The 144,179-nt window shown below is 38.4% G+C and overlaps 6 protein-coding genes across 11 annotated transcripts in view; 1 reads left to right on the plus strand and 5 right to left on the minus strand.

Moving 5' to 3' along the window:
* Window positions 1-978: 978 nt before the first annotated feature.
* Window positions 979-27,637, minus strand: LOC149068458 (uncharacterized). Its single transcript, XM_089251947.1, has 2 exons — window positions 27,470-27,637; window positions 979-2,849 (listed from the first exon to the last, which is right to left on the minus strand). The coding sequence occupies exon 2, from the start codon at window positions 2,700-2,702 to the stop codon at window positions 1,230-1,232; it is 1,473 nt and encodes a 490-aa protein (XP_089108073.1). The 5' UTR covers window positions 2,703-2,849; window positions 27,470-27,637; the 3' UTR covers window positions 979-1,229.
* A 7,924-nt stretch (window positions 27,638-35,561) lies between these two features.
* On the minus strand, window positions 35,562-61,672 carry LOC149068459 (uncharacterized). Of its 5 annotated transcripts, none has more exons than XR_016195247.1 (3): window positions 61,502-61,648; window positions 50,728-50,802; window positions 35,562-38,078 (listed from the first exon to the last, which is right to left on the minus strand). XR_016195247.1 is itself a non-coding variant. In XM_089251944.1 (2 exons), the coding sequence occupies exon 2, from the start codon at window positions 50,492-50,494 to the stop codon at window positions 48,713-48,715; it is 1,782 nt and encodes a 593-aa protein (XP_089108070.1). In that variant the 5' UTR covers window positions 50,495-50,802; window positions 61,502-61,672; the 3' UTR covers window positions 48,116-48,712. The 5 variants fall into 5 exon arrangements, 2 of the variants coding, with proteins under 2 accessions (XP_089108070.1, XP_089108071.1); XR_016195246.1 differs by lacking the exon at window positions 35,562-38,078 and adding an exon at window positions 47,560-47,836; XR_016195245.1 differs by lacking the exons at window positions 50,728-50,802; window positions 61,502-61,648 and adding an exon at window positions 43,776-43,920.
* A 3,012-nt stretch (window positions 61,673-64,684) lies between these two features.
* On the minus strand, window positions 64,685-93,660 carry LOC149068460 (uncharacterized). Of its 2 annotated transcripts, none has more exons than XR_016195249.1 (2): window positions 93,505-93,660; window positions 64,685-67,241 (listed from the first exon to the last, which is right to left on the minus strand). XR_016195249.1 is itself a non-coding variant. In XM_089251959.1 (2 exons), exon 2 carries the CDS (start codon window positions 79,967-79,969, stop codon window positions 79,097-79,099), a length of 873 nt encoding a protein of 290 aa, XP_089108085.1. In that variant the 5' UTR covers window positions 79,970-80,917; window positions 93,505-93,654; the 3' UTR covers window positions 77,501-79,096. The 2 variants fall into 2 exon arrangements, 1 of the variants encoding a protein (XP_089108085.1); XM_089251959.1 differs by lacking the exon at window positions 64,685-67,241 and adding an exon at window positions 77,501-80,917 and having other exon boundaries at window positions 93,505-93,654.
* Window positions 93,661-105,671: 12,011 nt separating this feature from the next.
* LOC149068461 (uncharacterized) lies at window positions 105,672-106,850 on the minus strand. Its single transcript, XM_089251559.1, has one exon. The coding sequence runs from the start codon at window positions 106,848-106,850 to the stop codon at window positions 105,672-105,674; it is 1,179 nt and encodes a 392-aa protein (XP_089107685.1).
* Window positions 106,851-118,116: 11,266 nt separating this feature from the next.
* Window positions 118,117-126,765, minus strand: LOC149068462 (uncharacterized). Its single transcript, XM_089251960.1, has 2 exons — window positions 126,566-126,765; window positions 118,117-119,429 (listed from the first exon to the last, which is right to left on the minus strand). Exon 2 carries the CDS (start codon window positions 119,286-119,288, stop codon window positions 118,446-118,448), a length of 843 nt encoding a protein of 280 aa, XP_089108086.1. The 5' UTR covers window positions 119,289-119,429; window positions 126,566-126,765; the 3' UTR covers window positions 118,117-118,445.
* An 11,542-nt stretch (window positions 126,766-138,307) lies between these two features.
* The window catches only part of LOC149068463 (uncharacterized), a 9,973-nt gene continuing 4,101 nt past the window's right edge, over window positions 138,308-144,179 (plus strand). Inside the window, exon 1 of the mRNA XM_089251958.1 lies at window positions 138,308-138,574. The gene's annotated coding sequence lies outside the window, so the exon portion shown is untranslated. The remainder of the gene's footprint in view (window positions 138,575-144,179) is intronic.

A 144,179-nucleotide genomic window follows, 5' to 3' on the forward strand; every position in this document is an offset into this window, starting at 1 on the left:
TATCCAAATTATCACTGAAAAAATGCCATTCACTTTAAAGCGATTAGAGTTCCCGATTCGTTTAACTTTTGCCATGACAATCAACAAAGCGCAAGGCCATTCGTTAACAGTGGCAGGTATCAACCTGCTTGAGCCCTGTATTTCCCACGGACAGCTTTTCGTCGCCTGTTCGCGTGTTGGTAATCCCAAAAATTTGTACATCTACACACCAGATGGACAAACAAAAATATTGTGTATCCACAAGCGATTGCCTGAAGATTTTAATTAAAATATTTAAAAATAAAAGTAATTTTTTCTTACTTGATGCAGAAATTTTTTTGATTAAGAAATAATTAATAAGCTATACGTATATAAATTTTTTACGGGACGGGCAACGTCGCCGGGTATCAGCTAGTATAAAATAACGAGTCAGACCCACTTTTGAGGTGGATGTTCATGCAATAACATTGATTTCAAATTTTTATTTATATCATCTCAAGCGGGAAAATGAGAATTAATGTCATATATTATCCAATTGCATCAATCCATATAGTTCAGGATGTTTTGAAATTAATTATGGGCCCATATAAATTACATCGAAGAAATTCCGCAGCTTTAATCAAGTATTTTTGAAGGGAAAAAAGGCAGATCGATAACTTATAACAAGTATAACTTATAACAAGTATAACTTATCAAGTATAACTTATCAAGTATAACTTATCAAGTATAACTTATCAAGTATAACTTTTTAACTTTATTAAGTTAAAAAAAAAATCCGAAATTTCTAGCTCCCATTAAAAAGAAGAAAAAAACCATTCATTTCTATTTTCCTTTCATGAATCGCACAGGAAGTCGCCATATTTGTTACCTTGTATGTCCCTCAAAAAAGGGAAATATCACGTGATCCAAAAAGCCTCATTCCTTCCGTTTCTAAAACTGTCTCTACCACTTCTAGACGAAACCCAACCCTGAAACAAACGGGCTGAAAAATTGTGTCAATACATTTTTCAACTTCGTTTTATTACAGTTGATATTGATAGAGTTGCTATACATTTCTGATAATCTGTAAGCAAAAAAAAATTTAGAATTGACGAACAACCCATAGTCGCTGTACGTCTATTAAATCGAAGGTACACTGTGTTCCCAAAACAAAGAGTGGTAAGAGCACAAAGCTCTTCTTCCGCAAACTAAGAATATCTTCGGGATCAACGAGTTTTGACATGTACAATGAAAATCCCCCCACATCTTCCCTATGGCATATCTCCACTGTGAACTCTTTTGTGAATGTTGAATGTACTGACTTGAGAAAACGTTTTATGACAAGTGTCACACTTATATGGCTTTCCACCAGCGTGAACTCTCTTGTGAGTATTCAAATGTTGGATTTGAGAAAACTTTTTATGACAAGTGTCACACTCATATGGCTTCTCTCCAGTGTGAACTCTTTTGTGAATGTTCAAATGTTGGATCTGAGAAAACATTTTATGACAAACGTCACACTCATATGGCTTCTCGCCAGTGTGAACTCTTTTGTGAGTGTTCAGACATCCTCTAAGAGAAAACTTTTTAAGACAAGTGTCGCACTCATATGGCTTCTCTCCAGTGTGAACCCTTTTGTGTTCGTTTAAATTACTCATTCGAGAAAACTTTTTGCCACAAAAATTGCAGTCGTATGGCTTCTCTCCAGTGTGAACCCTTCTGTGTTGGTTCAAATTGCTAATTTCAGAAAACGTTATATTACAAACATCACACGCATATTGCTTCTTTCCGGTGTGAGCTCTTTTGTGATTATTCAAAGTGCTGATTTGAGAAAACTTTTTATTACAAATGTCGCACTCATATGGCTTTTCCCCAGTGTGAACTCTTTTGTGTCTGTTTAAATTAGAGACTTGAACAAATGTTTTACCACAAAAATCACACTTATACGGCTTCTGTCCAGTGTGAACTCTTTTGTGAGAATTTAACACGCCAATCAGAGTAAACTTTTTATTACAAACATCACACTCATATGGCTTCTCGCCAGTATGAACTCTTTTGTGTCGGTTTAAATCGGCAATTAAAGTAAACTTCTTATTACAAACATCACAGTCATATGGTTTCTCACCAGTGTGAAAACTTTTGTGTCTGTTTAAATTGGAAACTTGAAAAAACATTTTACCACAAAAATCACACTTATATTGTTTCTCTCCAGTGTGAACTCTTTTGTGTCTGTTTAAATCGGCAATTAAAGTAAACTTCTTATTACAAACATCACAGTCATATGGCTTCTCATCAGTGTGAACACTTTTGTGTCTTTTTAAATTTGAGACTTGGACAAACATTTTACCGCAAAAATCACACTCATATTGCTTCTCACCAGTGTGAATACTTTTGTGTCTGTTTAAATTGTTCCGTTTGGAAAATATTTTACGACAAACATCACATTCATATGACTTCCCTCCTATGTGAATTTTTTTGTGCTTCTTCAAATTTGTGCTGAGAGAAAATGTTTTACCATAGAAGTCACATTGATATGGCTTTTCTGTCATGTGTCTTTTCAAATCAGCAATCCTCGAAAATGTTTTTGTGCAGCATTCACATTTAAGTGGATAATCTTCAGTACCGATGTGATCATGAGAATTGGGTTTGGGATGTTCCGCCCTCAATGCTGCTGCGACTAGATCAGAACCAGTTGTCTTCAAGCCCATAGTATCCCTCATGTGATCTCGTACAAGATGATTCATTCACTTCTAATGGAGTTGGAAGAATGCCAAAAAGATGTATTTCAATCCAGAGCAAAAAATCTTTGCTATCTACCATGTTTCTTATCCGATACTATACCGTTAGGAAAAACTGGTCTTGGTGTCAAATTGTTCAGAATTGGTGATTACCTGAAAAAAAGTTACATTAAATTTTCTGTAAGTGAAAGATATTTCATCAACTCAACAATGATTCTAATACAGTGTATTCACAATTCAGGTTCCTATATTTGATCCAGAAAATACTTCACAGAATCAAGATCTTTAGACCAGGGCTGTCAGATTTACTGCCTTGGTAAAAAATACCCACCCAGCAACTTTCTGGTTGGGCTTTATTTGGGCAAAATGTTTTTTTTTTCAAATAAAAATTTAATTTGAGGTTAATTTAATCAAAAAATATCAGCATATCATGTTGCTTAAAAATCATGCACTCAAGTGAAGGATTTCAATTACATTTTTGAAAGCAAAAATGGAACAGCAAAACATTTGCAATTATCGCAGCTATATTTTTAAATGTGAAAATTTAGATACGAGATTGATCACTGATTTAGAGATAGCCTAAATTTAAATACATGATTGAAAAATGATTGTATAATATTTTATCATGTGTATATATTGTTTACAATTTTTGTGATTGTGTTTTTAATTGGTTTTTTTCCCCAAGGCGAGCACAACTCAGGTCTATCGCCATGGGCAATTTACTACCTTGTAAGTTGTGTCGGTGAGTGAGTATGTTGAGTGAAGTGTAATGACTGAATATTTGTACTGTTTTTAGGACTGTTGCTCTCTGTGGCAAGACTTTTTAACGGGGAGATCGGCTCGCAATTTGCGCCTTGAAGTTGGGAACCACAGAAAACCAACTTCAGCCGACCACCAGTGACGGTGGGACTCGAACCCGGGTCCCCGCGATGCGAGTCCGTCACTATGACCACTCGACCACCATAGCGGCTTTTAATTGGGTTGCTGTATTTTTGAAATATATGACATCCATATTTGTTGTGGGCATCTTTTTCTCAGCCACCTCGTTGGCCATTTTGTCTATTGTGGCGTTGTATTTGTATTTATGGTTCATCCCCATGAAAATTTTCAACATTTCGATCATATCCCCTCTCCCGACACCATAATTCCTCAAATGTAAACACATTCAAGTCTTTTGTGCTATCAAGAGCAAGCGTAATTCTTTGCACCCCTTCAACCACGTCCATGTCTCTCTGTAGTTAGTCTCCAAAATCTTATGGTATACTCCAGTCTAGGATGAACTAAGCCTTGGAAAAGCAGAAGAATGACTTTAGCATAATGCGAAGACACCTTTTTTAAGAATGAAACCGAGCATTCTATTTGCTTTTTTTACAAATGCTGGACAATGTTCAGAAAACTTAAGCTACTCGTCAATAAGAATTCCCAAATCAGTGACCTTAGTTGCATCTGGAACAGAAATACCATTCAACTTGTAAGTGAAACGTGGTTATTCGAACCGTAATGAGCAACTATGCACTTGTCAACACTAAAGGTCATGCTCCATTCTACAATAATACTCAAGTTTGTCTGAAGCATTTCCCTATCGCTTTGGTTCCAGACTACCGCCATTAGCTTCACGTCGTCTGTGAATTTACTAACAATCCCACTGATATCCTGTTCAAGTTTATCGATAAAATGTGAAAAAAAGTAGGCCAAAAAAGGGGCGAAAGACACTTCCTTGAGGGACTCCACCTTTCTCACCTGTTTAATCGGAAAATTCCCTGTTCACCATAACCCGATATGACCTATATCTCAACCATGATTCTATCTAATTCAACAAGTTGCCCCACAATCCCAGTCTCGTGCAAACACTTCACGAGTTTACCATGTTGGATCCGATAGAATGGTTTCGGAAATCAAGATAAACAACATTTATATTTTTGCCCTTACCCAAAGCCCTAGTTATGTGATCATAAAAGCAAAGGAAGCAAGGGTGGATCTAAAGCTCGCTGTTGGGAGGGGTGATTTTATAAATCGCTAAAAAAAATTAATCTCATCATGGGGGTGGCCATATGTCCCGCATTTTCCGTGACAGTCGCATTTTTCTGTTTCTTTCGCTCCATCCCGACTTTTGAAAAAAATGTACCAGTTTTACCCGTTTTCGTGAAGTTTTCTTGAATTTGTTGTTGCAATATTACCATATAGAAGTTCCGAGAACTTCATGAATTATCGCATTTTACTTGTGAGGGAGGCTACCCTATAGATTAGCACATGAAAGGAGGTTGCTTACACATGACTTTCCTTTCCTGACTCCATGTTGATTATCCGACAGTACACTGTTCTCGTTTATCCACTTCACCAATTGCCTTTTGATAATAATTTCCAAAATTTTTTAGAGGTAGCTCGTCAAACTCACTGGGCGATAATATTAAACATGACTTCTCTGCTACTTAGGACATTGCTCTCTACCCCAGACATTCCTATCGAGCGGGAGGAACCGCCCCTTTACATCCATTATTGACGTACCTGAGAAATGATTTTGGGTCAGCGCCAAATCTGACAACCTAAATGTTATCTGACAACCTAGATTCAACTTCTTTTCCACTTTCCCTAATCACCTTCTTCAATGACTTTTTTCAGTAATTATTGAAAGATTACCAGTTCCACTTTTATACTCTTTAAATGCCATTTTCTTTTCAAGATAAAGATTACTCACGTTATGTGTGAACTGGAGAGGAAACAAGCATTGCTGTTGAGATCGTGGTCTTGCTGATTTTGATTGTTTAAGGGCCTACTCAATCGGGGATACTGTAGTCTTACGGCTGATAGGAGACTCAGTATACAGAAGATATAACGTGTATTTCTATGGAAACCTTCACACGAGGATATTGGCGTATTAGGGCATCACCTCCTAGAGATAGAAGGCCTCCGCACTCTGCCTGTGACGTCAGTAAGTAGTCTATTTTCCCTCAGAATATTCAGGGGGAAAAAATTCCCTGCTCGTGCCAGTATCAATGTTGTGAGAAAAAGAAATGACCGAGCTCAGAATTGGCGATTTCTATGCCCCACATCCAATCACTATGCGGCTTTTATTAGGCAATCAGGAAGATTCGACGCCAAAATAAGAAGAAACGAAATATGATGCTGTGTGGCAAACTTGCTAGGTAGTCTGAATGATAGATAGATAGATAAAACCGCTCACAGCCCCGGACTGATGTAGTCTGAATGACGTTTATGGCAAACACTGCAGAGGCCTTCTATCTCTAGGAGGTGATGATTGGGGACGCCTGGCAGACGAGTGGTTACGGAGCTAGCCTCTCACTATGTAGGTCTGGGTTCAAATCCCGGTTCGGGCATGGATGTCTACTAACAAATTCCCTGGACGGATCATTTCCTAGGGAATACATGAGGATCTCATGTTATTATTATTATTAAATATCCTACGTGACGGAGCACTTGGCGACTTGCATGCTAGCCAAATGCAACAAACAGTAATGCGATTCTTGAAATATTCCTTCATATTTTCGTCGGTCGAGAATGTACGGCAGGTGCCAGACATTGAATTTTGTAATAAGATAAACATTATTATTATAAGTAACTTTTATTTCCCACAAAAATGTTCTCTGATGCAACCCTAAACCCGGGGCCGGACTTAGGCAGGTGCGAAGGATGCCACCGCACCGGGCCGCAAAAGGGGATAAAAATGTTTTGATTAAATTTTGACTTCAACTTCTTAACAAAGCAATAGCTTAAAATTCAGCCCAAGACAGAGCCTCTAAGGTTGAGGGCCTAGGTAGATAATCAGTTTTTAGCCCCGAGAGTCCTAAACCTTCAAGTGCCTGGGGACTCACTCGCAATTTTTTCACTGGGAAGCGGACACTTTTGTCCAAATTTATTGCCAAATGACATTTTTTTATGACCACGAAATAGTTTTACAGTCGTTCTCGGGCACCAGAGTACCCATGGACGCCCCTCGGGTATTGAAAAACCCCTGTTCAGAGGGACCGCAAAATATTTAAGCCCGTCCCTGCCTAAACCCCAAATCCCACTCGAACGGAATGTTTGTAATATAAATATAGGTCACTCACAGTTATATTTTTCTCTCTCGGTATGGTAGCAGCAAAGTCAGCTCTTAAAAGGAAATAAGCTCCTTCATGTTATAGAACCACACATCCTTCCAAATTATGTGTATATTTAAAACATGAATTTCACTTACCTTAATCAAGGATTATTAGCAGTAACTCATCAAGGCTGATAGTCAATAAGTGGATTTATTAATTCCAGGTAATTCTCTTTACTAATTCCGTATAATGAATGCAAGGAATCCGATTCCCGTTGGCCGTAACGAAAAGTATACGGTGAATGTTATTTTCAGTGCACGGATATACCCATAATATTTTCATCTCTATTTATCCTTTTTTGTGGAAATAATAGTGTAGGATGGTGATTTTTGTTCCGTCGCCCCCTTCTTCAGAAATATTTCCTCTTATCCCCCGACTCAAGTGCACCTATAGGATCCTATGTGTTATATTTGAGCTCCTATCGCTCCTCTGGACAATTCCATCGCCCATCATGGGGAGATATTGCCCACTTTGCGGTACACTGGATTAGAGTAGCCCTGTGTGAGGACGCCGTAAAGGAAGTCGACGCCGAAGTTTGTGAGTGATCTACAAACAATTTGAAGGACTGATTCTCCATAGCATAGCTGCCAACTTCGGAGGAGGAGAATTCGGAAGGCGAAATTCGGGAGATAAAAGAATTTTTCGGCAGTCCGGGAGATAGAGCAGAAATCCCGGAGATTTGGCCATAGGAAAGTTGAGGATTTACATATGAAAAGAGCAACACTTGTGGTGAAATTTTTTTCAAATCTCTTAAGATTTGAAAAAGTTTAAATTCTGTAAATAAAAGTAAATAGTTCAGAGTTCTAAATCCTGATTCTAGTTGCATGGGATTGCTTCGTGACTCTCATTCAGATCATGGTTGTGTGGAATTCGTCAAAAGTAGTAAATGGGATTCCCTATTCCGAATGTTTAAAGTCATGTGATCTCCAGCTTTGTTGGCCGTTACCAAACCCAGAGAGTGTTTTTTTGCCCTCACTGTTGCATTATTTAAGAGCGAGTGCTGATTTTCATTACCATCTATCCCATATCTGGTCTAGAACGTTTTATTTTTAAACTCGAACCCATATTTAGTCTGGGAATGTTATTTTTTTAATCGTCATTTTTTTCATTTTTAACAGCTGCAGTGTCATCTGTTTTTGGGGATTATTTCATTTTGCAAGAAAGCAAGACCCTGTTTCACTCTTGGCGACTTTTCGTCATGCTTTCCGGTGTTTCCTCGCCAAACAAAAAATCACCAAAAGGGATTACATTAGAGCCTTTCTTGTTTTATCTCCACCTATGACACGAGGGGAGCCTGGGGTAGAAATGGAGATAAATTTAAGGGAAATCAATGGAAGGAAGTCCCCATCGCAGATGTGGAGCGGGGAAATGGTTTATATTTCTCAATAGGTTCCCCGGAAATGCAGTGCCCGGTCCCCCTTATCTATAATAATTTCTAATAGTAATTTCTTTCAAAGGCATGTAATTATTTTATTGGTTGTGAAATAATTTCTATGAGAAATTACGAAGTTATTTCTTTAATCGTAATTTGAGTATTTTTTTGTTTTCTAGTTCCGAAATTATTTTTTAAAAAATTTCTGGAATTACTTATTTCATTAATTCTAGAATGAATCGTCTTTCATTGTTTTCAACCAATTTCTGAAAATGATCGGCGATCAAAGGCGGTGCAAAACATAAAAATGGGGCTGTCCCGGCTGCCGCTAATAAGGGAAAAAACTACGAAATAAAAAACAAACTAACAAATACATAGAAATACCTACTAAAAAAGGCTATTGCTACTTTGAAATGAAAAATAAAAACTAAGGAAAAAAAACGAAGAATGAGAAACATGTGAATAAATAAAAATTTAATACGAAAATATAAGAAAGAAATTTACAGAATGGGAGAAAAATGAGTACAATGCGGTATACAGTAGAACCTCCCGTTAATGGACTCTTTTCTGATCCCCCGGTCCCAATTAATTATTTAATTAACTAAACACAGATATGATCCAGCATGGGGGAATTCTAATGGTAATGTCGGTTTTGTTAGTAAATACGTGTGAAGAAAGCCACATTACAGGATTCTCGTCAGACTTATTTCCATTTAATTTTATTATTAAATACTAATTTATATCGAAATATGTGTAGCGTAAATATCATGCATGGACAAGAAAAAAAAAATTATTGGTTTAATGAAGAGAAGGGTGGATATAAATTTCCCCATATTTATCAGACTTTACAACTTTATTTGAGAATTATGCATAATCGCCGGTAAAAATGATAAATGTGAAATGTTTAATCAAGCTTTCGTTATTGAAACGATTGGCGATTATTCATAAGCACCGACGTCTCACTTTTAAACACACGTAGATGTAACATTAAAATACTGTACAAGGGAATCGATTGCGACCGAAGCCGAACTGCGCGTCGTATAAATGTGAAAGTAGTATAAACGAGGTCCAAATGCATATCGAACCCCACGCCCGCTTACCCCATTAGTAGACACTCCCAGTAAACGGACGAAACTTTTTGTCCCATGGGAGTCCGTTATCGAACGGTTCTACTGTATTACGATACGAAAAAATGATTATAATATGCGAAAAATGATACGAAAAAATGAGTATAAAAAATGTAAAAAAGCCATTAAGCATCTCGCGATGCTAGAGGGTAAACCCTGACTACGTCTTCGACAAACGCGGAAAACAAATCCTTTTTGTTAATCCCCATTGGCGTCACCCGCTTCCTCCAAATGTATTCCTCCACACACACAGGTAGCTGTCAAAGTGTTAATTTACTTTGTGGCAGTTCACACCTCTTTTCACAGCACTCCACGTGCCTTCTATGCTGTTGATGTGAGTACCAGTCACCGGGTCCTTGAAATTGATGCCGTGATTTATAGTCAGATGCCTGTAGAGGCTTGACTGTCCAAGTCCAGAGTAGTCGGCCCAACAGTCCGAGAGGATTGTAGTGCCTGGGAGAATGTTCGCTTCTATTATCCACAGTAACGTGGCACTGCTATAATCAGCGAACATCTGCTGGAAACACTTTACGGTCGCTCTGTCGATCCCACCAAAAACCCATTTCCCTTCAACGCGCCTGCCACTGTGGCATTTTCTTTTCCCAAATTTGCTTTCGTCTATTTCCACCGTGGCCGCGACACCGCCAATCCGCTCATTATTGTTCATGACGATGACTTCACACACCTCTCGGCAAAACATCTTCCAGTCAACGACTGTGTGTGGGCGTGTCCACCTCATTCATGATCAATTCGTTGCAGCTCTTGTGCACCCACAAATACGTCACTTGGAGGATGCTTGCACTGAGCCTGCTCGTCTCGAACCAGGACCCCTTCCTCACCGACCTCTTCATGTCGTGGGCATTGTCGACAACGCCATTCACACTTGTCGGACGAATCGTACCGCTCAACTAGTTTCATCTGATTGTGGCATTTGGGACACTCGTAGGAGTTGGCGAGAATGCCAACCCGTATGCACCAATCTACAACAGCGCGTTCGCCTTGGCACTCCAATTTGACCAAAAACCTGAAATCTACTGGACCAGTCACTTCATAATTGTAGATCAACAAAACCTGAAATAACAGAGCACGAGGCAAGAAAAATCACGGTGAGCACGAAGAAAGAAAGATAACAAATGGGTACAAGATAACTAGATAGAGAATGTAGATAACACTGTAAAAACAGTAGATAAAGAATCGCTGCAATAACGCCGGACAATGAGGACAGATTTTTGGATCACATGATACTTTCCTCAGACAGCAGAACAGCGAAGGGATACACAAACAGTATCAAACGTGGCGACACAAAATCGAATAAACCGAGGGTCTTCAACACAATTAGTGAAAAAAGTATTTTTAATCAAAATTAATTAGAACTAATCAAAATTGATCATTAATAAATAAAATTCAGCTACTTTTTCTCCTACCTCAAGGCCACATTGATTACCTTCTATTAAGATGTCACTAAATTTCATGAGTTGGTGGCCCGCAGGCTTCGTGGGGAGTTTTAATTTAGCCCACCGTGTCTGAAAGATTAAAGACACCTGGTGTAAAATTCCAAAGTTCAACGACATCGAAACAGTCCATTTCGTATTAGAACTGTAAGTTCAAAAGTTTCCAACTTCGTTTCCTTCGATGCAATTTGAGGACCATTTGTAATTTCTTACGAATTAACCCTTTATAGGTCTCTGGGACAATAATTTCCCACCACTGAAAATTAAGTTAATTATTGCATTATCATTTATAATTTGCATAATTTAATTATTAATAATTTTGCATAATTTAATTATTAATAATTTTGCATAATTTAATTATTAATAATTTGCATAATTTAATTATTAATAATTTTGCATAATTTAATTATTAATAATTTGCATAATTTAATTATTAATAATTTGCATAATTTAATTATTAATAATTTGCGTAATTTAATTATTCATAATTATCAATTGGGGGTAGGGTGACCATACGTCCCGTATTTCTCGGGACAGTTCCGGTATTTTCTCTTTTTTTGGTCGTCCCGACTTTTTGGCAAAATTGTCCCGGTTTTTCCCGTATTTCACACGAAGCCTACTTGAATTTTTATTCTTTATTAAAGTCGAAGATTGAAATTATTTTTCAACTCAAATTATTTTATGATAGTTACAACTATATATGGGATATTAATCTCCCACATTTGCCTTGGTAAACGTTTTTTTTTCCGTGGAATACATTTTAATCCACTGCAATTTGCAGTAATGCATCATTTCCCGTCATTGTGATTTTTCCGTAATTTCAACAATATTTGGCAACTTTGTTTGGTTTTGGTGTCGTTTTTGGCGATAATTGGGGAAGTCCCGTATTTTCCCGTATTTGGAATCCCGATGTCCCGTATTTCGCTTGAGGAAATATGGTCAGCCTAATTAGGGGAGTTTATTGCATAGTGCAGTCGAATACCATTATAAGAAACTCCAAGAGACCGGAGAAATCGCTTCGTTATAACGAAATTTCGTTTTAAAGAAATTCCAGGGTTTTCTCGAAAGAGATTCCCGCTATAAAGATATGCGTTAAAACGGGATTCGACTGTGTAAACGTTCCGTACTCCCCGGAACAGCGTAATTCATTTCACACAATTTAATTCAACATCTCATGCGTTGACAGTAATAATGATTCTGTTTTTTGATTAACGAAATTTAAATTGAAAAGTTGTCTTGTATTTGTTAAACAAATGTCATGAATTTGCAAGAATTGTTTTGGATTTCCATCGAAAAAATATGGTCATCTTATTTATTAGAGGCTTGGATAGGAAAAATATTGGATTATTGAAAATATTGGATATAAAGGGTGCTTGGATAGGAAAAGGCTGGAATTCGAGGTCGAAGCTTTACGGGAAAAAGTTAGGGTGCTAGAAGGCCCGGTTATAACGGAGCCTCTGGCTGTCGAGCCACCTGTTGATAAAGAAGCAATCTCCACGAACAACGACAGTTTAGAGGGCGAATGGGTGATCGTGGATGAGGTAGAGGGGGATAGTGATAGGGGTTTAATCATCAGCGATTCTATGGTTAGGGAACTTGGGAACCGAGTGTGTAGGGATTTTCGGGGTTTCGAGCGCTGTTGTATTCCTGGGGGGGGGGGGGAAGATTGGCAACGTTCGAGACGTTTTTCATCGCCGAAAGTTGCCCTTGCGGGTGATTCTGTGGGTGGGAACAAATCAGGTAGGAGTGAATATTAGTGAGTCTCTGCCAGAGTACCGGGATTTACTATTATCCGCTAGGGAGGGGGGTTCAGATGTGGCAGTGATTCCAGTGCTGCCAAGGGGTAGTAGGGGCTATAGGAGTAGGATCCACCAATTCAATATAGGCCTGAAGGACATTTGCTCCTCACTTGGGGTCACGTTCTTGGAGCTTCCCGCATTTACCGATAGGTGGCTTCGTTCGGATGGGATCCATCTAAAAAAGAGGGGGGGTCTGGGAGGTTTACGATAGTCTTAGGTCAGGTTTTTTACTCCCAGACCACGTAGTCGGGAATGCGGGTTAGTTAATGATAATCACAACAGTACTGACGGGGAATTACCCACCTCTGACTTGGATGGCTTCTTGATTGACACTAAATCACCGGGCAAATTAAAATGTGTTAATAAATGCCAGGAGCTTGGGTAATAAGAAAGATTTTTTAGAAACTACGATAGTTGTGGAGGGCGTGGATCTTATAGCCATTACAGAATCTCGGGCAAACGATGGGGATGAATCTTCCTTACACATCTCAGGATACGATACTTTTTTGAGAAATAGATCTGATAGAGAGGGGGTGGAGTGTTGATATACGTGAAATCCTGTTTGAAGGCTAGAGAGTGTAACGTGCAGAGAAGTGATATTGAAACCATATGGGTTGAACTTGAGAACAAAAGACGTCATAAACTTATTGTTGGGGTTTGTTACAATCCACCGAATAGGGATCAAATCTACATCGCCAAATTGCATGATAAAATTTCCTACATGTGTAAGCGAAAGAGGGTTCCCATTCTAGGGGATTTCAATTACCCAGGTATTGATTGGGAGAACCTTTCATCTGGAAATCAGTATGAAAGAGACTTTCTTAAGTTCGTGCTCGAAAATTTTTTGTATCAGCATGTACTAGGGGTACTGCTATTTTGGCTATAGTTCTTACTAGTTCTGAGGATCTTGTTGAACATGTTTCGGTGGTGAAAGAGTTTTCTTCCAGTAATCATCGTATCGTCAGATTTCACTGTAACTTCTCCTCGGGTAAGGTTGATAACAAAAGATTGGTTCCTTGTTTTCGAATAACTAACTTTAATGATTCAGAGGAAGGTTAACGGAAGTTTTCAAAGACTGGTTGCAATCAGTAGGGGTGGTTAGTCAATGGGAAGAATTTAGTACGAAGCTGTCCTCTGTTTTGCACGACGTCATACCCTTTGTTCGAAAAAAGCGTGTTTGCACATCACACCCTCTATGGTTCACGGATAGCGTGCGGAACCTTTATCTTGAAAAGAAAAGAGCATTCAGTGAGTATAAAAGTGGACGAGGTGACCTATCATTGTTTACTGATAAAAGAAGACTGTTGAAGAAAGCGATAAGGGATAGTAAAAAAGAAGTTGAATCTAGGTTGGCAGATAACATTGGCTCTGACCCAAAATCATTTTTTCGATACGTCAATAATGGATGTAAGGGGACAGTTCGCCCCCTCTCGATAGGAGGCTCTAGGGTAGAGAGCAATGTAGGCATGTGCAGTGCTTTCAATGACTTTTTCGCGTCGGTTTTTAATGGAGATAATGATATTCGATATACGGGTGTTGCATGGGGTAATAAAACCCTCAACGACATTCAAGTAGAAGACGTGGAGGTCCTAAATCTTCTAAGAAATGTATGTGCAAGCAAAGCACCAGGACCAGATGATATCTATCCCTGAGTCCTCAGGGAATGTGCTAATGAATTGTTGGGGCCAGTCGCACAGATATACAGGAGTAGTGTTGCTGAGGGTATCGTCCCGAGAGATTGGAAACTGTTGTTCCGTTATTTAAGAAGGGTAGTAGAGAAGAGATGTCAAATTATCGTCCAGTGAGTTTGACGAGCTCCCTCTCGAAAATTTTGGAAATTATCATCAAAAGGCAGTTTGTGAAGTGGATAGACGAGAATAATGTATTGTCGGATAATCAGCATGTGTTCAGGAAGGGGAAGTCATGTGTAACTAACCTCCTTTGCTTCTATGATTACGTGACTAAGGCTTTGGGTAAGAGCAAAAATGTCGACGTTGTTTACCTTGATTTCCAGAAGGCATTCGATCGGGTCCAACATGGCAAACTCTTGAAGCGTTTACACGAGATTGGAATCGGGGGCAACTTGCTGAATTGGATAGAATCGTGGTTAAGAGATAGGTCGCAACGAGTTATGGTGAACGGGAAATTCTCTGGTTGGACAGACGTCACAAGTGGAGTTCCTCAGGGAAGTGTATTTGGCCCCATACTTTTTTCACTTTTTATCGACAAACTCGATCAGGGTATCGATGGAATTACTAGCAAATTCGCAGATGATGTGAAGCTAATGGGGGTAATCGGGAATGAACGCGATAGGGAGTTGCTCCAGACCAACTTAAACAGGATTGCAGCATGGGCAAATGAATGGAGCATGACGTTTAGCGTTGATAAGTGCATGGTCGCTCATTTTGGCTCGAAAAGCCCACGGTTCTCTTACGAGTTGAATGGTGTCACTATCCCGGATGCAACTAGGGTCACCGATTTGGGAATTCTCATTGACGAGCGACTTAGGTTTTCTGAACATTGTTCAGCGGTGGTCAAAAAATCGAATAGAATGCTTGGTCTCATTTTCAAAAAGGTCTCTTCGCGTTCTCCTAAAGTCATTCTTCCGCTTTTTCGAGGCTTAGTTCGTCCTGGACTGGAGTATGCTGTAAGGTTTTGGAGACCATACCTACAGAGGGACGTAGACTTGGTTGAAGGGGTGCAGAGAAGAGCTACGCGTGTCCTTATTGGCACACAGGGCTTGAGTTATGAAGAAAGACTTCATTTTTTTAATATGTTTACATTGGATGAACGCAGGTGTCGAGGAGATATGATCGAAGTGTTCAAAATTTTCAATGGGATGGATAGGATGGACCATGAACTTTTAGTACACCGCCAATCGACTGCTTTTACAAGGGGACACCAGTATCGATTGGTGAGGGACAATGCAAGGTTATGGTGTCGCAGGGAATTTTTCTCCAATAGGGTTGTTAATAAATGGAATAGCTTACCCCCGGAGGTAGTAAATTGTAACACAATTGACACGTTTAAAAAGAAATACGATAAACATGTTCGGGTAAATCGAGAAGCTCTATCCATACTTAGAAAAAGACAACCATAAGTATTCTTTATGGGCATTGTATAATATTTTATCATGTGTATATGTTACGGTAAAAGCCCGGAGAGTGGTAAAACCTAGGTTTTACCGGTAAATCCTAGGTTTTACCAAGTCGAGTTGGTAAAAGCCCGAAATACGCTTGAAAACGTATACATTTCGGGCTTTTACCAAGCACTACGGTAAAAGCTGACATTTCGTAACTTTCATGAAAATTAGTAAAAATGTGAATTTTCTAATTTTTATAAATTTGAAAGCTTGTACTTTAGTAATCACAACGATCCCGATTCTAATTAAAATTTTAATTAATTAACTAATTAGTCGTTCAAATTCGTAAAAATGAGTAAAATTGTGAATTTTTTTTTTTATAAATTTGAAAGCTTGTCATTTATTAATCACAACGATCCCGATGCTAATTAAAATCTTAATTAATTAACTAATTAGTCGTTCAAATTCGTCAAAATTAGTAAAATTGCGAATTTTCTGATTTTTATAAATTTGAAAGCTTGTAATTTAGTAATCACAACGATCCAGATGCTAATTAAAATATTAATTAATTAACTAATTAGTGATTAAAATTCGTAAAAATGAGTAAAATTGTGAATTTTTTTTTTATAAATTTGAAAGCTTGTCATTTATTAATCACAACGATCCCGATGCTAATTAAAATCTTAATTAATTAACTAATTAGTCGTTCAAATTCGTCAAAATTAGTAAAATTGCGAATTTTCTGATTTTTATAAATTTGAAAGCTTGTAATTTAGTAATCACAACGATCCAGATGCTAATTAAAATATTAATTAATTAACTAATTAGTGATTAAAATCAGTAAAAATGAGTAAAATTGTGAATTTTTCTAATTTTTATAAATTTGAAAGCTTGTAATTTAGTAATCACAACGATCCAGATGCTAATTAAAATATTAATTAATTAACTAATTAGTGATTAAAATTCGTAAAAATGAGTAAAATTGTGAATTTTTTTTTTTATAAATTTGAAAGCTTGTCATTTATTAATCACAACGATCCCGATGCTAATTAAAATATTAATTAATTAACTAATTAGTGATTAAAATTCGTGAAAATGAGTAAAATTGTGAATTTTTCTAATTTTTATAAATTTGAAAGCTTGTCATTTATTAATCACAACGATCCCGATGCTAATTAAAATATTAATTAATTAACTAATTAGTGATTAAAATTCGTAAAAATGAGTAAAATTGTGAATTTTTTTATTTTTATAAATTGGAAAGCTTGTCATTTATTAATCACAACGATCCCGATGCTAATTAAAATCTTAATTAATTTACTAATTAGTGATTAAAATTCGTAAAAATGAGTAAAATTGTGAATTTTTTTATTTTTATAAATTGGAAAGCTTGTCATTTATTAATCACAACGATCCCGATGCTAATTAAAATCTTAATTAATTTACTAATTAGTCGTTCAAATTAATCAAAATTAGTTAAATTGCGAATTTTTAATTTTCATAAATTTGAAAGCTTGTAACTTATCAATCGCAACGATCCTGGTGCTAATAAAGATCATAATTAATTAACTAATTAGTCATTCAAGTTCATGAAGTTTTCTAATTTTCTCAACGCCATCGAGTGCACACGTTCCGGATATTTTAATGATCATTGGCAGTAAACAGTAATTATACAGCTCATTTCGGGATTTTTTCATCTTGGGAACAACCAAAACCAATCGGCAAATTTTGGAAAAAGTATGTTATTATCTAGTGTTGTGATATATTCAATCGTAATAACTGTAATTTACACATTCTGAAAATGATTTATTACGATTGTCTTGGGAAATTTATTGAATTTAATTTATAGTAATTGTTCCAGCTAATGTGTTTTTCGAATAGCCAAAAATCTTATTCCTATTAATTATCTTTAAACGAATTTCCAATCAAAGTTGGTTCAAAGAAATGTTCTCTAAATCATTGTCATTGCTTGGGCAGCGTGGGTTCCAAGCGCAGTGAGTAGGAGTTGTTCCATTTTATTTTCTACAATTTTTGGAACTGCTAGAAATCTTGTGTGAAAAAAAAAGCCAGCCATATTCAAAACCACTTGTCTGAACTATCCTGCATCAATAACTTTTTACTCTTTTTTTCACAAAAAAATTGCTAAATTTTGTCGGACAGTTATCTACTCTACGGGAAGTTTGAAGCACTTTTAAAGTGTGCTTTACTATAGATATTTTGAAAGGCCTCACGCGTGAGGTATTATCTTATTAGCACTGTCCTCCTCCCAGGGGTGGATCGAGCTTATCCGCCGCCTGGGACCGTCGTGAGACAGTTTAGTTTTTCCGAAGATGATGTGTCACTCTCCGCTATCCATACGAAGGTTTTTTTTAACAGCTGGCTGATGCTAAGATAAATCCAGAAAAGAAAATTCAACTGGCCTTGCGGGGAATTGAACCTACTTCCTCTCACTTGCCGGGTGAGAACACTGAACTACAAAGTACAAGTAAACGAATCCTCTTTCCTTGCAGCTCGTGTGCTCTGAACGGGACCGTACATAGACAGCCAGACTGCTGTCAAAACTTTCGCAGCAGAGAGTGACATCATTTTCGGATAAATTACCATCTCGTGGCAATGTCAGAAATTGTGAGCTTCGGCCTGAGTTAGATCTGGCTGTCTATGTACGGCTCCATTCAGCGCACACAAGCTCCAAGCAAAGAGGATTCGTTGGTTTTGTGGTCTAGTACGCTCACCCGGCAAGTGAGAGGACGTGGGTCCGCACAAGGGCGCTTAAATGTTCTTTCCTGGATTTATCTTCCAGCAGTCAAAACCTTCGTAGTAATAGCGGCGAGAGACATCATCATCGGATATTATCAAAGCCTTTGAAAGTAGGAAAAGAAAAGCGTTAGCTAAAAGGGGGAAACACCTTCAATGCCCGTGCTTAGAAATATTCACACTATAATTCTGCCTCAGATTAATTACTTCGGAAGTATAAAATTTCATTTATTTATTTATAGGTTCAATGTCGAGTAAAATATACTTGTAAGGACCGGGTGGTGGGGGACACCAAAATAATTCAAGTGCTCAGGGCCTCCAAACATCTTAATCCGGCCCTGTTAAAAGACAGCTAGATGCTGTCTTTTTAATCTCCCTTTTCCTCCTAGAATGTACCAATCTCAAATGGCTGGACTTGAATCACTATGGCCTTCTTTCGAAGGGCTCGAACACTTTTCAAACGAGCAATAATACAAACCAAATCCAGCTCCTGGAATAGGCTCTGCACGCAAGCTGCTACGGAATATGGTATGCCCTATAAGGCAGTATTTCGACCCAGGCGAACGCAGATGCAACTTCCAATGCAGTCCATCTCCACACCAAAAGCTATAACAGAGAAACATCTGGCAAGCCTTTTCCCAGAGTTGTGTGCATCAATACCGATCCAAAACAACCATCTGAACAGCCCTCTTGCATAGCCACCATTTGAAGGACATGAGGTCTTACGAATAATACAAGGTGATTCAGAAAAGATGGGAGAAACTTTAAGAAGTGATAGTTCACCCAATACAAACAATTGTCATCAACGAATGCATAATCTAACATCAAACGTAAACGCGCTAGTGCCTTTCGAAACGGCCGCTCCGCAAACGTTAAAACGGCATTCCCGTTGAAATTTATCGGAATAAAAATAACGCCATTCATGCATGCAAATGTAATCTGGGGAAGAAAAAGAAACCGTATGCAGATCTGCGTCACAGTGAATAAAAGGCGTGGACTCAGTATTACTAAAGTGTGTCATTATCCAGTACGTTACAACTGTTAGAACGGTTGCACGCTGGCATAAATTTACAAGGCTGAAGTCCGCGCCTTTTATTCACTGTGACGCAGATTTGAGTACTGTTTCTTCTTTTTTCCCAGGTTACATTTGCATGCACACACATCGTGTTCTTTATCTCCAGATAATTTTCAACAGGAATGCCGTTTTAATGTTTGCGGAGCAGCCGTTTCGAAACGCGCTCCCGCGTTTGCGTTTCATGTTAGACCATGCATTCTTTGATGACAATTGTTTGTGTTGGTGAGTACTATCGCCTCTTGAAGTTTTTCCATCATTTCTGAATCACCCTGAAGATGGACAGAAGAAAGGTGCTCGAAAAACTTTTTATACAACGATTCTCCTACTATGTTGACCAGGACGGCCTCCTTCATCTTTTCAATTTGGTTTTTGTTTGGCTCACTCAACACATGATGCCCTTCATTTAATGGAACAGATTGAGAATAGGAGGAAGGAACATCTACTCACATCGTTATCTCCCTCGACATTAAGAGAGCTTTTAATTGTGTGCTTCATGAGGTAATAACTAATAGCCTTCGAATTATGTCTACTCCTCTTCAGCTAAGAAATATTTTGGAGGACATTTTCTCGGGACGCTCTCTTAATATAAGTACAGCACCAGCATCCAAAAGGTTGGTTTGAGGTTGCCCCCAGGGCTTATGTGGCGGACCCGCTTTCTAGGAATACTACATTCGATTCATTACTTCTACTCCAGTGGGCCTCGAGGATCACAGCATAAGCCTTTGCCGATGACTTCCTTCTCTTGATGTCTGCTAAGGAACCCACTGAAATTACAGCCTCTGTCAACGCTGCGTTGACACAGATCTCCAAATGTTTACAACAAAATGATCTGCAAGTGGAACCATCCAAGTCCTCATTTCTCTGGCAAAACAAGAGGAAAAAGAGTCCCGCTATGAAAACTAACGGGGAACAAATTAAGTTTGCCGAAAAAGGTCTCAAAATTTTCGGAATATGGTTCGTCAACAAGCTAATATTTTTTACACACTCACATTACTTACTTAGAAAAGCTATCAATACGCTAGATCATTTCAGACGATTATTGGGTGCAGGGTGGGGATACCATCGTAATCTGGGGAACACCCTCTACAGAACTGTACTGCATCGACAGATTGCCCTTGGGGCTCCCATCTGGTTTTCTACCCCCTCTGCTCGGCGCCTGGCAAAAATGGACGTGATTCAAAGACAAGCTCTAATTTATACCACGCGAGCGTATCGAACCATGGCCACCATTTGTTTTACAGATTGCAACTGGTAACCCCCACCCCCCCCCCCGGGACTAGCTATAAAATCTTTTGAGATTTATGAAAATTGGAAAATTCGCAATTATACCGATTTGCACGAATTTGAATGACTAATTAGTTAATAAATTATGATCTTAATTAGCATCAATATCATTGTCATTAATAAATTACAAGCTTTCAAATTTATAAAAATTCGAAATTTTACCAATTTTCACGAATTTTAATCACTAATTAAATAATTAATTAATATTTTAATTAGCATCAGGATCGTTGTGATTACTAAATTACAAGCTTTCAAATTTATAAAAATTAAAAAATTCACAATTTTACTAATTTTCAGAAATTTTAATCACTAATTAGTTTATTAATTAATATTTTAATTAGCATCTGGATCGTTGTGATTACTAAATTACAAGCTTTCAAATTTATAAAAATCAGAAAATTCGCAATTTCACTAATTTTTATGAATTTGAATGATTAGTTAGTTAATTAATTATGATCTTAATTAGCACCAGGATCATTGTGGTTGATAAATGACAAGCTTTCAAATTTATGAAAATTAAGAAATTTGCAATTTTACTAATTTTGACGAATGTGAACGACTAATTAGTTAATTAATTAAGATTTTAATTAGAATCGGTATCGTTGTGATTAATAAATGGCAAGCTTTCAAATTTATAAAAATTAGAAAAATTCACAATTTTACTCATTTTTACGAATTTTAATCACTAATTAGTTAATTAATTAATATTTTAATTAGCATCTGGATCGTTGTGATTACTAAATTACAAGCTTTCAAATTTATAAAAATCAGAAAATTCGCAATTTTACTAATTTTGACGAATTTGAACGACTAATTAGTTAATTAATTAAGATTTTAATTAGCATCGGGATCGTTGTGATTAATAAATGACAAGCTTTCAAATTTATAAAAAAAAAAATTCACAATTTTACTCATTTTTACGAATTTTAATCACTAATTAGTTAATTAATTAATATTTTAATTAGCATCTGGATCGTTGTGATTACTAAATTACAAGCTTTCAAATTTATAAAAATTAGAAAATTCGCAGTTTTACTAATTTTGACGAATTTGAACGACTAAATAGTTAATTAATTAAAATCTTAATTAGAATCGGGATCGTTGTGATTACTAAATTACAAGCTTTCAAATTTATAAAAATTAGAAAATTCGCAGTTTTACTAATTTTGACGAATTTGAACGACTAAATAGTTAATTAATTAAAATCTTAATTAGAATCGGGATCGTTGTGATTACTAAATTACAAGCTTTCAAATTTATAAAAATTAGAAAATTCGCAGTTTTACTAATTTTGACGAATTTGAACGACTAAATAGTTAATTAATTAAAATTTTAATTAGAATCGGGATCGTTGTGATTACTGAAGTACAAGCTTTCAAATTTATAAAAATTAGAAAATTCACATTTTTACTAATTTTCATGAAAGTTACGAAATGTCAGCTTTTACCGTAGTGCTTGGTAAAAGCCCGAAATGTATACGTTTTCAAGCGTATTTCGGGCTTTTACCAACTCGACTTGGTAAAACCTAGGTTTTACCACTCTTCGGGCTTTTACCGTAACATATATATTGTTTATAATTTTTGTTAATTGCATTTTGGGTTGCATTTGCAATTGGGTTGCTGTATTTTTGAAATATATGACAACCATATTTTTATGGACATCTTTTTATCAGCCACCTCGTTGGGCATTTTGTCTGTTGTGGCGTTGTATTTGTATTAATGAACCGTGGTTGAAGAACCGTTTGGCCGCGTGTGTCCGTGATTTTGTCTAATGACGTCCATCCACTGCGTTTGGCGATATAAAGGGAACCGGACGCTTATAAACAATCCCTACATTTCTAGCTACATTGTAGAAATTCAACGCATCGCGATTGGCCGAAATGAGTGATGAACCGTTATGTCACTTCTGGTGAAATTTTTGCTGGCGACATTTAACAATAGATAAGAATTAATTGTGCTGGAATCGAAAATCCACCGTTGGAGTAACGGTTATGGTACGAGACTCGCACACCGAAGGTTGTGTGTTCAATTCGATCTGAAACCCATCAAACTTTTTTCTATCTTTGCTGTCATTTGTTGATTTACTAAAAAAAAAATGTTTCCACTTTTATTTCTGATTTAATCAAATGTAGTTCACGTGTATCGAGAAGACAATAATAACCGCTCGCGAAGCGAGAGCCCTGCCAAGCTAGGCCCAGCTACCACATTTACTGCTTCAATAAAAAATAATTTCATTTTTCGTCAATGAACTTTGAAATTCAGTTTTGCTCAAAACTCCGCCTCTCGTGACGTCTTGCTAGCTTTTTTTTTGCGAGCAGTAACCAATCATCGGCGTGCTAATGCTTCCTGTGTTACTAAGAGAGTAGGGATTGTAATTAAGCGGACACACACAGCTAGATCCTCAACCCGGGTTTCCCTAGGAACAGGTTTTCTATGCCGCGTGCAACGTCGTGAATCGCCCAGTGCGACACGCCGTCCACTCACCAATAAGAAAAGCAGTATGACTGTTCCCCTACAGAGCGCAATACGACTCACGACAGCACTTTACGTTCTTGTTCCGTCTCCTGACGTCTTCTGATCCTCTCACTCCTTCTCCTGGGTGCAATCGCTCGATCTGCCGCTCCCGTCCGCTTATTATGGAGCCACTCCGTGTTCTCTTCCAAAAAGCCGACCAGTTCCTTGATGTTTCTGAATGCTTTCTCATCCTTGTGGAAGTGACTAGTGTGGACACATACCGTGGCAAAGTGGAGTGGACTTCCTCCGCAGCTCCGCATATACATTGCTCGTTGTCAGAAATTTTGAAATGCTTGAAGTTGGTGGGAAACGGTCCACGGCCGGCCCGAGAAGATGATTGTCTTTTCCCTACTCCAGTAACGTTCTTTCCACTGGACTTAAGGGGTGACTATGAATAACCCGTCTGTATGTTTTTGGATCATTCCATTGCTTCTGTCCTTGATGGCCTCTAAGCCTGATCTACTGTCTGAATATATGGTCATCTTCTCTAAATTATCCTCCCGTGTTGTTTCAGTGCTTTTCGGATCGTCCACAGCCCTGCTTGAAATAGCGTGTATTCCTCTCTCCAGGACTCGACTCTTTCACCCCCTTGATACAGAATGTACGCTGCTCCTGTTCCACTATCCGTCTTGGACCCATCCGTAAATGTTTTAATTCCCTCGTATGTGATGGCTTCTTCTCGCTCCGTCGTTACGGCCTGTTGCACCTGGATTCAGCACCCCAAGATATTTCATTTCTTTTCTCCATGTGAGTCCTCCAGAAGCAGTCAGTCAATCACGCATGACGTAAAGCGCTGTCGTGAGCCGTATTGTGCTCTGTAGGAGAAGTCATACTGCTTTTCTTGCGAATGGACGGCGTGTCGCAGTGGGCGATTCACGTTGCACGCGGCACAGAATACCTGCTCCTAGGAAAACCCGGCTTTAAGGAGTGGGTGACCAACAGGACCCAAGTCCTAAGCTTCGAGATATACAATAGGGCACATTAGTGGTGACGTCACGACCGGCAGCGCTGATTCCAAACAAACGTGAGTTGAGCGAGATTACAAAGGAAAACGCTATAGGACGTAAAAATAATGTTTAAATTATTTTTCTAAAAAATATATGATTAAATAAGATTTTATTTATTAAAGTGTCTTAATATAGCTTTGGTAGAACCTCTTGATAACGGACACCCATGGAGACCAAAAATATTGTCCGCTAACGGGGACTAACGATATACAAGGAAACCTCATTTATACACCTTTTTCATTTACACGACGTTTTGGCTTCTGTGCTATTGGTTCCTATGCATTTTAATTACTGCAAAAGTGATACACTGGTGGTTATGCATAATCACAAATCGTCTAGATAAAGAAAGTTTGATTAAACTTCACAACATTTTCATCACTTTTACGGGTGATTATTATTAATTCCCAAATAAAGTTAGAAAGTTCTGATAAATGTGAAAAAGTTATAACCTTTGTATGCTATTATAAACTTTCGTCTCTTCATTAAACCAATTAATTATTTTAACCCGTACATGATACGTGCACCACAAACATATTTTGTAATAAAAATTAAATTAATTGAAGAAGATAAAAATATTCATAACATTATCAAGTCTTACAATGTTGCATTGTCTTATAATGTCAGGCCCGTCATTCGGGGACGGGGGCCGTTGCCCCCTGGCTTTTGAAAATACACTAAAAATGGTACATATATACACAAATATATACGTATATATATATATATAGGCTACATACATTGAGTACGTGTTCTTTGCCCCCCCGGGAAAAGTTGAAATGATGGCCCTGTATGTAACAAGTTATCAACAAACAAAATCAACACATTACCATTCTAATTCACCATCCTGGAGAATTCAGTTAATTAAGTAGTAAATTAATTATGATGATTTATCATATATACCAACACAACCTTGGTACATAATCTTGTTGAATATGATAAATTCACGATTTATGAATAAAAATGGAGTTTTCCTGATTTTACTGTCTGCTATCAGGGAGTGAAATACATTAAAGCGCTATTCTACAGAACCAGTTATCAGAAAAGTGTCTGTTAACAGTAGGCTGCCGTTAACGTGCCCCAAAGGAGAATGTGCCAAAATCTGTGACGTGTGTCGCAGAACAATTAGGAAGAAATTTAAGAAAAAGTGAAAAAAAAAAAACCCCCGCCCCCGCTATATTACATGTATGGGGATTTTTACCGCAGAACATTTCCAGTCAGCTGAGGGCTCGTTGCAAAACAGTGCTAAACATTCTGCTTTAGGGTTAACGGGGAGTGTCCGTTAAGGGAGGTTCCACTGTATATCTTCCATTAAATTTGAATTTTTATTTATTTTCAAGTAACTTTAATTTATTAACTCTTTTTGATCAATTATTCCTTTTATCAAATCTGAAATTTGTCCCGATAATTCAGAAATTATTATTTCCATTAATTTTAAATTTTCAACAATTATGAAATTATTTCTTTTCACAAGCACTTAATTTTTTTTTCATAAGTTATTATTTTTACAATTCTTAAATGGCTCTTGACATTTGAACCTAAATTATTCTCAATAATTCTGATTTCTATCAGTAGTTCTGCAATTATTGCTTTCAGTAATTCTGTGATAATTTTTTCATATTATACACTATCTACCAATAAGTATTTGGACACCTGTGGTAGAAAAGAAAAACTAACTTTATTCAAAATCAATAGTTGGTAGAGCCTCCACGAGAGGCAATTACATCGTGAACCCTTCGGGGCATACTTTCCACAAGTCCTTGTGTGACGGCTTGTGGTATTTTCTTCCACTCGACTTGGAGAAGACATGTCAGTTCCTTCACCGATTTTGGACGGGTAGGGCACCCCTTAATTCGGCGATCCAACTCGTCCCAGAGGTTCTCGATAGGGCTCAGGTCTGGGCTCTAGGCAAGCCAGTCCATTCGATGAACCCCATACCAAGCCTTGGTTAACCTCGCAGCATGACAGCTGGCATTGTCGTCCTGGAAGTAACAGGGGTCCACCCGTAAAACTGCTACAACGTAGGAAGCACATTGCCATCCAAAATAGTGCAGTAGGCATCGGCGTTGAGCTTACCATGAATGGGGGCCAAGGGTCCCAGTCCATACCAGGAGAAACAACCCCAGACCGTAATTCCACCTCCGCCAAACTTGACTGTTGGCACAATGCATTCTGGCAGGAGACGTTCTCCAGGCAGACGCCAGACCCAGACCCTGCCATCCGAACGGTAGAGGGTGAACCTTGATTCGTCGCTCCAAAGAACCCGTTTCCACTGATCTACGGTTCAATTTCGATGTGCTTTGCACCACATTAACCGAGCAACGCGGTTGGACTTTGTGATCAAAGGCTTATGGGCATCAGCACGACCGTGAAAACCAATCAGATGTGCTTCCTTACGGATGGTATTCATTGAAACAATACTCCCGGATGCCTGTTGAAACTCCTCGCGGATGAGGGCCATCGGTTGGGTGCGGTTCTTTCGAATTTCTCTGGACAGCACCCGTCGGTCTCTATCTCCCAGTTTCGTTGGTCTGCCGACTCGGGGCAAATTCCGACAATCACAGCTCACCTTCCACTTCTTAATCACATAGGCCACGTCGATTTTGGGCACCCTTAAGGATTGGTCATTTTTGTGATACCCGATAATTATACCTTTCTCGAAATCAGAGAGCTCCAAACTGCGCGGCATCTTGCATGCGACTAATGCCAATGTTGTTTCCTACACTATATATACCGGCGAAGGGCATGACGTATCTCAGGACCGCAGATATCGTCATTTGCATAGGTGTCCAAATACTTATTGGTAGATAGTGTATATATAATTGTAAATTTTCATTTATCCTAAAATTATTTTTTTCAATAATTCCAAAATGTATTTCTTCGATTCAATTTAATCATTCATTCCACGACTGAATCCATGATTCAATGCATGAATCAAAAGCATGGCTACTAGGCCAAACGCAACTTGTACGGATAGCAAGCGAGAAATAAAAAGCACTCGTAGCTAATTAGAGACGAACTATTATTATATTTTTAAAATTGCATGTTCACAAGAGTTTGAAGTTTTTATTTCGAGAGCTCGCAAGTTTTATTTAATCATATCTTTTTTTAGAAAAATAATTTAAAAAGGCTCAAGGAACAAGTAACACGAACTCGTACGCATTTACTCCCAAAAGTCCTGTATAATTATTATTGCATTGCATGCATTTACTCACTGGTAATTGAATGTGATCTTGACCATGAATGATTCCGTCAGAGGAATAAATGAACTCGTGCAAGAAGGAATCCTAATTAAATCAGCCGACGACCAACCGTCCCATCCAATGATCCTTCAGCGATCACAATCAACGACAGCACGATCTCAACAGCAATACTCTTTTAGGGTAAACATTGTCGACTTTAGCCCAAAGAACTTCACAGAAGTTCGTAGTGGTTGTTGCTTTCAAAATTTTTTTCGAATCACGGCATCTTCTTCGCATGACGTCATCATCTCATTTCCAACCGTTAGTGTAAAACCTTAGAGAAATACATACACACTTTATTTCTCCTCGATGTGTAAAACTATTAATTTTTAAAACTAGGGTGACTATGCGTCCCGTATTTCCCGGGACAGTCCAAGTATTTTCTGTTTTTTTTGGCCGTCCCGACTTTTTGGTAAAAGTGTCCCGGTTTTCCCCGTATTTTACACGAAGCCTACTTGAATTTTTATTCTTTATTGAAGTCAAAGATTGACATTATTTTTAAACTCATAAATTATTTTACGATAATTACAACTATATATGAGAAAATTAATCTCCCACATTTGCCTTGAACTTTTGTTTTTTGTGGAATACATTTAAATCCACTGCAATGTGCAGCGATGTATCATTTCCCGCCATTGTGATTATGGTAATTCAACAATATTGGTAATTTCAACAATATTTGGAAATATGTCAATCAAAATCATGTCATATCAAATATTTGGAAACTTTGTTTGGTTTTGCCGTTGTCCCGTATTTTCCCGACTTTGGAATCCCAATGTCCCGTATTTCTCCCGAGAAAATATGGTCAGACTATTCAAAACAAAATTTTTTTTTTTTTTTGATAGGAAAAAAAATTCTAATTTCTTCAAAAAATCTTGAAATATATTTTTTTTTATCTTCGTGAACTTATCCCTTACAAGATACATTTTTTAAAATAGCACGAGCGTCGAGTCTCGATTAATCTCGAGAAACTGTAAATTGCATTTCATACAACCATACGTCCCGTCAAGTCTACTTGAATTTTTATTTATTGAAATTATTATTCCACTTTTGAATTATATTACGCTACTATAAGTACTAATTCTTCTGAAACATTTTTCATGTTTTCTAAACGTTATTTTTACTCCGTTGGAACTCTTAATCCACGGCAATTCACAGTAGCGCTTCATTTGTCATTGGCGATTTTTCATTGATCCATGGTACAGTTGGCAAATTTGCCTTTGTTTTTGGCGGTAATTAGTGACGTCCATTATTTTTTCCGTTTTTAGAATCCCCATTTCCCGTATTTTCCTCAAGGGAATATGGCCAGCCTATTCGTAACAGACTTGTAAACGACTTTCGTTATAAAGGTTTCCAAAAAATTACGGTTGAGTTCATTGAGCTATAAGGAACTGGAGTGAAAACTCCCTATACACACAGTAAAATACAGACGTGCGCGAGTTGACGTGGTGGAGTACAAAAGTGGGCGTGACGGAGCAAGCCGGGTTTTCATAGGTGGTTTCTACAGAAAGACCTTACACACCTCCACGTTAATATTCAAATGAACTTCTAATGTAAGCAGGTTTCTACAGTGCGCGCAGCGTGAAAACGCCGATTGGTCAACAAACCTGAATGTCAGGTTTTTAACCAATCAGCATTTTCACGCTGCACGCACGGCGCAAAAGTTCTATTCCTAGGAAAACCCGGCTTTAGCATGTAAGCAATTGGGGAAATCCCCATCTTCAGTATTTTTGTTTCAGTTGTTTTCATATTATTTCATTAGTATAGTTGTCCATCTGCACATACACAAATGGTGATATCCTGTTCTGCCTGCAATTGCACCAGAACCAATGGGGGAAATTAAAGGAAGATGGAAATAAACTTCATCAGTTTCATAAGTGCACGTGGTTTTATATTAAAAGCTGCATTGATTTTTATACTACAATTGTAAAATTAAACGCATAGTTTTCATTTCACATTCAATTTCTGTTTGATGAGCATCATTCAAAACAACAAATTAATTTTGTATAAATTTTAAACTTCATAAATATTTTTTGAAATTGTGAAATGGCTTATTACCATTTGGATTAGAACTTTTATGACGAAAACCTGACAAAATATGCTTCACTAAAAGTTGCATGATCTCCCTTGAGCTTCAACTACATAATTGTGAAAATGCCAATTTAATGCAGTTTTTTTAGATAGTTTCAAGTTAATTTAAATTCTAATGTATGTCCTGTGAAATAAAAACATATTTTATTGAAATTTTGAGCAACCACCTAGTCATTTTCCTTAATGTGTTGATCACTGCTGAGCTATGTGTATGTATTAGTCTTAATTAGAGGAGGTGGTGTTAATTTCTGACACCCTTTCAACGTGAGAAAACATGACAATTGTAGCGTCATGACGAAAATAAAGCTAATGAAAACGAATTTCTTATATGCTGTGAACATTACATATGTTGGAGGGAAAACAATCCCTTCAAATTTAGAGTTTGTACAAATACTGGTCAAGGTTTGCATTGTAACTAAGTAATTATTTGATAGTAAACATATAAGTTTTTTCCTCTCATTTTTATTTCATTTCTTGCATTGAAAGTTCTTTTTGAGCAGTTAATTCCCTGCCACGAATTTTCGAAGTGGAAGCCTTCACCAAAATGCAAAACATAATCGACATCTATTGTTCCCTTGGTGGCACAATACTAATTTTAACGTAGGAGAAACTAAAAGCCCCATCCCACGATCACTTGGTTCGCGACGCAGGGTAAGATAATAAAAGTCTTTGTCAGGATCCGAGGTCGTCTCGGGGAAGCAATAATTTTTATGGCTTTCAATACAAAGGCCGCCATGGAACGTGGAGGAACATCTAGCCAACAACAGGAAACGTTCAGACATTTCGAAATGGATAGAGAAGGAAGACTGCTCGTTTGCGCTGCTGAATATTGTCCTACAGCTAACATACCGAACCTATTACACATCCCCAAAATTTTTTCTCCCCACCAAGCGTCTTCCTTTGAAATGTCCGAACAAGTACGGGATTTCCTTCACGCCGGCTGTGGTTTATGTTCAACAAAAACCTTTATTATCTTCACCTTAATTATCTTACCCTGCGTTGCGAAACAAGTAATCGTGGGATGGCACTTTAAGTCAACACATGTTTGGCGTAACTCCGCTTAAGTCGACTACGATTTCTGTCCCTTTACCACGACTGGTTTTTACAATAACCTGTGTTAACCAGTTCTAAGAATTTTTCGGCATTGTTCGTGGGTATTTCGACAATCGTTTGTTTCTTTGTTCTCTACGATGGGTAACTTTTATGCTTTGGGGGGCATGCTTGTGAAGAATGAATTTTTGAAACCTCTTGACCGGCTTATTTTAGTGGTATTTATAGGAAAGGTCTTCCATTCTTTTCATGGTCAAAAAAGTGAGGATATTGTCAACATCCAATAAGCAGGGGTGGGAAGTGACTAAGTCCATTTCGGAGCAGCAAAATTCAGGATTCGGAGCAATTTTGGAGCAGCAAAATATGGGATTCGGAGCAGATATTTATGAATTGGAGCAGTGAAATTAACAAGAATATTTTCGTTAACCCTCAACCCTTTTCAAAATAAAACAGCAGCATGTCTTTTGTTATCAAACATCTTTTCGTCAGCTTGATTTTTGTTTTTGGTGTTTTAGGCTTTTGACACCTTGTTTGAAAGAGCGGCTGTCATAAAATTTTTTGCACCTGTCTATTTAAGATGATTTTTGCTTACTGACGACACTATTTGCTGCCTTGAACAGCAGCACTTCAAATGAGCTAAAAAAATTGTAAAGTTTTTAATTTTTTTATACTTTCGAAAGAAATTGTTGCAAAATGGGAGAGAATTTCGGAAGAATCAACTCGATGTTTGGCGATTCAGCACTCATTATCTGACGAGATTGGCGATCTGATACTCGCTATTTGGCGAGATTGGCGATTTAACGCTCTTTAGTCGGCAACATTGGCGATTTAACGCTCGTTATTCGGCAAAGTTTCTAAACTAACATTCGTAATTCGGCGGACATGCGCTTTTTACTCCCGGAATGAAATTTTTTTTCACGAAACATCTGGATTTAACACAATGACAATCGACTACAGTAATTTCTGCTGCTTCCAGTGACGACTTTTTTTTTTAAACGGAAACACTCGAATTTGCACTTTAAAGCTGAAAGGCATTGCAAACCATCTTCAGTTCCACAATCACGGACAATATCGGGGTTTCGCGATGGAAAGCCCGATCAGGGGCCGATAGTTTAAGTATAGTGGAATAAAACACGCTCTTCTCGTAAAGAAACGTTTCGTGGCTAGCAGGAACAAAACTTTTTTGGCGCCCTTTCCGAAATTCCGAGCATACTGAAGCAAAATTCGCTATTTGGCGCAGAAAAATACGAAAATACGCTATTGGAGCAGGATGGCGCAAGATATTAGTTTTGGCGCAGTGCGGTGCAGAGTTCCCACCCCTGAATAAGGATAAAAATCTTGTCTACTGGGAGTTTTGATTTTGTCTGTTGCGGAGAATGTTTTTTGGCGGAACTCAGTTTTAGAAAGTTTTGTTATTGGAATGATTCCTTGGAAAAGGAGTTAAAGAAAAAGCTAAAGCCTGTGCGTATACGAATATATCATTTGGCTCCACGCAAATTTCATACTTTAACTTTAAAATCAAAAGTTGAAATTTTGAAAAAAACTAGAATTAGAGGGAAAAACGCAGAGTGAACTCGCCAAAGAATATGGAGTTGCACAGAACACCATTTCAACATTAGGTAAAAATAAGGAAAAAATTTTGTCAGCATCTGAATCTTCTTATGAACCAAGCAAAAAACGCATGAGATCAGACTTCAGCGATGTAGAAGAGACAACTCTTTTGTGATTCAAATCCGTTCGATCTCACTTGATCCCATTATCAGGACCAATAGTTCGAGAAAGCAAAAAATTTCGCAAAAAAGTCTCAATCAAGGTGATTTCACTGCAAGCAGTGGATGGTTGACCCGATTCAGAGAACGCCATGGGATTGTTTTTAGGAAAGTTTGTGGAGAGAGCATATATATCTGCATCTCAAGAAACTTGCGAATTTTAAGAATAATATTCTCAAACCAATGATAGAAGAGTATAAAGATGCAAATGTGTTTAATTGTAATGAGACAGGTTTATTTTTTTCTGTTTTTGCCAAAACAATCTCGCCTTCAAAGGAGAAAAATTTGAAGGATGTAAAAAACACAAAGATCATTTGGCAGCAAACTCTGAGACGGGTCAGAAAAACTCAAACCATTAGTTATCGGAAAATCCAAAAAAATCGCAGTGCTTTTAAAAATGTTAAAACTCTTCCTGTAGACTATGATGGCAACAAAAAAGCATGGATAACATCAGAGATTTTCGAACAATGGTTAAAGAAGCTAGATAGAAGATTTTTCAAGTGAGAAAAGAGATTTTTCTTTTGGATAACTGCACCGCTCATCCAAAAATATACTTGATTATTTTCCATGAGATATAAATTTTTTTAATATGATTTTATTCTGTATGAAACAACCCCGAATCAAAACTAATGGAAATTATCATTTTATTTAATGGAATTGCTCGAATGTGTATAATTACGTACACAAAAGCGATCAGACGAAAATTTAGAGTAAAACTCCGCTAACTCGACAAGTTTTTCGATACTTTCGGGGTGTCAAGTTACCAAGTCTACTGTATTAGAAACATGTTTTTTTAATTAAAAAAAGTTCCTCTTTAAATTTAAAAAAAGGGTATTTTTCTTGAACAAAAGTATTCATTTTTATAAAAAAAATTTCAGATGAATAATGCATAATTATTGGCCGAAAAGTGACCACCCCCCCCCCCCCCGAATGTATGGGTCCCGTACATCAACACGTTCAGGAAATGTTTTGCTCGCTTTGCTTCAAAAGGGTGTGATGCGGTCACGTACGGACGGCTTGCGAACTCTTCATTTCACTTTCTAGCTCAGTGGTTGAATTACGACATCGTAAGCATGAATTTCATTAACCATTAAACAATTTTGTTTTCCTGTCATATTGTGTCCAAAAAAAGCAAATTTTTGATAAACAATTTTGTATTCAAATCGATTATATAAATTCAAAACAGTAGTCAAAACTGTTAAAAGTATTTAATTTTATTAATTTATAATAATTTTCAATTTTGCCTTCCAGAGAAATATCTCAACACAAACTTTTCTTCCTCCGCTGCAACCTTAAAACACTCCATACTACTTTGCTCTACCAAAATTTATCTCTATCCTATGCTTTCCTACGGAGCTGAAATCTGGGACCCATACACCCTTAGTAGTATAAACTCAAATCACAATTCAAAATAAATTCACCCGCTACATCCACAACTGTTGGTCACCTTTTATTCTCTGCCACACCCCCTCTCTCTTCTTTGACTTATTCCTCGACCCTGTTACAGAAGATTCTCCTTGGCAATCTCAACTTAGATACTTCTAGTATTCTAGTCTCACAAATCACTCCCCCCCCCCCAAAAAAAAAAACCTACTTTTACTTCTACTGACTGCTTTAAATACAGCTTCTTTCCTTGTACCATTGGTGACTGGAACAAATTCCCCAGCTCTATATTGTTGACTCTCCCACGATCACTAGTTTTTTTATGAACTTTTTGTAACAATATCTATGTCACATTCAACTCATTCTCTTGAACAGACCTAACAAGGTCAACAATATTGTATAAACAAATTAGTGAAAAAATGGCATTTTTACTTAAAGTTGGCTTTTTTCCCAAACAACTAACAATTTGAAAGTATCAAAATTTTATTCTGTATGATCCGTTCATTCTCTGTCAGTCTTGAAAAATTGTATGTAAAGAACTAGATGGTATAAGCAAAATATATATATTCTAGTTTTTTTATTATTTTTTTTCTATTTTCTGACAGGTGTTCATTGTTGAGCAGTGGTATATAGAGTGCTTGCCTATCCTAATCTCCCTTGTCGGTTATTGTGGGTTCCAATCCAGATTTTCTGTTTGAACCACACCTTTCATTTCCCAGATTATATTCAATTTGCAAGTCTGGGTTTAATTACCATCTATCTTTTACAAAAGTCAACTAAAAAAAAAAGATTTTTTTTACTCAGTTGCACTAAGAGAATCTTTTCTCTGGCTATTCTTGCAGCCTAAAGGTTAATGGAAGACCGTAGCATTTGCTTTTCAGCTGAATTCTAATCATGTGATAACGAAACATCATCAGACTCCTCCCCAAGAAATGTTTATTGTGATATACAGTGAAACCTGTACGAAACGGAAAGTCAATAGACTGAAATAATATTCCGTTTTATAAAGGTGCAAATGAAAGCACTAACTGCTGAACAGACCGTATTTTAATTCTGTTTAAGACAGGTTCCGTCTCGCACAGTGTCTGTTTTAGACAGGTTTCACTGTATAAATTGGATTTCTTTGTTAGCCTTTTCTCCTTCAATAAAATGTTTCAGGAAGGAAATTAAATCCCTTGCCTATGCTTCCGATCCTGAGGGCCAAACACGTATCCCCCACACAAAGGGCAAACAGCAGTGCCATCTCAAGGCGCGGCGAGCCTCACACAAATGAAATCTGGTTGAAATTTTCAAGAATTTGCCTAATAGGGCCTAGGAAAAACCTCTTGGCTGGGGCCCATTCTGCTCTTAAGACAGCCCTGGAAAACAGGTCTCCAGTTGCTCAGGACGAAAACTATTATTGTTTGGATACTAGAAAAAAAATTTAGAGGAACCTGTGAAACATTCATTTTATGGTTGCCGAAAATTCCATTCTAAGAGCCCAATGAAATTTTGGAGGGGAGAAACCATTCCAAATTATTCAATAAAATGCACAGCCAGGACTGTCTTAAGAGCATCATGGGGGCCCCTGTCCAAGTGATTTTTCTGAGGCCCTACCCGACAAATTTTCGAAAACTTCACCCGGTTCTAATTTCTCTGAGGGCCCCGGGCCATGCGTTAAGACGGCATTGTGCACTGCTTCGCCTTTTGCTTATGTGAGGGGCATTGAAATCTGTGTATGAGTCATTCTAAAAAAAAGTGTACAAAACATCCAACACTTGATAATTTTTTTTTTTACAAAATTTTGTCATTACATAAAAAAAAAATTACTCCAATAACAAAAAGTTTAAAGCATATACAATACCTAATGTTAACACATTCGTTAAGATATGTTTTTGTATGTCCATATGATATACTGCAAGGAGGAAAAAAAACCCGATCAGTGTAGAGATAGATGGCTCTTTTCTCAGCCCGAGATATCAAGGAAACAGTTATTTTCCGGATATTATGCTGAGGTGAACTCAGAAAGAAAAGTCATCACGTCTCCGTCGGGACTCGAACCCAGGCCCTCTTGCATACCGGGCAAGCATGCTACCATCTACACCACTGGAGACATGACCCTGCCTTCCTTATTTGACACACTGTGGCGTAAGGCGCTGAAGTAGAGGCATTAGTAGCCTCTCTAGGAAGCCAGGGTCATGTCTCCAGTGGTGTAGATGGTAGCATGCTTGCCCGGTATGTAAGAGGGCCTGGGTTCGAGTCCTGGCGAAGACGTGATGACTTTTCTTTCCACGTTCACCTCAGCATAATATCCGGAAAATAACTGTTTCCTTACTATCAGTATAGTTAGCATGTTGCATTGAGAAAGTTTCATTGATAATTTGTTTTCTATGTCAATCGATGAAAGATTCACAGGAAACTGATTAACCTCGTTGATTAGTAAAAGCCTATGAAAATTTCTGACAATAACGTTATATTTAAAATTGATTTGGGAAGAGTTTTTATTATATTCTTTCCCATTCTTCAACCAGGGCCATCTTGAGAATATCATAGGCCCCCGGGCCAAGTGGTTTTTCAGAAACCTTACCTGGTACATCCTAGAAAATTTCAACCGGATCTCATTTTTGTGAGGCCCCCAGGCCGGGTAGGCCCATGCTTTAAGACAGCACTGTCCCTAAGATGCTTTCTATTATTTGAAAGAGGTGCAGGTTCTTACACTGAAATTGTCATGGTACGATATACTCCTGCTTGATGCTGGCAATTTCATTTGAACTTGTTTCAAATAAATGAATGAACTTGTGCTTTTTCAAAAGAGGACTGCTTGGAAACTTCCGGTAACAAATACTGCATCTGTGTGGCTCCTCCCCAGTGTGGACTCTTTTGTGAATGTTTAAACTGGTATTTTGAGAAAACGTTTTTCGGCAGATTTCACACTCGTATGGCTTTTCTCCAGTGTGTACTCTTTTGTGCATATTTAAATTGCTGCTGCTAGGAAATGTTTTGCCACAGATACCACACTTATGTGGCTTCTCTCCTGTGTGGATTCTTTTGTGCACATTCAAACCGCTACGCCAAGAAAATGTTTTACCACAAATATCACATTCGTGTGGCTTCTCCTCAGCATGGACTCTTTTGTGTCGGTTGAAACTGATAGAGTCAGAAAATACTTTGCTACAGATATCACACTGGTGTGACTTCTCTCCACTACGAACCCTGTTGTGCAAGTTTAAATCACGTATTCGAGTAAATTTTTTACCACAAATTTCACACTCGTATGGCTTCTCTCCAGTGTGGACAGTTCTGTGCACATTCAAATTGCTGCGGCTAGAAAATTTTTTATGACAGGTTTCACACTCATGTGGCTTCTCTCTTGTGTGGACTCTTTTGTGTCGGCTAAAAGTGCTAGGGTCAGAAAATGTTTTACCACACACATCACACTTGTGTGGTTTGTCTCCAGTGTGGACTCTTCTGTGAATGCTTAAACTGCTACTTCGAGAAAATGTTTTACGACAGATATCACACTTGTGTGGCTTCCCTCCCATGCGGACTCTTTTGTGCACGTTCAATTTGCTGCTGCTAGAAAACACTTTACTACAGATATCACACTAGAGTGACCTCTCTCCATTATAGACCCTGCTTGGGGATTTTAGACTGCCTTTTGCAAAAAAAGACGTTTTATCACAGATTTCCCACTGGAGCAGCTTTTAGAGCGTGTGGACTGCCGGATCAAAATGCTGGTGTCAGAAAACGTTTTATCACAATTATCATACGCATATGACTATGCGCATGTGTGGGATGTTTTTCACCACATTCACATCCAAGTGGCTCCTTTTCTTCATATGATATTTTTTATATAGATTTAAGATTTAAATTGCTGATGGAGAAACTGTTTTATCACAGATATGACACTGATGTGTGTTTTCTACAGTGCGGACATTTTAGTCTAATCTATTCATATATGGACAGTAATGCATTCAAATTCATTCTCTTCCATCAATGTTCTTCTGCCGCCTCCACACTCCTGTTAGTTTACTTCATTTTGAAATCAACAAGAAGCTATAGATTGTGTCTAAATTGTAACATAACTGGTATTACTTTCATCCACACCACCATCATTTGTGATCTTGCAGACGATTCATTCATACTCTGTTAAAGATGTGTTTGAATGTAAAGCAGACAACCAAATCTGCTATAGTTTCTACGACTCTTGTGTGTGAAGTTTGATGTTATTCCAAAACATTTCTCCGCATATCCTCTCGTAAAGATTAAGTTGTTTTATCTTGCAGATTATGATGGGAATCTTTGATTATCTGTGAAAGAAAAGAGCCATCATCATCACGAAGTCTAACTTTTTTCAACATCGCTCAATAGGTGGCAGCACTTCCATAGAACACAGTATCTGAAATTTAAAATGCTGACAATGAAAGAAAAAGATTTTGCATATTAGAGAATATGCAAGATTTGTTTCCACTGTGTCTGTGAAGCATGCATTTAGAAATTTGTAACTAAAAAAAAAAACCCAAAAGAATGCTTTGGTCATTTTCAGTCACTGCTAGGGTTACCAAATTCACAAACTGAAAAAGGAGGACGTCACTTATCCAAATTTTCCAATAGTATTCCGACCAATAATACCTGGCCACAACTAAAGCCTCTAAAGCAGAATCGCTAAAAAAAAGCAGGAACAGAAAAAATTCTGGGAATTTTGACAGCTATTGGTGAATGCATGTGGGAAAAAAACCACACAAAAACACTCATATCAATGAAGTAATACGTGTTTCAAAGCGGAGAAAGAAAATTTCCTCAGAAAAATAATTCCGGAAACCTGAAAAGGAAGACAAAAGCACAAATTTTTCTGAAACTTAGGAGGACGCTTGACATGATATAAGAAAAGGCGACGGTTGGTAACCCTAGTCACAGCATTGTACAGAAGTGCTGCCATCTATTGAGAGAGGTTAGAAAAAACATTCACAATGTTTTATTTTAATTTTTATGTACTACAGACTACACTGCTCAACACTAAATTTGTTCTGAAAGATATTTCAATGATTTCTGGGTGTATTGGGGCTATGGTGCCCTAAACATTCTGTGAACTACCCAAACGTTTTAAAAAGGGGAAGCTTTTTTTACCATCAGCAAGTGTGGGCAGATAATTTTTAGAAGTGTGCAGCGTGGGTATGTGGAAACACAGTTTATTGACAGTTCTGCAAAGTTTCAAGAAAGCACTGGTTTTCACCTTCCTGACACCAAAGCATACAAAGACAGAAGAAATTCAAGATTTACAGAAATACAAATACACGGCCACAACTGACAGAATGCCCAACGAGGTAGTAGAGAAAAGGATAACTTTCGCGAGCTGGATTCGAACCTTGGTCGTCAGGTTTGCAGTCCGATACACTGCCGCCGTGGTGGTCGAGTGGTCATAGTGACAGACTCACATCGCGGGGACCCGAGTTCGAGCCCCACTGTCACCACAGTGGTAGTCGGCTGAAGTTGGTTTTTCGTGGTTCCCAACTTCAAGGCGCAAATGCGAGTCGATCTCCCTGTTAAAAAGTCTCAGCCACAGAGAGCAACAGTACAAATATTTCAGTCACTACATATCACTCACTTCACTTCTGAGATATAGATGGCAGCACTGAAAAAATCGTACACAACACTAGATACGCACTCAGACTGTTAGGTGCACAACTCACTAGGTAGTAAATTGCCTATGGCGATAGACCTGAGTTGTGCTCGGTTTGAAAAAAAAAAGAAAGTCGATACACTATCACCTACACTAATTCGGTGGAAGATAACTTGCTATGTGCCATATTAGCACTGTCCCGTTTTTAGGAGAGCACCTCGCCTGGCCAACAACAGCTAATAAAAATGATGACAATAATGATTTAAACATCGAGTTGATGATGTAGAGAGTATCTGATTAGACTTTAATTATGACTAGTCGAGTTGAAAAAAAAAAAGATGGTTCAAGTTTAATTCTGTTAAACAGACTGATTTATTGGAATGTTTATGTGTCAAGTTCTATGTAACAATTAAATGACACTTGTACACTGCACATCTTCTTAAACATGTTGATTTTTAAACCGCTAAAACCTAAGTCAACTTATTCTAATGAAACTGAAGCAACTCGAGGACACTTACATAAAGCATTATTTATAATAATCTCACACTTGTAATATATTTTCAGCAATATATAATTTCCGTTCCCTCGTAATATTCATAATAAAAAAAAATTTATTTTTTTTCCCTTTTTCCACTGAAAACAAAGGGAAAAAAAAAATCAACGAAAATTATATATTGCGAATAATATACGAATTAATGTTTCCAAGTTTCATAGTCTGTTCTACTTGCCTAAAAAAAAGGTATAAATCATCAATACAAATTTTTTTCGGTTAAAAAACAGTGGGAATCAGTTTTTTTTTTATTTCCCGAAAATATAGGTTTGTGGATGACGTACTTTTTCTTCTCACCGATTCAAATACACAATCCACGATTCTTAAAGTAATCAACTTGGGACCAAGGTTTCTGATGACAATAACCACATGATAATTGTATTAGGAAACAGTCCCGTTTGTAAATACAGTGGCCATAAATCCTATTTAGTTGCATGGGTGTTGATAAAACGTTCTCCCCCCCCCATAATCGGTCACAAAATGTGTGTTCCAACTTTTTTTTATTCATTCCAAAAAGGGACTTTTTCCCCCTTTGAGTTTAAATGCTGCATTTCTGTTATTAAGTCATTGTGAGGCATAAGAATGAAACTAATGTTTTTTCCCGAACTACGCACACAATCATTTGATCATTTTTTCACATGAGGGCTAATTAGACAGGGACTTACAATTTATTGCCGATTTCGAACACAGCAGTGTTTTTTTATATTCACCGAGAGGTTGGTGTGGGACTCCCTGCTGTAGCAATATTTTTCCGTGGTCATGTCGCTCCCTATTGGGGTCGTTCAAGTATTACGTCATCATCAATGGGGGGGTTTCCGATTTGCTGACTTCTGATGACAAGTGGGGAGGGAGGGTTTGGATAACGTTTACGTCATCAACTACCTTTTATGAAAATATGAAATATTTTTAATGGCATCTTACTCGGTGCGCCAAAAACGAGAAAAACCTTTCGATAGTTTGTGGGCAATTGAAGTAACATTCCCCTATTGATAAGTACTCTAAAGAGCCACTTTAGTGATCTCAATGTTTCGCGGATCCAAGTGATCTGGAAATGTGTCCGAGCCACTTCAGTGCTCTGGAAATGTGTTTGGGCCACTTAAGTTCTCTGGAACTAGGCCATGCATTACTTAAACAATCTGAGAATGTGCCGCGGGTAATTTGAGTGATGTAGAACCGCACTGGGGACAAGTTAAGTGCTCTAAAACTATGTCACGTCACTTAAGGGATCTCTAAATGTGTTACGGATTGCTTAGATGTTCTGGAACTGTGTCTCGGGTCATTTAAGTGATCTGAAAATATGCCACAGGCCGCTTAAATGTTCTGGAGTTGTGTAATGTTACCAAATTGGGCCCCGTGGAAATCGTCCTTTATTCTAGTCATTGTTTTACCTTTGTCTCCGGGATCGACCGGTAGGATCGTGTGTCCACCGATTGGCCGCCAATTTGTCATGTTTTGTTGCCAGATTCAATATTATAATGTTTACGATATTTCCTTTTCTCATGAAACTATGTAGAGATAGTAATTAGATACAAGCTAATACCGCACCTTCAATGTTATGATTGGTTCTTCAGTGAGGCATTGTGGGAATGCTGCTATATAAAAGCCAGCTAGAGATGTGCTGACTTACGACTTCCTTGCTTACGACCGACCCAACGATTTAATCAGTAAGGCGTCACGCCCTGTCATGGTGTGAGCTAAGATCGTCTCATAAATACAATGAAGTTACAATAGTAGAAGTGTGCCTTGGCACTTAACCGTCTCATCGCATGTAAGGTTTAAACGCCGTCGTGATCCAGTGATCGGTTAGTGGCCAGACTGGCCACCCGTGGACCTTCATCTCCAGCTCCATGTGCAGTAGTTGAGCTTTCACCTCAACATGTGTGTTTACACCAAAACCGTCTGAAGCTGGTGCCGACGAGTCCTTGGGGCAGACACCTGGGAGTATCTACCGGACGATGTGATAACACGTGAAACCTGGACACGGCGGTGAGATCGATTCATATTACTGTTTCATTGTGACAATGAGAGAAAAGCCTAACTGTGATGAAACGTTAATTAATAGTTTAACATATAAAAAGCCTAATTGTGATAACGTTGATTAATGGTTTAACAATATAATTGAATAAATGTTATAGTTCTATCCGAAATTTGTCTATTTCATTGTTGTCATCCACTCAATGGTTACTGGGGGGAAAAATATTAAAGAACTGGGAGGTAACGACAACGATAGCGTAACAGTTGTACCACGGGACATTTAAGCGATCTGTAAATGTGCCGCTTAGTTCGTTTTTACAAAATTAGGTTTGAAGAGGGCAGGCCGCATCAAGTAACACCCAGAGCCATATTTGGTGCGCGGGCCACAGGCATTTATGCGATTTATCATTATAGGGCTAAGAGGGTGGGTCGCAATGAATTTATTAAAGATAAATTTTGCATTAACATAGCCTTCAAATAACATTGAAATTAACAGAAATTGATAATAACATATAAAGGTATTTTCTTCCGAAATTTTAATTTAAAAAAAATTATTTTTTATGCATTCAAAAAAATAAATTTTTGGTCGTGGGAAGGGGGCACGAGAGAGCCCCCCTATGCCCCCGTGTACGTCTCTGATCCCACCAATATGCGTTAGGTTTCAGAGAGGCAGAGCTGATGATGAAATTTTGCTGACAAGGGGGAGGAATGTAAAAAATGGCTAAAAATTTGCTTACGTAATACTTGAATGGCCCCATTCTGAAATTTCTTTTTGTGAAAGTAGAGGGCGGGGACGGGGAGTTACTGACTATAATACGAAAAGCTATAAGCCAGAGCTTTGTAGGCTAGAATATGGTCGAACTGTAGCTCACTTGTTGCCTCCTAGACGGCAGCACAAGTTCAAATACTTCGGGCTACGTTTTTGATTACTTTTGAAGATGATTTTGGCTGGAAATTTTTTAAGGACCTGGCAACTCTGATCTACTTAATCACCAAGGCTGAATACATAGACGGAGAGCAAAGAAACGAGGGGAGAGAGATCTGAGCAACGGAATCAAGCACACGAATTCCAATGCAACTGCGTATAGTGGGACGCACCAAAGCAGGGCGGGATCTCAGCGACAAGTGATAAGAGAGCAACACATTCAAGATATTTTGTTTTCGCTGTAGTTTCAATTGATTTTTAATAGAACCAAGCGGATTGAGAGTTTCTATTCGATACTCTCTGCTATATCAAATGTTCCTTGCTCGCGGCTACATTCTCATGTCACATCACTTTTCATTCGTTGCTTTGCTCGCTGCTTCACTATGTTCTTAGCCTTGGTGTGTGGACACTTTTCTGAACAATCAGTTAACTATTTAATGCGTGTAAACAAGTCTAAAGCCGGATTTTCCCAGGAGCAGGTTTCCTGTGTCGCGCGGAACGTGATCATCCGCACAACGCGACACGCCGTCCACTCACCTATAAGAAACGCAGTAGAATGTTTTCCTACAGAGCTCAAAACCGCTCACGAGGGCGCTTTAGGTCGGGCGTGATTGGCGGACTGCTTCTGGAGGAGTCAAATGCGTCGTGCCCCGAGCGTTTTGCCGATCTTCTCTTCATTGTTATGTTTTCTTTCGCTCCTCTTTTCAAGCCGGAGCGTGCAGACGACAGTAGCTGATGCCAGGGCCACATACTAAATAATCGCCTTGAGCTGATGCACCACGCGCGGAAACACAAACGCGTAGCGTGATTATGTAACACGTTTCTGCCGACGCGAAATGATCCAGTTCGGTTCACACACATGCGGCGCAAAACACCTAATCCTAGGAAAACCCAGCTTTAAGCAATACGTTACGACGACTCTACATGCATCTACTGACCTGTAATGAATGTGAACTTGACTACGAACGAACCCACTGAAGAAGGGATCCTAATTATATGCCGTGATGATTCCTACAGCGATCAAAATCATCGAGAGCACGATCTCAACCTTGGATCTCAACTGCAATGCTCGTCGGCTGTGACCAAAGTCAAGTTACCAGATAAACAAAGAATGAAGTTCGATATTTAGTTTTACGTATGCTGACTACATTTCCTCGAGAGAAATACGGGAAATTGGAATCCCAAATATGGGAATATACGGTACATCGCTAATTATTGCCAAGATTAACGCCACAAGTGCACAAAGTTGCCAAATATTGCTGAGTTACAGAAAAATCGCCATGGCTGGAAACAAAGCGTTACTGCAAATTGCAGTGTATTAAAATGAATTCCATGAAATAAAACGTTCAACTAGACAAATGTGGGAGATTAATGTTCTTATAGTTGTTGTAATTATCATAATACAATTTATGAGATGAAAAATAGTTTCAATCTTTGACTTCAATAAAGAATAAAAATCCTAGTAGGCGTCTTGTAAAAAACGAGGAAAACCGGGAGATTTTTGCAAAAAAAGTCAGGACGGCAAGAAAAAACGGGACGTATGATCACCCGAGTTTTACTGTTTTTCCTAGTTATTTTTTCAACGTGACGTTATCCCCTTTTCTATAAGCATTTCCAACTGAGCTGACCATATATTTTCACGGGAAAATGCGGTATATCACTTGATACGGGACATTTTCGGCAATGCGCATTGCCAAAAAACAATGTTGAAAGTATAGGCGCAGGAACCTAAGAGCTGAAACCATTTGAGGCCCCCCCCCCAATAATTTCTGAGAAAACAATGTGATGCACCTTGAACCCGCTTGAGCGCCGTATATAAGGGACGACCAGCAACTTTCAGCCCTCCAGAATGTTTTCTTCATGTCAGCGCCTTTGGCTGAAAGTGAACTAAATTGCTATATATTGCTGAAATCACTGAAAATTGTCAATGGCGGAAAATGAAAATTGCCGAGGATTACTATGAATTCTACAAACTAACACGTTCAACATGATAAGAATGAGAAATATATATTATTATAACTTAAATTTTTCAGTTGTAATGACGTAGCCACTGAGGTAGTCAGAGTAACGGACTCACATCGCGAGGTCTCGGGTTCGAACCCCACCGTCACCACAGTGGTGGTCGGCTAAAGTTGGTTTTCTGTGGTTTCCAACTTCGAGGTGGAAGCGAGGCGGTCTCCCCATTGGAAAGTCTCACCACAGCAACAGGCCCGCAAAACGATACAAATATCCAGTCATTACACTTCACTTTTGAACTATAGATGGCAGCACTGAAAGATCAGGCAACACTAACATACGCACTCAGACCGTTAGGTATACACACTTACACTTCCGGCACAACTCGCTAGGTAGTAAATCGCCCAGGACGATAGACCTGAATTGTGCTCGGTTTGAAAGAAAAGTTGTAATGAAGTATTATATAATTCCTGACTTGTGTGAAATAATTTCAATCTTGATTGAAATAAAGCAAAAGTGTCCAACTCGTGGCAAGCCATGGCAGGGCCGCAACTAGATGTTTGGTGTGCCGGGGCAAGAGCGCATTTTGGTACCCTCCATGTAATGCTGAAGGAGGGGCTGATTGGTGAAATCTACGCCCCCTCTGGTTCTGCGCCTGCGCACCAGACCCACCTGCAACCACGAAGTCGCGGCCCTGTGCCATGGTATCAGGAGCAGGGTCGTCTTAAGAGCATCATGGGGCCCCCCCAGGCCAAGTGATTTTTCTGACACCCTACCCGGCAAATTTTCTAACAATTCAACCCGCTCTAATTTTTCTGAGGCTCCTATTATCTTGAGGTGCCCGCATTAAGACGGCACTGATCAGGAGTGCCACGCGAATGCGTTTCTTCAAAACTGAAGAAATTCTATTCCATTTTTCATGAAGAAAATCTCTCCAACATTCAAACAATCCTTTTCTAATGAATGATGATCTTGTAGGCTGCTGTCAAACCTATATGTAGTATCGTAGGCCAGGACTATACAGAGTGAATCCGACCTACTGTGTCGAAAGAAAGGGGTTGAGAGATGAATCCAAGTTTAAGAATTAAAGCTGCAGAATTTCTTCAATGTAATTTATGGGGCCATAATTAATTTCAAAACATCCTAAATTATATGGATTGATGCAGTTGGATATTATAAGACAATATGGAGGCATTGATTTTCAGTTTCGTGATTGAGGAGATATAAATAAAAAGTTGAAATCAATGTTGTTGCATGAACATCCAGCTAAAAAGTAGGCCCGGCTAATTATTTTATATTTATTTTTCTGAGCTTCGTATCTGTAAAAGCGAACAATATTTTGAAAATCCAGAATTCAATTCAATTCTTGAATTAGTGATGTGGCAGAAAACACCACTAAATTTCTGCATTTCTATGGTAAAATCGGCATTTAACATTGATTTCTATGGGGATCAACCTGTGTGTCCCTCAAAGCGATGCTGATGATGATTATGATGCCTATTCAAAAAGTCTCATGGGGAAATTGCTAAGTGGGAACTGTGTTTTCACCAAGTCATGTGATTTCCTAACATTTAATGTTCACCCCGTCGCAACGGCTCGATGGCTGAGTTCCCAGGCACTGCATGTATAGTAAATTTTTAGATTAAAAAAACCTGCTGAAAGGAAAGAATTTCCGGCCAAGTGCAAGTTCTTGCCTTTCGGATGGGAGGAAGTTAAGGCAAACGGATTCCCCCCCCCCCCCTTGTTAGGAAACTCTTTTATTTCTTGGAAAAACGATGAATGTTTATTATCTATAAGTATCTCTGGAAGTAAGGGGTTGGGCTTCGGTGGAAGCGGTGATTTACTGTTCAAAATTTAGTAAAAGCCTGTTTAGCATTTTATCTATGATGGAGATGTTGGTTTTCATTAAAAAGCACTTCTGTGTTTCTTGGAAAAATTTCAATAACTTCCAACTGAGGAATAATGAACTTCAATAGAGGAATATCAATTAGCAAGGGAGACTCAATTATTGTTCACAATTGAGTGATACAGTCTTTTAGCATTTCATTCATTGTAGAGATGACCACCCACAAGAAGCATGTCTTGGAATTAAACACAAAAATATAGAGGTCATAGGGGCAAAAGAAAAGCGAAATTTAAGTGAAACAGATGTAGAATCTTTTTTCACAAACGTTACTGGTGGTTGATCACATTTTAACTACTTAAGTAGGTACACAATTTTTCAATTTTAAATATAAAAAAGTTTTCATTTTGAGAAAAGTAAGTGTTCATTTTATTGTTTATATAAAAATTGACACATTTTTAAGACAAATAAAATTTAATTGGTTGAATGGTCGATGCGTTTCGGCTCTGCAATGGAGAGCCATCATCAGGACCTTGTGGTCACGAATTCACACAAACGAGTCGTGGAGGGGTGATGTTTGTATCCGGTCATTCGGAGAGTTTGCCTTTGTATTTGCACGCCTTTGTAATTGGGGCACTATCTGTTGCAAAGTGTTGAAAATTCTGTCTTGACTGAGGTTAATAAAGCCTGTCCAAGCTGACCAATTCACATCCACAGACCACTCGGACGCAGCAAATACAAAGGCGAACTCTTCGGACGACCAGACATAAACATCACCCCTCCATGACTCATTTGTGTGAATTCTGACCACGAGTTCCTGATGACGGCTCTCCATTGTAGAACCGAAATGCGTCAACCATTTGATCAATTAAATTTTATTTGTCTTAAAAATGTGTCAATTTTTCTATAAATTAAAACCAGGCAAAGTTATAATTTTTGAGATAACATTCTATTGTTATTCAGGAGAACATTTTATATTGAAGTTTAACAATCAGCACATTAAATATGAGATTTCAAATATACAGTAATTTGAAATAGAAAACATGAAAAAAATTCAAAATAATAATATGCATGTGTGTTTGATATTCGTTGGTTTATTGTAGTTCGGGTATTATTCTCAAAATTTAAGTTTCGCAAGAAGACAGAGATATATAACTGCATGTATATTTTTGTGTGCACCTTTATAACATGGAAACCTGTCTGGAATAGAAAATAATTTCAGTCTCTTGACATTCTGTTTTATAGGACTGTTTTTATTCTGTTTTACAGACTTCACTGTAATTTTTAATTATGTCAACAGTGAAAAAATAATCCTCTCGTTACAAAAATACCTCTCAAAATTACTTTTCCTGATAACACTGCTTGCGCCTGCATGTTACAAAGCTCAATGTGTAATCGTTTTTACTGAAGATGTTTGTTCAAATATTAAAAGCACCGGTGTGGATTCTTTTATCCGATTGGATCATTTACTATGGGGGGGGGGGGGGGCAACTGTCTTACTACAATCATTGCACTTGTGTGGCTTTGACTTGATATGCATGCACTGCAAAATCCATACTCATATGTTGTTTTGCCTGATGTGGATTCTTCTATGAATTTCAAAAGTTTAGGAATAGGAAATATTTTCACAGCAGGAGCAACATTTGAAAGAATTTTATCTAGTGCACATGTTTCAAAGCATGCACCAAGTTCTGTTCCTTTTGAAGCGAACGCATAGCAAAAAGTTTATACAACAGAAGTCATCCTCGAATGGGTGTGTGTTCAAATTTTGTGTTTTCAGAGCAGCGGCATCTGAAAACCAATCATCATATGAGATGAGCAACTTTGCTGAACAGTTTTGTTACATTTGTGGCTCTTTGAATGGCAACATCTTGCAGTTGAATGCATTGTGATTGTTGGGTAGCAGTTTCTTGCAGTTGGATGAAAATCGTCTGAGGCTGAATGTATTTTGGCTGATCAGATGGGAAAAATGCACACACTCCAGAGTTATACTCAATTAGCTATTTGCCATTATGGCAGCTTTTAAGCTTGATAATATCAGATCTTGATGAAAATTTTTCAGCACAATCAACGCACTCAAGACTTCTCTCCAGTGTGGATTCTTTTTACGTGATTTTTCAAAATACATGCATGAGAAAACGTTTTATGGCAGAATTCACATTCATATGGCTTTTCGCCGGTGTGGATTCTTTTGTGACTGAGTAAAGCATATGCATTGGCAACTTTTTTACCACAAACATCGCACAGAAATCGTTTTTCCCCAGTGTGGATTCTTTTGTGCTTGGCTAAATCACCACTGCCAGAAAATTTTTTATCACAAACATCACACTGATATGGCTTTTCCCCGGTGTGAATTCTTTTGTGCTTGACTAAAGTACATGCAACAGAAAATTTTTTACCACAATAACTGCACTCATGTGGCTTTTCCCCGGTGTGTATTCTTTTGTGATAGTTCAAAGGACTGGATTGGGAAAATGTTTTATGACAGATTTCACACTCGTATGGTCTTTCCCCGGTGTGGATTCGTTTGTGAATTTCTAAAGCACTTGCATCTGAAAAATGTTTACCACAATCACTGCACTCCTTCCGATTTTCCCCGGTGTGGATTCTAATGTGCTTAGCTAAAGTGCTTGTGTCGGAAAATTTTTTACCACAATAACTGCACTCATGTGGCTTTTCCCCAGTATGTATTCTTTTGTGATTTGTCAAATGACTGGTTTGTGAAAACTTTTTATGACAGATTTCACACTCATATGGCTTTTCCCCAGTGTGAATCCTTTTATGCTTGACTAAAGTATTTGAAGCAGCAAATTTTTTACCACAATCACTGCATTCATATCGTTTTTCCCCGGTGTGGATTCTTTTATGCTTGGATAAACCACTTGTGCCAGAAAATGTTTTACCACAATCACTGCATTCATATCGCTTTTCCCCGGTGTGTATTCTTTTGTGATTTGTCACATGACTGGCTTGGGAAAATGCTTTATGGCAGATTTCACATTTATATGGCCTTTCGCCAGTGTGGATTATCTTGTGAATTTCTAAAGAACTTGCATCAGAAAAATTTTCACAGCAATCATTGCACTCATATTCTACTTCCCTGGTGTGAGTTTTTTTGTGAATGTTCAATTTAATTTCGCTCAGAAATCTTTTACTGCATATTTTACATTGATATCCATTGCATATACACCCATATTCATTACATATCACATATTCATTTTTTTCTTTTCCTAAAATTCCACCATTTTTGACTGAAAGAGTCGATTGAACGTCCTTGCTCATTTTTCCACATTGAACACTCTCATCATTTTGAAGAGAGCATGATGTGGAGGGTAAACAATAGTTGTGTATTGAAAAAATATATTCATAAGTCTTTGAGTTTTCTGTTTTTCTCATCTTTGAATGCGATAGTTGAGTTGTATCCTCACTGTGAATGTTCCTTACATGTGGATCATCAAGGTTCTCAGGAGTGATTGAGTAATCACGTTCATATGGCTTCTCCCCACTGTTGACTCTCTTATGCATGTTCAAATTAGGAGTGCATAAACTTTTACTGCTTGAGTCCCGTTCACATTGCTTTACCTCAGCATGAACAGTGCGCATGCTTTTAATTCGAAAAACCGATTGGACGCCTTTGCGTCTCTTCTCAGTTTGAACACTTGCATCCTTTTTCAAAGGAACCGGTGGAACAAATTTGTGCTTATGTAATGTAGAGCACAAAGAAATGCTTTGCACTGAAATGCCACGATTGCGTTTTTTTGAAGCTCTTGTTTCTGAATGCGGCTTCTGAGTGACATTGCAGACATTACTTCCATAGGAATTTTCCTCACTGAGGTCCTCATCAGTAATTGAATTCATGGTTGTATTGTTTGTGCTTTGTTTCTCCGTAGCTGACGATTCTTTTTCATTCGATAAAATTCAAGTTTTCATGAACGAGAAATTACTTACATACTTTTTTTATCTAGTCATTATCTTGAACACAAGTTACTGAAAAGCTAATATCATATGAAGTCTGAAAATTGAATATTCAAAAGTTGAACAGAATCCTCAGAAAATATATATTTCAAGATTAAATATAAGGATGCTTTTACTTGGACAAGATGTGTGGATCTCTTTATTCAAATTTTGTATAGAATAAAATGATTTTCTTAAAGCTCCTCAGGTACCTGGTGGTAAAAGGAACATTAATGTCAGTATGCTGAAAATATAACACATTTTTATACCATAGAAACTTCAATTTTATTTCATACAATATGAAAAATGATCACAATGGTGATATTGAAAGACTGAAGTTAAGAAGCCTTTCCATGAATGCAAAAACAATTCAAGTAACAAAATTAAAACATGTTGATGTTGACACTGATTTATCTACTTACGATTCTGTTAAATGCCCTATTTGCACAAAATTATGTACTCAAATGTTTTCTCCTTTTATTTTACATTGGTATTGTTGCTCATATTCAACTAACAACTAACAAGATGTCCTCTCTTGTAACATCTATGTACAGTTGGACCCGATTTAACAAACTCAGATTGAACAAATTCCACAATTTAATGAGTTTTCTTGAAATTCTGGCAAAAATAGAGGTCAAATCCCTATTTGAAAAATTAAAAAGCATGATATAACAAATATTTTTTAGCTATTCAATTTTTTTCTTATTTCTCGTCACCCAAAACCCCAAACCGAAAATTTGACTTCCCAGTAATAGGCCTTCAGCCCTTCTTTAGAGCAGGGTTGGCAAGTTTATGCCATGGGCGGAAAAACTGCAGTAAAAACCGTCCCGGCAAAAATTGATTTTACCCCCATTTATGCATGTGAGGCATTATTGTGCATTTGATTATTCTTCTAAATGCAACTAAGATAGTTTGGAAAACAAACTTTAATATACGGAATTAATTAATTTTCGAGTCTGTGAGTTTTTGCCATTGCTGAAAAAAAAACTGCAGTAAAAAAATGTCCCAAAAATAATGGGTTTTTCCCAATCACCAAAAATTGATACTTTATACATTTTTTTCTCTAGCATCATTTCAGAAAAAATTTTAATACAAAAAAGTGTTTGAAACACACCAACTCTGGTTTAAGAACTATATTAACATGATATATATAGTTTCTAAAATAGACAAAGCATAGCAATACCCTGAAGTTACGCATTTGTAGAGACCAGCAACAACCGTTTAAGTCAGGGTACATTTTTCTATAAGCTGGTATAATTAGGATACCATAGGTATTAATTAATTAGGACCAAACTTCACAAATAACACCTGTCATTTTCTTTCTTACTCTGACTATAATGCTATGGTACTCTCCTATGGGGCTTCATAAATTTAACTGAAGTTGTGACTACAATCAGGTTGGGTAAAAAAAGATTATTAAAATCTGTATTTGCACTCTAAAACCTGCACAAATGAAAGTTGTATGTTAAGTGCTTTGAATGTTTTGATAACACCTTGACCAATAGGAAAAAAATGAGCTGCTTATATTTGCAGGCAAGGAAACAAATTTCAGTCATTAGTTGGAGTTTATTGAAACTTTCAGACCAGTTGCATTGTTATCAAAGAGCAATACAGTCGACCCCCTGCATTTGCGGTTTTTTCTTCATTGAACTTTTTTTTCCCAACACTCAGCAATCGTCATTCATGTGTTTTGTTTACAAAATTTGAGTTGTACGTGTTTAGGATAGCTCATTTTTCTAGTGCTACTGATAATGTTTCGAAAAGACAAAAAAAAGTGAAAGGTTTACATGAAAAATTGGATATATTGACTATATATATGCTTGGAGAAAGTAAATCAATCGCTGCTGTTGCCCGCCATTATAGAATCAATGAATCTATGGTGAGACATATCAAGAAAAAAGAATCTGAAATTCACTTAGCCGAGGCTGTAGCTGCACCTATGGCAGCAAAAACTTTGCATTGCCTATGGGACCCGTGTGTTTCTCGTACAGAAAATGCTGTAAATGCTGTTTTTTTGTGGGTCAAGACTGCCATAGAAAAGGTATTGAAATTGATTGTAATATTATAAAAGTAAAGGCAAAAACATTTTACTCTTCTATAAAGGAAAGAGCTGGTAAAACGTCTATTTCATCAGAGCTTTATGCAAGTAAAGGTTGATTTCATAGGTTTAAGTAACGATTTTGATTACACAATGTAAAAAAATCACTGACGATCAAGCCTCTGCCGACCAGGATGCAGCTAGAAAATTTCCAAAGAAATTATAAAAGATATTGTCACGTTAGCGAAACAGGTGAGAGGAGGAGGATTCAATGATATGGATATAGAAGAAATTGAACAGCTAAATTAATAGAGATATTAACCAAAGAGGAATTAATGAAGCTGAGTGACTGCTCCTGAAACTGAAGCTGTACCAGATGAAGATCAAGATGAAGAAGTAGAAGACCAGTTCACCATGTGTAACATAGCGAAAGGGCTTCGCAACTTCAAATCAGCAATAGATTATTTTCATGACATAGATCCTTCTATGGTAAGTTCTTCACATGTAGAAAATTTAGAGGAAGCCTTGTCAACATATTCAAACATACTTGATGATATGAAGAAGAAACGGCAAACAGAAATCACAATGTTCTTTTAGAAAACATCTCCATCCTCTTTTACACATCCTACTACCCCTGCGTCACCCTGCTCTTCTCCTATGTTCAATAAACGAGATATACAAAAAAAACCTATGGTTTCGGTTATTCGCGGATTTCCATATTCGCAGTCACCTCTGGTGCAATGTTTACCTTGCATTCCCCAGTTCTTTATCAATTTTACCCTAGTGATCATTGAATGGATGACAATAATGAATGGAACAAGACTTTAGTTAAACTATAAATATTTAGGCCTATTCTATTAACTATTGGTATAACTTTAACAAAACAATTCTCATAATTAGCCCTTTCTCTCAGACATTACAATGAGACAACAAAAATAGAACGCCCTCATCCATCTCAATGTCCAGGTATTCGTGTATTAGTTTACATTGTCCAGAGGACAGTCCACGATGTCTCAGCCAATCAGTGGCACTCTCTACATCATGGCAGGAGACACCTCGACACCAGGTTCAGACAATCATACGTTGAGGCTACAGGTCAGTCACTGCGTAGAAAACTGGAGGCGGACGTCCAGGGGTAGCCGGTTTGGCCACTAACCAATCCGTAGGCGACGGGATCACGACAAGGTTGGACTATCACATGAAGTCAAGCGATGAGACGAGGGAGGTGCCAAAGGCACACCTTCCCAAATTTAACACATTGTTTTAACTGATCTGGCTCACACCTCAACAGGGCGTGACGCCTGAGTGATGAAGACAGGAAGTTAGTCGGAAGAAGTAGGTAGTTCGTGCAGATTTGTCTGGTTTTTATACAGAAGCGTTCCCACAATGCTTCATGAAAGAACCAATCACAAGGTCGAAGGTGCGGTATTGAGCTTGCGTCCAATTTACATAACCTCACGAGAGAAAAGGAAATAGTAAAAAATATAACACAGAATCTGGCAACCAAATATAACAAATTGGAGATCTGGCCAGGATCCACAACTCTCAGGCCTATTGCACATTGTATAAGCTCATGACATTATAGACCGTGAGATGGTCCTAGGACCCACCAACGGAGTGGAGGTAAAATATATTGCACATTTATATAACACTTTGCTGAACATTTACATTATATTGTACAATTAATTCGATATTGAGTTTGTACGACGACTGGACGCGGTTCCCACCGACGAGCCACGGGAACCCCCCCAGAGGAAAAGAGAAGGTAACTAGACAAGCCATTGGGATCTCTGACATGGATATAAACTGGAATTTATATGGGACGTTGGCAGCCCGACCTCTGGCCCCGTTCTCGCCCGACGGCCAGGAGACCCCACCCCCGACCGTCAGACTAAGCAAACTAACTGGCCCGAACCGGATCACCAATGAAAGCCTAGGGTGGTTTCCGGTAGCCAACAAATCCTGGGGGCTTAAACAAGATTAGATGAATATTGAGATTGTAAGAGATCCGAGGTCGTCATGTTACACCGGAACGTAATCCCCGCGAATACGAGGGGGGGGGGGCGACTGTACATTAAACAAAATGTTTTTAAAACTTGGTGTTGGACTTCATGTATAAAATTGTGACCCTCTCTGTGAAAAATGGTGAATACCAAACAAGCCTCGGGTCTGCATTCTAAAATCCCCACAAAGTTTTCATCTTTACACAATGTAAACTTTCAAAAATTGGTACAATTTTCTGATAATATACATGATAATAATATTCTGATAATATATATGATAATAATATTCTGATAATATATATGATAATAATATTCTGATAATATATATGATAATAATATTCTGATAATATATATGATAATATTCTGATAATATATATAATAATATTCTGATAATATATATAATAATATTCTGATAATATATATAATAATATTCTGATCGAATAAAATAATTTTTTTACTTGACTATAATTTAATGATCTCTACTATCTAAACAATAATCCAGTGATTATGCTTGAATTTCAGAAATGCACATTTTTCACACAAAATCATGTAACTCTGAAATCACGCCACTCAGGGTATTACCAAACAGTGAAATCTCATCACAATGATGATTGATATAACAATAAACACCACTACATTTTTCTTGATCCATAGAGTATCAAGATCATACAGTATATTACATCAAGATCTCACTGTATTGGGGTTGGCATGTTTTTGCCATAGGTGGAAATAATCAGGGTAAAAAAACTGTCCCTCCAAAAAAAGATTATTTCCCCATCTATCTATGTATGAATGTTAGGCATTGTTATGCATTTATTTTTCCATTTATTATGCAAATGACATAGTTTTAAACTCAAATTTTGGTTAAATTATCAATAACTTTTAGGGTTGGCAAGTTTTTGCTGTAGCTGGTAAAAACTAGAATAAAAAACATCCTGACAAAAATGCCAAGTATAAAGCAAATCTATACTTTCCACATTAGTTTATGTCTAGTCTCAATAGCAAGAAAAAATTGATGCAAAAAATTGTATATTGTTTTAATGACTCTTCACCTCTAGTAAACTATAATAGATTATTCCTACAGGTTGTTGCAATGAAATGATAGCTATAACGAAGCATAGACCTGTATCTCCATTTATTTGTTCAAAAATTTATTTTCTACCAGATCAGTTCTCAATACAGTTGAATCTTGTTTCAACGAATACCGTTATAGCAAAAATCTCGTTCTTAACAAACACTTTTTAAATCCCCCAGATAAGTTTAGGAGGAAACAATGCAAAAAAACCTGGAATTCCTTTCTAACAAAATTTTGTTATAACAAAGTGATTTCTCCGGTCTCTTGGAGTTTGGTATAATCGGATTAGACTGTAAAACAGTGTAAAGTTGATTGTTGTGATGATTTCAAGTCTCAGTTACATATACTACACATTAAGTCAAATGTTTTTTTCCATAAAATCATTTTTGCCAGTTTTTGCTACTGGCAAAATGCCCAACCCTGCTTTAGAGTCAAACCAACAAAGGGAAGAACAGGAATCTGTTTCCTTTTTGAGTGAAGGAGAGAATAAAGCCATTCAGAATGTCCATGAAAAGGTTTCAGCAATCGGTGTAACACCAATACCATAAAAATTGTGCTGTGCGCATGTTTAGATTTTAGTAAAAATAATAATAAAGTTACTTCAAGTAAGTGTTCTCTGTCTTGACACGTAAAAAATGAGACGAGAAAACATTTTTTGATTAGTAAAAAAAATGGCAATTTCGACTGAATTTGATAAAACATTGCAATCAAGAAATCTTTCCATTTGTATCCTCGCAATGCAAGTCTAATAATTAATACTATATAATGCATTGCCAATAAAAAAAATATGGTTGTCTTGTTCCAAGTATGACAAGCTTCTTCACTTATCCAACTATGTTTATTGTACTTCTTTTTAAACGTGTCTATTGTGTTAGAATCCACAACCCTGGGGGTAAGGGGGGGGGGGTCATTCAACTATTTCATCAGTATCGATTGGGGGGGGGGGTTTGATTTGCTGACAAAGGGGGAAAGCAGTTTGAATAATTCTTATGTCATCAACCACCCTTTATGGAAATATGAAATATTCTTTATGGCATCTTACTCGGTGCGCCAAAAATGAGAAAAACCTTTGGATAGCTTATGGGCAGCTGAACTAATATTCTCCCTATTGATAAGTCCCCTACAGAGCCACTTTAGTGACCTCTAAATGTTTTGTGGATCTAAGTGATATGGAAATGCACTTTGGCCGCTTAAAAGCCATGGAGAACTGTGCCACACATCACTCAAGTGATCCATAATTATGGCGTGAATCACTTAAATAATCTGAGAATGGGCCGCGGGTAACTTGAGTGATTTAGAATTGCACTGGGGGCCGCTTAAGTGGTCTAAAACTATGCCACATGTCACTCAAGGGATCTCTAAATGTGATCGCTCAAGTGATCTAAAAATGTGCCACAGGCTGCATAAATGCTCTGGAATTAAACCACGAGTCACTTAAGCAATCTGTAAATATACAGCTTAGTTCATACTTACAAAATTAGGGCAGGCCGCATCAGATAATCCCCAAGGCCATATTTGGTCCTTGGGCCAATGGCCTTTATGCAATTTACCATATATGGCTTAAAGGGTGGGTCGCAATGAATTTATTAAAGATAAATTTTGAGTTCTTACCCTTGAAATAGCATTGAAATTAACAGAAATTGATTATTATAACATATAAAGGTATTTTCAATTTTTTTTAAAATTTTTACATTGAAAATTTTTTTTTTTATCTGGGGAGGTGCAAAAGCCCCCCTTGCGCCCCCCCCCCCGCATACGTTTATAATCCCACCAATATGCAGTCGGTGGTGGGGGCAGTGCTGACGAAATTTTGATGACAATGGGAGGGGAGAGGGGGCCAAAAATGGGTAAAAATTTGTTGACGTAATACTTGAACAGCCCCTAGGAGATTATAAATTCGAGAACTTTCTTGAGGTGACCATAAAAGACAGAGCAAAATCCTTGACGGCTGGTCGGTCAATTGGGACCCTGGGCTTCAAGTCAAACAAAAGCACCAGAAATTGTTCAACATTTCTTCATCGACACTAAAAAATTCAAGATTTTAATAAATTATTCAGCTTAGGAGACCTTTTATGGTTCCCAACTTCAAGGTGCGAATGCAAGCCGATTTCCCAGTTAAAAAGTCTCGCCACAGACAGCCACAGGCCTACAACAGTAAAATCTTTCTTCAATCATTACACTTCACTCATAATTCGAAAAATAAGAGGCAGATGACAGCACTATAACCAGTAGTGTATTTACAGGGGGACTAAGCAGGCTATAGCCAAGGGCGGCAAATTTTGGAGTATAGAAAGAGGAAGGAAAGAGATAACATTTTTCTAAATTCACGTTTCGTGAACGTGTGGATCATTTCTATTGCAAATAATATACGGGGTGATTATAAAAAAACTATCCCGACATATGGGCCCACTAACTATCATACCACTCACAGAAACTGAATGAAATGTTGGCATAAGGTATTTTGAGGTATGCGCTCAAGAATGATATGGAAAACAACAGTGTCACTCTAACAGTTACGGTTACAGTGAGAAAATTTCGAAAATATCAAATGGCAACACCAAGTTTTTTGTATTGGAATGCGATCTCCATGCTGAAAAACACTAAATAGCGTTGGAATGGCACCTGTAGCACGAAAATCCCCGGAGCTAGGCAAGGAAAAAGGACTTTGCCGTGCACCAGAGCATTAATGTTCATTTCATTCGTCACAGCGTTTCTTCGGCTGAGATCCCAGCCTGATTAGTCCTCCACAAGGTCATGTGGAAAATTTGTGAAACGCAATAAAATGCTTTATTTTATGCTGCTTCTCTGTCCTTATTGGTTGTCCTCACTTTTAGCCTATCTACCGCCGGTGATTTTCATGCTACAGTTGTCGTTAGTTAAGCTCAATTTTTTTATTAATAATTTTTCAAATAAATGTTGTTCATAATATTTTCATAACATCGGTTTCTTCCCCCCCCCCCACAGGTGAAATTTAGTGAATTAATACATATTTATAAAGTATTTTAAGAATACTAAAGGTTTTATTGTAAGGCTATTTCTAGAGATATGTCAGAGTGTTAAATTTTTTTTTAGAAATTGTCAAAATTCTCTTCTTACTGGCTGGTATTTTCGTTACTGGGCAACTACATCAAACTGAAAAGTAAAAATGCCCGAATAAAAAAATAGATGTTATTTGCATATGCGGGTATATATGAGGGAATTTTTATGGAGCAGATGCAGTATGGTCCGCCACAACAGTGGCAACTTTTTCCTCGCGATAATCCGCCAAGACCTTCATAATAGGGCTCTGGGTTGCCGTATATTTTAACATCTTTCAAGCTTTCGCTTTGTGATACTAGGTGGCGCTAGCTTCGGCAAACAGGATTTTTCTTTTGTTCATCATGTTTTTTAAAATAATTCCAAACAGCCATTTTTCCATTTCGAGTAAGTCTCTTGGATTATACACTGCTGGCCACCGTAAATGCAACACCCTGAAGGAAGCATGCAAATAATATGAAATTTACAACATGCATTAGCGGAGGTGAGATATGCAAATGATTAGAATTTCAGCGCAGACGCACATCACGTGCGCCTGTGGCACCACTTCAAAGCGCTATTTAAGGCTAGGAGATTTGGACGATTTGAAGTACGGCAATTGTGTTTTTCTTGTGGTTTTTTTCAAAAAAACGATCAATTATGCCTTGTAGAAAACAGTGATCATCTTTTGATCAAGTATCCGAGTTCGACAGAGGAAGGATAGTGGCCTACCGAGATTGTGGATTATCTTTCAGGGAAATCGGTAGTCGTGTTGGACGAAACCAAACAACTGTAATGCGGATATGTGATCGTTGGATGCAGGAGGGTACGACGGACCGACGTGTTCGATCGCATCCACACAGTGCACCACTTCACGTGATGACAGGCGTATTGTGCGTATGGCAGTGACGGATCGCTCAGCCACATCACGAACCATAGTACAGCATATTCAGTCTGTACCGCATCATCCAGTGTCTGCGCGTACCATTCGACGCCGTTTACAGCAGAGTGGTCTGTCCGCAAGACGTCCATTGCTTCGTCTACCCTTGACGCAGAACCACAGACGTCTCCGCCGCCAATGGTGCGATGAAAGAAGGATGTGGACGGCACAATGGAATGAAATTGTCTTTACTGACGAGTCACGCTTCTGTCTGCAACACCACGATGGTCGGATTCGAGTCTGGAGACACCGTGGAGAGAGGATGCTGAACAGCTGCGTTATGCACCGCCACACTGGTCCTGCACCGGCTATTATGGTATGGGGCGGTATTGGATATCACTCTCGCACTCCTCTAGTACGCATTGCCGGTACTTTAAAAAGCCAGCGCTACATCTCCGAGGTGTTGGAGCCAGTTGTCCTTCCTTACCTTCAGGGCTTGCCCACAGCCATATTTCAACAGGATAATGCGCGACCACACGTGGCACGCATTGTCCAAAGGTTCTTCGTCAATCGCCAGATTGAATTGCTTCCCTAGCCAGCTCGCTCTCCGGATCTTTCGCCGATAGAAAACATGTGGTCCATGGTTGCTCAACGATTGACCCAGATTACATCCCCAGCTGCCACACCAAATCAACTTTGGCAACGCGTGGAAGCTGCTTGGTCTGCTGTACCCCAAGAACACATCCAAAGTCTCTTTGAATCAATGCCGAGGCGTGTGGCAGCGGTGATCTCCAACAATGGCGGCTACTCTGGCTACTGATTTTGGCAGGAACCACACTTCACAGAAGTCTATAAATTTAATCATTTGATGCTTGGTCAACATGTTATCTACAAAATAAATATTGTTGCGATATCTCTTGTCTTTCTTGGTGTTGCAATTTGGGTGGCCAGCAGTGTAATTTCTTCTGTAGCTCGCGTCATTTGGATTATTATCTACTGGTCACGTTGTATCATACTGTTTTATCATTTCGTTGTATTTATTACTTATTCATCCATTGTCATGCCTTCTGTCTTATCGGTTTATTATTTAAAATGAACTTAGAGAATTTTTCTTGCCCGGAACTCCTTATGCCCTGGTCTGTTTATTATTAAAAAAAGGATCCGGGTTTTAATTTTTAATACATAGAATATTTATTTATTTAACATGCCCGGAACTCCTTATGCCCTGGTCTGTTTATTATTAAAAAAAGGATCCGGGTTTTAATTTTTAATACATAGAATATTTATTTATTTAACATGCCCGGAACTCCTTATGCCCTGGTCTGTTTATTAAAAAAAGGATCCGGGTTTCAATTTTTAATACATAGAATATTTATTTATTTAACATGCCCAGAACTCCTTATGCCCTGGTCTGTTTATTATTAAAAAAAGGGTCCGGGTTTTAGTTTTTAATACATAGAATATTTATTTATTTAACATGCCCGGAACTCCTTATGCCCTGGTCTGTTTATTATTAAAAAAAGGATCCGGGTTTTAATTTTTAATACATAGAATATTTATTTATTTAACATACCCGGAACTCCTTATGCCCGATCTGTTTAGTAAAAAATTGGTGTAGGTTTAATTTTTTTTAACTGATATTTTTCCTATTCTGGGGTGTTTAATGCATATTATGGCATTTATAAGTGCATATTTGCATATTTTTAGAGCATATTTTGCATTTTTAAGTGCATGTTTGCATATTTTTAGAGCATATTTTGCATTTTTAAGTGCATATTTGCATATTTTTAGAGCATATTTTGCCACTTTTTCAGTGCATATAATCCGGGCTCTAATTACTGCCCTTTAATCTACATAAAAGTAGTGTTTTGTTATTCAATGAACGAAAGGGTATACATACATCTACTGACCTGTACTTCAAATAGACCAGAATGAATCCGTTCAAGGATCTAGAAAGTTTGCGCAAGCCGGGATCCTAATTGAATCCCTTGATGGCCGATTAGGACCGATAAATTTTTATTCATAAATTTTACGATAGATTTTTTACTATACGGAACATGGTCGACCTTGACTCAATTGAACAACCAGCGTTGCCAGATGCTTGAAAAATCTTCCATCCAAAAATCATCTTCAAAAGTAACCAGAACACTTGTACTGTCATCTGGGAAACAACACAGGAACCACCGTGTCACGATAATCTAGCCTTCAAAATGCGGTTGTTTATAGTTACTACTTAGACTAACCATATTTGTACTAGAAAAATACGGGAAATCGGGCTCAGAAATACGGGTCATTGCCAATTATCGCCAAAAATTATGCCAAAAGTAAGCAAGTTCCCTATCGAGGGAAATAAAGCTCCACTTCAAACTTTTGTGCATTAAAAAACAAAAAAGAAAATCATTGCAAATGTGCGCGAGATGAATATTCTTGCATGTGTGTGTGTTTGTAGTCGTAATCACACACACAATACACACCGTAATGTAATACAGTCAAATCCCGTTATAACGAACTTCAAGAGACCGGAGAAATCACTTCGTTGTAACGGAATTCCAGGTTTTTGTATTGTTTTTATGTGAACTTATCTGGTGGATTAGAAAAGTGTTCGTTAAAACGAGATTCCCGTCCTGTGGCGGGTCCGCAATGGAAGTTCGTGGGGGTGGTCTCCCTTCGCGGGGCGTGTTGGGGCGCTGTGGGCCACACCGGCGGGGCCTTGTCGCGGGTGTCGGGAGGTTGGTCCGAACCGGATGTGCTTTCCCGGCCGGCTTGCAGATTTGAGTTTTCGTTGGCACGCCCACGATCTCACGATCAATGAGCTTATATCACAAAAGCGACAGAGCCTGGGCGTGCTCGGTTCTAAACTAAACTGAGATTTTCGCTATAACGGTATTCGACTGTATCTAAGTTGGAAAGACAGTTTCAGTCATTCATTTGAAGAATAAAAAGTCAAGTAGTCAAATATGACATCCATATTTATTATGAGCATCTTTTCCTCAGCCACCTCGTTGGGAATTTTGCCTGTTGTGGCGTTGTATTTGTATAAGTTGGCTTCTTTGGAAATACGCGAAAAATCGGATCATTTTCGCAAAAATGTCGGGACAGTGAAAAAACAGATAAACCGGGATTGCCACAGGAAATATGCAACGTATTGTCACCTTAGTTATTCTCTTAATTATAGGCCCCCCAAAAAGAGAGAGGAAAAAAAATGAATATACAGTAGAACCTCTCGATAACGGACACCCATGTGACCAAAACTTTTGTCCGCTAATGGGGAGTGTCCGCTATAGGGAAGATACAATCTACAGTAGAACCTCGTTTATACACCTTTGACATTTATTACGTTTGGCTTCGGTCGCAATTGGTTCCTATGGGCGTAAAAATGATACACCAGAGAGTTATGCTTATCGTTTCGGTATGAAGAAAGTTTGATTAAATTTCACTACATTTATCATTTACCGGCGATTATGCATAATTCCAAGTTAAAGTTGGAAAATCTGATAAATATATAAAAATTTCTAATTTTTTTCTCTTCATTAAACGAATTAATTGTGTTTTCCAGTGCATGATACGTTCACTACATATATTTTGCAACAAAAAATTAAATTAAAATAAGTATAAAGAAAGAATAAACACATTCATAAAAACATTATCAGTTATGTTGGCTGTCTTCACACGTATCAACATGTGCAAACAAAACCAACATTATCCGAGGATAATGTCACTCTCCGCTATCCATACGCTGGACCGTCTTAAAAGCATCATGGGCCAAGTCATTTTTCTGAGACCCTAACTGACAAATTCTCGAAAAGTTCAACTAATTCTTGTTTTTCTGAGGCCCCGGGCCGTGCCCGTGTGGGTCCATGGGTTAAGATGGCACTGTCCATGCAAGGGTTTTTGAAAGCTGGCTGATAAGAATATATTTTGGAAAGAGAAAATTCAACTGCCCCTGCGGGGAATCGAACCCACGTCCTTTCACTTTTCGGGTGAACGCCCTAGACTACAGAGGCAACGAATATCTCGATCTTTCCTTGGAGCTCGCGTGCACTGAACGGGACCGTACATGGACGGTTGGACCTAACTCAGGAAAAGTTCATAATTGCTGGCAGTGCCACCAGATGGCGACTTATCCGAGGATGATGTCATTCTCCGCTATCGTGTACGGTCCCGTTCAGTGCACATGAGCTCCAAGGGAAGATCGCGGTATTCATTGCCTCTGTAGTCCAGTGGTCACAAGTGTTTACCCGGAAAGTGAAAGGACGTGGGTTAGATTCTCCGCAGGGGCAGATGAATTTTCGCTCTTTCCAAAATATATCTTCACATCAGCCAGTTATTAAAAACCTTCGTATAAAAACCAACATTACCATTTGGATTCAGCATCCTGGACCATAGTTCAGTTAATTAAGTAATTAATTGATGAATTATCATATTTACCAATACGAATTTGGAATTGAACATAATCACCATTGAATATGATAAATTCCCGATTCAAGAACAAAAATTCACAAATTACAGTTGGGGGGGGGCGGGGGGGGGAAAGAGTTATCCTGATTTTACAATCAGCTATCGAGAGTGTCCGCCAACGGGGAGTGAAACACCTTAAAGCCCTACTCCACAGAATCGAGGATCAGAAAAGTGTCTTTTAAGGGAGGTTCCACTGCATAAATTTTTTTTTACTGAATATTTAAATTTTTGCAGAAAAACTGTGAATGTTCGGCTAGTAACTCGACATTCTCTCCAGAGTAAGGTTATTAGATTGGGAAACTGGGAAAGAAGGGTCACTCGTGTGCGCACCCTTAGAAACGTCATTTCCCCGATTTCGACAGCAGAGGGCACCACTATACTAACAAAAAAAATTATCAATTATTAAATTGATAAAATCCATTATATCAACAAAAAAATTGTTGCCACAATAATTTTTCGAAATCAATACAGAACCACTAAAAGGCAAAAAAAAAAAGAAAACAACGATCCATTTCCCTCACTGTTTACAGTGTGGTCAGTTTTATTACTTTGCCAGGAGCAACGACAGAGATTTTATTCTTTAGCATATACAAATGATTGAATTATTTTTCGTATCTGTGCCTATATTTCATGCTGTGACGCTTAACAGTAGAAGGCTAAAATGATATGTACATACATATTTAACAATATATGTGAAAGTATTAGATACATATGCGACACAGTATTGTCTTATTTCAAGTATGAAATCACGTTGCGAGACCTGTATATCTGTAAGAGGGGACCATACCCCCCTATTAACCCATTTTTTTGTTTATTCTGCAACCGCTGTTTCCATACCTTCCGACTCCAACGAGTGTTACGCACGATCATGCGTGTGTATTACAATTATTGAATGGTTATTTGTTTTGTATTGTATCAATGTATGTATCAAATTTCATTAAAATCGGTACAGTAGTTCTAGAGATAATCGACCAAGTCTGCAAATTCTCTTAATTTCTTACACCAGTGTAGGATGATCTCTTCCTTTTCTCTCGATATGATCGCTAATCTTCCACTATTGGTGAATTTTCACTAGGGAGAGAAAAAATGCGTTTCATTGAAAAAAAGAGAAGATAGAGAAACATGCTACAGGTTGATATGATCCGATCACCGGAGAGATACATTATCATGTGATTATGAAGCACGCCATTAACGTGAAAACGGTTTCGAATATGGGAAATATCGAATTGTGATAGATCAGAAAGAAGAAGGACTCAATAATAATAATTCTGAAATCATTGATTTCTCAATTTCGAAATCTTTTTTTTCTTTTAATATTAATTACCCACAACTTCACAAGGATGTACTAACACAACGACTATTGGCAATGACCTGTGAAAACAGAAATTTTATTTAAAAATCTACACATCACGGATATTCATGTTGAGCATTATTTTCGGACATTTTTGAACTAAAAAACCATCTTTGTATTTAGGAATGCATGCATTGAGAAAGCTTCATCTTTAATTTAATTTCCATGTCAACTGATAGAACATTCGTGGGAAAAATGCTTAATCCCATCGATAAGCAATACCTTTACAAACTTTTTACAAAATAAAAAATTCACATTATTTTTAAAATACGGTCGAATCCCGTTATAACAAATTCCAAGAGACCGGAGAAATTATTTCGTTATAAAGGAATTCTAGGTTTTTGTATTATTCCTATGTAAACGTATCTAGGAGATAAGAAAAGTGTTCGTTAAAACGAGATTTTCGCTATAACGTTATTCCTTAAAACGGGATTCGACTGTAGATTTTGATGAGTTCTTATTGGATTCTCTTTCATTCATTTATTTCTTTCCTTCTAAGCCTTTTCTATCACTCGAAAGAAGCGCAAGTTCTCCCACTGAAATACCATGGTAATACATACTCGTACACACACACACACACACACACACACACACACACACACACATTAAGTCGTTTCCTTCACACTAGCAATTTCATTTGAACTCCCTTCAGAGTTAATACACTTGTGCTTCCTCAAACGAGAACTGGTTGAAAACTTCCGGTAACAAAAATCGCATTCGTGTGGCTGCTCTCCCGTGTGGACTCTTTTGTGAATGTGTAAACTGTTACTTTGAGAAAATGTTTTATGACAGATATTACACTCATGTGGCTTCTCTCTGGTATGCACCCTTTTGTGCACGTTCAAATTGCTACTATTAGCAAACGTTTTATGACAGATATCACACTCGTGTGGTTTCTCTCCAGTATGGACCCTGTGGTGTAATTTTAAATGGATCAGTTGAGAAAACGTTTTTCCACAGATATCACACTCATGTGGTCTCTCTCCACTATGGACCCTGTTGTGCAATTTTAAATGGCTCACTCGAGAAAATTTTTTATGACAGATTCCACATTCATGTGGCTTCTCTCCACTGTGAACGCTGTTGTGTGATTTCATATGGCTTACTCGAGAAAATGTTTTACCGCAGATTTGACACTCGTGTGGCTTCTTTTCAATCTTAACTTTTTTTTTGCGCATTTTAAATCATATATCTTTACTCAACAATCAACAAAATGTTTCACCGCAGATTTCACACTCGTGCAGCTTCTTCTAAGTGTGGACTCTTTTGTATAGGTTTAAATCACTGATGTCAGAAAATGTTTTCATCACGATCATCATTCTCATTTAGTTTCTCTCATGTATGGGATATTTTGTGTGTGCGTGTGCATACGTTTTAATTTCTCCAAAAACAATTCTTTCCACAAAATTCACGCCCACATGACTCCTCCTCAGTGTAAGTTCGCGTGTGCCTATTTAAAGCGAAGATTGTATGAATCGTTCTTCCACAGATACAATATCTTTACGAATGCTAGTCTAAATCGTACCCTTTTATCAACGTTCTTCAGCAGCAATGACACTCATGCGAGTTCTCTTCAGTATGAAATCGACCAGAAACTATAGATTTTGTCTAAATGGAAACAAAACGGGCGTAGCCTTCATCTGCATCATTCTTATTATGCAACCTTGCAGACGATTCTCCATTGCTCTTAAAGATGTGTTTGAATAGAGGGCAGACAACCAAATCTGTAAGTTTATGATTCTTGTGAAGTTCAATGTTTCTTCAACACTTTTCTCTTATATCAGATTCAGCTGTTTTTGTCCAGCAAATTATGATGCGGATCTTCGATTATCTGCAAAAGAAAAAGTGTCATCATCACAAAGTCTAGATCTATTTTTATCAAGGTTGGCAAGGTTTTGAAGAGTATGGTAAAAGCCAATATTTACTGTACTGACCGTAAAACCCCAACTCGAAAAACCATTCATGAAAAATTAAATTTGAAGTAAAGATAATATACGAGGTTTTAACCACTGGCTGTTGCGAAGATGAATTTTTGGAAAGAGCAAAAATTCAACTGCCTTTGCGGGGAATCGAACCCACGGCCTTTCACTTTCCGGGTGAACGCCCTAGACCACAAAGGCAAAGAATCTCTCTCTTTCCAAAAATTCATCTTCGCAACAGCCAGTTATTAAAACCTTGTATGGATAGTGGAGAGTGACGTCATCCTTTCAAAAGTCGCCATCTGACGGCAGCGTCAGCAGTTGAGAGCTTGACCTGAGTTAGGTCCGGCCGTCCATGTGCGGTCCCTTTCAGTGCACACGAGCTCCATTGAAAGATTTGCGCAGAGTATGGTTGTCAAAAACCTATTCGAAAACATGTTTTTCCGCCACAGATACGTTAAATAACAAAAGATTAATTTCATACAGAATGGAGTGATTTTTACTAACAATTTATTATGATTATCAAGTGCACAATATTAATTTTTAGATTTTTTTGTCTGAAAAGATTCTTCTAGTGGTTAAATTTAATTCTCGCAGAACATCCGACACCACATAATCAATTTTATATAGTGGATTCCGCTTATAACGTTCCCCAGAGCCGAAACTTAGGAAGAGGTAGGTTTGGTGCACGGGCACTGTACCGGGGGGGGGGGGGAGCGTGAATTCCAACTTTTATCTACCCTTTCATATTACATGGGCCACCAAGATGCTGACCACGCATCTGGCTGTGGTACTGATCTTAGAACCTTTTCCCACTTAGTACGATTCATTTTCGTGGTAACATCTTTCGATAATACTCATTAATATTTATTTATTCATTCAATATTGCTTGGCCGAGGCCTATACAAGAGAATGCGGTGAAGTTTGACAGGGAGACGATTGATGTTACAAAGGAACTCGGAAACTGTTGTACAATCAATGTTTGACGGGAGGTTGTCCCAGTCGGTTATTGTTCGAGGAAAGAAACCAAATTTGAAACAATCTGTGGATGCAAAGATGGATTTCAATTTTTGTGAATGGTTAATTCTTTTTGAAAAGTATGAAGCTGGAGTTAAAAAATTGGAAGTGTCGATATGAAAATGGCCATGAAGAATTTTAAAAAGGAAAGATATATCTACGGGTAAAAAGCGGTTGCATATTGAGTTGGCGCTTGAGTTCAGTGACGGAGGATGACCAACAGTTAAGAATGAAGCGGGCGGATTTATTTTGAATAGATTCTAATTTGACTATGTTTGAGCGAGTATGGGGGTCCCAAATTTCACAGGCTTATGAGAGTACAGGAAGGATGTAGGTTTGGAGCTGAGGTGACGGGTGAAGATTCCGACGAAGAAAGAAAGTTATGTGCGCAAAAAGCTTGCAGCAAGTAGAGGTGATAGCGATGGGTCTGAAATTAAGGGGATTTAAAAGAGAACCTGATTTATATATTATATATATGAATCAGGATATAATGTTATTAATTTTCCAGTCAGAGGGCAAGCTAGATGAGTTTAATGAGACGTTGAAATAATTAAAAAGTAATTAGAGATTTCATCAGCGCAAAATTTGAGAATATGATTTGGGATCCCATCGGGGCCAGTGGAGTGGGGTTTATTTTTTTGAAAGGTATATATTTCCGGTTCAAAGCGTTTTTCCGCTGACAACGTCTTTTATGACGGTTTTTGGAAAAGCTCCACTTATAACGTTTAATCCAGGTACTTATTTATTTGCCCCTGAAAGATTTAAAATTATAAAAGCTTTAAATTATTAGATGGGGCAGAGGCCTATATTTTAATAGATATTATAGAGAGACTATATTCAAATGCTCAACTTCTGCAGCAGGGCTTTTAAGCTACGGTTTTTTTCGTGGGGGGGGGGCTTTGCGGAGATTTTTCATAATTTAGGCCCCACTATAGTCGATGAAAAATCAAAAAATGATGAGAATCGTCCCGAGCCCTGTTAGCCTCACCCTGTTAATGTCATTATCAGTGAGTCCGCGAACGAATACGACTTCATTCCCTGGGAAAATCCCAGATGTGCTACAAAAGTAATAGAATTAATTTTCTTAACCCACCTATTTTAAAACTTTAAAATTTTAAGTTGCCGAAAATAGCTTTTTTTTCGAGGTTCCGGCCATTTTTTGGTACACTTCAAGCTGGCGTATTTCAGGACTGAAGTGTGTAAAAAAAGGAAAACGAAAGGGTTAGAAAACGATGATTCCACGATTCTTATTCGATGCCCCATCACCTATTGTTTGAAGGCTCTTGGAAGCGATCACCCCCGTCACCCCTCCCTGGATTCGCCACTAGGGGGTACCCCCGAGGACAACATAATCATAGTAGAAAAAATTACCACTCAAAAATTTAATTTTCTTTTTAAATTTTAATTGAAAATACCTTAGATACAGCACTTCATTGGCACTGGAATCTAGAAGGCTCAGACCACATGAGCTTCCCCTCCCTCCCTCCCGAAGCAACTTTCCGAAGTTGTCCCTTAATAATTCATGAATATCCAATGCAATCCCAACCTGCATACGCCCTTGTGGGACGTCTAGCAACTCTAGAACTATTACACTATGCAAATTAAGCCGGGTCCGGACCCGCCACGAAAAACCTGTTCACTTACCGTTTTGAAGCACTCAAAAACCTGTTTTTAGCTCACAGCGTGGGGCGTTTTTGACGGAAAACAGGCTTTTGCGCGTTCGGGCATCGAGTAGAGCAGCGGGTTTAGACGCGGCTTTACGAATTACCTTCCATGCACAGACAAAACAGATCGGCTCGGAGTTTGTCTTCTCTTGAACTACCTCACATGCGCATATGAATTCATCGTTATGGTAAAGATTGATGCAATTAAAAAAAAAATAATGTGCAACCGCTGTCCTCTATGTTTTTGTGTTAATTAAATGTTCAATTAGAAGTTTGAAGTGATTATTCTACATTGGCGAAGAGTCACGATGTTTTTCTCCGTGTTGGAAGTTTTTTTTTTTTCTCTCTCTCGTTCAGTGACTTGCCGATCTGGTTAGGTTTCTCCTGATGATGAATTTCGGCAACGTGACTAGTTTCGATCCGGCGCTGGAGTCATGGACTCAATATACAGAACGTTTGCAGCAATTTTTCATTGCAAACAATAACAAAAACGATGATCGGAAACGCGCGATATTCTTGAAGTTCAACAGTCACGTGAGACGAGCGGGTGAGTCGGTTTCTATTTATATTGCTGAATTGCGACATCTAGCAGAATTTTGCAATTTGCAAAAGCTCGCGCAACGGAAATAGCAGTTTCGATGGAAGCGGTGGAGAGAGATGCGGTTGAATTGCGTAAACCAATGGACAATGTTCACAAAATTCAGACGTGGAGGCCTCCCAGGAGAAACCGGACAATGGATCCGAGGTTTCGTCATCGACTCGTGTAACGAAACCAACGAGCGAAGCATCTAGTGTTTCGGCACCGAGACGTGTTCCATCGGAAAGCAAAAGCTGTTATCGTTGTGAAGACCGGTGACATTTGCCCAACACCTGCCGGTTCAAAAGCTCAACTTGCTTCAGTTGCAAAAAAAATCGGGTATCTCACACGGGTATGTCGATCGAAATCGAAAAATAATACCCCGGAAGTCAACAAGTCGCAAACAGAGTCATCGAGAGAAGAACTGTGTTCTCCTACTAAGGTCATCAGAAAGTACAGTTTGCCTCATCTCGATCCTGTGGGACAGGCTCCACCACCATTACGGGTGTGTTGTTATATCGAAGAGAAAGAAATCACCATGGACGTCGACTCACGATCACCGTTTTCATTGATTCCGGTGGCAGTGTACCGTAAGCACAACAACGTTTTTCCGAAGCTAGAAAAAACTGAAATTCGACTGCAGTCATTTACAAAACATTCAATCAAGATGTTGGGGATGATGCAAGTGAGTCTGTGGGTCAATCGAACATTGTGAAGCTACCTCTGCTAGTGGTACAGGACGGTTCAGTAAGCCTGGCAGGTTGAAATCGGATCGCGCCTTTAGGTCTATCGTCTTTTCTTGTATAGTCAGCTGGAAGTGTAAACCAAGTCAAGTCACATATCAAGGTGTTATCAATAATTTCAGGTGAACTTTCACTCCCTGACAACCTTTGGCCAGCCATGCTTGGTGTATTTCTTTGACTTGCACCAGAATAGGATTTTCATAGATAGCAGGAACAATTTGGTGAGAAGTTAACGGACTGTCTTCAAACTGTCTCAATAGCAATACCGCATCTGTTGGTACAGGTTCTTCATTACCTTTGATATCCATAGGTAGACAGCTGAATGCATCTACATGACCAAGTTGTAAACCTTTCCTGTACTGAATTTTGTATGAGTAAGCCGACAAAATAAGTGCCCAGCGTTGTATACGTGCAGCTGCTACAGCATGTACTGGCTTTGTTTCTGACAACAAACTGAGCAGGGGTCTATGATCTGTCACAAGTGTGAATTGTCGACCCAACAAATACTTCCTGCAGCGCATCACTTCGGTCAAGGTTTACCGCTCAATTCTGGCTCAGCCGACATGAACTCTCCGTAGACCAAGGTGTAATATTACTTGGAACTAGAGTCTTTATACCTCTGCGATTTATCTCGGATGAACTGCATGGTAACCACCAAGGAATGTCAGCAGTCAAGTGTGTGGTGGCCGACAATTGATAATGGCATAGAGTCTCTTGTTAGCTCGTGTGTGTCGTGTCAAAGAAAATGCCTCCTGCCAAACATGTTCCTTGGCCAGTGACCACAGTTCCATGGGACAGAATACATACTGATCTTGCTGGTCAGTGGAAGACTGCCCATTGTCATAGGTGCAACTTCGAAATGGATGGAATGGAAGCGATTACTATGCCCTCAACTTCTTCAGCTACTACTGTTTCTGTATTGTATAACTTGTTTTCTCGTTTAAGGCTTCTAAAAAACGTAGCGTCATCATTCATTAGTGAAGAATTTTCTTTGTTTTTACATAGTCGTGGCATTATGCATATTCAAACAGCCCCCTACCATCCAAACTAAAATGGATTGGCTGAACGAGCAGTAAGAACGTCATCATTGATCTAGTGATCAGTAAGAAAGAGACTTTCTTAAGTTGGTGCTCGAAAATTTTTTGTATCAGTCAAAAAATCTAGAAGTATCAGAAGTCACTTAGGGGTACTGCTATTTTGGATTTAGTTCTTACTAGTTCTGAGGATCTTGTTGAACATGTTTCGGTGGGGAAGAGTTTTCTTCCAGTGATCATCGTATCGTCAGATTTCACTAACCTTTGAAAAACCTCAACCTCGGGTAAGGTTGATAACAAAAGACTGGTTCCTTGTTTTCGGAGAACTAACTTTGATGTTTTGAGAAGAAGGTTAGCGGAAGTTTTCAAAGACCGGTTGGAATCAGTAGGGGTGGTAGGTTAATGGGAAGAATTTAGTACGAAGCTGTCCTCTGTTTTGCACGACGTCATACCCTTTGTTCAAAAAAAGCGTGTTTGTACATCGCACCCTCTATTGTTCACGGATAGCGTGCGTAACCTTTATCTTGAAAAGAAAAGAGCATTCAGAGAGTGCTAAAGGGGACGAGGTGACCTATCACTGTTTACTGATAAAAGAAGAGCGTTGAAGAAAGCGATAAGGGATAGTAAAAAGGAAGTTGAATCTAGGTTGGCGGATAACATTGGCTCTGACCCTAAATCATTTTTTAGATACGTCAATAATGGATGTAAGGGGACAGTTCGCCCCCTCTCGATAGGAGGCTCTAGGGTAGACAGCAACGTAGGCATGTGCAGTGCTTTCAATGACTTTTTCGCGTCGGTTTTTAATGGAGATAATGATATTCGATATACGGGTGTTGCATGGGGTAATAAAACCCTCAACGATATTCAAGTAGAAGACGTGGAGGTCCTAAATCTTCTAAGAAATGTGTGTGCAAGCAAAGCACCAGGACCAGATGATATCTATCCCAGGGTTCTCAGGGAATGTGCTAATGAATTGTTAGGGCCAGTCGCACAGATATACAGGAGTAGTGTTGCTGAGGGTATCGTCCCGAGAGATTGGAAACTGTTGTTCCGTTATTTAAGAAGGGTAGTAGAGAAGCGATGTCAAATTATCGTCCAGTGAGTTTGACGAGCTCCCTCTCGAAAATTTTGGAAATTATCATCAAAAGGCAGTTTATGAAGCGGATAGACGAGAATAATGTATTGTCAGATAATCAGCATGGGTTCAGGAAGGGGAAGTCATGTGTAACTAACCTCCTTTGCTTCTATGATTACGTGACTAAGGCTTTGGGTAAGAGCAAAAATGTCGATGTTGTTTACCTTGATTGCCAGAAGGCATTCGATCGGGTCCAACATGGCAAACTCTTGAAGCGTTTACACGAGATTGGAATAGGAGGCAACTTGCTGAATTGGATAGAATCGTGGTTAAGAGATAGGTCGCAACGAGTTATGGTAAACGGGGAATTCTCTGGTTGGACAGACGTCACAAGTGGAGTTCCTCAAGGAAGTGTGATGGCCCCATACTTTTTTCACTTTTTATCGATAAACTCGATGAGGGTATCGATGGGATTGCTAGCAAATTCGCAGATGACGTGAAGCTAATGGAGGTAATCGGGAATCAAAGAGATAAGGAATTGCTCCAGACCCAGTTAAACAGGATTGGAACATGGGCGAATGAATGGAGCATGAAGCTTGGCGTTGACAAGTGCATGGTCGCTCATTTTGCTTCGAACAACCCACGGTTCTCTTACGAGTTGAATGGTGTCGCTATCCCGGATGCAACTAGGGTCACCGATTTGGGAATTCTCATTGACGAGCGGCTTAGGTTTTCTGAACATTGTTCAGCGGTGGTCAAAAAATCGAATAGAATGCTTGGTCTCATTTTCAAAAAGGTCTCTTCGCGTTCACCTAAAGTCATTCTTCCGCTTTTTCGAGGCTTAGTTCGTTCTGGACTGGAGTATGCTGCAAGGTTTTGGAGACCATACCTACAGAGGGACATAGACTTGGTTGAAGGGGTGCAGAGAAGAGCTACGCGTGTCCTTATTGGCACACGAGGCTTGAGTTATGAAGAGGCACTTCATTTTTTGAATATGTTTACATTGGATGAACGCAAGTGCCGAGGAGATATGATCGAAGTGTTCAAAATTTTCAATGGGATGGATAGGATGGGTTATGAACTTTTAGTACACCGCCAATCGACTGCTTTTACAAGGGGACACCAGTATCGATTGGTAAGGGACAATGCGAGGTTATGGTGTCATAGGGAATTTTTCTCTAATAGGGTTGTCAATAAATGGAATAGCTTACCCGTAGAGGTCCTTAATTATAACACAATTGACACGTTTAAAAATAAATACGATAAACATGTTGGGGTAAATCGAGAAGCTATCCATACTTAGAATATGACAACTATAATATTCTTTATGGGCATTGTATCATGTGTATATATTGTTTATAATTTTTGTGAGTTTTTAATTGGGTTGCTGTATTTTTGAAATATATGACATCCACATTTGTTATAGGCATCTTTTTCTCAGCCACCTCTTTGGGCATTTTGCCTATTGTGACGTTGTATTTGTATAACTGTCAAGACTGGGTTAGCAAAGAATAAGTTTGGTTCTTTTAAAGAGAGGTTGGAAAGAGTACTCTCTGACTTATGCAGAACACCTCTTGCTTCTTCAGGTGTTGCTCCAGCGATGCCCATGTATGGAAGGCAGTTGAGATCTCGGTTGGACTCGATTCGACCAGAGGAAAACTATATATTCTCGTTCCAGATGAGTCTATTCCTGCAACAAGTTTTTATTCTGGAGTTGAGGTGTAGGCAAGGAACTTCGCCAGATGACCACGCTAGATTAAAGGAACTGTTGTTGGTACTACGGGTAGATAGATCCATGGTGCGCCTGGAAACACCTTCGGCTCTCTCTTCAGGAACGCAGATTAGTTACACCGAGGTGAAGAAATTCCATCACCAGAAGTCGCAAAACAAGGAGGTACTAAAGAAGACAGTGAGATGAGTTTTGTTGGTGTTCCTTGGCTGCTGAGTGTGTAAATACTACAACTAAACCACACACATGAACCTCTAACGAATTGGTACATTCGGGAATGTACGTGTAGAGAAACCTGACGTGAAATTTGTTTCTGTGCAATGCTTGTTATGTGTAGTTCTGACATCTGTTTTTCTAACTATGAGTGAAGTGTAATGATTGAATAATTTATCGTTGTAGGTCTGTTGCTCTCTGTGGCGAGACTTTTAATGGGGAGATCGACTCGCATTTGCGCCTCGAAGTTGTGAATCACAGAAAACCAACTTCAGCCGACCACCACTATGGCGACGGTGGGGTTTGAACCCGGATCCTCGCGATGCGAGTCCGTCACTATGACCACTCGACTACCACAGCGGCTAGTGCGCAGATACAGAGAGTGTAATGAAGACAACCAGTGTGCGAAGGTAAAACCATCTGCACCAGTTCGAAGATCTTCAAGCGTCAGACATCCTCCAAAGCGGTTGGTCAACTTTTCTTTAGGGAAGGAATGTTTTAAAAATAACTAATTCAAGTAGGGACCGACAGAGGGCAGCACGATCTTGATCTCGAAGATGAATGTTGTGTTTGACAAGATAGGCAGTCGATGTCAGGATAGCAATGGCGCCTGTTGTGTATTTAATCGCCCTCTGTTTTGGCATTAATTAAATGTTCAATTAGAAGTTTGAAGTGATTATTCTACAATGGCTATTAGTAATAACCTGTAAAGACGAATTTTATTGAGCAATTTACACACAACACACATTGTTTTTGACATTTTTGAATTAATCATTTATTTTACTTGGGCCACTTGACACAATAATCACAAACAAATAAAGAACATGTTAATTTAATGAAAAAATGTTCATTATGCCAAATACCTAGTGTTAATACATTCAATAAGAGAACTTTTGTGAGTCCACGTGGGGTGCTGAGAAAAATAAAATGAATCAGTGTAGAATAGTGCACATCGAGACAGTTTCACTAATAATTTAGTTTCCAAGTCAATAGGTAAAAGTTTCACTGAAAACTACTTGACCACCTCAATTTGTAAAAACATGTGTAAACTTCTCACCGAATGAGAAAGAAAGCAATCACTTCATTTTTTAAAATAGCTTTTGGAAGACTTCTTATTAGATCTTTTTTATGTGTATTATTCTGTGTCGCTCTTACACCCCTTTTCATCACATGAAAGAGGTGCAGTTTCTTCCACTGAAATATTGTGGAGAGCAAGCTTGACAAATCGTAAAATATCTAGGCACCAGAACAGTTATTTAGGAGCAAAACAATGTTTGTTCTTAACTTTTAAAGGACATAGTGACTCTTTTCCATGTTTATACACTCATTGCCATAAAAATTTGCGCACCCAGAAGTCGTCGTCAAAATGAAACGAAATTTTACACATGTAAGTACTACGTTGATATAAGTACGTGATTAGAAAATCCAAGAAAAAGGGTCATTTATTGCAGAAAAAAGTACAGATGAACAGAAGTTTTAGTACTCTGTTGGACCCCCTCTAGCGCGAATGCACGATGCGATACGAGTGGGCATTGAGGCATACAAGTTCCGTATGATGTCCTGAGACATCTCGTTCCACAGTTGCTTGAACATTGAAGGACCGGACACACCCCGCTTCCCATCTCAAGGAGATATCAAAGCGTTCCCGAAAGATGGGTGCATCCGGAATTTTATTAAATATGTATATGTATATATATCTATATAAATTTGTATAACAGAATAACAATCCAATTACAGGAGTATAAATCAACGAAATAATTATGATAAATCATGATCTAAGAATCGAAATCTAAATTGATATTATATCGTCCTTGGGGCATGTCCAGACTCGATAATCAAATTCCGTTGGTGGCGGTCCGTCCGCGTTCGTTGGATGTCACTAGTCATGTAGGCCGTACAACGACGAATCGATGTCATGTTTGCGTCACATGTCCTGGTCCAAGTGTCCAAGTCAGCCAATGTTCGGACACCCAGATGTTTTAGCTCATTCTAGGAACACATTCCTGTTCCATAAGCATCCTACGTCTTAATTCTCCTGGGCGATTAGGAGATTTCATCATTCCCGAAGCTACATCGGCTGGCTAGCTGGATTATGGGGTGCATTGATTCACAACGTTAACATGTTAAGTGTTTATAGTTTCTCCAATAAAGTTCACCGTTCAACGACGTATCAGTTTCGTGAATTTCCGGTACCCCTACGTGGCCGCAAGTTGTAGACTCTCCCTGGTATCAGCTTTACTGGTCTGGAGGGCTGAAATTCATCCTGCTTCTTCCGTAGTCCACCCATCTTGTCGTGCAGCAAATAATGTGAAACTGTGTTCCACAGTTGCTGTAAATGCGCCTCTAGTTCGACCAACCTCGTAGGGTGTCCAACTTGCCGTCCTAAAGGATCCCAGATATGCTCGATTGGTGACAAATCTAGGGATAGAGCAGGCCAGGGAAGGGTGGGAATGTGGCGGAGGCAGTCTTGTGACATCCTTGCTGTGTGTGGCCTAGCATTGTCTTGTTGAAAAATGGCTCCTGGGAGCCCTGCCATGAGTGGCAACACATGTGGCTGAAGGATGTTATGGACGTACCGCTGGGCTGTCATTGTGCCATGGATCAATATTAGGGGGGTGACCGTGTATCGTAAGCAATGGCACCCCATACCATGACACCAGCTGTGGGAGCGGTGTGTCGCTGTAAAGCAAAGGCAGGATTGAAGCGTTCACCACGGGGCCTCCACACACGAACAAGATTGTCATCACTGCTCAAGTTGAATCTCGATTCGTCGCTGAAGACGACCTGGTTCCATTCCGTTGCAGTCCAATCCCGTCGTGCTCGACACCACTCCAAACGGAAGCGTTGGTGGGTGGGTGTCATTGGCAGCACACGTAATGGGCGCCGCGATACCAGATGTCCTTCAGCCAGGCGCCTTGCGATGGTTCGGGAAGACACAGGGGCCCGTAGTGAAGCTGCTGCCTGTGTCTGGATAGCGGCCAATGAGGCAGTTGGCTCTACGCGTGCGTTTCGGATGATGTTACGGTCTTCTCGACGACTGGTCTGTCGAGGGCGTCCTGAACCTGGTCGCCGTGTAAATGACGTCTCTTCTGTCCACTGGTCCCAACACCTCCTCACAGTAAAATCAGAACGGCCTAGTTGACGAGCTACTCGCCGAGCTGATCACCCAGCTTCCATCATCCCGATGATTCTTCCCCTCTGACAACTGCTCATATGGTCTAATTCAGCATTTCCTTTGCAAACGATTAAATACACTCTAGCAAGCTCTGCTTACCTGTTTTATACTCCAAGGAGAAGGAAGTTCAACGCCCTCTAGTGGCATTACGCACTGCGCAATCACGCTGCATTTCTAATTATTTGCATATCTGCCCGACATGTACCTTCGGGCCAACTTTCGTTTCGATCCCACAATTATTTCTTGGTGCACAAATTTTTATGGCAATGAGTGTTCATATGCAAATATAAGTTCCAAAAATTTTATGTAGTTTTCAGACTTTAATTTTTAAAAATCCAAACAAAGGCAAATTTTGGCACCAATACCAATTTTTTAGTCGCCATGGCGACCTGGGTTTTGTCAAGTGCTGGGTAGAACATATTCTCATGCCATTTGCTTGACACCACAAATTTCATTCGAACTCCCTTCAGAATGAATCGACTTGTGCTTCTTCAGATGGGAACAGGTTGGAAACCTCAGGCAACAAAAATTGCATTCACGTCACTTCTCTCCCGTGTGTACGCTTTTGTGTCGGTACAAACTGCTACTTTGAGAAAACGTTTTACTACAGATATCACACTCGTAGGGCTTCTCTCTGGTATGGACCCTGCGGTGTGATTTTAAATCACTTACTTGAGAAAATTTTTTACCACAGATTTCACACTCGTGTGGTTTCTCTCCTGTGTGGACCCTTTTGTGTACATTTAAATTGTCTGCTCGAGAAAATGTTTTATTACAGATATCACACTCATACGGCTTCTCTCCAGTATGGGTCATAGTGTGTGATTTTAAATGGTCTAGTTTAGAAAATTTTTTACGACAGATTTTGCACTCATGTGGCTTCTCCAGTGTATGGACTCCTTTGTGTTTGTTTAAAGCATCTACTCGAGAAAATGTTTTACAGCAGATATCACACTCATGTAGCTTCTCTCTAGTATGGACCCCATGGTGTAATTTTAAATTGCTAAGTTGAGAAAATGTTTTACCACAGATTTCACACTCATATGGCTTCTCTCCTGTGTGGAATTTTTTGTGAGTGTTTAAATTGCTACTTTGAGAAAATGTTTTATGACAGATATAACACTCAAATGGCTTTTCCCCAGTATGTATTCTTTTGTGATTGTTGAGACTGCTTCGGTTAGAAAATTTTTTATTGCAGATTTTACACTCGTGTGGCTTCTCTCCCGTATGAACTCTTTTGTGATTGTTTAAAGTGTCTGCTCGAGAAAATGTTTTATTACAGATTTCACACTTGTGTGGCTTCGCTCCCGTGTGGACACTTTTGTGAATGTTTAAACAGCTATCTTGAGAAAATGTTTTACGACAGATATCACACTCATGTGCCTTCTCTTTCGTTAGGACTCTTTTGTGCATATTCAAAATGCTGCAGCTAGATAATGTTATACTACAAATATGATATGTGAATGTTTAAATTATCTACAAGACAATGTGCTTAACCACAATTTTCACACTCACGTGACCTCTCCCCAGTGTGGGCTTTTCCTGTGGTAAAAACTGTAAATGTCAGAAAATTTTTTATCACTGAAATATCACACTTATATGGTTTTCCTCCCCCTATGGATCCTCGTTTTATTTAAATTGCGTACTCGAAAAAATATTTAACACAGAATTCACATTCATGCAGCTTCTCTTGTGTGCTGACTGTTTTGTATTAGTTCAAATCTCTGATTTCAAAAAATGTTTAATCTCAACTGTATGGCTTCCCTCATGTATCAAAAGTTTTGTATAAAGTTATATTTTTGTAAAACAATTCTTTCCACAAAATTCACACTCATGTGGCACCACCTCAGAGTGAATTTTTTTGTGCTCGTTTGAGGTGTTGATCTGATGAAACGTTCTCTTACAGATGTGGCTTATTTTTTGCAGATTTAAAAAATGCTGATTTCTAAAAATGTTTTACCAGAGATATTCCACTGATGTGTGTTTCCTACATTGTAGACATTTCAGTCGAATATTTTTACAGACACTAGTGTAAATCATTCTTCTTCATCAATGTTCTTCTGCAACACTGGGACTTGTGCAAGTGTTCTTCGGTTTGGAATCGATCAAAAGCTATAAATTGTGTCTAAAGCAATATAAAACTGACATTTTTGTCATCCACACAATCTTGATTATGTAATCTCACAGCTAATTTACCCACAATATTAGAGATGTGTTTGAATGGAGAGCAGGCAACCAAATCTGTGCTAGTATCTACGATTCTTCTATAGTCGAACATTTTTCAACAAATTTTCTCTGCATATCCTCTTGTAAAGCTTCTGCTGTTTTATCCTGCAGATTATGATGGGAATCTTTGATTATCTGCAAAAGAAAAAGTATCATCATCACAAAGTCTAAATCTATTACAATCAAGGTTGCCAAGATTTTGGTCAATATGATAAAATCTTTGGTCTTTACCATACAGTCCAAAACACCCACCTCAAAAACCACACATGAGAAATGGAAATCAAAGTAAAGATAATGGGAAATGCATTTAAAAGAATGAAATACTTATACAAGTAATACTCAAAAATAAAAGCAAAACCTTCAATCGAGATCAATAATGATCACCTTTCACTTGCAAATAAATCCTTCTAATCAATGAACGAAAGGTGAGCCAGAGCCATTCATGTCGATATCCGGAAATCGGCAGATTGTGCAGAGTGCATTGGTCAACAAATTTTACCATATTTTAAAATAACACGAGTCAAATAAGTTTAATGGGATTAATTTTGGGGGGGGGGGGTGCTGATTTCAAATATGATTGTAAAAAATTTCTATCACATACAGTTTTTTCCTTATCAATGATTTCATTTTCTTAAATACAAATACACAATGAAAAACTAGCTCATCTCGAAAATGGAGATAAATAACATACATACTAATAAAAATAAATTATAAAACATTTATTACAATAGTTATTTTATTATATTCATGGATCATTATGCATGAAATAGCAATATGTATATGGGTCATTCTTAAAAGAAAAATGCAGGCTACAGTCCCCATTTTTGAAATAAAAATTCAAAGGTAAATTTTCAAAATAAAATTGATCTTAACTTATAGCAGGGCCAAATTTTTGCAGATCCCACAAGTATGAAATTTGATAATTTTATAACTGTGTTCTTTGTTCCCACCTAAAAATACCACCCGTAAATTTTGCCGCCCGGGGAAGTTTGCAACCCCCCACACTAGTTCCAGCCCTGCTTATAGCCAATGACTTTATCTATATACTAGCTATAATACCCGGCGCTGCCCGGGTTTTCCTCAATGAGGCTTTTTGGACCACGTGATACCTCCCTCTTTGTGGGACATGCAAACTTTGTCCACGTTAACAAATCTGGCGACTCCCTGTGCGACTCATGAAATAAACAAATCTAAATTTAAAGAAACATAGAAATGAATAGTCCCCTCCCCCCCTTTTTTTTTGATGGGTGCTAGGTATTTCGATTCCCTCCCCCTGAACTTCAAGTTATCCATCTCTGCCTGTTTTAGCTTCCAAAAATGCTTAATTAAAGCTGTGGAATTTTTTCGATGCACTTTACGGGGCCCATAACTAATTTTAAAAACATCCTAAACTATATGAATTTATGCAAATAAATATCAAAAGACAATACGGAGACATTAATTTTCATGCTTGAGAAGATATAAATAAAAAGTTGAAATCAATGTTATTGCATGGATATCCAACTCAAAAGTGGATCCGGCTAATTACTTCATACTTAATTTTCTGGGCTTCGTATCTCCAAGCGAATTCAATATTTCAAAAATCGAGAATTCAATTTAATTTTTTAAATTATTGATGTGGCAGGAACCCCCCCCCCCCCACTAAATTTCCGTATTTATGCAGTTAAATCGGCAATTTTAATACTGATTTCTATGAGGATCACCCTTTTCCTGACCATCAAAGCGATGATGGTGATGATTATAACCTCTATTCAAAAAGGCTCATTACTGAGAGTATTGAAAATGTGGCAAACCATTATAAAGGCATAAACTATTATGCATAACTGGCAGCATTAAAGAAGTGACAAACCATTGTAAAGACATAAAGACGTCTGAAACTCATCGCTAGGGAACCACGGTAACCAAAGTAAACGTTCGGAAAGTGATTGTTGAGGCCCAAAAACCATTGTTGCCGGACAGTTTTTTGCCCATTTGGGCATTTGCCCTGGTCTGACGAAATTTTAAAGTAGCCTATCGTTCAAGTCGGGTTCCATTTGGTATATATGCAAAATTTGGTGACGATCGATCTAAAATTGTAGATTTGTATAGAGAACACACACACACACAGAAAATCAATTTTATATATATAGATATAAAATTGATTTTTTGTCTGTCTGTGTATATGTTCTCCATACAAATCTACAATTTTAGATCGATCGTCGCCAAATTTCTCATATATACCAAATGGGACCCGACTTGAACGATAGGCTACTTTAAAATTTCGTCAGAGTAGGGCAAACGCCCCAAATGGGTAAAAAACTGTCGGGCAACAATGGTTTTTGGACCTCAACAATCACTTTCCGAACGTTTACTTTGGTTACCGTGGTTCCCTAGCAATGCGTTTCAGATGTGCATATGCCTTTACAATGGTTTGTCACTTCTTCAACACTGCAAGAATATGAATAATAGTTTGTGTCTTTATAATGGTTTGCCACATTTTCAATACTCTCAGTAATGAGGCTTTTTAGGTGATCCTCATAGAAATCAGTGTTAAAATTGCCGATTTTAACGTAGAAATGCGGAAATTTAGTGGGGTTTTCTGTCACATAAATAATTTTAAAAATTGTATTGAATTCCCAATTTTTGAAATATTGAGTTCGCTTAGAGATATACGAAGCCCAAAAAATTAAATATGAAGTAATTAGCCGGACCTACTTTTGAGTTGGGTATTCATACAAAATAACATTGATTTCAACTTTTTATTCACATCTTCTCAAGCTCGAAAATGAAAATGTGTCTGTATTGTCTTTTAATATTAAACTGCATAAATTCATATAGTTTAGGATGTTTTTTAAAATTAATTATGGGCCTGTAAACACACATCGAAGAAATTCCACAGGTTTAATTAAGCATTTTTGGAAGCTGGAATAGGCAGTGATGGATAACCTGAAGTTCGTGGGAGGGAAGGGAATCGAAACACTTAGCGCCCTTAAAAAGGGAGAAAAAATATTCATTTCTACGTTTCTTTAAATCTAAATTTGTTTTTTTCATGAGTCGCACTGGAAGTTGCCATATTGGTTAACTTTGACACGGTTTGCAACGCCGTCAAAGAAAGAGGGAGATATCGCATGATCCAAAAAGCCTCATTGAAGAAAACCCGGTCAACGCCGGGTATTATAGCTAGTATTTTATAAAGTTATTTAAGTTTTATATTTTATAAATATTTTCCCTTTTATTTTCGCAATAATATTTCATTTTTTGGGTTTTATGACCAAAAGTCATGGGTTTTGTCCAATCTGTTATGAAAACAAATATCGCTGTACAAAAAATTATTATTTCTGCTATTTATGTCTCTTAAAATAATGATATGCATAAGAAAATTTTCAATTTTTTTAATTAAAAAAAAGTAAAAGTTGTTGACCATTGTAATCTGCACGATCGGCAGACCTATAGGTATCAACATGAGTGTGGCTCTGATTCACCTTTTACTCATATTAGAAGGATTTACTTGCAAGTAAAAGGTAATCATTATTAATACAGATGGATGGTTTTTGCTTTTATATTTGCTTGTAAGCATTTCGTTCTTTTTATTAATGTGACCCATTATTTCTCTTTACTTTGATTTCCATTTTTCATACATGATTTTTGAAGTAGGTGTTTTGGACGGTATGGCAAATACCATGGATTGACCAAAAACTTGCCAACCTTGATTTTAATAGATTTAGACTTTGTGACTACTTTTCTTTTGCAGATAATCAAACATTCCATCCATCATAATCTGCAAAATAAAACACCAGATGCTTTACAAGAGGATATGCAGAGAAACATCAGACTTCAGGAGAATCATAGAAACTATAACAGATTTTATTTTGCTCTCCTTTCAAACACATCTTTAATAGTATGGGGGTTCAATCATCAGCGAGATAACATAACGATGATGCAGATGAAGGCAATACCAGTTTTATATCGATTTAAACAGAATTTATAGCCTCTGACCAATTTTAAAACTGAAGAAAACTCACATGAGTGTCAGTGCTGCAGAAGAACATTGACGAAAGGCAATGTTTTAGACTAGTGCCCATAAAGAGATGAAACTGATATGTCCACATAGTACAATACACACACATCAGAGTCGTTTTTTTTTTTTTTTGCAGATAATTATACATTCCCATCATAATGTACAGGCTAAAACTGCTGAATCTTTACAAGATGAAGAGAATTTTTCAAAAAAACATTGAACTTCACAAGAATCATAGAAACTATATTTTGATTTTTTTCTCTTGGTCATTTTCATGGATTTTTTTTTTTTTTTTTTTGGAATGGCACACAGAAAAGTTTATTTTTTACATATACACTCATAGGGGTCTGTCCAGACATTTTTTGTAGGGTCCTGCTTTTGTGAGAAGTGAAATAATCTAGTTAATCTGTACCAAACGAAATGAAATGCCAAATTTATAGTTTTATTAATTTTTATTTTGTGCAGGGTCCATTTTTCAGATCAGGAATTTTGTGAAGGCAAAACGGACCAAAATTTTAGATTCTGATTCAACTACTAGGGCTGGGTTTTTGACATGACAAGCATCAAAAACAGATTTAAACTGTCTAAAACTGGTTTAAACTGTCAAAAACATAAATGAATGCTTTTTGATAATGTTTTAAACACAATAGGTGAGAAACTTGATGAGAAACTTACTTTTTTTGTACATTACATTTTGTTTTTAAACATTAATTTTTTAAAATAATTGAAACAAAATATTAATTATGATTTGCAATTTCAAATTTCTCAACATAAGAGTCTAAAACATATAAAATATAATTTTGTGGTTCATTTTTATCTAAGCTACTGATTACCTGTGTTCACTTTGCTAAGTGGAATAGAGCTGCTTATTCAAAATATGTATGATAGAGGCATCACAGAGTTAGGTTTTAAACTTCAGAAACTAAAAATCAGTATTAAAATCGAAATAACTTAAAACAGTAAAAAACGTATTGTCAATATTGTAAATAGTTTTTTAACCTGATAGATATGTTAAATAAAAACACACTTTTATGTAGATTAAAGGGTTTTATATTCGGAATTATTACTAGGAAAAAATCTACTTCAATATTTTAAATTTTCTAATCTGCACAAAATTTTATTTCATGTAAAAATTCTCACACAGAATCTGTTAATACACTAATTAAACTCATTTATTTTCATCTAAATATTTCTTACAGCTCAGGATGTATAAATTCACAGAGTTTTAAAGAGTATTTTCAACCAAAACCGAGAGCTCACAGGGCTTGATACCCGCATTTGTTTTGCACATTGAAAATTAAATACAGCTTCAATTGGAAAACCATTGCATTATAAATGCTAGTAAATATACCATATCATAATGCAAAAGTAATAATAACTAAGTTTGACTAAGGATAAGTTACAGGAGTTTCTTAAGCTTCATGTACAAGCTAGCATTGCCAAATTAAATGACATTTTAGTTCTATAATTTAGTATTTTGATCGCTAGATATATTTCAATGCAGCAATATGCATAATAAGAGTATCTCAGTGATTATCTAGATAATTTAATAACAATAGAAATTAACATTACATATATGATGTAATGAACTTTTTTAAACACTTATCTGTTGTAAAAAGAGTACAGAAGATGGTTCATATCAAAGCACATGTATAAGCAGTTGGAGAAAATTTGGAAGGTCAAGAATCATCTTGAATCAGAGAATGTCAAATCATTCCATAGTTTTTCCTTCAGTGTTTATGCTAGGCTTTATTCAAATTGTATCTTTTTATAAGGGGAAAAAAAAAAATTTGTCCAAAATAATTCTGTAAAATTATTTTAGAATCATATTAAATATTTATTCCTTGCATAACATAGTGACTTTAAACATTACAAGCAATTTATGTGTGCATTTCCAATGGGAATTTTTATATTGCAAAGCAATATTTGAGATTTTTGATAAAGGTTTTTGACGTGACGGTTTAAACCGTCAAAAACTGCCATGTATCAAAAACCTGCCAACCCTGCTTAAAATCAAAACATTCTATTTCTGACAGACAAAGGATTGCTAATTTATAATTTAATATCTTAGTTTGGATGTTGTTTAATTTTTTTTTGCCTCTTGAACTGCAAAAATGCTTCCTGTAACAGAGTTGACAGGTTTGTTTAACAGAGAAAAAGCTATCTGAAATATTTCAAATAGGCTATGCAAATGCACTTTTATTAATGACTACTGACTGTACTTGTTGAATCCTAAAACCAAGCAAATGAAAAATTAAAACTAAATCGTCCACATAAACCTCCCCCCCCCCCCACCCTGTGAATAACCTTGAAAACAATACAATTTCTGCTTTGGCAGAGTTATTAATTGCAATCCACAACATTTGTAACATTTGGCAATATATTGATGATTCCCTGCTTAATTAAAACCAATTACGTGAATTTTGTTTATAGGATTTAATAAAAAAATAGGAAAATTAGGACAAGTGGGAGCCTTGCATTCCTCTTAAAGATCGAGGTGCATAACATCACTTCAAGCCTCCTGCCATATACCAAATATATATATACAGGGTGATTATAAAAAAACTATCCCGACATATGGGCCCCTAACTATCATACCATTCACAGAAACTGAATGAAATTTTGGCATAAGGTATTTTGATGTATGCGCTCAAGAATGATATGGAAAACAACAGTGTCACTCTAACAGTTACGGTTACAGTGAGAAAATTTCGAAAATATCAAATGGCAACACCAAGTTTTTTGTATTGGAATGTGATCTCCATTGTGAAAAACCCTAAATAGCGTTCGAACGGCAACTGTAGCATGAAAATCACCGGCGGTAGATAGGCTAAAAGTGAGGACAACCAATAAGGACAGAGAAGCAGCATAAAATAAAGCATTTTATTGTGTTTTCCACATGACCTTGTGGAGGACTGGGTCAGGCTGGGATCTCAGCCGAAGAAACGGTGTGACGAATGAAATGAACATTAATGCTCTGGTGCACGGCAAAGTCCTTTTTACTTTTTCCTCGCCTAGCTCCAGGGATTTCCGTGCTACAGGTGCCATTCCAACGCTATTTAGTGTTTTTCAGTATGGAGATCGCATTCCAATACAAAAAACTTGGTGCTGCCATTTGATATTTTCTCACTGTAACCGTAACTGTTAGAGCGACACTGTTGTTTTCCATTCTTGAGCGCATACCTCAAAATACCTTATGCCAAAATTTCATTCAGTTTCTGTGAATGGTATGACAGTTAGGGGCCCATATGTCGGGATAGTTTTTTTATAATCCCCCCCCCCCCCCGTGTATATATATATATATATATATAAACATCCAATTCCGTATATACATCCTCACCCTTTTCATTATTTAAAAGAGAATCCGGGTTTCTATAACTGGATGGCATGGACTTTAGATACCCTTCAGAAAGTCACCAAATGTGGCACCTTGGAAAAGTTTATTTTCTCTGTGCTTGCCTGCTCCAACTGGATTATACTGCTTTCTTTGTCTGCCAGGGCTTCAAACCTACTTAGTGAAATCATATTGATACCAGGAAATAGACATAGTAGCCAAAAGCCCTGTATAATTAATATTGTATTACAATACTAATAAGGGGACATTTAAAAAAATTAAATTTTTTTTCTGATTTAATCAAATGCGGTTCAGGTGTGAAAAGTTGTCAATAATAATGACTCGCGAAGCTGGGCCCTGCTATCATTTGTTGATTCATAACTATTGCAATATATTTGCATTGCAGCAAGCCACAGCATTTCTTTTTTAATTCATTTTTTATTATTTATAACAAGGCGTCACGACTAAGTAAAATCAAAATCGCATCTATGGTTATAGCGGTAGCAATTTTAATTTTGCATTTCTGCATGATTTTTTTTTTAAATTTTACCAGTACCAGTGTACCAGGTACTACAAAGTAGTACCAGTGTGCTGTCCATTAGAATCCATAGATGCATGTTATTAAGTGGATTATTACACGTGTGTATGCCGCAAGGATTATTCCGATGTCTAACGTGGATTGTTACATTGAAGGAAGGAAGAATAAAAAAGAAAAACAGGTGAGATATAAAGAAATGCTTTTTTATTTCCTTACACTATACCTCAGAATGCTCTATGGTTGCAACCCGAGGTCTTGGTGCCAACTTGGCACCCATAAGGGCAATTGACAAAAAACTCCATTTTCACCTGAATCAAGTCTAGGTTATATATAACTCATGGTTCAACATAATCCCTGGCTGTAAGACGATTTGTGCAGAAGCCCCTGCAAATAAAATGGGGGTCGTGACAGATAGCTCAAGAATCACTGGCTGTAAATGTAGTTGTGATCAAGATTGAATCGAAACCTATAGCTCAAGAGTTCCTGGTTGTAAGTGGATTTGTATCAGGGTTTCCCCTGACTTTTTATCAATTGTAGCAATTTGGCTAATCAGATGTAAAAAGTTGTAGCCAAATGAGAGAGAAGCTTAGCCAAACTAACGCGTCACAAAATGCGGATTCCAAACCAACTTATATCAAGTTGAAGATGGAAAAAATAAACAAAATGCAAATCTTGGACAGTTAAAAAATTTTAATATAAAATGTAAATTCTAGTAAAAAAATATTTTAATTCTCAAAAATTCACCAACACTTTTTTTGCTGCCCAAAATTCAAAAGCATTTTCTCGAAATTGAATTGTTACTTGCTGGGTCCATTAACAGAAATATACTGCTATTTGAATTTTATACATCCTGCGATGGTGTCTTAATGAGGTTCGTGATACCGAAGCAGAGATGCTGCTTTACTTTGATTTACCTGGGTCCTTTGAGAGTGAAAGTGGGCCCCTCTCGAAAAAATTTAAGTATGGTCTCTTCCCCCCCTTATCATTCATTGCTATCCCTGTGAATGAAATAATTAGTTTCCAAAAAGATGTTCAATCCAAAGGTTCATTGAAAAAAAAAAGTTAATTTACCAGCGTATAATTAGATTCTTTCATATAAAATATATCAGGTGGGACTCCCGGTATATAGAGGCACAGATGAGTTTTTTCCTTCTTTAAAAAAATCAACATCTCAAAAAATAAATATCTTCATAACATCAAGTTTTCTGTACATCTTGCATCGGTTCTTTTACTTTCATTGACTAGTCAGGGGCGGCTCATGAAGGAGGCGAGATGGTGCATGCCCCCTTGAAAATTTCAAGTCATTAATTTAATAATTCAAATCGATTTCGTACCAACTAAATACCATCGAATTTCTTTGCTTTGAAATGAATTAGTTGAATTAGAAAAGCAATATTTTTGGAAAGCACTGATAAAAAAAAAGTGTCCTGTAAAGTACAGGTCAAAGTTTGACGGAGAGATACATGTTCTTCTTTCCTCTTTAGGCGCTTTCCGTCTTCCGGCCAAACGAGATACTTTCTTACTGAGAAACACGAAAAGGAAGAAATATGGAATAGTTAACATAAGTTATCACGCTCGTTTTGGTCGGGCAAAAAACTCGCTGTGGATGGTGATGCTGCCATCTGTCAGCTATCTTTTAAATCTGTTGTATTTTTTGTACTTTTTAAATTAGAATACAAGAAAATAATATATTTGAATATAAAAAATAATTTTTATATACTTAGAACTTTATCATTAAAATATAAATCTTTTCAAATTAAGAATAAGAAGAGTATGAATTTTCGCAATTTGCAAGAAACCATTGTGGCGATGTTAACTGTTGAACCTAAATGATGATTTTCAACATTGTTAAAATATCAATTGAGCTCACTACGCAAATTATTTATGCTAATATTGTTATAATGTTAACATATTGATAGAGCATTATTATTTTTGTACTGCAAAGATATTTAGATAATGTGAAAAATAATTTGATAAACAAAAATTATCGAATGTAGCGCAGTACTTTACTAACTGTAAATAGTAAATATGTACTCAATGCCAGAACTAGAGGGGCGGGAGCAGAGAAGGTTATTGCCCCGGACTGAAAAATTTAGGGGAAGAAACACAGAACACACCATTGTATAAAATTATAGAGTTTTAAATTGGTGGGGACAGCAAAAATCTTAGTTACAGCCCCCTGCATGTACTTGAGTACATATTATTGGGGAAGTTGACAGCGGCGATTAACCTTGTCTGGAACCGTGACTAGTTGACCACACCCTCAAGAGCCTACATGCATAAAACAACTTATTTCCCCTTTACTCAAGGATAGTCCTTCCTTTAGCAGAGATGCCAACATGCATCAAATACCCAGAATTTCGGAGGGGGGGGGGGGGGTGCATATAAAATTGTTTTCACACGTCCTATGGGATGCATTCTTTCCTAGTTCCAAGAAAGAAGAAACTCCCCCCCCCTCTTTCTACCGTTTTCATGATCGTGCAACCTTGAAAACCAGTCTTACTACTTTGAAGTATAGATGAACCATTTCACTGTATTGTATTCACATAATCTACCGGTTATTGAAGAATAAGGTGACGAGGGATCCAGTTGCATCCCTGAATCCGGCGCTGTATAACAAATTTTCCAATTTCAGATATCTTATCAATAGATGGCAGTATATTTTTGGAAATCCGCATGCCCCCCCCCCCAAAAAATATACAACCATGAGCCGCCACTGCTACTAGTAGAGAAAGCTTGCGCTCTACGGAAAAACTCTCTCAATAATATAATCTGATTGAATTTAGCGCAAATGAGGTTCTGAAGTTTATCTTGTGTGATTCCCTAATCATATTAATTTTTGCAAAGCGATTTCCTGGTGGAATGATTTTCTTTTCCTTCCCTGATGGTCTACACAATTCTGATCTACTCACTGCCGCAATATTTTCAGACCTGAATATGGGGAGCTATGTCCAATTTCTGTAGGTGAAACATAATTGTGTGTGTCCAGTGTTTGGCATGTTTTGTACTCAGTAGGGTGTCATCTATACTCCAAATTGCAAATGTATGGATTTGAAATGTATTGCATACATATCTGTGCAAAATCCGAGGCGGGCATGAGGACCCACCCCCTAAGATCAAAAATTAAAAAAATTTTAAATATTTTTTCAGAAAATTAAAATATCTAAAACATAAATGCATTCTTACACAATCTGTTGATTTGAAATTCTTTTTGAGAGTCAGCGACCCAAAATTTCTGTGGATGAAATCCTTGCGCCCCTCAAGAATCATTCTGCATACACAATTTGATTTTCGCGATGTGAAGTGGTAATGACAGCATAGCGGCTAGATAGCAAAACTGTGGATATTTAATGTAGAGTTTTACAGATTCGGTCCCCCTCAACAACGATCTCAGAAATGTTTTTACAATTTGAATGGGTGGTTCAAACATTTACGATTTTCTAAAAAACAAGCATTCCCAATCTTGTAGGAACAAAGCAATTTCTGTCTTTGAATGCAAGTAGATAACCGTGAAAGCACAATTTTATATGTAACCTGCAGGGGGAAAAAATATCTGAAATTGGAAAATTTGTTATACAGCCCCTGATTCAGGGACACAACTGGATACCTAGTCATCTTATTCTTCAATGACCGATAGATTATGTGAATACAATACAGTGAAATGGTTCATCTGTACTTCAAAATAGTAAGACTGGTTTTCAAGGTCGCATGATCATGAAAACGGTAGAAATAGGGGGGGGGGGAGTTTCTTCTTTCTATAGTTTTTCTTTCTTGGAACAAGGAAAGAATGCATCCCATAGGACGTGTGAAAACAATTTTATGCATCCCCTTCAGAAATTCCGGGTATTTGACACATGTTGGCATCTCTGCTAAAGGAAGGACTATCCTCGAGAGTAAAGGGGAAATAAGTTGTTTTATGCATGTAGGCTCTTGAGGGTGCAGTCAACTAGTCACAGTTCCAGACGAGGTTAATCGCCGCTGTCAACTTCCCCAACCCTCCTATTAAACCGTCCCAAAAAGAGCTGAATATTGTTCAGGATTGGCCAACAAAAATTTCACTTCCATATTTTTAAACAAGCATCAAATGGCCAATTTGACCATCAAGAAGCCCAATGGACACTCATGATTTTGCAAATTCGATCTTTTATTTATTCGCCAAATGAAATATCACGATTTGGCACAATGGCGATCGCGAACCTTGATCTGGACTCATAACTCAAGAGTACCTGGCTGTTAATTGATATAAACGACCCATCTTGGAAACCCCGGTGACCCATAGGTCAAGAATTCCTGGACTATACTACAGCTGTTCCCATTATTTATTTAGAAATCAGAATTTTGCTAATAACAACAACAATCAACATGGTATCAGGAAAAGGACAGTGATATCAGATTCAGCTATACAGTAACATACATTAAAAGTGCTAAATTTTCAATAGGTAAGAGGAAAATGCATTTGTAACGTAACACTTGTGTTGAAAGATTTAGAAAGAGCATGATGTGCAAATGCAACTGTAGTCTTAATATGTTCCGCGCCGGCCACACTCAAATGTGCATTAAAACATGATAAAATTTACGAAGATTTGTGTCATGTAGTAAAAATGAACCTCTCGTCATTTTGATCAGTAGCAATTCTTCTAGTGTCCAGGGCCCAGGCCCTGAGGTTGAAGGCAAATAAACATTATTAAATAATTTTGATTGAATAATAATTTTTTTTTCATTAACAACTTATGTAAACAAACAAATTTCCACAAAATAGGCCCTACTATACATAACATGTATAGTATGGCCTATTCCACTGTTTTCCAGGATTGAGCTGGAGGATGAGGTCAAATTACTATACATGTACTGACCTGCAATTGAATACGAATGAGTCCGTCCGAGAAATTGGTGAATTGCACGCAAGATGAAACCCTAATCACATCCCTTGATGACTATTCAAGATCGACGAGAGCACGATCTCTTCTCTTCCTTCTTTTTTGGGTTGCATGTCAACACGAAGGATGAATATTGACGACTGTGACTGCATTTGTTCCCAATATTAGGAAAGAATGGAAGTTTGTAGTGGTTGTTATTTTATAAAATTTTTCTTAATTGTGACGTCATTGTAGAGTGACCATATTTCCTCGAGAGAAATACGGGAAATTGGGATTCCAAATACGGGACATCGCCAATTATCGCCAAAAATGACGCCAAAAAAATGCGCAAATCACGCGTGCAAAGTTGCCAAATATTGTTGAAATTACGGAAAAATCATAATGGCGGGAAATGAAGCATTACTGCAAATTGCAGTGGATTAAAATGAATTCCACGAAAAACAACACGTTCTCCAAGACAAATGTGGGGATTAATATTCTCATTTATAGTTGTAATCATCACAATATAATTTATGAGTTGAAAAATAATTTCAATCTTTGACTTCAATAAAGAATAAAAATACAAGTAGACTTCGTGCAAAATACGGGAAAAACCGGGACACTTTTGCCAAAAAGTCGGAACGGTCAAAAATACAGCAAATACTGGGACTGTCCCGGGAAATACGGGACGTATGGTCACCCTACGTCATTGTCTTTTTTTTTGCCGATCGATCCCATCACTTTGGTGACCATAACTACTCTATTTTTACACGATTTTATTCTTCGCAAAAATGTCCCGTTTTTTCAACAAAGTTGACTGACAAAAATTAAAATTTTTGTTCGCTATTGAAATCAAGGATTGAAATCATTTTTCAGCTCAAACTGGTGAAAAAACGGAATTTAGTTGCCTTTATTGGGCGCCAAGACATAAAGCCTAGATATCTAAGACGTTGTCCTCGGTTGCAACCCGATGCATAACGTAGAGAAATAAAGTTTTTCTTTACGGATCACCTGTTCCTCCATCTTCTTCTCTACAGTGGCATACTAATAATCTACGTTATATTTCGCAATAATAAGTAGGGCATCCAGAAGTGCTACATTACCACTAATGAGGCTTTTTCAGGGCTGAATTAACCATTAAGCAAAATACACACGTGCTTAGGGCATCAAGACAAAAGAGGCACCACAAAAAGTTATCGAATTGTATTTTTTTGTTTAAAGTAAGAAGTTTTTCCCAGCATCAACCATTCAAGGGCGGAGATACGGGGGGGGGGGGCATTGCCGCCGCCGGCCCCCCTCCCCAGCGTCAAAGGTGAAGTTGGCTGATCTAATGTATATATGCATATCATGGCCCACATCCTGTAGCCGGGCCCCTAGGCTGGGATCTTTTGCGGGCCCTTTCTGTAGTTAATTTATATCGTGAAAAAGTAAAAAAAATGATAACCGTCCCGGGCCCCAAGGCTAGAGCCCTGTCAGCCCCCCACTATGTGGGGGCCATGATGCATATATGAATTGACATCATCGTGCCCCCCCCCCAGGCTTCCAAGTCTATCTCCGCCTATGCAACCATTCAGTAGAAAATCCTCATAAGATCATATTGGAAATTAAAGTATCTTGGAATTACTCTTTGACACAAGATGAGAGGCATATGATATGGCCGCGGCAACAATATTGAAATCTCAAATCCAGAGAAACTAATATTCCAAACAAGAGTTCACGTTAAAGTAGTTTTTGAAAGATGTCGCAAAAAATTCCTCAATCAAAGTAAGCCCAGAGTATTTTTACCAACAACATAGACTGCTGAGGCTTACGCAGGTAAGAGTCTAGGAAGACCGTACTCCCCAAAAGATGATTGAAAAATTTGAAATATTTTTGTAAAAAAATTAAAATATCGAAAGAAAATACCTTTGTGTGTGTATGTTATTAAATAAATTTGTTTATTTGAAGGTTAATTACTCAAAATTCCTCTGGAAAGATTCTTTTGTCATCCTTCGAAATCACAATCCTGGGAGGCAAATTGACATCCCCCCCCCCCCCCCAGCTAAAAAATACCTACCTTTCAATTTGCAACTTATTTTTAAAAATTGTACCCAGATCTAATTGTCATTAGTATCTAATGTCTCTGCACCTAAGGCCTCGAGGCGTGCCCGGTTGATTAAGAAGGCACCGAGTTAGCCAAGTTTTAACAGAGTAGGGACGAACTTATATAGAATGTTCAGATCTTTATGGATAATAAGATTGACTGTAGTTTGATCCACCGCAGAAGCAAAAGAAAGAAAAACGCTACCAGATCTAGATTGCAAACGAACTCGACAATGTATCAGAAAAAAAGGTAACCAACGATGGTGATTGACCAAAAATGAGGTATCTGTAGATAATATTGTAGCTATGTGAGTTCAGTGGTTCCTGCTGAAGCCGGCCCAGGAAATTCTATAAAGCAGTCAATGGGAAAAAATATTTTGGAATGCTTTTAAAAGACTAGAACGTAGTTTCCAAACTTTTCCTTACACATCGCCCGTTCTTCAGAATTTTTTTTATCGCATCGCGCCCTAAATCAAGTGAACCCTTAGGATCCTATGTTAAATCCGTAGCTTCTATCGCCCCCCTCCCCGGACCATTCCATCACCCACTTTGGGTAACACTGAACTAGAAAAAAGGTAAAAATCTGGTCTTTTTCAAAAACGAAAAATTTGGACCTTTCAGATAAATGGTGCCTAGAAAAATATTCACATTATATATTCTACCTTAGATATTGTTTACTTTTAATACAAAATTTCACCCAACGTGTTTTTTAGGTGCATACGTCTTTTAAATTATTTGACAATACTGGGTGCATTCGCAAAAAGTTGCGAAACTTTTCGAAAACGAAATAATTTAAACGCTCAAGAAGTATTCAGTATATCAGTGAGTTTTATGTCTGCGGGTAGATCTCGTTAAAGCAAATTCATACCTTCCCCCCCCCCCCCGGTTTTAATATCTCTTCTCTGGTCTGGGCACAAGGCTCGCGGTCCGCTTTCGTAACAAATTTGTTTTTATCTCAGAAGGTACGGAATGCATGTACAGGGTGATTCGAAAAAGATAGGAAAAACTTTTAGGTGATAGTACACACCAATACAAACAATTGTCATCAAAGCATGCATGGTCTAACATGAAAAGCAAACGCGCTAGCGCGTTCGGGGCCGTTCAAGTATTACGTCATCATCGATGGGGGGGGGGCGGGTTTCCGATTTGCTGACTTTTGATGACAAGGGGTGGGGGGTTTGGATAATGCTTACGTCATCAACCACCTGAAAATATGAAATATTTTCAATGGCATCTTACTCGGTGCGCCAAAAACGAGAAAAACCTTTCGATAGTTTGTGGGCAATTGAAGTAACATCCTTCTTATTGACAAGTGCCCTACAGAGCCACTTTAGTGATCTCTAAAATTTTCGCGAATCCAAGTGATCTGGAACTGTGCCATGCATCACTCAAGTGATCCATAATTATATGCCGCAGATCATTTAAATAATCTGAGAATGTGCCGCTGGTAACATGAGTGATGTAGAACCGCACTGGGGACCACTCAAATGCTGTATCTAAAACTACGTCACATGTCACTCAAGGGATCTCTAAATGTGTCCCGGGTCATTTAAGTGACCTGAAAATATGCCACGGGCCGCTTAAATGTTCCGGAATTGTACCACGGGACACATAAGCGATCTGTAAATGTGCCGTTTAGTTCATTTTTATAAAATTAGGTTTGGAGAGGGCAGGCCGCATTAAGTAACCCCAGGGGCATATTTGGTCCACGGGCCTTTATGCGATTTATCATTATATGGCTTAGAGGGTGGGTCGCAATGAATTTGTTAAAGATAAATTTTTTGGAGTTTATAGCCTTCAAATAACATTGAAATTAACAGAAATTGATTATAATAACATATAAAGTTATTTTCTTCCAAAATTTCAATTAAAAAAAATTTTTTTTTTTTGCATTAAAAAAATAAATTTTTGATCGTGGAGAGAACCCCCCCCCCCCCCCGTGTACAATATGCGTTAGGTTTCAGAGGGGCAGAGCTGATGACGAAATTTTGCTGACAAGGGGGAGGGGGTCAAAAATGACTAAAAATTTGCTTACGTAATACTTGAACGGCCACTCCGCAAACGTTAAAATGGCATTCCTGTTGAAATTTATCGGGAGAAAAAGAACACCACTCATGCATGCAAATATAACCTGGGGAAGAAAAAAAACCATATGAAAATCTGCGTCACAGTGAATAAAAGGCACGGACACCAGCCCTGTGAAATTATTCCAGCGTACAACCTTTCTAACAGTTGTAACGTACGGGATAATGGCGCACTTTAGTAATACTGAAAAAGCAGACATACGTTTACGGAGCTTTAAACGGAAGTACCACAGTAAGCCTCTCCTCTTCCCCCCCAAGCAGTTGCCCAATCCGAAAACATTTGCGCGTTTGCATCAGCAGCTGCGCGACGTGAGTTCCTTTCTTGCTTCCCGGTCTGCTGATTCAGGTACTACAAGGACTGACAGAACGGATACATACAATTTCTTCTTCAAGTCACATTTGCATTATCCATCGTGTTCTTTTTCTCCCGATAAATTTCAATAGGAATGCCGTTTTAACGTTTGCGGAGCGGCAGTTTCATGTTAGACAATGCAGTCTTTAATGAATATTGCTTGTTTTTGTGTGTACTACCACCTCTTAAAGTTTTCCTCATCTTTTCTGAATCACCCTATAGATAACATTTTAGTATCGTCTGTCAGTTATTTCACAGACAAATCCGATACCAATTTAATTATATCATTTCCTACCACGTGATTCAAATCACGAAGAACGTATTCACGTCATCAAAACTTGGGGTCTCTCTCTCTCTCTCTACCCCAATTTTTTTTTCCAATTGATAGATTCAATAATCCAATGGAATAAAAAAATTCCACAAATAACCAGTCTTTCGATGAATCTTGCAGGGGTGAGAAGTGACAAAGTCCATTTCGGAGCAACAAAATTAACAAGAATATTTTCGTTAACCCTCAACCCTTTTCAAATTGAAACAACTGCACTGTCTTGTTATCAAACATCTTTTCATCAGCTTGTTTTTTGTTGTTTTAGGCTTTTGACACCTTGTTTGAAAGAGCGGCTGTCATAAAATTTTTTTCGCTCCCGTCTATTTAAGATGATTTTTGCTTACTGACGGCACTATTTGCTGCCTTGAACAGCAGCACTTCAAATGAGCTAAAAAAAAATTTATGTTTTCAATTTTTTTATACTTGGAAAGCAATTGTTGCAAAATGGGAGAGAATTTTGGAAAAATAAACACGATGTTTAGCGATTCAGCACTCATTATTTGGCGAGATTGGCAACTTGACACTCGTTATTTGGCGATATTAACGCTCGTTATTCGGCAGTTTCTAAATTAACATTCGTAATTCGGAGGACATGCGCTTTTTTTACTCCCGGAATGAAAATTTTTTTCACGAAACATCGGGGTTTAACACAATGACGATCGACTACAGTAATTTATGCTGCTTCCAGTGGCGCCATTTTTTTAAACGGAAACTGACTCGCATTTGCACTTTAACGCTGAAAGACATTGCAAACCATATTCAGTTCCACGATCACGGACAATATCGGACTTTCCATCGCGACAGTTTAAATAAGGCGATAGTTTAAGTATAGTGGAATAAAAAACACTCTTCTCAGAAAGAATCGTTTCGTGGCTAGCAGGAACAAAAATTTTTTGGCGTCCTTTCCGAAATTCCGGGCATACTGAAGCAAAATTCGCTATTTGACGCAGAAAAATACGAAAACACGCTATTGGAGCAGGATGGCACAAGATATTAGTTTTGGCGCAGAGTTCCCACCCCTGATCTTGTATTTACAAGTGGAGAGGAAATTTCTATATGCATGTGGCCATCTGGTTGGCCTATGTCATTCACGAGCTATTAGTTGATTGTTGACGCCATCCATGTACGGTGCCTTTCAACATATATATATACGCTCCAAGGTTGAAATATTCTATCTCCTTCCATAGCTTAGATGGTAGAGCACTTGTCCGGCAAAGCAAGAGACCGGGATTCGAGTCCCCGTGGGGGCAGTGATGAATTTTGTAATCTTCATCTCCACATATAACCAGTCTTTTGATGAATCTTGTATGTTGCAAATTATAATTAACATTTTTTTTTAATTATTGTAATAAATTAATGTTTGAAAGTAAAACATATTACAATATACAAAAAAAAGTAAGTTTTTAATTATGTTATATGTACCTATTTTGTTTAAAACATTATGAAAAGGCATTAATTTAGGTTTTTGATGGTTTAAACCAGTTTTTGACGACAAAAACCCAACCTTGTACTAAAGTACAGGTAATGAGTTACCCACTCCGCTTAATAAGTCACTTTTGTGAAAGCACCCTGTCAAAAATTACCATTCAAATCGAAAACTCTTCATACAATATACATGATAAGTTCAATATTCACACTTACCACGTCAAAAATCTACCTAGTAATTCAAGCACAGGCCATTGAAGCCTCCTTTTCTTCCCCCCCCCCCTCCCCAGGCTTGTTGACAGATTCTTTCAACATTGGGCATTTCTAATTTGGGAATGGTTAAGCTGGAAATTTTTTTTTTTGCTGAAAAAGTATCAGCAGAAATTCAGCAGTTTTTTTAGAGATAAAAAAAAACATTAAGTTTAATCCACTCAATAATTTTGTCGGCTTTTCTATGTTTTAAACAAATCTCAGCTGAATGATTGTCAGGCATTTGTAATCCTGTGTTCACTCTACTGCCAAAATGTTCCCCAAATTTAAAGTTTGTTCAACTCAAAGACAAAGCAATGTTTCAGTAGGAGAGTACGAAAAATCGACACAACAGATTTCCAATTTTGATCATCTGAGAAAATGATTGCCTCTTCAACTATCAATGCCACACAAACAAAACTCACTAGTGTGTTTTGAAAAGTAAACTTTTTTTTCAAATGCATAAAGACTAATTGAATTTTCATTTAATAATTAATGTTCCAAAAGAATTAAATCGCCAGACAAGTTGACAATACTTTGGTTTCCTTAAACATGTGTAAAATTTGTGAATTTTAAAAAAATCGATGTTGTGTAATTGCGCAGCAAATAAACATTAATTGATTAATAAAAACTTCAGCAATCAATTTTCATGACCGAACTCATTTGAATAACTAAAATTTGGTTTTCTCTACATCAGAGAGACAGGAATAGGCAAGGACATGGCTACTTCGTTTAACGAGCCACTCTGCTTACAAGGTCATATTTTTGGTGTCCCAAGAGTGACTTATTAACAAGGTTTGACTGTATAAGATCACCTCAATAACGTTTACAAACACTTCTGCTCTGAGCAGAATCCACAAGAAAATAGTGGAGGCAGAAAAAAGAAAATTGTCCTAGCATGACGGGTGCACTGTAACAGCTGAAGTTCATGTGCAATAAATCACAAACTTGAAAATTTTTTCGTTCTTTTCATTTAACACTTGATAAATAGATAAATATACTTCAATGCATAAAAATTATGACCATGAACATAGTCTCCCCCCCAAATTTTCCAAGCATTCATATACATTGCATGATTTTCTCACGGCTCAAAAGTGAAATCTCCACTCACGCTGTTCAAGGATTTCTCATGAATCAGTGAGCTTGATAAAAAAAGAGCTATTAAAAAAAAATAACTTTTCTTTTTTAAATGTAAATAGCATTTACATTAAAAACAATTATACGTAAAATCATGAAAAAAATGCTCCACTATTTAAAAAATAGTGAAATACACCGAAACCTCAATATAAAAATACTCTGCAGACCAAGAAAACAATATAGTCATAGAAGGATTTGTCATCAGAGATGGGATGAATATTTGGCTGTTATTCAGCTCTTTTGCCAAATATTGGTCCGAATTAATAAAAAGGAAATGCTTGCGACCAAAAGGGTCGAAGCATGAGCATTGAAGTAAAAGGAAATGCTACAAGCAAATCCTACAATTTGTATTAATAATGATTACCTTTTACGCGCAAGTAAATCCTTCTCATCTATTAGTAAAAGGTGAATAGCAGCTAACCACGTTGACCTCTGGAAATCAGCTGTTTTGCCCTTCAACTCCCTTGTCTGCAGGGGGTTATTTAATCAGAATCTTGAACTGATTGCGAGCTCACCATTTTTTTTTTCTCATTAATTCCGCATAAGTCATAATTTTTTTCATCTCATCAAACAATATTAATACGTTATCAAGCAGTGAAAGCAAAATGGAACCTCAAAACAGCAAACATTTGCTCTTCGATAATAAATGTTGATTTATTTTATAAATTTGAGTTGAAACAAATTTTTCATTTTCAGGATAATTGTCTATTATCTTACGGGATTTTTTTCTCACCACTTTTTGTTGATGTCGAGGCAATTTATGTTTCATCATCACCTACACCTCAGGCCCCAAAACAGAATATGCCAAAATCTGTGACATACGTCGCAGAACAATCAGTGCTACTGCAGAACAATCTGGAAGAAATTTAAGAAAAGTTTAGCGTAGAAACACTATTATGGGAACTTTTACTGTCAGAACATTTCCAGTCAGCCGAGGGTTCGTTGCAGAACAATGCAAAACATTCTGCTTTGGGCACCTCAGGTATCTCATTTTCTTCAGGGTTCCCTTCATATAGTTCAAAGTCAGTCTCCCAAAGCATAGGTGAAGACAGACTTGGAAACTTTGGGGGGAGGGCACGGCCATTATTGCCGGGGAAGAGGCATGATGTCAATTCATATATACATGTAAGATCAGTCGACTCTACCTTTGATGTAGGGGGACATATCTCCGCTCATTTTTTGCAACGATGAAAGCACACTACCTCTACATTAGACTTTCATCTAAAAAGTTATTTGCACAAGCCATTCTAAATTTTCTTGAAAATAAAATAACCTTTTAAAATCAGAGGTATGTGGGTTTCGACAAGGCTTGTAATTTTCTTTTCTCACGTTCACTAGCTCAGCCATAGCGGGATGAAAATGCAAAACAGCCTTTTTCTTCGCGGATGAGTCTGCCACTGATCAGCCTCATAATTTCTGAATTTGCTCTTGCAAGTAAAAGGCACTTTTTATTAATAATGACTTACTTCAGTCTTGAGTAAAAGGTCAACTGAAGGATTCGCTTTTACTGAAAAAAGTAAAAGGTTTTGCCCTTTTTTTAAAATTAATATAAGAAAGATTTCCTTTATATTTTACAAAAGGTTTTCCTTTGTTTTATTAATTTGGACCCCCCAAAGCAGAATGTTTTGTGATGTTCTGCAACGAACCCTCAGCTGACTGAAAATGTTCTGCGGTAAAAATTCGCATATACGTAATAGCGTTTTTCTACACTATTCTTAAAATTCTTCCAGATTGTTCTGTGACTAACGTCGCACATTCTGCTTTGGGGATTTGGACCATTTAGTTTGGCCAAATAATTCTTAGGTATAATTCTTTAAATATTTTTCCCCCAACGAATGAAAAATTTACTAATTATATTTTATTGGGTGATGTATATCACTCTCTGTGAAAGAGATTATGTCCAGTTATAAAAAAACATAACTGAAATAAAATCCTACTGCAATAATGTGGAAGTGAGCAAGAATTACACAAGTTTACTAACTGATGGATGCACTCGAACGATACATATTGAAAGAGTAAAACGATGGGAGAACAAAGAACATGTACATAAATTTAATGATGCATTACTAGTTAATATTAAAAAATAGTTGACATGTTCGTAAGTAGATGTAAAATTATAAAAAGTGTTGAAAAAAAAATTTGATTCTGTGAGTAATATTAAAATTCAATATATCACCGTTAAATTTGATTGTCAGTAAATTATGACAACAAAACTCCTCCAATTACCAGTTTTTCTTTATAAATTGCATGATTAAAATTCAAAATCCATCATTGGAAATTAACAATATATATTTTCTATTAAAAATGCCAATTTTATTTATAATTGTGATGAATTTCAACAAAATTTATATTTGGCCAAACGATCGCTATTCATCCTATCCCACTTGAAAATTAAAAAAAATTTTAGGAAATTATTTCTTTAATGAGAAAATGGCTGAAAATAAAATTTACTGTGACTTTTGCGGGACTATTTTTGATGTTGGCAGACATGCTCACATAACCTCTGAAAATTTTGTGTAGTGTCTAATTTAATTAGGCATACATTATTCTAGAGGCCAATGGTGAGTTAATTAGTCCCCACAATGAGCTGGGATTCGTCAAATACTGATATATATGAGTTACTTACCCCGACCCGGCGAATGTGATTCGCCATACGGGGTATACAAATACAACGCCACAACAGGCAAAATGCCCGACGAGGTGGCTGATAAAAAGATGCCCATAAAAATATGGTTGTCATATGTTTCAAAAATACAGCAACCCAATTAAAAATGCAATTAACACAAATTATAAACAATATATACACATGATAAAATATTATACAATGCCCATAAAGAATACTTATGGTTGTCTTATTCTAAGAATGGATAGAGCTTCTCGATTTACCCCAACATGTTTATCGTATTTCTTTTTAAACGTGTCAATTGTGTTACAATTTACTACCTCCGGGGGTAAGCTATTCCATTTATTAACAACCCTATTGGAGAAAAATTCCCTGCGACACCATAACCTTGCATTGTCCCTCACCAATCGATACTGGTGTCCCCTTGTAAAAGCAGTCGATTGGCGGTGTACTAAAAGTTCATGGTCCATCCTATCCATCCCATTGAAAATTTTGAACACTTCGATCATATCTCCTCGACACCTGCGTTCATCCAATGTAAACATATTCAAAAAATGAAGTCTTTCTTCATAACTCAAGCCTTGTGTGCCAATAAGGACACGCGTAGCTCTTCTCTGCACCCTTCAACCAAGTCTATGTCCCTCTGTAGGTATGGTCTCCAAAACCTTACAGCATACTCCAGTCCAGGACGAACTAAGCCTCGAAAAAGCGGAAGAATGACTTTAGGAGAACGCGAAGAGACCTTTTTGAAAATGAGACCAAGCATTCTATTCGATTTTTTGACAACCGCTGAACAATGTTCAGAAAACTTAAGTCGCTCGTCAATGAGAATTCCCAAATCGGTGACTCTAGTTGCATCCGGGATAGTGACACCATTCAACTCGTAAGAGAACCGTGGGTTGTTCGAACCAAAATGAGCGACCATGCACTTATCTACGCTAAACGTCATGCTCCATTCATTTGCCCATGCTGCAATCTTGTTTAAGTTGGTCTGGAGCAACTCCCTATCGCTTTCATTTCCGATTACCCCCATTAGCTTCACATCATCTGCGAATTTGCTAGTAATTCCATCGATACCCTGATCGAGTTTGTCGATAAAAAGTGAAAAAAGTATGGGGCCAAGGACACTTCCCTGAGGAACTCCACTTGTGACGTCTGTCCAACCAGAGAATTCCCCGTTCACCATAACTCGTTGCGACCTATCTCTTAACCACGATTCTATCCAATTCAGCAAGTTGCCCCCTATTCCAATCTCGTGTAAACGCTTCAAGAGTTTGCCATGTTGGACCCGATCGAATGCCTTCTGGAAATCAAGGCAAACAACGTCGACATTTTTGCTCTTACCCAAAGCCTTAGTCACGTAATCATAGAAGCAAAGGAGGTTAGTTACACATGACTTCCCCTTCCTGAACCCATGCTGATTATCCGACAATACATTATTCTCGTCTATCCACTTCACAAACTGCCTTTTGATGATAATTTCCAAAATTTTCGAGAGGGAGCTCGTCAAACTCAGTGGACGATAATTAGACACCACTTCTCTACTACCCTTCTTAAATATCGGAACAACGTTAGCCAGTTTCCAATCTCTCGGGACGATACCCTCAGCAACACTACTCCTGTATATCTGTGCGACTGGCCCCAACAATTCATTAGCACCTTCCCTGAGAACCCTGGGATAGATATCATCTGGTCCTGGTGCTTTGCTTGCACATACATTTCTTAGAAGATTTAGGACCTCCACGTCTTCCACTTGAATATCGTTGAGCGTTTTATTACCCCATGCAACACCCGTATATCGAATATCATTATCTCCATTAAAAACCGACGCGAAAAAGTCATTGAAAGGTATGCTGCTATATATATATAAGGCACATAGTCTTTTCATAAAGAATTGCAAAACTTCATAATTTCTTCACGATTTACATAATGCTTACATTTCTCAGACTTTTGACTCATCTGAATACTTAGTTTTTTCAGATTTTGGCAACTATGTATGAATGTCTTGAGAAAACTTGGATCAACGGAACATTTTTCAATCCCCAGAACTTCGAGTTTGGGACACTGATCACTATGTAAAAACATTTTGAGTACACTGGTGATATTGCATCGCCATCCCAAGATTCGGAGATGCAACAAGGTGTAGTTCCACTTGTCCACTGCCTGTTCGAGAGCCTCCAAACTCACATCCACATCTTTGAGCCGTATATCAAGAAACTTGACTTTATTGGATGGGATCTTTGAGACGTCGCTGAAAACAAAATTTTCATTCCAATCTAATTCTAAATGCTCGAAATTATTCGAATTCTTTAGAAAATTGCACACGTCCAATCCACTGAAACCACATCTCGTGGCTTTGAACACTTTCAAATCATTGAACCCTAAACAATCGTTTCCACCTGTGGTAACAAGCTCACATTCACCTATCTCCAGTTTCCACAATCGGGGGCATCCACTCACAAGTTCATAAATTGGAAACTTGGAATGCAGCTTCCACCACTGAAATACTTCGAGAGACGTGCATTTCGCCGCAATCTCTCTAATCAGCTGTTCGCCGTCCTCTATTCTACAATAGTCGAAGTTAAGACGCTTCAATTTTGGTCCACATTTGGTGAGCATCTGGCCCAGTTCTTTGAGCTTTATTGGTTCTAATTTGCTATGCCTCACGTGTTTAATATGCAAATGTTCCAGATTCGGGCAGCATTGAGCCACGAGCATCATCGTAACTACACTGACGCTGTTTTTTGGAATTCTAAGAGCTTTGAGGTCGCGGATGTTTGAGAGCAAGATCGATAGAAGAAGGGGCTTCTGTGAAGCTCGGAGACTATCTGGTGCTTTAAGGCATTGGGTATGGCGGAGTAATCCCCTGCTGCGGAGAGAAAATACGTACCTAAGATTTCGTGCCTCTACGCTCTTCCAGAGCGAAGGCATCGACGAAAGGTTCCTCCAGGTTCTACATACTGGTACGACATTTCTTGAGAAAGCCATGTGCCCCTCGGACTCGATGTAGTGAGAGAAAATCTCTACTAACAGTTCTGGGGACAATTCTTCGATGGTCGTCATGATCGAATATAGAACTTTGATCGACGAATATCTCAACTATAAAGCTCTTCGTATACTTTGTTTCAAGGCACCTCAATCTCAAGCTGAGCTGCTCCTGCACGCGGCGATACCGAATTTACGAATTTCGAGCCGATAAGGACGCCTTTGCAACGGCTAGCACCGCAACACCGGTGCCTCTTCTCATCGTAGTTACATACTTTTGCTATGCCACTGCATTAGCAGTGCTTTCGTGTCATTCACGATTTTTTCCTTGTCAGATGGTCTTATGTTTAGACCGAGTCTAAAAGCAACACGTTCATCTACATCTGGAGGCTCTTGTAGGTACATTTGGCAGTGTGACAATTCAGGACAGTGTAATAGGATGTGTTCTATGGTTTCCTCGTTCATCCTGCAGAGAGGGCATGTAGCGACCATGTTCACAGTGAACTTAGCAAGACGGTGGTTTGTCTCCAGTGAGCGAGTTCGAGCTTTGAAGAAGAGTGTTGATGGAAGAGATCCATCATACGCGCTCTCCCAGGAATAGGCTAACTTCCTGCAATAGTAGTTCAATGATGATTTCTTTAGTACTTCTTGCCTCCACAATTCGTGGGTCTTTTTGCGAATCGATGTTTTAATTGCTTGACCTGGTCGCTGGATGTTTTGTAGCACTAGCGTGTTAAGATACTTTTTACCGAGGAAGTTGGTCCTACGCCACCAGGATGTACTTTGGAGGCAATAGAAAGAGTAGATGAAGAGTTTTTTCACCACTCTACGATCATCCAGTGACCAAAGTCGGGCGACGTATGATAGTTTTGATCTTGCTTCCCTTACTTCAAAGGTGGAGATACCAAATTCACCCTGAATTGCGCACGTTGCTGAGAGTGAGGTCGCTCCGAGGGCGAATCTACAAAATGGTTTAAGGGTAAGGATGCCTTTGCAACGGCTAGCACCGCAACACCGGTGCCTCTTCTTATCGTAGTTACATACTTTTGCTATGCCACTGCATTAGCAGTGCTTTCGTGTCATTCACGATTTTTTCCTTGTCAGATGGTCTTCTTATGTTTAGACCGATTCTAAAAGCAACACGTACATCTACATCTGGAGGCTCGTGTATCATTTGGCAGCGTGACAATTCAGGACAGTGTTCAGGATGTGTTTTATGGTCAGGGGCGTCGGAAGTATTTTCATCCCGTTGGTGCTCACACCGGTATACGGTGTTGGGGTATATCCCCCCTTCTCTGAAGGATATAAAAAATTGAAAATGTATTTGTTAAAAATAAATTTGATTTTTTTCCTGTTTATATTTTTGTAGAAACACTGTATAACAGCGGTTCTCAACTAGTGCTCCGCGGAGCCCTTATGGTTCCATGTGCACTTCTCGGGAACTCGCGGTTGCTCCAAGGCAATAAAATAAATCAGTGAATCTGATAAATAGAAAGAGGCTTGTGTGCGGTGCTCCGTCATGGAAATAATGTACTAAAAAGAGCTCGCGTCACAAAAAAAAGTTGAGCCGCTGCTGTATATTTGGGCAGAGTGAGCTAAAAGAAAATCTTCATCCATGCATTGATTCAGCGTCCCTTTGGCGCATCAATAAAGAGACTCCGAAAATTCGTAAATGTTTTCTCAGCTAGATAAAAATGTATAGTTTTATTGTATATTTATATTTCGTATATTTGTCGCGCCACTGTCATTTTCTGCACACGAGGGCTAATTAGATTGGGACCTACAATTTATTGCCGATTCCGAATGGCAGCCTTTTTTATACTCACCGAGAGGCTGGTGCACCCCTCGGTGTGGGACCTTCCCCAGTGGAAATCTTTTTCTGTGGTCATGTGGTCGTTTCTGTTGTTCCCCCTGTGTCAAGTATGTTTCTGACAAGGACAAATTGGGTATCGAACTCGTGACACCTCTAACGATCTTTATATGGTAATTTAGGGAAGTTACCGCACCCAATATAACAGAAATTAGTTTTATCCGAGAATCATCAGTCCAATATAGTTTTACAGTCGAAACATTTTTTTCTTTTAAAAATACGAAAGCGATCTGGGATATTAGCATCGGCAAGTTTCCTTTCTTTCTCTTTTTGGTTTTTTATTTAGTCATAACGAGTACACTGTCATTCGTCTGTCAGTGACATTTTCGAGTGGGGTGGTTCAAATGGTGATTGTTATGCCTGGAAGGCAACGGGGCAGGTTTTGTTTGGTATGCTGGCAAGTTCCGCCAAATAAAAGACAACATGCACAGATGATAGTGGGGTGGGAAGAAGCACTGACAAAATAGCTAACCATATGTTTGACCATGAAAGAACATAACAAAACATTTCCCATTGGGATTAGGAATTTTGTCTGTGTCCTTTTTTTTTTCACAAACATCAAAATGGAAAGTTAGCGTGAATGGAATAACGACGAGATTTCTATTGGTTTGAGGAAGGGGTACTTCTGTATTGCTCGGACCCTTTGTGGTGGTCGTAGATACCCCTTTATGTATATATACACTGAAGAGCCAAAAAAACTGGTACATCTGCCTAATATCGTGTAGGGCACCCGCGAGCTCGCAGAAGTGCCGCAACACGACGTGGCATGGACTCGACTAATATCTGAAGTAGTGCTGGAGGTAATTGACACCATGAATCCTGCAGGGCTGTCCATAAATCCGTAGGAGTAAGAGGGGGTGGAGATCTCTTCTGAACAGCACGTTGCAAGGCATCCCAGATATGTTCAATAATGTTCATGTCTGGGGATTTTGGTGGCCAGCGGAAGTGTCTAAAGTCAGAAGAGTGTTCCTGGAGCCACTTTGTAGCAATTCTGGACGTGTGGGGTGTCGCATTGTCCTGCTGAAATTGTCCAAGTCCGTCGGAATGCACAATGGACATGAATGGGTGCAGGTGATCAGACAGGATGCTTACGTACCTGTCACCTGTCAGAGTCTTATCTAGACGTATCAGGGGTCTCATATCACGCCAACTGCACACGCCCCATACCATCACAGAGCCTCCACCAGCTTGAACAGTCCCCTGTTGACATGTAGGGTCCATGGATTCATGAGGTTGTCCCCGTACACGTCCATCAGCTCGAAGCAATTGGAACCGAGACTCGTCAGACCAGGCAACGTGTTTCCAGTCCTCAACAGTCCAATGTCGGTGTTGTCGGGCCCAGGCGAGGCGTAAAGCTTTGTGTCGTGCAGTCATCAAGGGTACACGAGTAGGCTCCGAAAGCCCATATCGATGATGTTTCGTTGAATGGTTCGCATGCTGACACTTGTTGATGGCCAGCATTGAAATCTGCAGCAATTTGCGGAAGGGTTGCACGTCTGTCACGTTTAATGATTCTCGTCAGTCCCGTTCTTGCATGATCTTTTTCCGGCTGCAGCGATGTCGTAGATTTAATTTTTAACCGGATGCCCGATATTCACGGTACACTCGTGAAATGGTCGTACGTGAAAATCCAAATTTCATCGCTACCTCGGAGATGCTATGTCCCATCTCTCGTGCGCCGACTATAACACCACGTTTAAACTCACTTAAATCTCGATAACCTGCCATTGTAGCAGCAGTAACCGATCTAACAACTATGTCAGACACTTGTTGTGTTATATAGGCGTTGCCGACCGCAGCGCCGTACTCTGATTGGTTCCATATCTCTTTATTTGCATACGCATGCCTGTAGCAGTTTTTTTGGCTCTTCAGTTTATATAGGATAATATTCAGTATATAATAAAAGAAAAGAGTAAATTGCTTCCTCATCCAAACTCACTGACACCCCCCCTCCCCAAAATGCCAACCCAAAAGAATGTTCGAGCTCATGCGATCATGCACAATGCTACTTTTAGAGCAAGCATCTTTAACCCGTTACTCACGAGCACCGCTGTGCTCCTTGAAGCATCCAGAGTGCTCGATGCTCATGTCCGATTTTCATTCGATCACTTGATCAACGGCCCAAGCCATTTTTGTACAAATCGCGTTGAAGGACTGAAATCATCCCGATTTAAAGCATGGGAAAGTCAAACTCGCCGTAAGGATGTTCTTTTTTTTGATGATGGATACAGGCAGTTCTCGCGAATAGAAAAGGGTTGAATACTTCTGTTTTAGAGTGAGTATCTAAAAATCGTAGCCTTTCCATGAAAAGGAGAGGGGGCTAACAGGGCTCCAGCCCTGAGAGAGTTCCTATTTTTGTATTTTTTTTAGGTATTATATAAATTTGTATATATATGCCATTTTTAGTGTATTTTCAAAAGCGGGGGCGGTTCCCCCCAAATGACGGGCCTGGCTTGGGCTCTTCGAAAAATCTCAGCCTGGGGACCCGGCTTCAGGATATGGGATGCTGAAAGTGCCTCCCCCAAGGGCGTAGCGAAGGGGAGGGGGGACTTGGTCCCCCCCCCCCCGAAATGTGAGTAAATGACCGAAAAAACGGAAAAAGATGGCCAAATCCATTGTTCTGTCACTTTGGTTCCCCCCCCCCCCGAACGAAATTTCTGGCTACGCCCCTGGCCTCCCCTTTTCAAGCAATGGCTTGTTCATGTCCCCCAAATGGGTTTTCAGGCCAGACTTTTTTAAGGACATCTTTCAAATACATTTATCGTATGGGAAAAAATTAGAGCTGCCACTGAATTCTACCGCGGAAATAGCGACTGTATAGCGACACCCTGCCCTGACCTATCTCACGGCACACCTCTTCAGGAATCACTACTCTACTCGGCACTGTTTAGTTTCGAAAGTCAAAAATATCGCTTCAAATGAAACCATGGCTCCAGAAGCGCACGCAGAAAAGAGACAGACGGCCCTTGCTCTTCCTCGGGTGATCAGAAATAGATTATTTAAAAATTTCAAAGAAAAATATATATAATATTTTAATTAAATTCCTTCATCTTGAAATGCTAATTTTTGTAACGTTAGTAACGCAAGATTTTCCGTAAGATATTCCCTGTATCCCCCCTCCCCGCCATGGCCTCCCACATGCTGCAGCAAGACTCCCAGACCAGACTTTTCATGGGCCCCTCCCTTGCAAAGGGAATTTGTTGTAAGGTGGAAAACTGGGCTGAAGCAAAGCCTCCTAGATACTACTCTCTAGGAGGCTTTGGCTGGAGCCCTGTCAGCTCCGAATTCGGGGGAGCCACGATACTCTTCACTCCCCAAGTAAATTCAAGTAATCAACTAAATTGCATGCTATTGCGATTCAGTTCTGAGCATCTGTCATACCAGACATGTCCCGCGCTCTGCCTCTTCAGGGATATAAGCCCTTTGACTGTGAGGGCCATGTTGGGAAGTTCTGAGCATCTAGCAAGGACGTTTTAACAAATATTTTTCTTGCGTAATACAAGCGAAAAGACTAACTACTATTCTGACGCTGTGCTTGTTCCAAAAAAATAGGAAGTTTAGTTTTTATTTTGCACTAAACACAGTATTTACATTTCGGGGGGGGGGGGGGGTAGGCACGAAAAAATCCAGGTCTGGGATTCAGTGAAAGAAGCAAACCTGGAGCGGCTTGATACCAAGGTGTGGGCCAGGTGGGTCCCAGCATCAAGGGCTGCTCCTGACTAAACTGTCAATAGTGTGAGACGTAGTTTTGGCTCTCTTCTGGCGTATAAGTTGTAAAATGACCCTGAGAACCCGCCGCTGTATTTTCGAGCTAGATAAAATGTTTAAAAAAATTATTTCTCTCCTACGAATCATTTTTACAGTTTCAATTTTATTGATACATAGGTGCTGGAACCTAGTGGCTAAGACCATTTCAGCTCCTTCCCCCAAATAAATTTTGTGTGGGGGGGGGGGCTGAGTGCCAACATTAATTAATGAATATAAAATGCAACGCAACGTTTGCCCCTTCCCCAGTGTACGGGCTCGGGACCGGACGATTGGCAACTTCCACTCCCCTTAATGTTTTCTTCATGTTGGTGTCTCTGACTGACAAAATATTTTTTCCGAGTTTTTCTGCTAGAATTCTTTTTTTTTTTTATTTAGCACCAAAGCCGCCCCTGCCCAGCATGAAACCTTTTGCTATCTATTAATATAAAGTTTTTTACATAAAGAATTTTAAATAGCAGTGGTTATCAAAGTGTGCCTCGAGGTTGCTAGGGGTGTCACTGTGAGTTTGCAACATTGATGCGTGTCAGTTCCGTGCTCTAATTTTTTATTTTCTTTCTCTGAACTGTTCTAGAAGGCCGCGGAGAAACGACGGCTAAGAAAAAGAGGGTTTACAAACCTTCGAGAACCACTTGATACTGTATAAATGGAATTATTGCTTACCTAGTTGCTTCAAAAAGATGGTCCAAACACGCAGAAGTCTTATCTTTAAATGTTTAAAGGAAATGAACGGCATAAATGGCCAAGCCACTCTGTCAAGATCACATAAGCGAATTACCCCATATATACGCCGGTATCAGTAACAAACAAGGAGACAAATTTTTCTAAAAAAAACCCAGCATTCTCTTCGGGCATTCACTTGGTCCTCAGAAAACATGTGTCTAGATCTACCCGCCAATGGGGAATTTCATTTATTGTGACGCATTTACCCCGAGGCAAAGGAGGGACGACACAATCTAGAAAAAAAAGGATGTGTGCTCTTTTTCTCTCTACGAAAATACCCTTCGTAGGTGCTTGACCATGCAATTAACTACTGGACACGTGTATAGATAAAACAAACCGACAGACTAGTATAGGGTGAAAAAAAAACTTTTTTTGCTGGTTTTTTTACGAAAGCAATCAGTAAAAATGGTTTCCGTTCTAAACTGTGGGTGCTCAAGCCATGGCCCCCACAAAGGGTGGGCTGACAAGGCTCCAGCCCTGGGGCTCGGGAGGATTTCAATAATTTTTTTGTTTTTTCACGCTATATATTCATCATAAAGGGGGGGCCCGTAAAAGATCCCAGCCTAGGGGCCCTGCTTCAGGATGTGGGGGCCATGGCTCAAGCAGCCATAGCACACCCGGGTTCCGATACCACTGCTAAAACATATGGTGTCTGGATACCCTCCATCCATTAGGCAAAAAACCGGGAATCTTTGACACAAGCAAAAATTGTGAGAAAGAAGGGTGGACCCTCTTTATCTTCCTTTATCAGTGTTTCTAAAGGTTATATCAGTTTTTTTGAAACCACAGGCTCCAGCAAGATCCAAGACGCATTATGAGGGGGAAAAATAGGCAGTTCTTTTTCCTTTTGAATTTTTTTTCCACGTTCGGTATTTGCGAAAAAAATTAAAAATTTATGTATGAGATTTTTATTTCTGAATCACACAATTCTGTGGGTGCTCTGCCCCATCCTACACGAGAGTGTGGGTGCTCGAGCACCCACAGCACCCCTGGCTCCGACGCCACTGTCTATGGTTTCCTCGTTCATCCTGCAGAGAGGGCATGTAGCGTCCATGTTCACAGTGAACTTAGCAAGACGGTGGTTTGTCTCCAGATCCATCATACGCGCTCTGAATAGGCTAACTTCCTGTAATAGTAGTTCAATGATGATTTCTTTAGTACTTCTTGCCTCCACAATTCGTGGGCCTTCTTGCGAATCGATGTTTTAATTGCTCGACCTGGTCGCTGGATGCTTTGTAGCACTGGCGTGTTAAGATACTTTTTACCGAGGAAGTTGGTCCTACGCCACCAGGTGTACTTTGGAGGTGATAGAAAGAGTAGATGAATAGATGAAAAGTTTTTTCACCACTCTACGATCATCCAGTGACCAAAGGCGGACGACGTATGATAGTTTTGATCTTGCTTTCCCTTGCTTCAAAGGTGGAGATACCAACTTCACCCTGAATTGCGCACGTTGCTGCAAGTGAGGTCACTTCGAGGGCGAATCTACAAACCGAGGTCTGAGCAGTTTCCAGAGCCCTTCTGGTTGTTTGGTCCAAGACCAGAACTGCATCTGCACAAGAAAGAGATGGTACTGCCACGGCCTTCCATAAAAGTCTGGCAACCTCATATCTGTTGTAGGAGTAGAGTGCTCTACTTTTGATGAGGCCTTGGAATTTTAAGACTTTTGTGGGTTTTTTTCTCCATACGTGCAGTGTTGAGAACAGTAAAAAAAAAAATTTAACAAAAATATTTCTTATGGGAGTAAAAAACGAATGAAGTTGTGGTTTGTATCATTACAACTTTTTTTAGTCATCAAAAATGTGCTTTAGTTTTCTGTGAAACTGATAAAAGTTTTTTCAACTAAAATTGCCTAAAAAAAACAACAAACAAACAAGCACGTGCAGAGACTACTATTATCGAGGTGCCATACGTCCCGTTTGTTCAGAAACAGTCCCGTTTTTTCTGTTTTTCTGGCACTCCCGATTTCTTTATGCCCGTTTTCAAATATTTCTTGGTTTATCACGTATTTTCATCGACGCCAATTTGTTTTTTTTTCTTCATTTTTTTTTCTTCAAATCAATGATAAAAACTCTTTTCAAAACTACTTTCCACTGTCCTAATATAAGTTCTTACTCGTCCCCTTACAAGAACTTATACGAGGTCATACAAGAAATGGAGGAAATGATCACGAAGAACTCAAAACATAGAATCATTATATCTTCTGATTGGAACGGTCATAATTGTCTATGGGGTTATGATGATAATAATGAAAGAGGTCAGATGATACTAGATCTCATTCTGGAGAAAGATTTAATTTTGTTGAACGCCGATAATAAGACACCCACATCATCCCACCCGTCCGTCGGGCTGCGGAATAGCCAAATACGTTTTGGCGTACCAGAAAACGAAGGTGAGCTGCTTCAGTCATCCACACTTATATACTACACGGATGAATCAAAGTCGGAAAAAGGGACTGGAGCAGCATACGTTAAGGCTAAAGGTAAACAAGTAATAGCCCGATGGTCGGTCAAGCTAAAGGATGATAACTCAGTATTTCAGAATGAGCTTTTCGCCATCTACAACGCAGTCTTAGATGCTTCTTTACATCGAAAAGCTGCCCTAATTAGATCTGACAGTCGCTCCAGCATACTGGCGGTCTCTAATCCTCAGTCTAGTCATGAAATGGCTAGGACAATAAGAAAGCTTCTCTGCAATCACACCAGAATAAGCCTCTCTTAGGTAAAAACACTTATGGGCCAATGGGGTAATGAATTGGAGGATACCACGGCGAAGGAAGCTACCGAAGGCGAAATCATTACAGGTGATCTGCTGCTTCCCGCATCACACGCCAAAGCAATCAAGCAATCCTATGGAAGGATCTAATGAATAAATGGCAACAAAGGTGGGATGACAACACAGAGCCCGGTCGATCAACTCATAGCATCCTGCGACACGTAATGACTCGGAACCATAAATGGTCACGTGAGATGATTATGTTCGTAACGGGCCATGGTCCATTTCCGGCTAACCTTCATAGGTTCAAATCAATCCCCAGTGATAAATGCTCATGTTTGGCCATAGGCACGCCTCTTCACTACGCAACTCTATGTCCCAAGACAACGGCTTTCCACTTCAGAGAGCCAGCTGAACATCTGCGAATACCTTGGCTTGAGTACATCCTGAAGCGGGAAGATTCGAAAAGTAAAATACGTAAACTGGTCCGCTTTCTAGAGCAGCACCCTGAGGATATCAGAACTACAGTCCCGGAGCCAGAACCAGATAGAGAGCCACCTATGCCAGTTAGGAGATGCACTAGAATACGACGTCAACTACACCCAGACAGCGATCTCGTACAGAGAAGAGGAGGGAGAAGAAGAGGAGCCTGAGTAGTCGAGAATAGTTTGATCCACGCTGGCTTATCGAAAAGCTGGATACATGCAGCAATTACTGACGAATGTCTTTGGACCAAATCAAACCACATGGTGCAGCGATTAGATCAACCCAGCAGTAGATTGACAGCTTTCATTGATGTGATAGTTACTGATCCAATGAAAATCCCTGAAGAGAAGCAGATCAAATTTTATCAAGAACTATTCCCGATTATTATGTGATTCATAACCTGTGATTTATTTACATGAACCACCATTTTTCGATTACAAATTCTATACTTGTTTACTGGCGAGGTGCGTAATGGCACCTGCCCATGTATGTAATATATCTTTCTGAAGATCAATAAATGGTTAGGTTTCCCCGGAGGCACCCGAGTCCCCAGGGACAATGTGCTTATATCACTGAGTGTGAAAGAGCCTGGGTGTCTCTCGGTTCCTATCACTATCACTTTCCACGGTGTCGCTTTTTTTGCAAAATTGTTCCGATTTTTCACGCATTTCCAGCGAAGCCAACTTGACTTTTCATTGTTTGTGTTATTTTTCAAATCAATGTATTTTTTTATCTCTCCATTCCAAGAATTTCATTACGATAATTACGACTACAAACAGGAATATCCTTTTGCGTTAAGAGATGGCATGTTTTCGGTCCGAAGTGAGTGCCATCTTAACGCATGGGCCTACGGTAGGTCATGCGTTAAGAAGAGGGGCCTAAGAAAATAGAGGGCCTCAAGAGAAGAGGGGCTCAGAAAAATGAGTAATAGTTTTTTTTTGTTTGAGAATTTGCGAGGTAGGGCCCCACGATGCTCGGCTCGAAATATACCGAGAAATTGAATTTTCTGGATGTTATGCTGAAACTACTATTTGGAAAGAAAAGTGATTTGTCTCCACTGGGAATCGAACCTACTTCACCTAACACCAACTCTGGTCATATCGCTATATTGCAATTTACTGCCATTAATGAGATGGGTTGGAAATGAAGGCGTTGTGTCTATCGGTGGTCGCCTCAAGTTCGTTAGGGAAAATATCTCATACATATCCTTCCTGGGTTTGAACTCAGGGCAGTGACAGCAACCTTCACGGTGGTAGACGAGCACCTTACCACCACGCCAATCGGGTGTCGGAAATCGAACCTGGATCCCCTTGCATACCGGGCAAGAGCGAAAAACCCAGGGTTTTCCTGGTGTTCACCGCAAGGGCTTTTTTGAGATTCCGCGGAAACAAAGGTAACGGAACCCCGATAGCTTCTCTGTAGCAATTTTTTATAAGAAGAGTTCCTGAGAATTCCGGAAAAATCTCATATTCCCGAAACTCAAGACGTACATGCGGATTTCATGAGCTCTTCCTCCAAAGATGCGGAACTTTTAAAATGCTTCTTTGCATTCTGTGTTCTTCCCCCCCCCCCCTCTGTTCCTTCCGATGGCCAGTTAAGCTTCATGATGACGGTAGATTAAAAAAAATTCAAATTGAGAGAAAATGGATTATAACAACAAATATTCAGAAAAATGTGTACAACTGTGTCTTAGTGTGTGCAACTTGGCTTGAGCACTCAGCATACTAAACTGAGAACAACAAAATATGATGCCATACTCGAGAAACAAAATAAATCGACACATGATTAACTTGTTTTTCACGTACATGAAACTTTAATTTAAATAGATCTAATTCCTTACGAAACCTTTCATGAACATCAAAATCATTACAATATTGTGTCAATACAGGGTATTTTACTTTGTTTTTACTGTTGATATTAATAGAGTTGCAGTACCTGCAATGTTTCTGATGTTCTCTGTGATAAAAAAAATATTCTGACATATCAGACAGTTTGTTAAATCCAAAAGAAACGATGTTCCCAAAATGAAGAAGTAGAAGGCGCAAAACTTTTTTTTCTTCCCACAAACATAAACAGAGAACATCTTGATCAAAGGGCTTTGATATGCATGCCTACTATAAAAAAGTTGTACTACCCTTACGATTTTTCTCCCCAGTGTGAACTCTTTTGTGAGATTTTAAATTGCTGTTTTGAGAAAATGTTTTAAGACAGGTGTCACACTGGTATGGCTTTTCACCGGTGTGAACTCTTTTGTGAGATCTTAAACTACTGTTGTGAGTGAACATTTTACCGCAGAGATCACACTTATATGGCTTCTCTCCAGTGTGAGTTCTTTTATGTTCTCTTAAATTTCCCATTTCATAAAACGTTTTATCACAAACATCACACTCATATAGCTTCTCCCCAGTGTGAATTTTTTTGTGTTTCTTCAAAGTTATGCTGACAGAAAACATTTTACCACAAACATCACACTCATATGACTTCTCTCCTGTGTGAACTCTTTTGTGAATGTTTAAGTAATCGATTCGAGAGAACTTTTTACCACAAAAATTGCAGTCATATGGCTTTTCTCCAGTGTGTACCCTTTTGTGATTGTTTAAATTATCGAATCGAGAAAATATTCTACCACAATATTCACAACCAAAAGGCTTCTCTCCTGTGTGAATTCTTCTGTGGTTCTTTAAACTTGCGCTGGTGGAAAACGCTTTACCACAAAAGTCGCATTTATATGGCTTCTCTCCAGTGTGAACTCTTATGTGTCTTTTCAAATCAGAGCTTTTCGAGAATGCTTTCCCACAGCACCCACAGTTATACCGATAATGCTCAGTACCGAAGTGATCATGAGAGATTGGTTCGGAATGCTTTTCATTCATTGCTGGCGGGATCGGAACACCACTAGAATTGTCTTCATTCTCATGGAGACCATCAAGTAATTTCATACATGAAGATCCATTCATTTCTAAGAGTTAAAAAAATGTCAAAGAGGTATTTCAATCTATAGCAGAATCTTTGTTATCTACCATGTTTCTTCTGCAATTCTACACCATTAGAAAAACCAGTCTTGTGCGTCAAATCATTGATTTTCTCCAGAAATTTACCTAAGAAAAGAAAAGTAACATTATTTTTTCTATAAGTGAATCTATGTAGCGTAGGAGATACATATTTCATCAATTCAACAAATATTTCACTGTAGAATGTTCATAATTAAAGTTCTCATATTTTGAGCCAGAAAGTATGTTACAGAACTAGGATGTTAAGATCAAAACACTTTATTGCTTAACATTGAAGCGTGTTCCAATACTGAATGATACAGTAAGACAAAATGCAGTTTCATTTAAATAGAGAGGTGCAAACGAGTCGGTGTCAAGAAGAAGACTATTTATTATTCAAGAGAGGACAATATACAAGCAAGCGCACACACATACACACACCTATGCAGATAACTGCAAACGACCAGTTCATGGACATGCAGCATCATCTATACACATACATATATAACATAAAGTAGTGCGATTACATTTCTAAAACGTATAATCCCCCTTAATCACACATTTTCAAACAACACGAATGCATAAGTTCAGACAATACAAATTTGGGCAATGCTTTCATGAGCACACAAGCAATTTGCAATTTAGTACAAACATATTCAATTTGTGTGAATATTATTTTCTTTGATAACATCACGTAAAAACTTGAGCTCAATGTCCAAGTGCTTCTATTCTCATTTGTTACACATTTAATGCAAGATTGATCATCTTCATATACAACAAGATTACCAACATTAATTATTTCAGAAGATATGTTCCTAAACAAAGAACTTTGAAGTGGCTTTAGTGCGGATAAATCACTGCATTTTATCTACGGCTTTATTTTTTTTCTGACAGGGGTTTCATCAGCTATAATTAAGTTAAAAATTTATTAAGAAAAACATATATTTTTTTAAATATTTATAGATTGGGTAGATGCCAGTACAAAAATTTACATTTTCTGTGTTAAACACCCCCCACCTCCTCCTCCTTGAGAGCGTATTTTATACGTCGACTTACCTACGAAATGACTTTCTTCAAGATGATTAAAATTTTTACAAATCTTTTAGAAAACTAAAATGACAAAAATTAAAATCGAAAATTTCACTAGGATCACCAGATTTTAATTTTGATTGAATTTATATTGAGGTTTTCGGCCCTTCTTGAAAGTCGGCTGGAAAAAAAATCGAATTGAAAATTTCCCACATACGTTCCTCATTAGTTCCTTGAAAGGAAAAAGATGTCTTTTTAGAGTGGCGTTGTGGCCACACCTTGCGAAGGACTCCTAGATAGAGATGCTGTCTAGGAGTCTCATAGGAGCCTTCACCAGGTATCTGGAACAAAACATAAAACTCCGAAAAGATGTTCAGTTGTGTATACGTACGGTTTGTTAAAATTTTCCACACACACATACATTGCACTCAGGGGCGGCTCGAGTCAAAATCTCTACTCAAGTGGGACCTATATTTGGGCCCCCTGACCTCCCCAATTAAAAAAAAAATACTTTTGTTTCAATCGCTTTGTTTTGATGCGTTCAAAGGAACAGTGATATTTTATGTCATAACATACCATGCTGAATTTCTTTTCGCCTTTTAGCTTGGATTTGGCGTTCTTCCTAGAGCGGACAGAAATCATTTCCCCTAACTTTTTTTCACCCTGTCTACCTCAGACTTGGCGCCCCTTTTACAGCCAGCACAAATAATTTTTTCACATTTTTTTTTTTTTTTGCCCTTTCACTTCAGATTTGACACCCTTCTAGAGCACACCCAGTGCCAACAAGCTGCCCCTGGTTGAACTAATAGGAAAGTCTGGTGAGTCGGGAGACTGGCTAGTGATCGGGAGCACTAAAGTGCATGGGTTTCCTTGTGTGAGCACATTTTTGTTTCTCCTCATGTGACAAGTAGGAACGAGGCCCAAGTGCAGATCTCTAATTAAAATGGTCAGCTAATCATAGGTTTTATAATCCATTTGTTTTTAAAATTTTTTTTTTTCCAAAATACTGTATTGTATTGGCGATTCTATTCTGAGTTTTTAATAAAAGTAATACAAGTCGGGAAAAAAGAGGCATGAAAGGCCTCTGGCTCAAAATCTTTCCCACATCAGAAGACACCTTCAATTCCTGTAATACTCCCCACAACACAAGAAAAAACTTTTGCTTCTGTTAGTAGAAAAATTGGGTGGCCGAGGGTGATTCATTCCGTTATTTTCATTTTTTACTGCACAACAAAAGAGAAAGAAATCGAGTCTCCCCACAAAATCTCCAGCAGGGGTAAAAGAGCTAGAGAAAGGGAGTGTATATTTTTATCTGACCAAAATCGCTGCCAATATAGGTGCACTGCCCATCGATTATTTTCTTTTCAAAAATTAACCATAATATTATATACTCAAACCTTTTTGTTTTTTTTGAAAAAAAAAAAATTCTCATCTCTGTAATTTTTTTCATGTATATTTTATAGTTTTTTTATAATCTTAAAGATATTTTTCTAGTAATGCATATTTAATGCGTTTTCGGCGACCCTTCTCATTTGGCGCCCAGTGCAATTGCACCGGTCGCACTGCCCTAAGACCTCCCCTGAATGATGTCATTGTTTCAAACCATTCCTGCTTGCTACACATGTGACATAATACCAGAATCCATGATGAAGAACCCCTTGTTGACACCGCTGACAGCTAAAGTCACAGCAGCCTATTCAAACTGCTTAACAGCGGAATCTTTCCAAAATAAGCAATGCCGCTTGGAGTGGCCGACGTGACCACACCCATAGCACTTCGGTTTATATTTCTGAAAGTAGTTTGGCGTGCAATTTCACTCGCTTGGTTTTCTTTTCGATGTGCTTTTTTTCCAGCATCAGTGTTTTATCATCAACGAGACTTTTCATCACAAATTCTAGACTTAGATTGTCACTGGGCTGATTCTCTATCACTGACTTGTTTACATCATATTCAACTGGTAATAACATCAGAAGATAAACATCCGCTTCATCCACTTTTGCCCTGCAAATTTCATCTCGTTTACGATCCCAAGAAGTTCATCTGTGTGTTGACCCATCGAACATTCACGTTTCTTTTTCATGGTAGCGAGCCTCTTGCAACATAAAATCTGACTCATCGTTCCATCCTCTGAATACGTGGAGTTCAGCTTCATTTTAACTTCTATCCATACCAGAACAGAATGGATCATGAATTATTAGTACACCGTCAATCGATTGCTTCAACAAGGAAGACCCCACTATCAATTGATAAGCAACAACTTCAGGTTGTGGCATCTGAGGGAGTTTTTCCTCTAATAAATGGAACAGCTTATCTTTGTGGAAAGGGAATTCTAACAGAATCGACTTAGAAGAATTTGACTTAAAAATAAATATGATAAACATATCGAAGTAAATAGAGAAGCCATCTATACTCAGAATAAAAGACAACCATAAATATTTTTAAGGCATTGACTAATATTTTATCATGTAGTTTTTAGTTTTTGTAATCACATTTTTAATTGGGTCCCTGTGTTTTAGAAATGTATGACATCCATGTTTGTTATGGGCATCTTTTTCTCTGCCACCTTATTGGGCATTTTGTGTTGTGGCATTGTATTCATATTTATTCTATTTTTAAAATTAAAAAAAAATTAGTGCACCATTTGAGTATCCTGTAAGACTGGTTCCAGCCAAAGCAAAATGACAGAAATGACCTGGTAGCAAAAACAAAATTTTTAGCCAAGAAAAACACAGATAACTCTTTTCTCTCTCTCTTCACAATATACATTACCTTGTTTTTTCTTTGGAATCTTCAACAGTTTTGTCTGTCAACTCTCTTTGACAATGCACACAGCAAATTATAAAGACATGTGAGTTTTTTAAGAACAACACTCTTTTGAGACCTCTTTCAAAAGCACAGTGCAAAATGTGTAAATTACAAGGTCTGATATAAATAAGTCAAGGTGGACCAGATGGTTTTACTGCATCATATATCTCTTTTTAAAAAGGATTTGTTTAAATTTTAATGGTAAATGTCAGTGTAATCATTTTTGACAAATGAAGCCCTTTCATTTCTAGCTCTTCACTGAGAGTGCTAAGTATTGCTTATGCCTCTGCATTCTCTAAAAATACAGAACACAACTGAATGCTATTGAATAGCATCGGAATCACCAAACCTAGAATAGGCCTACGTACCCAACTGCTTTGTAATGCAAAACAAATTCACTGAATTTAAAGAGTATTTCCAACCAAAGCAGAGCTGGCTGGACTTGATACCCAAAGCATTTGTTTTGCATGTTCAAATACAGCCTCAATTGGAAAACCATTGCATTATAAATGCTGGTAAATATACCATATCATAGTGCAAAAGTAAGAATAACAAAGTTTGACTGAGGATAAGTTACAAGAGTTTCTTAAGCATAATATACAAGCTAGCATTGCCAAATTAAATGGCATTTTAGTCCTACAATTTAGTATTTTGAGCGCTAGATACATTTCAATGTTATGCACAATAAAAGTATCATTTTAAGTATCAGTGATTATCTAGAAATTTAATAATAACAGAAGTCACAACATTACATATATGATGTGATAAACTCTTTTAAACACTTATTTGTTGTAAAAAGAGTACAGCAGATTCTTTATATCAATGCATGTTGGAAAATCAAGAATCATCTTGAATCAGAGAATGTCAAATCATTGCACAGTTTTCCCTTCAGTGTTTATGCTATACTTTATTCAAATTGTATATTTTATAAGTAAAAAAACCCATATATATTGTCCAAAATGATTTTATAGAAAATTATTTCAGAATCATATTAACTCTATAATGCCCAGATCGCCCGAAGTCGGCCGAGTAGGTTAATGCCCATAACCGCCTCAAGTCGGCCCAGCTAGGGGGTATGGGTATGTTTTGGTGGGCTTTTGTTACCAACGGGGAAGAAGATGAAAGCTCTTGTCAGTGGCGGGAACGGAAAAGACAACTGCAACGCCCTATCAATGGGATTTTAAAAGCTGATGTACTAGAATGTTTCTTGAGAATGGACTAAGGGTACTCAATGCATTTTACAAAGAGATAATACTGTGAGGTAAGGGGGGTGTTTTCAGAAAAAAAAGACAAATTATCTCCCGAAAATCCATTGAAATGAAAGGGTGAACGTCAATGCAAAGGGTGGCATGAATAGAAACTCATAGATAAAGGGTGGGGAGAGGGAAAGTGACCGACCGAAATTTGGACGAGTCCACTTCGAACACAAAAAACTTGGTATTTTCACGACCCTCCCAAGTTTTCTATCTCGGCGTTAAAGAGTTAAATGTTGTAAAACATAGCCACTTTAAACATTACACGCAATTAACGTATGCATTTCCAATGGGAATTTTTATATAGAAAAGCAGTATTTGAGGTTTTTGATGGTTTGGACAGTTTAAACCATCAAAAACTGCCGTGTCATTACCTGCCGGTCACCTGTTTGACTTGCTTGGGAATTGTTTTTGTAATTGGTATATTGCTATAATAGATAAGCGGAATTGACCGTGGCCTCCACAACTGTTAGTCCAAGGTTGCAATATCACTTGGTAAGACACTATCAGCTGGTACTGAGTGCCGAAGGCTCCACATATAGGGACTGTATGTACGAGTACCACACGTTTGTGCTCCACTAACCGTGCAATTTAGGGAACAGATGCAGTATGGTCCGCCACGACTTTGGCGACTTTTTTCTCGAGATAAGTCGCCAAGATCATCATAATGCTTCTCTGGGTTGTCGTATTTTTTTTAACACTTTCCCGGTTTCGTTGGGTGATACTAGATGGTGCTAGCTTCGCCAAACAGGATTTTTCTTTTGTTCACCGCGTTTTTTCAAAAATTCTAAGCAGCCGTTGTTTCATTTCTAGCGCGTCTCTCTCTCTTTGATTATTATTCCTCCCTTCTGTAGCTTACGTCATTACGGATTATTCCCTACTGCTCAGGTTGTACCGTTTTATTTTTTCGTTGTATTTATTAGTTATTCATCCATTGCCATGCCTTCCGTTTTATCGGTTTATTATTTAAAATGAACCAACAGAATTTTTCATGCCCGGATCCGTTTATTAAAAAAAGGGTCCAGGTTTTAGTTTTAGTGCATAGAATATTTATTTATTCAACATGCCCGGATCCGTTTATTTAAAAAAAAAGGGTCCGGGTTTTAGTTTTAATGCATAGAATATTTATGCCTGGAATTCCTTATGCCCCGATCTTTTTATTATTAAAAAAATGGGCCAGGTGTAATTTTTTTTAACTGATATGTTTTTCGATTTTTATGCTTGGTGGTTTCTATTATGTTTTGCACGCTGATGTTTTTTTTTTGGGCGTCCGTAGTGTCTGACGGTCTTGGCGACTCTTCGTCGGGCCATCAGACATGTGTGGCGCCAAATAATCGCCAAGTGGCGGACCATACGACAGCTGTTCCCGAGTGTATGATGAGGGAGATGATTGTTTATGTGTTCTGGTTTTCATCACTTTCAATGCCATATTTGGTCTAGGGTAGTGTAGTATTTTTAATCTCTAAACCCATTATAGTACGAGAATGTTATTGTTCGTTTTCTATCGCCATTTTTTCGTTTTAACAACCAGTGTTATGACATGAATGTCGCTCTCCACTTGTTAATACAAGATACACGGAAGACTGGATGGTGTGAAGATATTTATTATTTGAGATGTTAATTTATTTTAAGGAAGGAAAAAACTCATCTCTGCCTCTACCGGGAGGTAGAGTTTATTTTTTAAAATAAATTAACATCTCAAATAATAAATATCTTCACACCATCCAGTCTTCCGTGTATCTTGTATTAACAAGTGGAGAGCGACATTCATGTCATATATATAGCCCTCTGGTGGCTCGTCGTCCATGAGCTATTAGCTGATCGGTTTCACCGTCCATTGCACGGTTCCGTTCGGCATATATACGCTCTAGCGAAGGAAAATCTCTATCTCCTCTGTAGCTTAGTGGTCAGAGCACTCGTCCGGCAATCGAGGGACCCGGGTTCGTCTCCCGGTAGAGGCAGAGATGAGTTTTTTCCTTCCTTAAAATAAATTAACATCTCAAATAATAAATATCTTCACACCATCCAGTCTTCCGTGTATCTTGTAACCAGTGTTATAGTAGGAGGTAATAGTATTGTAGGACCCCCCCCCCCCCCCATTATAAAAAAATACTTTGTTCCTCAACGGACCTACCTACATAGACTACACTTACTGACCTGCACTTGACCACGGATGAATCCGTCCAAGAACTTGTTGGATCCACGCCAAGAAAGGGTCCTTCTTTTCCCCTGTATGACTAATTACGACTGTTTAATGATCATCAAACGATCAAGTTCATCCAGAGCACAATCAGCCAAACGGGTAAATATTGTCGGCTGTAACTGTTCTCTGCTCACCACATAAACAAAGGATAGCATTCATACCAACATTTTTTTTTGTATATATTAGCTGCGTGACGTCATCGTCTGCATTTGATCACTTTTGACTGTGATGACCATACGTCCCGTGTTTACGAGGACAGTACCAAACCTTCCTAGATACTACTAGGTACTTCCAGGAGACTTTGACAGAACTGGTTTTTGTTTTTTGTTTTTCTGGCTGTGCCAAGCTTAGAGGAGAAAAAGGAATTTTATAGGATTATATTATATAGATTATATTTCTTCTCAATGGTGCCAAGCCTTTTTTTTCACACGTTAACTGGTGAGGATTTTGCCCCAGTAGCCTTTTTATTTGCCCCACCAGTGAAGATAAAAAAGGATCACTGGTGGGGCAAAGCCCTTTTCTTGTTTTCCTGACCCAGGTTCAACTTTAAACCCTACCAATATGAAGAGAGTCAAAGAAAAAAATTCACACAAAAGATTTCCCCATTTACGAGACCAACTTTTTATGACTGGTCTTCTTTTTTTTCAAGAAGGAAAAGGAAAGTTCAACTGAAAAGCTTAAGTTTTCCAGAGACTGACTTCCTTGGAATAGATCTTTTGCTCTCATAAAAAGTCCGACGAAGAACAGATGGAGGATGGCCGAGGCGAAGGATATGACCATTGATTGACTTTTTTTTCTTTGGTGCTCATTAAAGTGAAAACGATTTAGTTATATAACCCTGGGATCTAAAGTTACCGGGATGTCATCAGATGTTGGGGTTTAGTTTAGTTTAGAACCAAGCACGCACAGGCTCTGTGGCTTTTGCGATATAAGCTCATTGATCGTGAGATCGTGGGCGTGCTGGAGAAAACTAAAACCGGCAAGTGGCCGGAAAAGCACACCCGGGTTGAACCAACATTCCCGGCACACCCCCGCCAACCCCCAAATAGCACAACCACACCCAAACCCCCCAATCCACGGGCACATCACCGCTCGATGTCAGGGCGGCACCGCGAGCGCGACTCCCCCTCCATACCGACACCCGCGACAAGGCCTCGCCGACGCCGTCCCACGTTGCCCCAAGACGCCCCACACGCTCCGCGAGGGAGACCCGCCGATCACCCCAACCATCCCCACCCCCAAAAACCTCTATTGTGGATATGAGAGAACAATATGTAACTAGACGGGAACAAGATGCCGGGGTAAAACATTCTATTTTAGAGCAATATAGATAGATAAACATCAGTGTAGTAGCACAAAACCATTAAAATTTGGACATTGGGTGGTCTCCAGATCCAAAGAGAGGGGGGGAATGAAGAAAAAAAGAAATACCGTGGAGAGAGAGAGAACCCCGTTTATACGACTTTCGACAGACGGAATCACAGCATAGTTTTTATTTAGCCGTGATTCTCCCATAATTTTTATTTAACTTTCGCATTATTTTTGAAAGTTATCTGAATATGAAGAAAGCAAAGAAAGGTCACGAGACTATGATTTTTTTTTATAAATTTAATTCAATAATGATCTCTCGTCAGGATTCTTACAATTATTTTACAAATGACAAAAAAAAGAAGAAAATTACTGCAACTGGAAAAGATGTATACAATGATCTTATACACTTCGTGATGTCCTGTACGGTATTACTGTACTGTAGTTTCTTTTTTGTTTTTTTTATTGCCATACAGTCTCCGATTTCCAAAAAAAAAAAAAAAAATAGAGTATATAAAAAACAGTCACCGATCCTATACCGTATCCCAGGGATTCTTAAACTTTTTCAGCCGCGACCAAAAACCAGCAACAAGATCAGCTGCGTGACCCATGTGACTTTGTTTTTCGAAATTAGTGAAAAATTTGATGCAATAAGTGCATTTATAACGGGATTGTACGTGGATTTTTACGACTCATCACGAAAGCCCTTGCGAATCACATTCGGGTCGTCCTCCATAATCTCAAGAGAGCTTGGTTGTTAGTGGATTTATGCGACACATCTTGCAAGCTTCTGCACAACAACTTTCGGACGTCACTCATAGCTCGAGAATCTCTGGATGTAAGTGAATTTGTTCAACCACCGCAGAAGCCCCTGGCAAACAAGTCCTGGTAGTGATCCACGGCTCAAGATCCCCTGGCTATTAGTGGATTTGTATGACCCACCTCGAAAACCCCTGCCAATCAAGTTTGGGTTGTGACCTATAGCTCGAGTCCCTGGCTTAGTGGATTCGTATGACCCTTCTCGGAAGCCTCTGCGAATTACGTTTCAGTCGGGACATCATAGCTCAGAGTCGTCGGTTTTTAATGGATTTAGACTGTTTGGATTTGGACAACGACCCATCTTGCGAGCTCGGCGACCCAAGTTTGGGTCGCGATCCATAGGTTGAGTTAAGAACCCCTGGCCTATAGCGATCAAGTGTGACCATAAGAGTTTGTAAGCATGTGACTGACCATGGCATTAGCGTGGAACAAGGTCGATGAGCCATCGTAAGAGTGACCTAGAGAGTGTGACGTAGAGAGTGTGCAAGCATAGGAGTGACCCAAAGAGTGACCCAGAGAGCAGAAACTAGGTAAGCGAATGACCAAAAAAAGTGATCAGGGAAATGTGCGAGCATGGCAAGTGATGGAAAGAGTGATTTTAGAGACAGAGAGAAAGAGAAGGGGGGGGGCATGTTTTTTTGGGGGGGAGGGGGGCATAACGACCTAACTTATCGTTTTGATGCGTTCAAAGGAACAGCTATATTTTATATCATAACATATCATGCCGAATTTCTTTTGGCTTTTACCTTGGATTTGACGCTCCTAGAGCGGACAGAAATAATTTCCCCTAACTTTTTTTTCACCCTGTCTACCTCAGACTTGGTGCTCCTTCTACAGCAGGCACAAACAATTTTTCCAATTTTTTTTTGCCCTTTCACTTCAGTTTTGACGCCCTTCTAGAGCAAGTCCAGTGCCACCAAGCTGCCCCTGGATGAATTAATAGGAAAGTCTGGCGAGTCGGGAGACTTACTAGTGATCGGGGGTGCTAAAGTGCATGGGTTTTCTCGTGTGAGCACATTTTTGTTTCTCCTCGTGTGACAGGTAGGAACGAGGCCCAAGTGAGGATCCCTATTTAAATGGTCAGCTCTAATCATAGGTTTTAATTCATTCGCTTTTTTTAATTTTTTTTTCCCGAAATACTGTACTGTATTGGCGATTCGATTCTGCGTTTTTAATAAAAGTCGGGAAAAAAGAGGCATGAAAGGCCTCTGGCTCAAAATCGTTCCCACATCAGAAGACACCTTCAATTCCTGTAATACTCTCACAACAAAGGAAAACACTTTTGCTTCCGTTAGTAGAAAAATTGGGTCGCCGAGGGTGATTCATTCCGTTATTTTTATTTTTTACTGCACAACAAAACAGAAAGAAATTGCGTCTCCCCACACAAAATCTCCAGCAGGGGTAAACGAAAAGAGCTCGAGAGACCTTGTATATACACTAAAACCTTTTTGTTTTTTTTTTGAAAAAAAAAATTTCTCATCTCGGTCATTTTTTCATGTTTATTTTATAGTTTTTTTTATAAATGCGTATCTTAAATATATTTTCTAGTAGTGTATATTTAACGCGTTTCGTCACCCCCTTCTCATCCGGTCGCACTGCACTAAGACCGCCCCTGCATAGGAGTGTACAAAAGAGTAACCTTGAGAGTGTGTAAGTATATATAGGAGTGACCTTGAGAGTGTGTAAGCATATATAGGAGTGACCTTGAGAGTGTGTAAGCATATATAGGAGTGACCTTGAGAGTGTGTAAGCATATATAGGAGTGACCTTGAGAGTGTGTAAGCATATATAGGAGTGACCTAGAGAGCGTGGGACAAGGTCGATGAGCGATCGTAAGAGTGACTTAGAGCATGTGAGTGATCAAAGCAGTGAGGAGTCACATAATCGACAGTAAGAATGATAATCAGTAATAATCATTATAATTATTATAATCAGTAATAATTCAATAAGTGAATAATCAGTGAACGACCAAAATATTGACCAAAATAATGTGACCAAGGAAGTGTGCAACCACGGCGAGTGATGAAAAGAGAGACTTTAGAGACAGAGGCGTATTTTCGAGTAGAGGGAAGACATATAGGGATTATGTGTCAGGGAGTGAGTGACCTAACGAGATAACCTAGTCTGTGTAAATCAGGGTGGTTAATTTGAGGGATGAGTGATCAAGAAAACTAATTAAGCAAATAAGACAAATAATAAGACAGATAACATATTTAACATATTATTACTGGCATCAACAAACATCTCTGACATCATTCGTAGGGTCCCCAATTTCTGCTTTGCTCATGGTTTCAAGATCAAAGTGAGGCTATGCTAGCGGTGTCTTATCTTAATTGATACGTGCAGGGATGAGACGAGCACCGCCTCAATCAAATTATCACAGATGTACATAAAATATTTGCGTAAAAGATATTTGCAGAAGTCCAGGTTGGGGTAAGAGTGTTCCCAAAAAGTATATTCTCCTTCCCGAACTAAACGACACTGCACAGGGACGGAACGTGAAACTTTTATATTGATTAATTTAAAAAAAATTGCGAACACAATATTTTGAAAACACTTACTGGTGAATAGCAGCAGGGGGCCCCCAAAAAATTTCACCAGGATCACCACAAAAATAAATTGGAAAACTAAAAATTTTGCGTAATTCAATAATTTTAGGCGCAGCTGTTTGGTATGGCTAGGCTAACCATGTTAGCTCGAGAAAAATACGGGAAATTGGGGCCCGAAACATGGGAAAATGTGGGCCATTGCCAATTACCGCCAAAAATTATACCGATAGTAAGCAAAGTCGCCAACTCATAATCGCAGAAAAGTCGTCAAATGCGGAAAATAAAGCTCCACTTCAAATTGAAGTGAATTTTTAAAAAAAACTTTTTTTTTTCAATTCACTGTGTAAACCTTTTTTTTTTTAAATTCATTGTAATGTCTGAGTTGGAAAGGTAATTTCAATCGTTGATTTGATGAATAAAAAGTCAAGTTGGCTCCGTTGGAAATATGTGAAAAACCGGGACATTTTTGTAAAAAAGTCAGGACATTAAAAAAAAAGCAGAAAACACCGATTCTGTTCGGGGAAATATGGGACGTATAGTACGTCACTAAAAGCATTAGTGGAAGCTCGAGGTTTGTTTACTTTATCTGTGACTGACAACAAACTGTTTGCATGGCACTCACATCCAGTGAGTCTCTGACATCATCATAAACTGAAAGAAGGGTATTGGGCTTTTATTACTTTTTAACGAGGTGACAGTCCCGGTTTCTTCTGTTTTTCTGACTGTTTTGCAAAAATGTCCCGGTTTTTCACGTAATGTCAACGAAGCCAATTTGACTTTTATTCTTCAAATCAACGATTGAAATTATCTTCCTAACTCAGAAATGACATTGCGATAATTACAACTACGAATAAGAATATTTACTTCACACTAGGAGGGGGAAAAAGCTACCCCCCCCTCACGGCTTCGGCGTCCAAACCCCAAACTCCTCCAATGGACCTAACTACTCGTCACATCTTTTTTATTTATCAAGCAAAATGTTCCTCAGGCATTGCGAATGCCTGCAAAATAGTCATTCAATTGCCAGTTTCCCACTCTGATTTCATCATCGGCAATAAAGTACAGTACTATATGCAGTGCACCACAATGAGAAATTCAGCGCGAAACGCAATGCACCACCATCGGCAACACAGCAAAATAAATAATGGCATCATAAATACAGCATAATACTCGATGCACCGCATTACATACATTATACACAACGATAGGCAATACACAAAATGCACCACTATATGCAGTGCACCACAATAAGGAATGCACCACTATATGCAGTGCACCACAATAAGGAATGCACCACTATATCCAGTGAATCTCAACACGCAAAGCACCATCATCGGCAATAAAGCACAATACTACCACTATATGCAGTGCACCACAATGAGAAATACAGCACAAAACGCAATGCACCACCATCGGCAATACAGCAAAATAAGTAGTGCACCATAATAAGGAATGCACCACAATACGCAATACAGCACAATACGCGATGCATCGCAATAGGCAAAGTACCATAATATGCCATGCACTACAATTCATAATAATAAGCACTGCATTACGATAAGCAAAACAGCACAATATGCAATGCACCAGAGTACGCAATGTATCGCATTAAGCAAAGCACCACAATACGCAATAAGCACTGCGTTGGTATTAGAAATTACAGCATGCGATGCACTACAATATGGAAGGCGTCACTATTTGCTGTACGCCGCAATGAGTAATACACCCTCAACAATACTCAATAAGCACTCATTAAAATAAGCAATACAGCACGCGATGCCCTACAATACGCAATGTATTACAATCAGTAATGCACCACTATTTGCAGTGCCCCACAATAAGCAATACAGTATAATATGCAATCCACCACAATACGCAATACGCGATGTATCGCATTAAGCAAAGCACAATAATGCACCACAATACGCCATAAGTACTGCATTACAATAAGCAATACAGCCGTATGCACTATAATGAGTAACAGTACGCAACCAGCAAAATCAGCAATGCACTACAATCAGCGAAGCATCGCAATAAGCAATTCACCACAATACGCAATACAGCAAAATACGCAATACAGACTGCATTATAATAAGCAAGCAATACAGCAGGCGATGCACTAAAACCAGCATTGTACCACTATTTGCAGTGCACTGCAATAAGCAATACAGCACAAAAGCAATAGCCACTGCATTATATTTAGCAAGCAATACAGCACAAAAGCAATAGCCACTGCATTATATTTAGCAAGCAATACAGCACAAAAGCAATAGCCACTGCATTATATTTAGCAAGCAATACAGCACAAAAGCAATAGCCACTGCATTATATTTAGCAAGCAATACAGCACAAAAGCAATAGCCACTGCATTATATTTAGCGAGCAATACAGCAAGCGATGCACTACAATACGTGATGCATAACTATAGCAATGCACCACAACGCATTAATGCATAAAAATACGCAATGCACAAAAATGCATTAATGCATAAAAATACGCAATGCACAAAAATGCATTAATGCATAAAAATACGCAATGCATTGCAATTGCACAATCAGCAATTCACCATATTGCAGTGTACCACAATAAGCAATACAGCATAATAAACTGTAGACACGACATTACAATAAGCAATACGGCACACGACGTACTAAAATACGTAATGCATAACAATACATAGTGCAGTACAATAAACAGTAGGCACGACATTATGATAAGAAATACGGTACACGAAGTACTAAAGTACGTAATGCATAACAATACATAATGCAGTACAATAAACAGTAGGCACGACATTATGATAAAAAATACGGCACACGAAGTACTAAAGTACGTAATGCATAACAATACGCAATGCAGCGTAATAAGCAGTAGGCACGACATTATAATAAGAAGTAGGCACGACATTATAATAAGCAGTAGGCACGACATTATAATAAGCAGTAGGCACGACATTATAATAAGCAGTAGGCACGACATTATAATAAGCAGTAGGCACGACATTATAATAAGCAGTAGGCACGACATTATAATAAGCAGTAGGCACGACATTATAATAAGCAGTAGGCACGACATTATAATAAGCAATACGGCACACGACATACTAAAATGCGTAAAGCATAACAATACGCAATGCACCACAATACGCAAATACAGCACAAAACCTAATGCATGACAATAGGCAAATACAGCACAAAACCTAATGCATAACAATACGCAAATACAGCACAAAACCTAATGCATAACAATACGCAAATATAGCACAAAACCTAACGCATAACAATACGCAAAACACACCACAATAAGCAATACAGCACTATACATCGCAATAAGCTCCACAATACACCATAACCACTGAAATACAATAAGAAAGCAATGCACTATAATCAACGATGCACAACTATTTGCAGTGCACCACAATAAGCAATACAGCCCAATAGCAATGCATCACAATACGCGATAAGCACTGCATTGCAATGAGAAACACATCACGCGATGCACTATAATGCATAACAATACGCAACGCCCCACAATCAGCAATGCACCACAATAAGCGATACAGCCCGATACACAATACGCACTGCATTATAATAAGCAATACAGCACGCGATGCACCACAATGCGCATTACGCGATGCATGATATACAATAAGCAATGCACCATAATAAACAATGCATTGGAATAAGCAATACATCACGCGATGCACTACAATACACAATGCACCAAAAATAGCAGCGCACCACTATTTACAGTGTACCACAATACAGCATTAAACGCAATTCACCGCAATACGTGAGGAAACGCAATAAGCGAAGCACCATAATATACACAAAAAGCAAAAGCACTGCATTACAATAAGAAATACATCACGTGATGCACTGCAATGCGCAATGCCCCACAATCAGCAATGCACTACAATAAGCAATAAGAAATACGGCATATATAAAACACGCAATGCACCACCATCGGCGATTCATTGCCATAAGCAATGCACCAACCATCATAGGCAATACAGCACAATAAGTAGAGCACCCTATCTATTCAGTGCACCACAATAAGCAATGCACCACTATATTCAGTGCACCACATTAAGCAATACACCACCATCGAGATAAGCAAAACAATACAATGCGTAATGTTCCACCATGGACAATACAGAATAATAAGAAATACACCTTCACCATAGGCAATGCAGGACAATAAGCAATGCACCACAATACGCAATAAACCCCAATACACCATAAGCACTGCATTAGAATAAGCAATATGGCACGTGATGCACTGAAATACGTAATGCATAACAATGAGCAATTGACTAATATTTACAGTGCACCAAAATAGTTATTCAATTGCCAGTTTCCCACTCTGATTTCGATAAGTAATACACTGCCATCATAAATACAGCATAATACTCGATGCACCGCAATATATATGTTATACACAAGGATAGGCGATACACAATAAGTAATGCACCACTATATGCAGTGCATCACAATGCGTCACAAGGAATGCACAACTATATGCGGTGAATTTCAACACGTAAAGTATCATCATCGGCAATAAAGCACAATACTATCAGTATATGCAGTGCACCACAATGAGAAATACAGCACAAAACACAATACACCATCATCGGCAATACAGCAAAATAAGTAGTGCACCATGGTAAGTAATGCACCATAATGCGCAGTACAGCACAATAGGCAATGCATGGCAATAGGCAAAGCACCATAATATGCAATGCATGGCAATAGGCAAAGCACCATAATATGCAATGCACCACAATACATAATAATAAGCACTGCATTACGATAAGCAAAAGCTTTAATACACTACACACACTAATCACAAAAATAAGCAATGCAGCACAATACGCGATGTATCGTAATAAGGAAAGCACCATAATACACAATGAGCCATAATATACCATAAACACTGCATTACAATAAGCAATACAACACTCAGTGCACTACAGCACGTAAAACATCACAATCAGTCATGTGTGTAATCAGTAATATATAAACACCACAATAAGGAATGCGGCATACTACCCGATGCACCACAATTCTCAATACGGCACATTATGCGGTGCATGGCAATAAGCAAAGCACTATAGTACGCAATGTACCACAATACGCAATAACGCTGCATAATGCAAGCAATACAGCACGCGATGCATCGCAATATGCAATGCACCGCAGAATCAGCAATGCACCATTATTTGCAGTGCACCACAATAAGCAAATGCAGCACAATGCGCAATGAAAAGCAAGAAAACAGTGAGATTCATCCTCGACTCGAAATGAAACCGTCAATTAATGATGTATGTCTAATGGCGCGGTACCCGGACTCTGTGAACACATTGTGATGTATACCTCTCCACATACCTCTGAGTACATGCATAAAACCCAGGTCTCACTACAGGTCAAGCAGTTCCCGGTGTGTATTGAGTGAAGTGTGTATTGGGCTTTTATTACATTTTAGGACTTTGGTAGAAGGTCGATTTGTTTACTTATATTTGTTACAGACAACTAACTATCCGCAGTGACGTCTAACGAGTCTTTACATGCCAAGACATTAATGTTAGCTAAGAGAAGTGTGTCGAACTTTTACTATGCTGTAGGCCTTGGTTGAAGGTGGATTTGTTTACTTATATTTGCTACAGACAACCAACTGTCAGCAGTGACATCTAACGAGTCTTTACAATAACATAAGTTGAGAGAAGTGTATTGGGCTTTTACTATGTTGTAGGCCTTGGTTGGAAATCGATTTGTTTACTTATATTTGTTACAGACAACTAACTGTCCGCAGTGACATCTAACGAGTCTTTATGAGCTGAAGTGTCATCATTCGTAGACTGACTATATTTGCTCGAGAAAATACTGTAAATTAAGTTCAGAAATACGGAACATCGCCAATTATCGCTAAAATTGATCCTAAAAGTAAGCATATTTGCCAACTCATGATAAAATCATAGAAAAGCCGCCAATTTCGGGAAATGAAGACAGCTTCAAATTGCAATAAATAAAAATTGAAAAGACATGAAAAAAATGTGAGCTGATTTTTCTTGTTTCTAGTCTTGATATAATTTCTGAGTTTGGAACATGCTTTTATTCGTTGATTTGATGAATGAAATTATAAATTAAAAGTTAAGTGGCTTCGCTGAAAATATTCGAAACAGCGGGAAAAAACAGAAAAGACCGGGACTTTGCACGGAAGTACGGGATGTATGGTCACCCGACGTATTGCTCTTATTATTTCACAGCTTGCTATAATGTAACAGGCACGGAGTCAGCCAACTGCAATCTAGAAATATATATTTGGTGTAGTGTTGAGGCAGAGCCCCCTTCGCTCATTCTAAATACATGACACATCTCCCATATCCACAATTAAAGTTCTTGGGGGTGGGGATAGTCGGTCTCCCTTCACGGGGCGTGTTGGGGCGCTCTGGACAGCGCCCCTTGTCACGGGTATCGGGATGGAGGGCTAATCACACTCGCGGGCCTGTCCTGACTTTGTCGAGTGGTGATGTGCCCGGGGATTGGAGGTTTGGCTGTGGTTGTACTGCTTGGGGGTTGGCAGGATGTTGGTCCGAACCAGGTGTGCTTTCCCGGCCGGCTTGCCGGTTCTCCGCACGCCCACGATCTCACGATCAATGAGCTTATACCGCAAAGCGACAGAGCCTGAGCGTGCTCGGTTCTAAACTAAAACACATCTCTCCACGATTTTTTGTATTTCGATCTAGTCTAAACTAAACCAAACCACTGGCCATTGGAGGGGATAGACTTGGAATGTCAGTTAATCTAATATATGTATTAGATCAGTCGACTTCACCTTTGATGCTGCCCCCCACTCACATCTCCGCCCAGTGACTGGTTCTAGATTATTGTAAAACTGTAGTTCATGTGTTCCTTCCTAGATAGCGGCACAAGTTCAAATATTTTGGGCTACTTTTTTAGTATGATTTTGGGTGGGAATTTCTTAAGGATCTGGCAACTCTGATCGGGTGACAAACGAAGTTACAGCCGACAATATTCGCGGTATGCAAACAAAGTCGCTTGAAAGTTTTGCATACAAAAAGTGGCAGATTAAAGTGGGTCGAGGCCTTGGGCGCAAATTTAAAAAAGTGTGAAGTTTGTGGTTTTCGGGGTGCCCTCTGTTGAATCCGCCTCTGCTTACAACCCTGCTGCGTAATTGAAGGAGGAGAAGAGCAAGGGATGTAATTAGGATTTCATCTTGCGTGGATTCGCCAATTTCTCGGACGGACTTATTTGTATTCAATTGCAGGTCAGTACATCTATAGTAGGGCCGATTGGACTGTTCCGGGATTGAGCTGGTGGATGAGGTCAAATTATTTTGTGGAAATTTGCTTACAAAAGAGTTGTTAATGAAAAAAAAAAATTATTATTCAATGATTGATTGATTATTATATAACCGAAATTATTATTGTTTGACTTCCAGCTCAGGGCCTGGTGGCCATTGACACTAGAAGAATTGCTACTGATTAAAATGACGGGAGGTTTATTTGTACTACATGCCACAAATTTTCATAAATTTTATCATGTTTGAATGCACATTTGAGTGTGGCCGGGGCAATGAGTGAATGAACGCCAGAACTTTGCCACTGGACTTATCCCATTGCTGAGATCTCTTCCATCCCAGCTTCGTGCTGCTGTGGTGGTCAAGTGGTCATAATGACAGACTTGCATCGCGAGGATCCGGGTTCAAACTCCACCGTCGCCGCAGTGGTGATTGGCTGAAGTTGGTTTTCTGCAGTCATCAACTTCGAGGCGCAAATGCAAGCCAATCTCCCTGTTAAAAAGTCTCGCCGCAGAGAGCAACAGGCTTGCAACGCTATAAATATTTATTCATTACACTTCATGCTCTATGAGTTGAGGAAAAAAACTCATAGTTTAAAAAACTGGTTGCAGATGGCAGCACTACACATAACAAGCATTATACGGAAACAAACTTCACGGTAGGTTCACTATATGTACACACACATTCCAACATGTACCAATTCGTTAGAGGTTCCGCAGAGGAATATGGACGAGGCGCATGTCTTGTTTAGTAGTGGTAGTAGTAGCCCAAGCGCAATGTAGCCGGCGCAATGAAATATGAATTATAAGATTTTTTCAGAATGAAATCAAGCGATTAAATTCCATTTCAATATCCTCATAGCATAACCAATAAAAAAAAAATTGACTTTCTGAATATTAAGATTACAGTTGCATTCACACATCATGCTGTTCCTAAATCTTTCAATACCAGTGTTACGTTGCAAATGCATTTTCCTCGTACCTATTGAAAATTTAGCACTTGTAATGTATGTTATTGTGTAGCTGGATCTGACATTGCTGTCCTTTTCTTGATACCATGTTGATTGTTGTTGTTAATAGCAAAATTCTGATTTCTGAATAAATAATGGGAACAGCTGTAGTATAGTCCAGAGATTCTTAGCCCATACGTCGCCGAGACTTCAGAGATGGGTTGTTTAGGTCAACTAACAGCCAGGGACTCATGAGTTATGGGTCACAAACCAAACTTGATTCACAGGTTCTTCCAAGAAGAAATGGGTAATTTAAATCGACTTACAGCCAGGAACTCATCTACTTTGTGTCACGACCCAAACTTGATTTGCTGGGCTTCCGATGTGGGTCATACAAATCTACTTACAGTCAGGGACTCTTGGGCTGTAGGTTTCAATTCAATCTTGATCGCAACTACATTTACAGCCAGTGATTGCAGGTGTTTCTGAAACGGATCTTACAGCCAGATATTGTATTGAGCCATAGGTTACAAGTTTTACTTGATTCGCATCTGCTTTCTAGGTGAATCCTACAAACTCATTTACAGCCCTGTTAGAAACCCACTTATTGCATCACTGGTTTTACCAATTTCAATTTCAAAAAATAGTCCTATGGGTCATGAAACTGATCTTGGTGTTGATTTCGGGTCTCGACTGAAAAAGGTCAAGAACCTCTGGTATAGTTGCTCTTGATGATGCGTTTAAATTTTTTTTATTTTCGACTAAATGAAAACTTGGATTTCCCATTTAAATAATGAAAAGGGAGAGGATGCGTCATATGGAGCTGGACGTTTATTCGCAATACGGCAGGAGACTCGCAGCGATGTCATGCATCTTGAGCTTTAAGAGAAATGTCACACCGCGCGTTTATTCAATGTACAGCAGATTTGTTTCAATCACGTCACAAGCTTACTGTATCTTTTGAAAATAATTATATCTCATCTGTATTATAATTAGCGGGATGCAATTTGGCTTTTAGTAAAAGCTAAATTTTGTTATGTCAGTATCGTGTTGTTGGTCTGCCTGCTCTCTGCAGAGCGACTTTTTCAAGTGGGAGACCAGCTCGCATTCACATCTCGAAGTTGGGAAATAGCGAAATCACTGCCAGGCACACATCCATGGAGATGTGTCAAATGGGGCATTTTAGTACGAGTAATGGTTGTTAATGAAATACATTCTACTATTTTATGGAACAGGACCATTATTTTCCTATATTATTTTTGTTTCCAGGCTAAATTTCTCCCAACTCACTCTGGATCGCCAATGCGAGATTTATCCCAACATCAAATTACTATCCAATATATCAACAACAAAAAAATTGAAGTAAAAGAAAAATCATTCTAATGATATAATATACAGCTGGGCATGTCCAGTGCCCACGGTGATAGATTTTAATAATTTTAACGGACCAAAATTCAAACTAGGGAAGAAGGGTGGCGTGCGTTTTTTAAATTTCTCTATCCCATGGCAATTTTTCTACGGTTATAGAGGATTCTCTCATTTCATACATTGTGTATATAATTTTTGAGAAAATACAAGTGTATTTGCATAGCCTATTTAGAATATTCGAGATAGCTTTCTGTCACGGGAAGCATTTTTGCAGTTCAGAGGCAAAAAAAAAAATTAAACAACACTCCAAACTAAGATATTAAATTATAAATTGCCAACCCATTGTCTGTTGGAAATAAAAAGTTTTGATTTCAAGTAGTTGAATCAGAGGCATTTATCTGAAATTTCTGTCCGTTTTCTAGACCCTGTACAAAATTCCTGATCTGAAAAACTGGCCCTTTACAAAATAAATATTAATACCAGACATGCCAACATTCGCTTGAAGCTTGTGAGTAGTGATGAATGTTCAGCTTTGCTATGGGGGGGGGGGGGGGGGTGCCCCTCGGAAAGTTGAACAAGTGCTCACAAGCAACAGGTTGAAAATACCGGCACTATACAAATGAAGCCGACTCTAGACCCACCATGCTGAACCATTCAAAAACCTGTTTTTAGCCCACAGCGTGGGGTGGTTTTGATGGCAAACAGGTTTTGCGCATTAGGGCATCGAGTAGAGCCACCACCTTCTATACCAGAAAGCCTTCGCACGAAGCTTTGATGCCACTGAAGTCCCCCATTTCACCTGCAGCCATTGTATAAAGCAGGTCGATATATGTGAAATCTTTACCTTTTTTGCAGTATATGCAGTGCCTATAGGTGAAATGGAAGATTTTGATGATGTTCGCGAGCTTCGTGCAGAGACTTTCTGCTACAGAAGGTGTTGGTAGAGCTGCGAGTTTAGACGTGGCTTTACAGATTGTCTTCTATGCACAGACAAAACAGTTTTTGGCGAACTCTCTCACATGCATATACGAATTCATAGTTGGGGTAAAGATTGATGCAATTTTATAAAAATAGTTAAAATAAGTAAAACGCCACAAAAACTCAGACTCTATTTTTTTAAACCAATTTCTATATTATTGAGAGTGTCTCCCGTAGCTTCGTAGTTCATTTCAGCTGTCTGTAGAAACTACGGACAATTCGTAGCAGTTGGCAACTCTGTAATACTATAAATTTGGCATTGTATTTCTTTTTTTGATAGATTATGTAGATTACTTTGCTTCCCACAAAGTTACTTATTATCACAAAATTAATGACCCTTTCCATAAAAATAAGAAATATTCTCACAAAAATAGGACCCTACAAAAAAGGTCTGGATAGACTCCTGCGAGTATATGTAAAAAAATAAACTTTTCTGTGTGCATTTCTAAAAAAAATATGAAAAAACATCAAAACGACAAGGGAAAAAAACTGAAGTTTTTTTTAAACTGATGTTATAGTTTCTACAATTGTTGTGGCGTTAAATGTTTTTCAAAAAAATTTCTCTACACCTTGTAAAGATTCTGCAATTTTATCCTGCACATTATGATAGGAATGTTCAACTATCGGCAAAAGAAAAGTACATTGATGTGTGCATTCTTCGGTATGGACATTTGAGTTTGATCTCTATGGGTACTAGCCTAAATCATTCTCTTTCATCAATGTTCTTCCACAGCACTGACACTTCATGCGAGTTTTTTAGTTTTAAAATGATCAAAATTTGGAAATTCTGTCTAAATCTATAAAACTGATTTTTTTCATCCACATCTTCATTATCTAATCTCGCAGATGAATCACACATATTATTAAAGATGTGTTTAAATGGACATCAGAGGCAACCAAATCTGTTATAGAGTCTGCGATTTTCCTGAAGTCTGATGTTTTTCAAAAAATTTTCTCATCACATCCTCTTGTAAAGATTTGGCTGTTTTATCCTGCAGATTATGATGAGAATCTTTGATTATCTGCAAAAGAAAAAGTATCACAAAGTTTGAATCTATTACAATCAAGGTTGGCAAGGTTTTGATCAGTACAGCAAAAACCCCCCTGGTATTTACCATACTGTCCAAACTAACAATGAACTCTTTCTTGGGCACATTGGTAACTAAACAGAAATCACATTTCCAAACCTCGGTCTATCGTAAGCCTTTCTCAGTCTCACTACCACCTCATTTCAGATCTTGTCATCCCGTGCAGCAGAAACTTTCAGCATTTTGTGCTTATGTAGCGAGTGCATTTAACATCTGTTCAGATCAGAACACCCTGAACAAACTGACACATTGGACCATGAACTTGAAACCATCAGAGCAATTGTGAAAGATGGAGTTCAACACTAAGATCGTTGATGAAATAAGTAGAAAATTCTTGAAATCTGTACGAGGAACCACTTTAGAAAACATTACAGGGAGGCCACTCAAAGAAAGTGTAGTCACATCCTATGATCCAATACTCTCACTGAAGATCAAACTGATTCTTAAAAAGTTTAATCTAACAACCACAGATGTGCCCACTAAAAACTTTGGTTTCATGCCCCCTAAAGATGCTATACCACAGAATAAACAATGGACATCTATTACATTCCATGTGGTGATTGCTCTCTTAGTTATATAGGACAGACAAGGACCCATAAAAGAAAGATTAAATGAATGTGTTCGCTGTGTTAAGAATCAGTAATGTGAAAAATCTACCATCCATCACCGTTCACTGTTGGCAAGAGGGCCATAGATTTAAACTTCAGGAAGCTAGAGTTTCTGTACAAAGTCAAGTAGTCCACAGTTAATTTAGATTTCCACGAAGTCACACATGTTCTGGCTTTCAAAAATATATTAGTAAACGATAATAAATCTACACCACTGATCAATTCCTGTCAAAATGAATTTAAGCCATGGCGTGAATTCATTATGAGCGGGAATTCTAAGAAAATTTGAATAGAGAAATTGAGTAGCGCCATTCCGCAAACGTCCAATCAAAATGATGCATTCATATCACACGCAGGCTCAAAGCTTCATTCTGACCACTGCGTTTGAAGTGAACAGAAGTACTTTTTCTGCTGAGCAACTGAGTGTTATGTTTTGGTATTCAACCCTAGTGAGAAACTCGGTCAGCGTGATTAGTGGTTAAATATTTTTCCTCTGAAGATGCCACCAGATTGGTGTTGCAATGCATTAGGGCTTTTCTTTCTGTTTTTTGTGTATTTGCCTTATCCATTGGTGTCGTCTT

The sequence above is a fragment of the Pholcus phalangioides genome, unplaced genomic scaffold (genome assembly GCF_987345545.1).
Source record: "Pholcus phalangioides strain wild (caught in Gottingen) unplaced genomic scaffold, Ppha-v1.0 ptg000027l_1, whole genome shotgun sequence".
Classification (NCBI taxonomy): Eukaryota; Metazoa; Arthropoda; class Arachnida; order Araneae; family Pholcidae; genus Pholcus; species Pholcus phalangioides.

Bases quoted from the DNA above. Each gene is read 5' to 3' on its own strand.
- LOC149068462 (XM_089251960.1), bottom strand. From the start codon at position 119,288: ATGAATGGATCTTCATGTATGAAATTACTTGATGGTCTCCATGAGAAT.
- LOC149068461 (XM_089251559.1), bottom strand. From the start codon at position 106,850: ATGACGACCATCGAAGAATTGTCCCCAGAACTGTTAGTAGAGATTTTC.
- LOC149068458 (XM_089251947.1), bottom strand. From the start codon at position 2,702: ATGAATCATCTTGTACGAGATCACATGAGGGATACTATGGGCTTGAAG.
- LOC149068459 (XM_089251944.1), bottom strand. From the start codon at position 50,494: ATGAATTCAATTACTGATGAGGACCTCAGTGAGGAAAATTCCTATGGA.
- LOC149068460 (XM_089251959.1), bottom strand. From the start codon at position 79,969: ATGCACAAAAGAGTCCTAACGAAAGAGAAGGCACATGAGTGTGATATC.